Source organism: Fringilla coelebs (genome assembly GCF_963513975.1).
Source record: "Fringilla coelebs genome assembly, chromosome: 3".
In the NCBI taxonomy this organism is placed as follows: Eukaryota; Metazoa; Chordata; class Aves; order Passeriformes; family Fringillidae; genus Fringilla; species Fringilla coelebs.
In genome coordinates this window covers 57,348,822-57,493,000 of record NC_140030.1, presented here as the reverse complement: position 1 = coordinate 57,493,000, position 144,179 = coordinate 57,348,822, and the positions used below count along the sequence as shown (strand labels likewise).

The 144,179-nt window shown below is 38.6% G+C and overlaps 2 protein-coding genes across 3 annotated transcripts; both read left to right on the top strand.

The window, feature by feature from the left end:
• Positions 1–40,802: 40,802 nt before the first annotated feature.
• HBS1L (HBS1 like translational GTPase) lies at positions 40,803–100,090 on the top strand. 2 transcript variants are annotated; one of them, XM_084203169.1, is made up of 18 exons: positions 40,803–40,943; positions 43,508–43,573; positions 45,345–45,482; positions 47,625–47,819; positions 74,737–74,845; positions 82,906–83,156; positions 83,620–83,785; positions 84,836–84,953; positions 87,499–87,645; positions 88,291–88,365; positions 89,131–89,248; positions 89,433–89,501; positions 92,770–92,874; positions 94,890–94,980; positions 96,585–96,693; positions 97,308–97,408; positions 98,334–98,478; positions 99,433–100,090. In XM_084203169.1, the coding sequence occupies exons 1-18, from the start codon at positions 40,901–40,903 to the stop codon at positions 99,442–99,444; spliced, it is 2,058 nt and encodes a 685-aa protein (XP_084059295.1). In that variant the 5' UTR covers positions 40,803–40,900; the 3' UTR covers positions 99,445–100,090. The 2 variants fall into 2 exon arrangements, with proteins under 2 accessions (XP_084059295.1, XP_084059296.1); XM_084203170.1 differs by lacking the exons at positions 74,737–74,845; positions 82,906–83,156; positions 83,620–83,785; ... (9 more) ...; positions 98,334–98,478; positions 99,433–100,090 and adding an exon at positions 48,479–51,726.
• A 2,432-nt stretch (positions 100,091–102,522) lies between these two features.
• ALDH8A1 (aldehyde dehydrogenase 8 family member A1) lies at positions 102,523–113,655 on the top strand (the record flags this gene model as incomplete). Its single annotated transcript, XM_084202359.1, has 7 exons — positions 102,523–102,660; positions 106,674–106,821; positions 107,160–107,315; positions 109,029–109,178; positions 109,830–110,086; positions 110,887–111,048; positions 112,447–113,655. The coding sequence occupies 7 exons, from the start codon at positions 102,523–102,525 to the stop codon at positions 112,897–112,899; spliced, it is 1,464 nt and encodes a 487-aa protein (XP_084058485.1). The 3' UTR covers positions 112,900–113,655.
• Positions 113,656–144,179: the final 30,524 nt, after the last annotated feature.

The window sequence follows — 144,179 nt, the reverse complement described above, 5'->3', positions numbered from 1 at the left end:
AGTACTAACAATAAGAAGCATTCATTGCACATATTGCAGCTTCATCCTTTTAACCTGCAGCGGAGCACTGACATTCAAAGTAAAAGAAAATTTGCTATATGGTGGGGCATTGACATTGTATGTTACCAGAATACCTGGAGCAATACAGCCTTTCCAACTACTTTCATCACACATTAGACTAAGTGATTCCTTGACTTTATTTTATTGCTAGCAACTACGACTTGAAAGGCCATCATGATGTTTATTTATTTATTTTTTATATAAAATATGATGTGATAAAAATATTAGACAAATATAATTAATAACAGAGGAGAGGACAAATAAGTGAAAGCATATGCAAATAAGCTTATTTCCTTAAATGATTCCTTTAAGCACACTAATATGTCAAAGAACAGCAATATGCATTTCCAAATGAAAAAGTAAGCCCTATTCACAATAGAAGTGATTTGCTCTATGTAGATGTTTACTTACAAGGGTGTGGTTACTATAATGTATGCCTGGCTGGCAAGCAGAGAGGCTTTTGTTCCATGGCTGCTTTTAAAAGTGTCCTCTGAGGGAGGTGCACCTCTGCACCAGCTTAGCAGAGAATTCCGTCTGTTCCTTCTCTCCCCTTTTCTCTCTTGTACATGCAAAGCAACTCTGGTGATGTTTCTCAGGGTTCCACAGAGACACCTTGCTGTACCTGAAAGCAGAGCTTAATCTATAAACTGTAGCAGTGCAGTTGAGAGTGAGCACATGTAAATGAGTTCAGCCACTTACTTGTGCAATGCACAACCCAGCAAGGTCCTACGGACACCAGCAGCTTACACTGAGCCCTTTTTCACTGCCATGCAGCTGGAAAGGCCTGGTTCCCCATTACAGCAGTCTTTCTTCCCTCTTGTTATACTGACTTGATGAATTGGAAGGAAATACAAGGTGATTTACACCAGTTTAAATAAAAGCATGGGCAGAGTCCCATCAAGTCCATTGTCTCTAAAATTCATTAATGTCTCCTATTACTGGAAGATATGTTAAGGAGTTTTATCTCCTTCTGTGGTTCTAACTTACTGGTTGCAGTCATTTCTTACATATTTTCTTTTAGATGTTAACCCATTATTAATCACATCTTTTAGGTTGGTCGTGGACACTTATACTTCTCACACAAAGCCCTATTTCCTGTGTAGTCTTTTATTATCTTATTAAAATATTTTGTATTTTATATGCTTATAAAGAAAAGTCCTTTCAGACTTTCTCCCATCGTTTAACTGACTGAATATTGTGAAGTGGAATCAATCTCTTCTTTTTCCACTCTCCTACACACTGACTCTAGTGCTGTGGTAGACTGCTGTAGGCTAGCTACTAGAGCTTTTAATTTTCACCATATCTGTTTTACATCCTCAGGCCCTGTGTCACTCCTTTCTGTATTAGTCAGTAGGAGGTGCCAAAATATTGGCAAGAAAAGTAATTTTTTTCAGGCCAAGGCAGAATTAATCACCTCCATTTCTGTGTCTTGCAACCCTTGTTACTCACTGCTGTTTAAGAGGTAGTCAAATTAGGTTTGCACTGAAGCTGTGTATACAAATAGAGCAGTGCTCCTTCCTCTCTTCTTTGTGCCCATAAGGAAGGCCATTCCTTGTGCTGTCATTTAATTCCATGAAGTTACTCCTACATCACACTGTTAGCTTTTAAAGAATTTTGCTGGATCTTAGAAGCAAGACCAAGTGGTTGAATAGGTGATTACTATCACTTAGATGACTCTGAAGCAATCACTGTGTTATTACTAAATAGTTGTGTCCAACAAAGTTTGGGTATGAGCTTTGAAAATGTGTTCACTGAACATTTTTTAGCAATAATTCTTCAAATTGCATGTTTGCATGCACTGTTTTTTTAGTGCTGGAAATTTCTGTGACCTGCAAAAATATTTCCCAAGGTATCTTGTCAATGTCAATTGACACATCAGCCAACTTGTGGTTCGAGAGCTTAACCAGACAGGAAAAGGATAGTCAAAAATCTTGAAAAAGCTTGTGCTCAGCTTCTTGAAGAGAGGGCACCTCAGCAGTACTGGGTGCGTAGTTTTCTTTAGGGATTTTAGCCTTTATAGGCTTTACATGGCAAAGTTAGTTGGAAAATTATCCTTGGTGGCTAATTATAAAATGGGGATGGTTTAGTGGACCCATAAAGAAAGTGAGTAAAGCATCAGGTCTGTGGCCAGAGTGCCATGCTGTCAGTGCTTGGCTTTGGGTCCTCTGCTGTGCAGTAACTACAAAGATAAATTGTGAAAATGAAATCAGCTTTGAAAGACAGGTGTCAAAGTGGAATTTTCTGTGCTTTCCTTTACTTCTCCCTTTAGTGAAGCCTGGTGAGTTATATAGAAAATGATACTTGGAAGACTCTTTCATAGATTTAGATACCCTGTTCTTTTTCTGTGCACTCTCTAACACGTGTAAAAGAAGCCATTGACTTTCACATTCACCCTTCCAGTGCTTTCATTACAGTCATGACTAATGACTGCACTTTCTGGACATGATGGTGTTTGTATCCCTATTCTTTAATGTTTTATTACTTCTGTTTTGTGCTTCCCATATGTTTCCGGGGAGAATTCCCTTCTTTCTTTTACTTGTCTTGTTTCTGCTTGCTCTTTCTGTGTATGCCAATTAATAATGAAGGCTCTGCCTGTGTTTCCCCTCCCTATGGCACAATGTGGTTTTCTCTAGCTCTCACTTTTTGTGAAAAGTAGGCCATCTACTGTTGCTTTCTAGTATGGATTACAGATTCCCCAGCAAATGGCCATGCCCTGCATATAGCTCCAAACTTCACAAGTGCCTATTCTCTTGTGTATTAGCACTTCTTATTTTGCAGGCATATTGTGATGTGATAGTTTCAATAGCAAACTGAAATCTTATTTCTTTTTTTCCTTCTTTTGAATAGTAACCAATATAATTGGTTCATGTTCATCTGCCATAGACCAAGTTTTTTATTTTGTAGTCTAGATAGTATTCAGTGCTGTGGTTTGCTAATCTAAAACTTTTCCTCAAATGAACATTTTTCATAGTTATACATCAAGCACCTTTCCTCTTTCCCGGCAAGAAATGATCACCTATTGATTTAGGCAGCTATTAGTGACAGTTTTTGACAGTTTAGCACAACTTTGTTGTGGGATTTTTTTTTGTTTTATTTTGGAGGTTTTTCTTTTCTTTTTTTTTCTTTTTTTTTTCAGTGTGGTTTTGAACAGAAAAGTGACTTTAAAAATTGAATCTTGGTAGTACACATTCTCCATATGTCTTCTGAGTCATATCTGGATACTACACTAATGAAAACAAGCTCCAGTGTTGTCAGCACTGTAAAACACAAAGAGCCTTGAAAGGGGAGCTGCCCATCATCTGCCTGTTGTACCACCAGGTCTGCATTTTGGTTCTGCATCTGATTCCTCTGCTATTTCTGGAGATACTACAGAAACTGAGCATTGACAGTGCTCAACTTTTTATCAAAGGTGAACTTGCTGTGGGGGCAATTGTTTGGACTTCATTTTGATGGGGATCTTATTGCTTGATTAGAATCACAATAGCCAAATACAGCTTTTCTGGTCTGTACTTTTAGGTCAGAGTTGAATATTTCTTCCTTTCCTTCCTATGAAAACTGACTGAGGGACTCATCATACAACATTAATTTTGTGAAAAAGATTTCCTTTATTTAGTGACCTATTAGTCTTTGTTCTGCAATAAAATATTTACTGCTTGGTTCATTAAGAATAAAGCATGAGTATAAGAATTTTATTATGGTCCGTTAATTTTTTGTTCACTTGCAATTGCATATTATTTCTCAGTGCTTTGTCTCTCTTTTCACATTAAACTGTCATTAATTTTTTTAATTTCAGTTTTAGGTAAGTTGCAGTTTTCAGGGATGTTCCTTTTTCTCAATTAGAAATATAAGGGATTGCAGTTCTTCTGGGGAGTGATTTTTAAAAAAATTGACCTACTTTACATAAGCAAAATTATAGAAGCATTTCATCTTCTTGAGTATCCAACTCTTTAAACTGGTCACTAACAGAGAGGTGGCCTTCCACTGGGTGAAATTGCTGTGCAAAAGAAAAGGACAAATAAAGTAGGTAAAGGCACCTTTAATAGCTCTGAGAATGATGAAATTAGATAGATCCCTAGTGCTTTGTGGGTAGAAATATAAGACAAGTGAAGACAACTCGCTTTTCTTTAACAAGGCATTTAGGGAACCAGCTAAATTGCTGAGGGGTTCATATGAATAAATAAAGCATCTGTCCTTACTGATCTGTCACTTGTCAGATGCTTTAATTTGATGAAGAGGCCAATATTTGCTTATGGCCCTGCTCTCTGCTCAAATATAACTGGAGAGCAGGACTCAGCTCTGAAGTAAGGCACTAGAACTCAGCAATGGCAACGCACCAGCTAAGTGCCACCATGGAGCTGTGACAAATGACATTTCGATAGACACGTAGGAGCTATCTGATTACACTGCAAGGGCCATTAAATTTAACCTCAGATGCCCTAAATCTCAGTGTGGTAAGCTAACACACAGGCACAAATTCTCTCCTCCCAGGAGCCAGTGCCTTCTAGAGGATGAGAATGAAGTTGAAGGCATTTACTCTGGGATAGAGGAAATCTAAGTCCAGAGGAGTTTGGACAGAACTGGGAAACACTTTTAATATTTCCAATATAAATGGTTAAGTATTCAATGGCAATGCCTAAATGGTCCATCTCTAGTTTTCAGACAGTCAAATGAATGTCATGAGCTTATGACAGGAGCTGCTTCTTCAGACTACTTTGAACAGAGGCATAAATCCCATACCAGTTCATGCTGTTCAAATTAAACACATTTCACTGAAGCAAATATGCATTAAACCTATTTTTACTCTTTCAGAGGTTGTTTTGGTGTCAAATCATGTGATTTTTTTTTAACCTCAGATACCTCTTTGCAAGAAATACAGGCAATGTTGCTGTTTCTGTTAAATGCACAGTTTCAGGTGCTCCTGATAATAACAGACTTCAGCATTTTTTGTAGAAAAGTACTCGCATGATTTTGCTGAAACATACTGGTTTTGCTCCTCACAGAAATTCTCACATCTCAATGTTTCAGAAACAGCTGGACATTGTCAACATGGTCTGTACAGCCTCTACCTTCTGTAAGTAGGTAGGGTGATATATAGAGTTTCTTCTAGTGTCAGTCACTGGGATGGCAAGTGCTTCTCTGTGAAGTCTGTTTTATTTAGCTGACATAACAGGAGCTGATCTGTACGTAACTGTGCCAAGGAAGGATCATCTTGTCTGCACATTTCTTCCAGTCTCTGCCTTTGCTTCAGGACATTGAGGGCTGGTGATAATGCACTAGAAATTATATCTTGCCAAAAAAGCTTTGAAACCTTGCCCTATAAACCCTGCTTTTTTATTTTTTTTTTTTTTTTTTTTTTCTCTTCCAGTAATAGTTCCTCTGGAATTCCCCAGTAAAAAAACATACTCTTAACCTTCCTAGTGACATTTTAGTTGCACTTGACAATCACACAGTTCATAAGTGTTTTGGCTAATATTCTGGCCCAGCTGGCTATTTCTCTCCCTCTAGCGCACAAAGATTGATATCCACCCTGCTAGTCTCCCTCAGACAAAGCTGGTATTATCAGAAAGTCACCTATTTTTATTTTTTTTTACTGCCTTACTAAAGTGTCAGATTCAGAGATCCTCATGCTTTTTTTACATGCTGTAGGCCACTCTAGAAATAGTGAGGTTTTCATCAGTTTCTGAAGGCCTCAGGGCCATCCTGTCTTCTATTTGCAGCTTCCTCTACAGGTTTTAGGGTTTACCCTAAAATGATAAAAAATATGCTTTTTATGCTTGTACCTAGCAATCCACTACTGTTTGAAAAGACAGGCATTACTGTTTACTCTACTCTGTAAGGTACTGGTCAGGAAAATGTAATTCTGTTGGTTTTGACTTTCTGAAAGTTCAATGGTCTGTAGAATTCTCTGGCCCTCTTGTGTCTGTGCTTTCTTCCACACCATAAATATGTTAACATTGGGTGACAAGTTGGGATATCCATAGTTATCAAATATTTCTACAAGAATAGCTTTGGAGTAATTTACCCCAATGCTGTATTAACAGAAATTTTTGTGTAAGGAACAAGTCCCAAAAGCTTCACATGATTTCATATCAGAGAGGGAAGGGAAGGGAAGGGAAGGGAAGGGAAGGGAAGGGAAGGGAAGGGAAGGGAAGGGAAGGGAAGGGAAGGGAAGGGAAGGGAAGGGAAGGGAAGGGAAGGGAAGGGAAGGGAAGGGAAGGGAAGGGAAGGGAAGGGAAGGGAAGGGAAGGGAAGGGAAGGGAAGGGAAGGGAAGGGAAGGGAAGGGAAGGGAAGGGAAGGGAAGGGAAGGGAAGGGAAGGGAAGGGAAGGGAAGGGAAGGGAAGGGAAGGGAAGGGAAGGGAAGGGAAGGGAAGGGAAGGGAAGGGAGGGGAGGGGAAGGGAGGGGAAGGGAAGGGAGGGAGGGAGGGAGGGAGGGAGGGAGGGAGGGAGGGAGGGAGGGAGGGAGGGAGGGAGGGAGGGAGGGAAGGAGGGAAGGAGGGAAGGAGGGAAGGAGGGAAGGAGGGAAGGAGGGAAGGAGGAAAGGAGGAAAGGAGGAAAGGAGGAAAGGAGGAAAGGAGGAAAGGAGGAAAGGAGGAAAGGAGGAAAGAAAGAAAGAAAGAAAGAAAGAAAGAAAGAAAGAAAGAAAGAAAGAAGAAAGAAAGAAAGAAAGAAAGAAAGAAAGAAAGAAAGAAAGAAAGAAAGAAAGAAAGAAAGAAAGAAAGAAAGAAAGAAAGAAAGAAAGAAAGAAAGAAAGAAAGAAAGAAAGAAAGAAAGAAAGAAAGAAAGAAAGAAAGAAAGAAAGAAAGAAAGAAAGAAAGAAAGAAAGAAAGAAAGAAAGAAAGAAAGAAAGAAAGAAAGAAAGAAAGAAAGAAGAGGACCATTTTACTTTTGCATGGAAAGGACCAATACCATTCTTTGTGCTACAAGAAACATTTTCAGGCAATTTGCTACTCTACACAATTTTTAAATGGGTGCTGGAAAGGCCCCATCATTCTCTATTCCTTTCCCTCCTGATACAGATGAGCTGACTGTGCAGAATGACCTCAGGATTACTGTAGTCAGCAGTGAAACTCACAAAAGATTCATTTGTAGAATAAGTGACTCCCACTGGTCTCATATCACACAACAGCACAAAGCCCACCAGCTACTTCCCTTTACATGAGGAAAATGCTCTCCACTTGCAGTGATCTTCTCCCTGCTGAGAAATGAGATATGATCACTGCACCACTGCTGCATCACTCTCCAGTTTTTCGTCCTTCTTGACACTTTCAAGAGATCCGCATTCTTCAGACGTCCCCTTTACTTTTGTATCAGCGGCATTGCTGTGACACTACAGCTTAACAGACTGCAAACCCTCTGTCTGCTCTGGCCTCAACCAGCAGCCCCAGTGTGTTGTCTCCTCTTTAAACTGCCCTTTCCAGTTTTCCTGCTGAGCTTCTGAGGGCAACAGTGGCTTATTTTAGTTGGATTGGTGATGAAATTAATTGTGTACCGACTCTGACAGTAGAAGTACCAAGCCTGTTTCAAAGCTCCTGTGCTTGCCATGAAGTAGGAAACCTGCTTTCCAGGGTTCATCACACTTAGAGACACGAGTAATAGAGCCTGAGAAGGATGGCTCTGCATGCTCCTCCTTGGGTGCCTTTTGTTCAGCACACAACTGAAAAATGACCCTTCTTCTGTCATTTCCTACATTTTGCATTTCTAGCACATCTCTGATCAAGATAATTCTTTAAGTACTGCCTGATGTTTTGATCACGTGTGCTTGCTACACTTTTCTGTGTCCTTTCAGTAGCTGCAAATACTTTTGTAGTGTCTGTTTCAAATATCTTGTTAAATGGCCAACTTCCTGTTTCTTAGGATCATCTCAGTGGTGTTCCTTGAGTGCCAGTGGCATGTGACTAGAAAGCCATCCACCAATCCTTTTCAGAAAGAACAATTACCTGGTTAGTCTAAAATTTAATTACTTTCACAGTCACATCTTAGCAAGCACTTTGCACTATCTTTTTGTCTGTATTACCATCTTATAAAGCTTTATTGAGGCATCAAGCTAAAGCTAAGTTTCTTGGTACTTTCAAGGCTTTCATCTTTTCTTTTCTTTTTTTTTTTTCTTTCGCCCCTCCTTGATTAGGAAAGCTATGATTGGCAAACCAATATTTTCTTTCTACACTATTGCAAACTGATGGATCTTTATATCTAACTCTCAGTATAAAAAGTTGGTACTGCCTGTGAGAACTCCTTCTATTTTGGCTATTCTATAACTTCATCAGCATTTTAGTACTTCAGAGTACTAAGGCCAGACTTAGATTTTCATCTTTAGCAAAGTTAAGGTTGTTCATCTTGAAATCACACTGGAAAGCAAGTGAAAACAGGATGAAATGTGGCAAAAACATATTCTTTTTGTTCAGCCTGGCTCATATTTGTTGATCTCTAACTATCCATTTGGGATAAAATTTATATGAATGACACATTTCAATTATTTGTACTTCATCAGTTTAACTGAAAATGTTATTTTTAAACTATCACCTGTGATAAACAAATAATACTATTTACTTTCATTTAAATTTCCTAGTTACATACACTTTTTGATGCACTGAGTTAGTAAAACGTACAATTTGAAGCTCTTGGAGAAGTTACTAGGTAATTTTAGAGATAATACATGGCTGACTTAAGTGTTTATTGATTAGCTGCTTCATTCATATATTGAGGTTTGGGCATACAAACAGCAGTTTTTGGCAAGCTCTCTTAGACTGGCAACGATGGAAGGTGAGGGTAAGAAATCAGTGAGAGGAAGTGAAAGTGCAGTCTAAGGAACAGGTTGTTAGATATTGATAGAAAAAGATGTGTACAAATATAAGTATATTCATCAATTTACACAGAATTCAGACTTAGGTGCAGCCCTGAATCTGGCTCTTGAACAGGCTCCTTGCATGTCATATTCCTGCTCCTGGAATATGAGTCAAATGGATTTTTCTGTTCATCTACATGAGAAAAGGACAAAGCCCAGAACATAACACCCAGATGTAATGACTGCAGGAGCAATGGCCAGCAGAAATTCACAGGGGTACAACTTCCTCAGGTGCTCAGGTGTAATCTTGGGGCTGCTGAGCTCACTTGCCAGAGCTTCAGAGAAGAGGACTGCATGCTGCAATTGATGTGCTGTATGATCCAAAGCATATAGCCTATCTTCAGCAGGTCCAGCTTAAGGACTCTTACAAGGGTTAATAACATCTCTGTTCTTTAGAGGACATTGCAAAAGTTAATCCATTAAAGTTCATGATAGTGACTGAGATGATTGTGATGTAAATCAAATGAAAAGTTACTGAAGCAAAAGAACTCTGAGAGATATCCCTCTTTTAAAACAGTTTTTTTTGCTCCACTTCTTTTTTTATCCTTGCAGTGGAAGTCAACAGAGACATTAATTTTTCTGATATTTACAGATTTTTATTACACAGTATTTAGGCAATTTCTAAGAGGAAAGCAGTATTTATGCCTTTTTTTAAGGTCTTCCACATCTCTGGCCTGAGAAAGTTCAGCTTGGGCTCTTCTGTCAGAGACTAAGGTCTGTTTCATTCTGGAACACAACGCAACATGAAGAGTAATGGTACCACTCTCACACATACCAGTGAGACCTGATGAAATGTGGTGGGACTTCTTCTTTCATCTGGATCCTTCCAAACTAATTTTTTTTCCTTTAATCACCACAAATGCCTAAATTATTTGTGAGAAAAACTTCCTTGTTGATTTTTAATATTCTTATCTTTCTGTTGAGGCTTGAGAGATTTCAAAACACAGGGAGGACCTCTAACAAGGGCACATCTGATACATAAAAACAGCAAAGAAAACAAAGCAAACAGAAATTTGCATGAAAATAATGTTCTTCTGAAACAGCAGAGAAAAACATGCAGTGCCAGAGTTGTCTCCTACTCGTACAAAACATCAGTGCCCAGAGCCTCCGTTACAAATGATAATGGCAATATTAATGTGGGTCCTTATCTGAGACCTGCTGAAGTCAGTTAAAGGCCTTCCATTGATTGCAGGCAATATTAGATCAGGCCCTTTCAGGACGTATTTTGGTCAACTCTCGTCCAACCGTTATTTCACATAGGAGAAACGGGGTTTATCTCTCTTCTGCACTCTGGGCTTCTATCAGCAGAGTGACATCCAAGCGAGGGATCCAGGCACCAGAAAAGTCCAGGCTGTCCTGGTGGTGAAGTACAGAGGGTGTGGAAGTTTTTAAAGAGTCTCAACATGATGACACATAAGAGAGAAAGGGAGAGTGAAAATAAATCATAGAGCAAGACTGGAAGGCAAAGATGTAGAAAAGTATAAAAGCAGTTTTTTCTTCAGTTTTTCTACCAAAAATAGTCCAGTCGTGTTAAGACGTGAACAGGTGGGAAAGTACAGCTTTGCAGCTTTAAAATTGTACATTGTTTTTCATCTGTAACACAAAAGGGAGTTTGAAAAAAGTGAAAAACGTTCCAGCAGGTTTTGGAGCAGGAAGGAAATCATGCCAAATTATTGCTGATGTTCAGTCTTTACAGGTGTGCTTTCTTCTTCACCTTGATGGGAAATCCCCTCATTTAATCTCATACAATGTAGCAGAATGTCTGTAAGCAACTTCCTACCTGGTGTCCTTTTCTTCTGCTTTTCAAACCACAGTGAGGCAACAGGAATAAAGACCCTGCAGGTTATGGCATATGGAGAAATCATATCAGCTTGCACAGCATCTCTGGCAGTGGGGTTCTGGAGGGATGCTGGCAGCCCTGTGCAAGCAAACATTTAGCAGAGCAGGGGCCAGCTTCAGCTGTTTGCTATGGTTTGGTCTTCTTGCTCCCATACTTTCCCAATAAATTTGCTTTCCTCTTACAGGGTGTTGTATTTCAGTAGGGAAGTGTTGGCTGTAGGTGTGATGAGCATTTATTTTATATTATTTCAAAATAAAGATTCATGGGGAAAAAGACCTTTGAAACCGTATCCTATCATATCTTGTCACAATTATGCAAACAGAACTAGGTACTAATACCACTGTTGCATATTTTATTGTTCAAAACCCAAAATTACTAAAAATAAAAGGACAAGCATTATACCCAAATGTATAATTTCCTTAAGACCGTCAGATTCTTTTTAAATATGGAAAAATCAGAAGACACTGTTAAAATACAAGTATTTCACAAGATTTTATTTAATTTTTAAGTAGTTTGAATCTTATGACCATTATCTGTTTCCATATGCTGTTTTTCTCGTGGTATTTAATTTTTATTTAATTTGTATTTTAAGCATTTTAAAACTTCTGCATTAGTGCTACTATGATGTCTGTATTCTGTTAAACATTAGAGAGAAAAATAACATTTTGTGCTTCTGACATCATGTAGCAGAACCATTTCAATGTATAGTCTTTTGATACAGTTTCTTTGATGTCTTTCCAGAAACCTTTTGGAAGTTTGGTTTTTTGGGTTTTTTTTTAATGAAACATATTGCAATATTTTGACACTTTGCCCTAAATTTGGAAATGCAGTTTCTTCTTACCTGGCACTAAGCTGATCATCAGCACCATTCTCTTCTCAGTTTTCATGGAGTGCATATGATATTCTGGTCCATGCTCATTCCCACCCTGATTGTGGAGCCATTAAACCACCACTGGTTCCCTTCCCTGTGCCCTCACCCAACCACCTGGGACTGCAGCTGAGACATTTTTCCCTTTCCGTACGAGCACAGACTCTGGGTCCCTGATAAATATAGAGAGCTGGAAAAAAACAGGGCCACATCTTATTCCACATCTCTTTTAGTAAGATACTGTCTTTTTTCTTTTTTTTTTGTGATTTATTAGTACAAAAGACAGAATTGGAGATGAATACATCTTGTATTAATTTTGCAAACATAACGACAAGAAAATGTACACCTCAGAATATCTGATAATGATTCACGTATTCATTGCTACTTCTGTATGTGCAATGAAAACATAAAGAATGGCATTGTAACTTGGAAAATGTGAATTATTGAAGAGATTATTATAAATAGAGATAAATATTCCATTAATTTTATTTTTAATCATTATTGGTTTTCACTGGTTTTTGCACTCAATGAAGTGTTATAAATTAAATATTTTGACTATAGCAAATTAAGCAACAAGTTAGAACAAGCCTTGAGAAAAGAAGTTTATTCATTACTTTTGATCAATTTCCATATCTTTAGATTTTTAGTGTGATGAGAGGTATAATTAAACAATTTCCAACAAAGGCCTCATCCAAAACTTGTGAAAGGTAGTAGGTACCAGCACAATTTCATTAAAACTATTTGGCAAGTCTCCTTCATTAGAAGGAGCAAGATTTTGAGCATGGTAACTTGCCTGAGTTTTGAAAATTCAAGCTTTATGTTTTGAGATTAAAATTCCTGTTCATACAAGTATATCCTGTAAAAAGTAATGAATGGAAAGTAGGGTGGAAATCTTGAAGTGCTTGCTCAATTAAACAAGGAAAAAATAATGTGAAGAACTGATTTTTGTAATACTTTGGCAGGAAATTACAAAAATGGTTGATAATTTCAATCTTCCCATTCTGTATATTGATATACTAAACTGATGTTCAGATTAAATATTATAAAAATAATTTTTCACTGAAAGAGTGGTCAGGCACTGGAATAAATTGCCCAGGGAGATGGTGGAGTCACTATCTCTGCAAGCGTTCAAGGTGTCTGGATGTGGCACTTGGGGATACGGTATTGGGGTGATTATTGTGGTGCTGAGTTGATGGTTGAACTCGATGATCTTGAATGTCTCTTCCAACCTTGAGCATTCTGTGACTCCATAAACTGGCAGGCCATTCTATATTTACTATTGCAGCTTTTTCTCTCATAGCATTAGCCAAAACCTCAAGGCCTAAAATAAATCTTGTCACATACTGAAAGCAAAGTGTATTTCAGAATATAACAGAATACTTCAGTTTGAAAAAAAAAAACCCAAATATTTAACTTGTCCTGCTGATTTGTGATGAAATGAAGTGCTGGGATCTCAGAGCTGCTCAGGGTGTGACACTGAGTTGCACATTGGTGGCCGCTTTCTGCAGTCACTTGCATGGCTTGCCAGTCCTTTGTCTTGAAGTCAGTGGAAATTTTGCCATTGAGTAAAATAGGCTGTCAGCTTAGACTTTCATTTTCTTTTGGATAAATATCTTTCCCAGCATTTCTCTTCACCTCACCACCAACTTTTTTCCTCTTGCATACTATCTCTTATTTTATATGGCTGCAGCCATTTCATCACTGTGGGCTCAGTCCAGCTGGTTATATGCCACATGGACTGCTTGTGATTAAAGCGTCTCCATTTCAGGGAGAGCTGCCTAACTGCAGTGCCTCTCACAGCCCCTTCTCTCTGTGATCAAAATCATTGTGATTTCGAGCTGACTCTGAGCAGCCAGGAGGAAGGAGAAAAGAGGAAGGACGTCGGTGCGGTTATGGTGTTAGCCAGAGCCTCTGGGGATGAAGGTGTATTTCCCTGTTCTGCCACAAATGGCTGTCGTGGCTTCAGGCAAATGACTCAAACTACTACACAGGTCCCTAAAATGTTGCTTAGGCAGCAGAATAATGCTTTTAAAGGCACAGTCCTGAAACCACTGATGGTCACATTGGGCCATCAACACCAACACGCCATGCAGCACATCCATGCCTGTTGGGCTGCCCTGCTTGCTCATGGAGATGCAGGAGTGGGAATTAAGAGCAGAGATGCTCCATGGCATCCTCGTTGTACCTTACCTCCCAGGGCTCTGCAGCACAGATCCCCACCAGAAGGGAGGATTTCATACTCAGTCTAATTTGGGTATTGCTTGAGTAAAAATTTCATTAAAAATACATAAATAAATTCTCTCTTGGAACAAAAAAATATTAGGTCAAACCCTCTGCTTAGTTAAATACATATAATAACCAAGATCCTGGGAATTTTCTTCCTCTATCTTTGTAGAAGAGTCGGAGAACCTCTTATTTTGCCCCAATTTCCTTTACTAAAAGGCAGACAAATATTGTCCTCTATTATTTTAACAAAACGGGTTGGGAAGGATGGGAGTTCAACAACCTGTTTTCAGTGTCTTACAGACTTTTACATTTCCCTATTTTTTCTTAAGTGAACTCTTCCCCACACCTACTTTCTCACAGGTGTGAGAAACTGATGTACATTTGACCTCCTTTCTCCCCTCTGTTTGCACTCCACCACTGTCAGGTGATTAGTCTAACTTCTCCAAAACTGTCTTTCTGTCTATATTGTTAAAATCTTTGATTTTCATATCCTGACTCTGCTGGTGGTAACTTGAAAAAAAAATTAAAATACAGACTTTCTCTCATTAAGTAAAAGGATGCATTTCAAGCCATGTTAATTAATCTTTGACAAAATCTTAAGGAAGACCAGACAACTTGAAGTTTTTAAGCCCCATTTGCCAGTGAGGAGGGGTGAACAATTTTACGAGAGCTGGAAAAACGCACCAAAAAAAGAGTTAAAAAAATTTTGAGTTTTTAGATCTTGTGCAATCAGTCTTTGAAAGAGATGAAAACTGGAGTGGAAATCTAGAATAATTCAATGTCTGGTATCCAAGGGACAATGATTTTTCAGAAAGTTTGAGAAAATTAAAAAAAACTAGGTACAGTTTCAACATACTAGTCAAAATGAGTACAGTATATTCCTTGGGCACACCTTGACTACATGAGAAAGATTAAAGATTGGGTTTTCTCCTTGGTTTCAGGATTGTATCATGATGTACTGGGTCAGGAATGAAATGGATCAAAACCAACTCTCAGTTTGTTTTTCCCTTCTTCATTTTAGAGAAGACAAGGCCTGTATATGGAGCACATACCAGGTGCATAAAAAGTGATGTATAGTTTCGGTATGAAAACTATCACCTCTGTGCCTCAGAATCCTGTAACATATGCATCACTTCATCTGGTGTATGTTATGATTGCCACTCTCAGGAGCATGACAGCACGAGAGTAATACAAGCTGACTGTGTCCTTCAGTCAGTTTTGGATTGGGCCCTTGGTTGTCCTTTCGGAATTGAACACTGCCTCACTCAAAATCCTTGTACAAGCCACTTAGGGAAATCTTTTCTAAAAAGTCCCCCACATTTTGAGTTCTTCTTTTTCTTTTTAATGTACCCTAAATTAGACACCTGCTGGTAAGTCTTTAAAGCCAGACAACCGTAAACAGAGGCATGCAAAGTCAGTGAATACTTTTGAGTCCCTTCAGCCTGACCTCTGTATGGCTGAATAGTTTCTGGTGTGATTTGGGAGGCCCAGATGAGATATATTAGGGGTAAATTGTGAAGTTTATGTTTGTATGTATAAAATTTGTTAAGTTTGGGGTTTTTTGGGGTTTTTTTGGGGGGGAGGGGGGTGGGTGTTTGTTTGGGTTTTTTTTTTGTTTGTTTTTTCCCCCCAAAAAACTGATCAAGATCTTCATACTGTAAAGACTAAAGGTAAGTCCTCAGTCTACTTGCATACCTGTCTATGCAATATGGCCTGCTTGATGAGATGTATCTCTCAAAGAAAGATGAAAGCAATGTGTATTCCATAACTTTAGGCACTTAAGACTGAGCTGAACCTCTTCCTCCAGTGTTATTGCCAACAAGAAGACATGATTTGCAACTTAGTTCAAAAATGCAAAGGAAGGGATGAGGAGAAAACACATCTGGTGGTTTTTTACCGCTAAACTTATCTCTGTCACAAGGAATTAAAAAGATAATCAATAAACAGAACACTGAAAACTGAGAAATTCACAATAAAAAACAATGTGACTCACGAAAGGTATGATCTTACTTTCCCTTATTGGTAAAAATGAATCACAACTGTGTGTGAGAGCTAAGTGAAAAGATCAACTGTAAATACTGCTTTCTTTTTCCTACCTTTTATCCTGTTCTTGTACCTATGAAAAAGGTTGCTATAAAAAAGAAGTTATATTTTCTGAAGCAATATTCACAAAGCAGAGTCTTCACAACACTCAGACAGCCAACCTGGAAATTAACGTAGGTTCACTCATTTTCTTTAGTTGCCCAAGCTTTTGGTCAAAGTGAATGAGACCAGTTTTTAAGGTTCAGCTCATCTGCAATTGGACTTAAGGCCAGTGGTTTTGCTTTTTTGGGAAACTCCTGTACTCAGCTAAGATAGGAGGTGGTGTTTTGTCTCAGCAGGCTTTTGAATCTTTGATTCTGAAACCTCGTGCTTGCAATTTTAGTTTGGTATGTTTGCATAATTTTTATGTTTGATCAAACCTTCTTGTGTCTTAGTGCCTATGAATAATCTTGGCCTTTTTTCTGGGCAGTCTACAATTGAAAAATAAAGAGAAGAAGTAAGGGTGATTTGATTTTGAAGTTAACAAAAAGTATAAGTATGATTCAGTAACTAAAAGAAGTCCTGCCCCTAAACTTGACCTTAGTGGTTATTGGCCTTCAATATAAAATCCTGAGTGTATGATATATATCAATGTTCAGTAAAAACAAAAGTTAACCCAGTTCTATTGAATAATTGATTTTTTTATAATGAAAGATGTCTTATAAACCAGAAATGTATACATATATTTTATTTTTTTTTTAATTCTTATAAACTCCCATAATGCTCTCATGAAAAATAGTCACAAAACACAGATGGATATATTAATATTTGAACAGGTAGAGCCAGATCCATCATCTATTATAAATCAGACAAACTTAATTTTTCCAAGTAGTGGTGCAGCCAGTTTTCCTTCACTGAGGATCAGTGCTACTGTAAATTAATGATGAAAGTGGGGAGCTACTTCCAGAAGACTACTGCCACTAAAGTAAAAACAATTGCAGTTGTAAGATTATCATTCAACCTGATCTTTAAATACTTCAATCATTCTTCTAGGGAACTGAGTAAAGTCTTCCAGAATCTGTCCAAAAGGCTTTTATCACCCATCTACATACCACTACCATTTGTATTATCTGAAGTGGTCTTTGAGTCAAATCCATAGGTCCATTTATCAACTTCACAATACCATATGCCTCTTCAAAACTACCCAGCACAAGCAATATCCTTCCACCTCTCATTTAACAGGAGAACCAGAATGGATCCCAGGCTTAGCAAGACGGTTGAGAAGCAGAATACATCTAGAATGCAATATAGATGTGACTAGAATGCTTTTAGGGGCCCATAATCATGAAGGGGCACAGGTGGTGAAGGCACCGTCAGAAATGTCCCCAGCTCAGAATAAACCAGCATTTCCCTTTTTTCCCTAGCCATGTAATATGTCATCTCTCTGCTGCAGCGGGCAATTTCTACTGTACTGTCCGAGTCACTAAGGAAACATGAAATACAACTGGATTCAGTCGACCCAAGGCAGAATCACATCCACTTGAGATACTGTTTTTGTTTGGTGGGAAGTCACTGATAAGCAGATTTGAAACTAATTCAGCCAACCTTATCTACCTGATGGTGACCACATCAAGATTCTGCTTCTCTCCAGGAACACCACGTGGACAATGACAAACATTTACTGTGGTAGAAATGCAGCCTTCTGCTTCTTCCTTCTGTGCTTCTTATGTCTATTACCTGTCAAAGAAATTAATTAGTTTGGTGTGAAGTGAGCTGTTCTTGACACACCCTTGTTGCTTTTTTTTATCACTTTATTATCTTTAAGGCTGTTGACATGGCTTGTTCAGTAATTCATTACAGTATTTTTATAGACTGGTTAGTTTATGATGCTCGGCATCTTCACATCTTTCCTTTTCCCTTTGTAAAGACTTCTGCCTTTCCTCACTTAATAGGGCTCCCTTTGTCCTCCCCAGGTTCCCACATGCAACCACTAATATTTGGGAAATATTGGTTAGTTCCAAAATCAGCTAGTTTGGCTACATCAAACTTTTTCTTGTTTTGTCTAGGATAAATTTCATCTATCTCTGTGGGCTAAAACATTAATTTAAATTTGTTCTTTAACCTGCTTTTTCCGTATTCTGTCTGGTACCATTCTGTCCTTCTGAAAATATATTTTTTTCCATGTGTCTGATTGCAATGTATCTTTCATGTTTGTGTGTATGTCAAGCCATGCTTGTTTGTTTCCTACACTATGTAATGGATTTATACCTTGTTTTGCTCCTCCTTCTAATACATTAATAAGTACTTTTTTCCTTGAATTTTATGCCTCATGATAATTTAAATATATTTTGCATCTGAGATTTTTCTAATTTTTCTCCACTTGATCATACTTGGAAATAACGCTTATGAAATAGTATTCCTTTAAAGAGTGCTTGTTGTAGAAGTAGAAATCCTAATGTAAAGGCCAGGAAATACAAGTTTAAGTGCTTAGTTTGCAAAATAAAGTTCCCAAAGAATGAGAAAAAGCAACTGGGAAACAGACAGCAGTTGTTGTACAAAAAGAAAATTACTCCTTCCTTTCACTCAAAGCTTAAAACCAGTAGCTGCATATTATATGACACTATGAACTAACTCAAATACATTGGATAAAATATTTGTAATATCAGGAAAATATGGAAAAACATAACTGATGTTATTAGGAAAAGAGTGTCACAATTATATAAATATTTTATTTTTAATATAATAATAAAAAATATAATTGTTTCCTATAGAAGATTATATTTTAACTTTGACATACAAGTGCTGTAGCTGTATCATGAGATATGTTGTGCTAATCATGTAACTGACCTAAAATCTTTGAAAAGTGTCATATGTACTTCTCAAACAGCTTCTGTGAGTACACATTGTCCCTTGTATGGTCATGTATCTTTCTCTATTCTGTTTAGAAGCCTTGGCTTTTATAAAGAGTCTGTGTTTTCTTTTAAAAGCTGCTGTGATATGCCTTTGAGCATGTTTCATTTGCTGTTTTGACTGGCTTGGCTTTTCACTTCAACAATTCAGCTGAATTACAAGTCTTGCATTAATTTTAATTAATCCTTTTGATAACATTAATAACAAAGAAGTCAGTCTTATCGGGGGTAAGAATCAAGAAGGATTAAGAAGCTGAAGCATGAGGGACAGAATAGAACATGAATCAGGTCTGCCAGGTGGAAAATGAAATGATGAAGAGAGAAGAGTAGGGGGTAGCTCATGAAATAGAGAAGAATGAGATTGGTGAGTTGAGAGTTCACAAACTATCAGACTTGCCTTCAGACATCCCAGCCTTTTCTGAGAGGCACAGTGAGCACAGGCCCTGCAGTTCTGGTATTGATGACACAGAGAAAGGTGGCTGTCCATGTTCCTGTACTGCATGAAACAGGGAGCAGGGCCCACGTGCTGGCTGTGGAGAGATCCCATGCCATGAGCCTGTGCTGGGCTGGAATGCCAAGTGCTCAGGGGTGCCTGCAGTGAAAGGAGAGGAGATACATGACCTAGCTCCAAGCCCTTTCCCACCCATTCCATGGGGCAGTGGTGCTCCAGATGAAGGAAAAGATGCTCCATCTCCCACCTGTCACCATATCCTCTGAATGTTCTCTGGAGATACATGCTGACCTTCTTGCTGCATGGAAATTTTTTTTAAGTGGCCTGGTAGAAATAAAAGAGTTGGCTGAAGTAGATGGGTCTCATACAACCAAGAGCAAAGATTAGCTATGAATTTCTGGGTGCTGTTCTGGCCACATTAGCTTGAAATAGAGACTGAATTTTTAGCATGTTATTATTTGTAACAGAATTTTCAAAACACTGAAGGACAGTTAGTGACTAGTCCCCAGTGAACATCAGCGAGGACTAGACACTCAACTCTCAGCTGCACCTCCCTTCTGCATCACATACAGGGCTGACAGAAGGCTAAATCAGGGAAGAGGTAGACTAAGGAGTGTTGGTGGGGTGAGTAGGAATAAGAAAGGGAGAACTGCAACAGCAGAACATACCCAGGTCTTTAGGTAAAAGGACTATTATACTGACAGGGGTTGGCAATCAGCAATGGAAGTATGGATGCAGGACAGCACTTCTGTGTGATTCTGAGAATAAAAGTAATTTTTTTAACAAAAGAGTATTTAATGTAATTGCAGGTTTCATGTGTTGAAATCAGTTGTTGCTTCATTTGAGTGTTTGCAGGGTGGCTGGTCAATTTGCAGATATATAGATATATAGTTGTATACATATATATAGATATATAGATATATATATAACTCTATATCTATATCTATATCTATATCTATATCTATATCTATAACTCCTTGGGAATCCAAGTAGCTTTTCTCTGACTTCTAGTGTTATGTTTAAAATAGCACGATGGTTGTTACTATAATACAGCTTTATCATGTGCACTATTTAAGTCTGCCAAAATAAATGGGGATGTAAAGGAAAGAGAGGGATGGTGGCTGACTGAGTAATGTTCAAACTGTCAAATTTCTCATGAACAAATTAGCTGATCCTAATCTAGTTGACATTGGGAAACCATCCAGGATTTTTTTTTATTATTTAGGGTTTTTGATATGACTTCTTATTGGAACTGAAACCACTGCTTCCTTGGCTCTGATTACATCCTTCCTCACCACAGAGTGCTTGGTATGGCAAGCAGAGAGAAGTCTTATGCATCCTGCCTGTGCATCAAGACAAAGGAGGAATAGGATAAGAGGAACAGGATAAGAAAAAACTCTTTGGTGAAGGCAGCCTGGAGAAGAAAGCCTATGGTAGGCTGATGCAGATGTGAGAATGCTCAAGCTTTGCAAGCAGCTTAGGCTAGACCTGGGCCATTCCATCATATAAAAACAGTCACAGATTTGCAATGATCCTACTGAAACTGGACCTTTCCTTTCCCATCTACTTGGAATAATTATGTGCTCTTATATTGTCCTTGAACATCTTGGAATCAAAAACCTGACAACAAATGCACAGAAGATAAGTTCTGTTGTAAAAAAGACTTCTGTTGTTATGTGGGTGAGCTGTGCCAGTTTTAAATTGTCATGGGAAATCTCTGGATGTGCATATGATATGCTTAAATGTGGTGCTTGGGAGAGCTCTTCAGAAGTCTGTTCTTCAAGTTTTGTTCCTGTTCCAGTTCCAGCAGGCTGGTTCACCAGCTCAGCTTTCTGGTTGAAGAATGAACAATTTGTTACTTAAATACCTTTGGGTTACAGATTAAAAGTGAGGTTTGGCTAAGTATCAGTGCGTGGTTGCTAGATGCTGGGGAACTAAAAGACGACAACCAGAGGGAAAAGAAGGAAGCTCATGTCTTCTGTTCGGAAACAAAGACAGAGAAAAAAGAAAACCCTTAAAAGGGGAAAATTAAGAGTTACAGCAACCACATATTAGAGCTAATTGCCCGGACACTTTACGAAATTTGATTTCAGTGTGGGGGAACTTAATTTGCTCTTGGCAACAGGGTAGAATGCTTAATTCAACTTAACAAAAATACGTTTTTTGAAAGAGGAAACAAGACTGACAGAATTTTGGCATGTCAACAAAAAGCAAGAATACAAAAAGAAAAGGATTAGTGAAAAGAAGATCAAGAAAGGATCAAAAATATATTGGCTAGAGTCCAGGAAACATTTGTTACATTTTATAAGCAAAGCTATTCTTCCAAAGTGTGTAGAACAGAGGAACTAGCTGATCTTTACCTAAAGCGATATTGGCCACCCTGTGTGCTAATGAACAGATGTCCCCATAGGAATCAGGAAAGCGTTGATCTCCCTACGGTAACTGAAATGGCATAAACTGCCAGGTCTACCTGCATTTTCCTAAATGGGAAATTCAGTAGGGACTTGGACATTTTGACTGATCTATAAGTAAACAACATGTTTAGCATAATGTTTAGCCCATATGTTTAGCATAATATAATAAAATATTTGACATTTAGTAAAAGCTTTCTTGCTTTTTACTTCTATTTCTTGCAACATAAGGACCTGAGCCACTCCATAAAATGGTCAGCCTAATAGAAGGAGAATATTTTTTCCATGTGATGTTCAAGTGTACTGTGGCAAAACCAGTGCTGCAGGACAGCAAGAAAGTCAAAATATAGATGAATAGTTAATATAGTTACATCAACACAGGATGTATTCATCAGGAGGTTTCAAATTGAGAGACCCCTCATCTGCTAGTGGCCAATGCAGGCATTGAATACTGAGCTAGATCAGTCTTAGGTCTCACCCACAACAAATATTTTTGCAGCCTACTCTTGGACTCCTAAGACCTGATTTTGTATTTGCCATGTTTTTCTAATAAACTTGGGAAAAATTTGCTCTTAGCTGCTATTTCCAGGAGAGGGTTGTTAACTAAATAAATAAGCATTCTGTTATGAAGTCAAACAGATTAGCTCAAGACAGGCTCAGATTTGTTCAGTTAATAGTTAGCCTCTTCAATATTACACTGAAAGGGTCTAGGAGTGTTCACAGAGTCATCAATAATACACACCACAAATAACCCCAAACCTGATGTTTTTTTTTCAGGTGCTTGCAATCACTGATGTATGCCTTGAAGTAGAATAAAAACTCAGAGCAGAATTACTAGAAGAATTGTCTGACTGTTGGTGCTGTCCACCCAAAATTTTTATGTTACCTGTGCATAATAAGATACAGAATGAACAGAGTAAAAAAATTCTTCCTGTGGTATAAACTAGGAAGGGTATAATTTATTTTATTCAAATAATTTCTCTGCCAAGCAGATTAAACTTGAATGACTTTCTAAAACTATTCAAAGCTATTTCAAGATTTATGTCAATTTTCAAAAGTGTTGCCTGCAAATTTTTCTGCATACCTTGATACTGCTAGAATACATTTTTACCTTGCCTAAATTCAGATCAGCTGGGGAAAAAACATTTAGGACCCAAGACTGTGGGAACTGTCAAGAGGACTAGTAATTGTAGGCCAGAGTCTTTCACTGCTAAATTGTGTCCACATAGACAATGTTAAATATGTCAAATTACTTTGATTTAGCTAAACTCAAACAACCCACAACTGTCTCTTTCTGATATGGAAAAACTTTTTTTTGTGTTTTCAGTTTGTATTACCTCATTTGGAAAGGGATTCATGCTTGACTGGGAAGAACCTTCTCATACCTGACAGAAAGTTCAAGCTATTTTTATCTGAGCAGTGATACTGGTGTAAGTGACTGACTCAACCTTCCTGTGTAAGTAAGGCAGGAATCACAACTCAAAGGCCATGGAAGTAACCAAGAGTCATAATCTGGTGGCATTCTGCTAGCGTGGGTTCCGTTCCCTTGGTCCAGTTCCTGGGAGATGACCATCACCACCAGAATTCCAAGTACTTGGATCAAGTAGAGAGTCTGAGATAGAGCAGTCAATTCTCTGCACTAGAAATACCCTTCCAAGATACGAGGAGCAAGTAATGTAAGCAATCTTACCCACTAGAGCCCACTGGTATGGCTGTTTGAGGCTTAAAAAGAAAAAGAAAACTAAATCACAGGTTTTTGATATGAAAAGTTACTCAAACTATTTTTTCACAAGAGAAAAAAAAAAAAGGTTTTGAAACAACTATAGATTGTTATGGCTGTTATTAGAGTTTTAAAAATGGCAGTGAATCATCAGAAGTCACTTGCAGTGACTCATACTGTGGTCAGAGCTTTCATATGTCAAACAGGTATTTTTCTCAAAGAATACCTTTTCGTGTTTCTTTGTTTATATTCAGTTATTCAGGATATGTCTTTGTCTTTAGTCTTCCCCACGAGTCCATACTGTGAGCCAGTCTGCCAGACCAGCTAATTGTGCTACATTATGTTCTCTACCCCTCCTGGTTCAGCCAAGCTGAGCTTTGGATAGGCAAAGTCAGCTCAGCTGGCCTTTGGACTACAGTGTGTAGGTACACCAGAAGAACTCTCTTGCTGATTGCTATGGGATGGGTTGTGTGGGCTGCTGCCCAAGCGCTGAGGGCAGCTCCTCTGCCTCCTGCAATCTGGCCCTGCATCCAGTGCCCACTGAAGCCCACTCATGTTTGACTGCACTGGACATGGCACCTGGATACTCCTTTAGAATGCAGCAACCATGCTGTTCTTTGACAGGGCCCTCAATAACATCATCAGGATGATTTGAGTCGTCTGGAGTGATGCTAAGACACTTTTAGGAAGAAGGACGCAGTTGTGCTCCAGACTTCCTTCTTAGCTCCTGCCTTTACTCATCACCTGTGCAATGGCAGCTCTTAGAGATTCAACAGCAACTAGGTGGGTAGGATTTAATTTTCCTGTAATGCACTATTCACCATGGTACCATACTACCTTCAGGATATACACCTAAACCCACCCCGTTTTCAATAACACCTGTTAATTATTCAGTAGAATTTTTTATTTTGACTGTACTCAGTCTCTGGGGAAAAATCTTGCTGCTGATTTTAAACATAACTTTCCATTTGTCTTGAGTTTTAGCATTCTTTTCTGTATTGCATATAACATGCCTGTCTTTGGAATTTTTCATTATTTTTACTATTAATGAAGAATTGTACCGAATTAATATGATATATTAATGTTATTCCTTACAAACACATTTGGAAGATGTGATTATATATAATGAAAGGAACAGAGTTTCTCTGAGTACTTCCTTAGAAATTAAAACCTTTTAAAAAGTGTTTGTACAAATTTTTAAAGAAATTCATTACTGGTTAATTTTAATGGTGTTCATAGTATGGAGTCATGGAGAAGACTAAAGACAAAGAAATATCCTGAATAACTGAATATAAACCAAGAAACACAAGAAGGTATTCTTTGAGAAAAATACCTGTTTAACATATGAAAAAACTCTGACCACAGGTAATGACTTCTTTTTAGAGGAATTTATTGCTGGTTTGGTGTTTTGGGGAGGAATATTCTTTATCTGTGCAATGCAGACTTTTACGTAGGAGGCCTGATCCTTTATAAAGGTTCAATTTAAAATCAAAAAAAATAAAGCAGTAATGCAGTTTTCCAGCAGTTGGCCCCACACCTCTCCCTCCTGGCATTTTTGGAGAAATCAAGGATTTGCCACAGGTGGAGCAAGTGTGTCTTGGAAATGGCTCCTGGGGCATCCCAGTGTTCCAGCTGGGCACAGGAATCGGGAGTGCTGGCTAATCTACAGCAGTGACCAGGCTGACTCCCATGGCCCTTGCTAAAGCTCACTTACAGTTCTGTCCTTTGTTCAACTCCCCAAAGCTTGCATAGAGTAGCACTTGAAGAAGTGGCTGGACTTGAGGAAGCAGTAATTTTGAGACTCCTCTTCTGGTATGGTAGGAAAAAAACTGTGGAGGCTTGTAACGGTGTGGTCTATGGATGTGTTATCTCTGTTCTGGTGTTTGACAGGCTTTTGATGCCATGATGACTCATAAAAAAAAAGTGTTGGCAGAGAAGCCACGATGGGCCATGTGCCCCACTGGTGATAGCAATGAAAAAACAATGTCTTGGACTAAAAGTTTGTCTCAGCCTTTGTTTCAGAAGATACCTTTTGTTATTGCTCTTTGCTTTGAAACATATATTCATACAATTAATTATGCTCAAATTTGGTCTTGTACTAATATATTAAAATACTTCTGTGACAGTTTTCTTTTTTAATTGGACTTGAAATTTTTGCCAGTAGTCCAAAGAAAACTAATAATGCTAATCAAACTGAAATGATAATCAAATTTGCTGTGTGCCTGTATTACAAGTGCTGTAATTGTACATTGTATTTGTTTATTCAAGTAAACATTTGAATGTTTAGAACTGATGCATATACATATCAACATATTCCTTAGCTATTTTGAACACTTACTTAATTACATTTAAAGATGCATTTGGGGTATTTATTCATGCATATGCTTATTTAATAGCTTACTGCATGTTGAATATTTCTGATTGCAGGGAGTTTTTGTATTTGTAATTAATAGGTAGCTCCATACGCAAAGGAATTGATGGCTTCCTGCAGATTTGAATCTTGTGCCTTAGCCTTTTTGACCTGTCTCAACAATAATTTTTTCATGGCTGACCTGTGAGGATTAATGTACTCTGTGGTCAGCCAGTATGTGTAGCTTCATTGGACAACAAAGCAAATATTTATTGGAACTGCTGAATTCTTCTTCCTTTTGCTCTTCTGCAGTATTAATGTATGATGGTATTCCACTAAGGAGTTCAATTCCAAGAAGCACTTAGGATCATAATTATCTTTGAGATACTTGCCACATTTTGAAATGTCTAGAAACTGGCTAGTGAAGTCAGAAGGTATGGGGCAGGAGACATGCAAAAGAAGAGATAGACCTCTGGACACAATCAAATGCTTATCACCTTAGGAATTCAAGATAAAAAAAGAAGAGTAAAATTTATGATATTTCACTTACAGTATCTACTGTAACTTTTCAACTGCTCCAGGACAGAGTTTGTCCCAGATCTATGGTTACCCTGGAATCCATGGCCTGAAACTGGGTTCAACTAAAAAAGCAACAACTATAACAACGAAGTGTTGTATGGCTTTACTGTTGCAAACAAAACCTTCCAAATAAAGAGCAGTAAATCAAAGATTTTTTTCCTTCTTGGTCCTAGAGAAAGCCTGATGTAACAGAGCAGGGAATCTTATAGTCACGTGATGATATGGGCTACAAATACATTACTCTCACACAGTAGCTCCCCTAATCTAGCCAGAATAATCTATAATTCTCTTTGCTTGCCCTGTTTTTACCTTTAAAAACTTTTCAAACCTTCTGGTACTTTTGTCTCCTTGGCCTAACTTTAGTTTTTTTTTCACTTTTTTTCTTGTTTCTAGTATTCAATTCTCTTACCACCTGTTGACTGTCTCATTTCCCACAGTTTGTGTCATCATGTGATAACACCAGCTGAAGGGCTGCTTCTAAAACAACAACCACAAAGGCAGACTGTGGTTTTGAGAAAGGCACACTTTGCAGAAGGTGACATCCAACACTATCATGATGCCACCTGCATCTATATTTGAAGTAGTCTCAAAAGTAATATGAATCATGTCTGACTTTGTGTAAGTGTCAGAGGTCCAGTGTAGAAATTTGAAAAGAAAATTAGCTGCTTTTATAAAGAAGTTGAAGCACTGACATCAATTACCTCCACCTGGATATTCTGAGGCCCTAACCATATCATCACATACCATGACTCCTAATTCTTAGCTCTTTCCTAAATAAAACATCCCCAATCTCTGTACCACATTCCCATCCTACCTTGTGATCCCAGTAGCAGCTGTACCCACAGAAGGTCTTTTTGCTTGGAGTTGCCTCTTATTCAAGTAGAGTGAACATCTTTCCTAAGACTTCATTCCCTGCCTTCAGACATATTGAGTGAAGAGACACCTGCTACCTGCCTGAGCAGAAAACTCACCACCCTTAGGGAAGACTTATGATTGGGCAGCAATAGTCAAAAACTTCCTCTTTCCTCCCCAAACAGCCAGACAAAACTAGGATGGTATCAGTAGGTGTCTTTCAATGTTCAATTACTTCAGCTAGAAGGGCTGGATCTTTCACATCACTGCTTTCTCCTAGAGGATAGGATACCTTTTGAAAGAAAGGTACTGCCAGAAAGGCTGCCAAGCCATGAAAAATACTAAAAAACCAAACCCAACCAAAAGATGCATGATGCCTATTTAAAAAATGCTTTCTATTATCCCCTCATATTAATGGGAACAATGGCCTCCTCTGCCTACCTGAACATGTGAAGAAATTCAATGCCATAAAAATTAACACTATACTTGAATCCATACTGAACAGGCACCTATGTAGAAGGCTTTGATATGCCACCTCCCACCTCATAGTTCAGAAACAAGTTTGATTCTAAGACAGCTTCAGAAAACAACTGTATAGAGTTGTGACCAGAATAATTCAGATCAAAATAATTAATTCTCCTGTAAATGCTCAGGATTTTCAATTCTCAAAATGCTGCTTTGTCATATTATTACAATTACAGTGATCCCATGCTCAATTACACCAGTTGTGAATGTTTCCTCAGATGTTACTTTCCCTGGGATAGACAACACCTGTCCTTTTCCTCAGGAAGGACAGTCAGCCTAGCTAGTTGCTAGCCTGCTTTTAAGGACAGCTACCACACCCCATTTTACTTGGGAGATTAAACAGGAAACAAAATATGCGAGAATTGGGATGCAGGTTGAAAATGTGAGAATACACATCTTTGAGATCCTGAGGCTATGGTATATGTGCTATGTTTATTAGAGACTCAGTAGTCAAGACAAATAAATGGGAGGAGTGGAGTATGTGGACAGGGAGTGTTACACAAATGGCAGAGAAGTAAACTGTAGATGAAGAAATCTAAGAGAGTGGCTGCAAGCTTAGATAAAGGTCATGGAGTTTTTCTTACACATGCAAGTCAAACAAGGTCAGAGCTCACACTCATGCACCCTTCTGCAGTTTCTGGTACTTCTACAGTTTTAGCACACTTTGATCCTTGGCAACTAGCCCTACTATCCCAGAAAATGTATGGGTATCACTAAGTGGACAGCATGATATACAAACCTTGTCATTAATTCTGGATAAAATAAATCTGGTTGGGATGGGGTGGTGGGGATTTTTTGGATCTTGATTCAAGCCATGTCATGTGTTTTCCAGGCCAATGCAGAGGTTCAAGTCTGGTTTACCTATAAATGTAGTCGAAAAGACCTGCCATAGAAAGGGAGCCAGAACAGTGGTCAGGGACTGTTCGTTGCAGGCTTTTTCTGTCTTTCAAGCATTTACTCAAGAGATCAGGATAAAACAGTACATCTAAAAGCCATGAATCAATTCAAATAAGAACTTCAGCTAGTTTATATAGGTTATGTGATAACATTAGACACTCCTTGATTTATAATCTTTAAAATTATCTGTATTCCTGGAAAAGAAAGAGAAGAATGTTTGTCAGAAAGGAACAATTAACTCGCACAGAAACCAGGTAAATAATTTGTGTGAAGATGAAACCCGTCTCAAAGGTAGTTAGTTCCATTATTACTGAATGCTGGAACTAAGTTATAAATCAACAGAAACTTGTGTGTGGGTTATAAATGATCATAAAGTATTGTCTTCCAGCTCTCACTGCTGATACCAGGAAAAGCCTTACAGTCTTCTCTGGCTGTTGAAAGAAGCACAATGAAGTGCAGTATTTCTAGTTAAACAAATCACATTTTTTTTTGGTAATTACTTCTTGTCTTTTGCACACAGGCCAGAGGTTTCATTCACCTTCTTGTAAAAGTTTTCTTGTCTTTGCAGAGATCAATATTTCCTTTTGGGATTTTTTAAGGGGAGACATTTTGATTTTCGGAACCAGGTGGGATTTTGAGAGCAGAGATGGAAATACTGAAGTCAATTCATTTTTGTTTCTTAGTGGGAGGCCCACAGGAAAGAGCAAAAACAAGTTTCCTCAGCCCAGACAAGTTTAGCAAGATAGTGTGAGCTGAGAGCTCAGACATAGACACTGATCATCTGCAGGCCATGTATTTGATGAGCATAGAGCCCTTATTGTTGAGGGCTTACAAATCCCCCCAGTAATTGTCACACTCATATTGCATAACCAACCACTTTGTGCTCAGTAGAAAAAATTTACACTGATGAATGGGGGCACTCTTTGAGAAATATCATCATGTGAATTCTCATGTCCATGAATCAAACAATGAAAAAGAAATATTGCATATAGCTTTAAAAAAAAAAAATACTGATGGTGGCTTAGCTATATTTCTTTATCAGAAGGGACTGTCCTAAGTCACGATTGCACCGTTAAGGTGATGGTGTTACACGGCTGCCTGCAGATCACTCACATTTGTGTGTGTGTGTCCCTGACAAACAGATCCCTGAAGGCCACACTTGCTTCTTCCCGTGATTCCATCTGCCTCTCCTGTCACTGAGTCATGTCAACATTGTTGTTCCGTCTCCAACCACGCTGCCACTTGAAAGGCTAAGTGTGGGCTTCACTTGCTTTTCCGGGCTAAGTTTAGTTCATGACAGGCTGCTGAAGTACAAACAGGTACCATGGAACTGGAGCTCACTGCAGTTGTTAAGGGTGAAGCCAAGGTCACTGACAAACAGCAGGAAATCGACAGCTGAAGTCACAAACACCATTAATATAAGAGCTTTGCAACACATGGGAATGTACCTTAGCTGGTTGTACACACAGAGGATGGATAGATGGATGGATGGATGGATGGATGGATGGATGGATGGATGGATGGATGGATGGATGGATTAATGTACAACACAATCCCCAGAATAAGCATGGCAGTACAGCTTCCCTTGCTGCTCATGCCTTCCCAGCTCATGCTTTCCCTAACTCCTACCATCAGAAAGCCTAATAAGGAGAAGTTATAATCTAGCATTTGCACACTCTGGCAACTGAGATCTACATTTTTAAGCACAAGCTTACTTTTCTTCACTCATCTGCTGACCTGTGGTTGTACAAGTTTCTCCATACTTTGTTCTTCATTACACCTTTATCCCTCAAGTAAAGAAGAGAAACAGAGTAAGAAACTATGTCTGTGCCGCAGAGAACTGGTAGAAATGATTGATTTTCTAAAGTAATGATTTAATCAATTTGCTTTTAAAAGGTTTTTAAAGATTTGGATTCTTTATTATTACAATTGCCCCTTTTCCTTGAAGATCTGATTGTGGAGAAAATGTGTATAGAAGAATCCATTATTCCCTTCTTGCCTGGGGCTGCAATTACAATGCTAGGCCAGATAGTACCTATTACCTGCCTGCTTCCTGTTATTTTTGGAATGATCTTAAACAAGGTGAAAGTGCTTATTCAGGGTGCAGGAATAGGAAGGTTTTATTTCACTTATCCAAACATAAACTCTGTATTTAGCCAGTATTTTACATGACAAGCTAAGGACCAAAATCAATTCATCTTTATGTGAATCTCACAATAATGTCAAATAAATTGGACAAGACCCTGAAATAACAAGAATTACACATCCTGTGGGAATCTGCAGATGTTGCATTGTCGTTCCCAGCAAATGCTGTACACCATGTGGCAGTGCCTGCAAGCAGCTCTTTTTTCACTTTCTAACCCTCACAAAGTATTTACTGTTCACAGACAAGTGTGTTATGTCTGTATGAGGCTCAGACTATAAATAGTCACACTGCTTATAACTGGAACAGATTGTTTGTTTGAGCATACTTATGAAATAAAACTTTTTACATAAAAGCAACACGTTCACCTTTTCACCAGCTAAAACTTTTTCCTCAATACTGCTGATGCAGAGATCACATTTAAACTGTATTGAAAGTCTGTGTTTTGCTTTTTGTTGCGGGTGCAAAGTACTATAAGAGACAAATTTATCTTCCAGAGAGACAGGATAGAATAAAAATTAGCAATCTGTTTGGGTAAAATTGAATGTAGACCTAGTTTTACGTATTTTGCCCATGCTGAAAGAATTAAATGCAATCATTTTGACTTTCCTCAATTATAATTTTCCTTTCTTCATATATATATCTTTATTATATTTTTGTCTATTTGGCTATATCTTTGTCCTCCATTCTCAATTGATTGATTTCTCCCTGGCTATTTACAATAGAAAAACATCTCAACAAGATTTCAATAGATCACTTTGTGCCTTGGAAGCCCAGAACCAGTGTGACTAACCATGGGTTCTTTAATTTACATTGGTAAGTTTTCTACTATTTCACACATAGCTTAGGATTCTTTTCAGAATGAGAGCATGACATAAAATAGAGAAAAATCAGTTCCTCTGGGTCTATACCTGAACAGATTTTTTTAAAGATATGGTAGTTGTATACAGATTATAAAGTGAAAGTTTTAAATCCTGTAACTTAATGTGTAATCACATTAAAGTTGTCTGCAGAGTAAAGCAATGATGCTCATTGGACAACATTAATTTATTTCAGGAGCTTACAGAAGTCATGTAACGTGTACAAATGCAACTCTGCTGTAAGGCTTACAAGTGGACTTGCAATACCTTGACAGTGTTTTGACTGATCATTAATACATGTGTGTTTATTTTCATCTTTGAGATACCAATGTTTTACTGCTGTTGCTCGTGTGTCATTTCTGGAGAAGAATCATGCTGTTCTCAGTAAGGTAAAATACAGGAAAAAATACAGATAGTCATTTCTTCAAACAGCCTACAGCCTGAGACAAGCATTTTTTTTTTTGTCAAAGAATAGTGACTTTTCAACAAACAAGAAGTTTTCTTAAAAATTTCAAATCAATTGATTTTTTTTCCTGTTTGTTTTGAGAAATGATATGTTTTCTTGATGTGCATTCAAATATATGTCAAGTCTGCTTTAAAACACTGGAAATGGTCATGTCTTTATTGCAAAGTGAAGTGCTCACACAAGCACACAGTAGTTGCTAAGTCCCTGTATTTTTGTTAACTGGCAGGCTTCCTCACTTGCCAAGGAAAAAAATCCCAGAACCATGCCCAGGCCTCTTTAATGTCCTTCCCTCGGGCACAGCTCATTACCTGAAATGCAAACCCTACCCAGCAGCAAAACACAAGATATTTCCCCTGACTAAGGCCCCTACAATCAGGAATTCATGGATGCAGTTGAGTTTCTTGGTCCTTAGCAGAACTCACTTGATGCCTCCCCCTTTAGTCAAATAAAGGCTCAGGACTGGCTGGTTCCAGTGCTCATCTCCCACCTCCTCAGGCTCAAAGGGGCTCTTGGTTATTTGCCTCCTCTTCACTATATTTCTTTTTTAAAATACTATACTTTGCTATATATTTTTTTTTAAATACGATCTTGTGTTTCCACAGATAACATCCATTGACATTTTCTCACTGCCTGAGAACATAGATAAGAAATTTGTTATACCTACTATTATTATCTTTTGTTGCTCAGCTCATGGCTTCTCTAGCAGTAACAGGTGTCCAATACAATTTACACCCAATGTAAAATTTCATGCTTTTGTTCTACCAAAATTCTGTTATTTGTATATTTTGTTGGCCTGGTTAGTGTCAATTTGATTCATGAAAGCAAATCCAATTATCTCTATTAACCTCCTGAAGGTTTGGACCAGGCCCCAAATGAATTTTTTATAAAAAGATGACCAGTTTCTTGTAGTTAGACAGTATTAGTAGCATTCTGCTGTAGCTTTTATTGGGAATGAAATGTGGATTTCCTCATGACCACAGATGAACTGAAGTAGGAATATTTTTCTGTTACTATCGCAAAAGGATGCCCTTACTCATCTTGATAATAACATTTCCAATCATTCTAAACTTTCCTTTAACAGAATTATGTGACCAATACAGAGGGCTGGCATTGCTTCATAGCTGTAAATTATAACCTCGAATTTTTGAAACCCAGCAAATTACTGATGCATCTATCTAATCCTTCTATCTAATCCTTCTATCTAAACCAAAATAAGGGTTTTGGGTGGCAAGTAGACATTTTGTTACTAAATTTATTGCTACAGGATTAAAATCTATTCTTGATTACATTTCACTTAATACACTTTTGTACCTTGCAAAGTAGATGATAGTGACTTAATTAATTCACTCTAAATCCTGCAGAGTGTCAATTATTAAGCACTGAATAGAAGAAGTTCAGTAAGTTCTGAATATCCTACCATCAATTGACGCAATGTGGATAGCCTTTGATGATTCCTATTAAATACTTCAGACTGCAGGAATAGTTTATGTCAAATAAAAGAGCTGTTCCACAAGCAGTGAAGGGATGAAACATGGATTCTTTTGCACTGTATCTGTTGTCCCCTAACTAATCTTTACAGCTGTAACCAGAACTGTCTCTATATCTCTGACCCATCACTGGGCCCACACTGTGACTAATGTGAAACTCTGTGTACACACAGAGCATGTAACATTCACTCTTTAACATGTTTTTTCATCTGAGGAAGCACTAATTTGAGTCTCCCTCTTGCACCTTGCTACTGAATTTATGATGATTAAATATATGAAATTTGGTTTTTTCATAAACTTTGCTTCTATAAAAGTTTGCAAACTCCTCAACCCCCAAAGCCTCCACAAAAATTACTAACATAGAAGGGAAATTAAGTTTCAGCTTTATTTCCATGAGAGACTCTGTTGCTACAGGGATCTCCTCCATTCCAAGATGATGCAGCTGATATTGTAAGAGGCATTAGCCTCTGGCGTTAGACAGGTACTGTCTGCAGGAATGATTGGTGCGAGGTGCCAGTATGAAGTATTGTGGAAAAATATTTTATCCATAGCAGAGAGACAGAAAGAACCATTGTGTCCTTGCATGGTTTGGGGAAAAAAAAAATTAATGATAACTGAATTTGGCTTACACTGCAATGCTGTTGTGTCTTTCACGGAATTCATTCAATGGATACAAACATAAAACACACATGGATTTGAACACAAAGATGAAGTTCACCACATCTGCAATCAGCAACAAAATCACATAAAACAATTATAATTTTAAGCACACTAAGCAAGTATTTATATAATTAGCCTGTCTTCAGAGACAGCTTAGAAAGTGAGATAATATTCTTTTCTGATGAGTTTTTTTGGAGGTAGCGTGATATTTAATTAGAGCAGCCACATCAGTTCAGCTTTGGACAACAGTATTAAAATATTGATTCATAAGGCCTAAGCCATGTTTCCTTTATAAAGCACAGATATGAAAATTGGGGAGATGAGTAAGATATCTCCAGTTAAAATGACATCATGCTGTAACCCACGAGGTAGCTGCTGCAGCACCCTAAGACCAAAAGCTTACATGCTGCTGTTCATAATAGGTGGTGTACAAACTTGGAAACTTTGCACTGGTAATTTTATTTTTTAATTGGTGTTTCTCCTTTACACTTTGTGGCTAATGTTTTCCTATTATCGAGGTCTTGCATATTTTAAGCACCCACCCAATTCTGTGGTATTATGCTTTTTTTTTTTAAGGTCTGAGTGACAAGTACATTGATATAAGTGAATCATCATTTTGCAGGCATAAACTTTTATCAGATCGGTTTTCTAATAGATTTATACATTTAAGACAGGGCATCTGCCATTAAAGATTAGCTCCTGGAAGATAGGACATTGTTCTAATAGCAAATGATAGACTTTTATACTTTAAACATGTGAAACAAACTAGATAGTAAATGAGCATCTTGTCAAGTAGTTCTGGTTATCAGATAAGAAAAAATTGAACTAAAAGGATATTGTTGTGCAAGATTTCTGCTAGAGTCACTGCTTTGTGCTGCAGGACTGCATTTGACTCTAGGACTCATCAAATATGATGACAAAGCAAAAAAAAGGCAAAATAAAAGAGCATCTGAAGTGCATTATATCCTGTGATTGCAGGATGTATTAGCAATACCTTCTATGGGATTCTTCAGTGTGCAGTACATGAGAATCATTTGAGAGATAAAGACAGACTTGATAATTTCTTGGAGAATAATCCTTTGAAAGTGAAATTTTTGGGGGGACAGGAAACAAAAGACTTTAGTCAAAGACTGACATATAGTATCAGTCTGAATGAAGCCACGTTTCTTATTCATCAACTTATGCTCCCTGACACACTTAATAACACCACATAAAGCTCTTCAACTCGATGCATCCCAGTTTTACAGATTCAATACTGAGTCTCATGTGGGAAGAAATGTGACTCAGAATAACCATGGAGGTAGTGGATTTCTGAGAGAGGCAAGTACAGGGGTTTTCCCTGACTCAGTGGCCCAAAATATATAGCTGGGTTTGTCAAAGGCAGGTCCCAAAAATGTAGAAGTGCAGAACACAGAAAACAAAATCAGTAATTCTAACATAATTCTTAGACTTTACAAGCTGTCTCCCCAACAAACTAAGTATTACTGTGCCTCCCAGAAGCATACATGTGTCAACATTTGTTTTTTATTTAAAGTCTATAAGAAGAGATCAGTAGTGGAATGTCCCAGTCAGATTTGTGTCATGAATTACTCTATACAGGAAAGCTATGGATTTCTCAAACTGTATTTACCCTGCTTTGATTTGCAGACTTGTCTAATTCCTCTCAAAAGACATTTTCTAGGGTCTAAGTTCACTTTAGTGATTTTTCCTACAGATGTAGTAGAAAAAGGTCTCACTGCTGTTACTGAAAGCTTGATTGCATCCCTATGTCCAATCATTACTGACAAATTGATGAAGTCACAGTTTATGGTGGTAGCCAGGATCCATGACAAACTCTTATAAGTGCTTGATAAATTGATGTATATAATCACACACAACAGAATGCTGCCTATATGCACTACAAATATATGTATGTGTCCTTATAAATTGCATTAGTGTGGACACGTGCATCATATACTACTAAGTCATAATGACAGCCTTCTGTTTTGTCTCTTCCTTAGGTCTGTAGTTCCCTTAGTTTATCCTTTCAATCACTTGTAACAAGAAAAGCAGATGGATTCTCTAACATGAACATTTTCATACCTTGCAGAATTTTATATAGACTTTAAATATTTACTGTGATCATGTTTAAGTATTCTTGTCATCTACATAAGGATGTAAACTGTTTGAATCTTGCCAATTTTTTAACCATGATCATTCATCTTGCTCAAGAACTTTGTAGTCTTATTCTGTGCTGAATGAAAATTGTCTACTTTTATCAGTTTAAAATTTGCCTTTTTTCAGTTTCAAGGAAATTGAGAAAAGCTGTTACTATGAGAAAAAAACCCCAATGGTTATTTCTGAGCCACTCCTCCTATAAACTTTGGTCATGTTCCATTTTATATATCTTCTCTGTAAGACAAACTCTTAATCCTTTTTATCTTTCTTCATATAAGATATTTCCCATACCCCTGATGATTTTCATCGCTTATCTCTCTCTGTACCAAGAATAAACTTCACAGACCAACTGTGAATGCCATTTTGTTGTAATAAAACATTGTTTTTATTCAAGGGTAAAACCAATAGATAATAGGTTTTCATTGAGTTCTTCACAGTGGCTTTAGCTACCATGCTCTTGGCAACCGTGCTTGAATTTGAATTCCTGTCCCAGCTGTGTGGTTCAAGGCAGTTCCCCTCCTTACAGAGACTAAACTTCCCTTTCTGGGCCAATATTTGGGTCACTGCAGATGAGAAGCAGTCTGAGAGCCAGCAGGGAGGCAGCAGGGTGACAGGGGAATTTGGGATTGCAACCAAAGTGTTACAGAAAGTACAGATGCACCTAAAGCCACTGAAATATTTTATTCCTTATTGTAACAGGAAGTTTACATACTTATGAGGAACACAAATGCGGTCGACTTGGCAGTGTTAGGCTTATGGCTGGATTGGACTCAATAATCTTAAAGGTCTTTTCAAGTTTTAATGATTCTATATTAAACTATACAAATAGGTCACTTTTACAGACTGAATTGCATTACTGTTTGCCATCAGCTGCCATCTAACTTAGCTGTTAATAGATCCTGTTGAAACTGTGTAAGGTCTTGACTTAACATAAATCACTCATAAGTGAAACTTGTTGTTCTGCACTGATCCATTCTCAAAGAAATAATAAATATATTTAACAAGCTCATTCATACTGTGGAAAATAGGAGACACTTGCTATTTACCATATGTACAAAATGATAATTTATTAATACTCCTTCTTTTCTAACTTTTAAATCAGCTTCTGACTACATGGCATCATTTTAGACAAAACCAGATATGTATTTACTGGCTGCAGTTCTTTTGAGCTAGTCAGATAATTTAGCAGCTGGAAATGTGTTTACTGACCTTGATAATCTATGTTTTAGAACTTAACAGCCACACCTGGTAGTGTGGTAAAACATCTGGAATTATGCTGGTTTTTTCCTAGACCGGGCCTTGCTTGACTTTGGTTTAAAAGGACAATACAATATTGAAATAGACTGAATATTTTGTAACTAAGACTACTAAACTACTAAAAAGCTTGGCTTCACTTTAAGAAGAAATAACATCATATGAAAGACTTTCTACTTAGCTAAAATGAAATTATTAAGTATTTTCTTAACTGATTCTTACAGTTACAAAAAAAAAAAAATTCATAGTGCTGGGGGTGGGAGCAATCTGCCCAGCAGATTGCTGAAGAAAAGAGAATAACCAGAAATGCTGCCACCTGGATTGAGACCAGTGATCTTAGTTCACTTCTTAAGGCACACACCTTAAAGTAATATATAATCTCAGTGGGCAGGAAGGAAATGAATGCCAGAAGTGACCTGGTTAGTCATTCCTCAGTCAGAGCTGGTGGAGCCAGACTGACGAAGTTCTCTGATGCTGCTTTAATTGCAGCTGAAGGAATAATGTTTAGTTATAGAAGACTGCTTTGCTATCAGATGAATACTTTTCATGAACCCTGCATTCACGCACAAGTAGCACTAACTGAGGTATAGCTAGGGCTTGAGGACTAAAGCTTATTATTTCTTGAATATCTTTCCCTAAAACATTTACATCTGTCTCAGAATTAAGAAAAGGCAAGGAATAATCACAGTGTATTTATGACTCTTTGAAGATACTATGTATGAAATAATAATATGAAATAATTGTGCTCCTGTAAGAAATTGTTATTTTTGTGTTCTTTTTTACTTATGTCTTGTATGATATAACCTATTACACTTTAAATGAAGAAAGATAGCAACCTTTCAAGTTCACTGTTAATCCCATGGAAAGACTACAAAGTATATAATCTTCTCCACTTGGCTTACCCTTATATTCACCTTTATATTTTTACAACTGTTATTTATTTCCCTGATTTGAACTAATTTTGAAATCTTGAAAACAATGATACATTGTATCAAGCAAATGAAATGAACATTATATCTGTAGAGGTCACAGTCACTGAAAATCAAGAGAGGTAATGAAAAAAATTCAAACATGAAAATTTTATTATGTGATAAGCAGCTGGTGATTTATGTAAAATGCATCAATAAGAAGGATAAAAGAAATATCTTTACAACACAATATTCGGGTGTGAGAAACGAGAACTGTCACTACCTGCAAGAAAAAAAAAAAGCTAAATGTACATGATTAATATTTACTGGACTTTATAACATTTGAAGAATGGGATTGAAGTAATTTCAGAGGCTGGAAAGTGTGTCCTTTCCAAAGTAAAGCTGTTGGAGGCAGACTGGCAGGATGCTCTATAGTTGTAGTGATTTAGTGTCTCAAGTTACTTCACTGAAGGCTCAGAAAGCAGATGCTGGAATCAGGTTTTGAATTTAGAAATGTGCTACCCTGGCTGTAGTAATAATGAATTATAGCAAGTCTCCACTTTTGTGTCTTTCACTCATGTCAAGAAATTGGGACAGATAAGGATTAGCACAACTATTGTGAAACTTCTGCTGCAGAGAACATTTGGGACACTAAAGACCAACAGGACACCAGTATTAACCAGAAATCTTTGTTTCCAATTCTTTTTTAATCCTAGCACCATACCGAAGTCATTGTATAGAGCCTAAGCCTGTTCAGCCACATGTGCTTCTCTGTAGAAATTAGTTAGAAATATGCAAATAATATAAGGAAACAATCTGCAACTTTGCATACCATTTGTATATGAACACAAACTTTTGGCTTATGGTTAATACTCCCTGCCTGGCAGTGACCAGGAGGGATGTGGAGTGGCAGATAATGACAATTTTGGCATGTGGGCAAGGACAAGACAACAGTTAGGTGGCAGGTACAGAGGCAGGGCATGTGTATTGTAGGGATGTGTGGCTGTGTGCTGGGGTGTCAGAAGACATCTGGAGCATGTAGGTGGCTGGAGGGGGACTCGATTTCTGGTATTATCAAGACTGGATGAAAAGATGGTAAATAAATTATTGAAGGTCTTAAAGATGAAGACACCTGACTTCAGGAATATTAATGGTGTCATCTGCTCAGCAGCTCCCGAACCCACAGATGAATGCAGGTATCTGAGAAATGACTGGGCTGGCAGATACAGAAACAGATTCTGTCAGAGCTGGAGCTCATGAACTGGGATTTCTATCCCACCTCCCTTTCTCACCACATCTTAAAGTCTTGTCTGCTTGTCCTTCCCTGTCTGCCCCAGCAAGAGAAGCACCTGTAGGGACACTCCTTGGTTATCCAAACCCTTGGCAGTCTGCTCCTGCAGGCTGAAACTCGGCATTAGGAAGTGTCACAGTAATGGGCCAATGTAGTCAGATCCAGGCTCCACTGGGCCTAATGCTTTGACATTTGCTTCTTAACACTGCCAACAGCAACGCTAATTATTACCCACAGCATTTACCCACAGCAGCTCATTTAAGCCTGGCCACGAGTCAGTCCCGGGGTTGTAATGGCTGCTCGTCACCACAGAGCCAGGTCACCTGGAGCTGTTTCAGATCCAGAACTGAGAAAGGCCTTGTACTTCATTTCACAGCCTTTCAAACCCTGCTCCGGTGGTGCTATACAGATCACAGACACTTGCTTCAAGTGTGTTTAAATAAGCCTACCTTTAGTGAATTTACGCCTATACAGAATGCTCCCTTTTCATCAATGATGCAACTGTTTTTGGAAAACATTTTGGAAAAAAGTGTTTTAAAACACTTGCTTACACGAGTGCATGTAAAACTTCCCATTTTTGTCTTGAATCAAACCGAATCAAACATTGACAGAAAATGGGCATCTCCTATCTAGATTTTCCTTGTAACTCACATTACTAAACAGACAGCTACTACAGCCAGACTCTATGCTGCTAGACCCTGCAGAGTCACAGCAAAGTTTATTCAGGCTGGAAGGGACTTCCAAAATCACGGACACCAAACTCGGGCTGGTCTCCACCACGGCCGCTCCACCTCAGCCCCAAGTGCCACCCCCAGCCGCCCCTCGCTGTTGTCCGGCCGGGCCCGGCGCTGCCCCCGGGCCGCCTCAGCCGGGCCCCCCGCGAGGGCGGGGCGCGAGCGCCTCCGGGAGCCGCCCCCGGCCCCGCGCGACCCCGGCCAGGCGGGACGGGCCGTGCGCATGCCCAGCAGCGCACGAGGGCGGAAGCGGCGCCCTGCGCGCCTGCGCGAGAGGGGATTCCGCCAGGCGCCGCCGTACTTCAACATGGCGACCTAGGCCGGTCACACCAGCGTCACCGCGGGCGGGCGAGCGAGGCCGTCGCCGCCGCCGCCGCTGTCGCCGTCATGTCCCGGCACAGGAACGTCCGAGGATATAACTACGACGAAGGTAGCGGTTATGGCGAGCAGGCGGTGGTGGCAGAGCTGCGGAGCCCGCCGCAGCTGCCGGTCCCTCCGCGCTCCCCCGGCCCGTGCCCCTGCTAGCGGCCGGCCGGTGGCCGCGGGTAGGAGGGTGTGGCGGGGCTCGCACGGCCGTAGGGGAGGGCCCGGGGGGCTGTCAGGAGCGGTGGGAGGGGAAAAGCCACCCCCTCACCTCCCCTCGGCGGGGGTTGGACGGGGCTCCGGGCGAGGCCTCTCCCCGCCCCGTTCCCGGCCCGTTTCCCGCCCGAGTGGGGAGGGTCGGGCACACGTGGCCGCTGTGCCATCCAGGGCCTCCTCCTGCTGCCGGGGGCTCCCGGGAGCTTCCGCACGGGGAGAAAGTGGCCTTGGTACGTGGTCCAAGCCTCAGCTGCGTTGCATTGAGCTGCCCACATTGACTTCGCTTTTTAGTAGCGGCACTGACTTGAAAAAAGCCTCAGTATGGTTGAATCCATCCATCTTGACTCTTGAAAAACTTAAAAATTTGTATTCACGGCCAGACTTAATAGATAGGAGTTAACAGCTGTTACTTGAGGAAGAAATGTAATTCTTAAAGATGGAGTTGTGCGTTTAGGGAATAATCTCTTTTTCAGGAACCTGTCTTATTTTACTTATGCTTCTTGCATGGAATGAAGGAGTTCTTCCGTAAGAACTTGGCTTGTACCTGCAGTACTGCAGCTTTCTTTGTGCCCTGGCCCCATTAACTTACACAAACTGTAAATTACAAAGGGTTTTTTTTCCCTGAAAGTCTTTATTTTTGTTGGCTTGGCCTGTGGAGAAATGGACACACTTCCGTTTGTACCAATATTTTAAAGAGCCCTTTTGTGAGAGAGCAGCAATTTTATTGCTTCACTTTGTCAGATTATTTAAAAAAATGCAAGAAATGCTTCAGCCTGCCCCTGGTCTTCTGTTGAGTGAACAGACTACACGGTTTTTATGTATTATAGTAGTACAAATTGGGTTTTGCACTCTGATATTGGAATTTCTTGGAAGTTGTAAGTTCATGTGAGCTGTGCTGACTGTGTGTTCCCACCTTTCTGCTAGTGTAAATTTACCTAATATAGGCAAAATCCTGAACTAGATTGGGAATTTTACTGCTTGATTTTTCATCCTCTAGAGACCATTTTTTTGTCACAGATGGGTGGAAATGTTGATTTCAGCTGAGTCGCTGGCTTTTGAGAAGTTGAGTGTGCAATCCGGTGTTAATTTCAGTGTTGATACACTCATCAGCCTCTCTGGTAGTGAGAGATACACGGTAATTGGCTGTAGCTATTAAGTTGCTTTTTGCTATTTGAAAGCATGACTGTGAGGTTATGTGTCAGGGCTTTACCCTTGTACCATATGTTTCTTCTGTAGTCACACACAATCATTTATGGCCCAAATGAAATAGGCTTTGTGTCTTCTTCTCTATTAAGTGCAGTATGGTTATTTTATGCTGTATGTGGTTCTGTAATGCCTGAGTTGCATTTCTAAGCTAAATATTTAGCTTAGTACTTTTTGGTTTCTTTTCATAGGAAGACTTGTGAGGCCTTAGGTCTTCTGGTCTTTATTTGACCATGTTCCATTTTTCCCCCTCTCCTTTCTGAGATATTGTGATCATAACCAAATGTGATATTCCATCTGCAAATATCCTGACAATACTGCTTCAGTAGTTTCTACTCTGTTTTATGTAATTGTTAAATACTAATTTTTATGGTCAGTGCATTCTGTGGTCTGTCTTTTACAGCAATAAAGAATAGATGTTAATAATGAAACTGCCAAGTGCAGTAGTGTCTTTAATAATAGATTGTTACTTTTTTAATGTATTTCATTATTACTTAGTGAAAATTACACTTTTTTTTAGGATTGGCATAATACTAGGATTCGTTTTTGGAGAGAAAGGCGCATAACTTACTCTTTCTATTTCTTGGTGCCTTTTTTTTCTGAAGAAAGAATTTTTTTTTATCTTTAAGTAACTGTATAAGATACTTGCTTTTTACCTGAAACAATTTTGCATCTTCAAAGGGAATTGTGAATTGATTTTTTTGCCTTGCTGTACTTCATTTGAAAGGTGGATGGGTGTGAGCATAAAATGGAGAAGAAAGGTGAGAAATGCATAGGAGTGAGTAGAAATGCTAATCCTGAGTTGTTGGAGTAGAAATTGTAATTGAACTGTGTGTCTGGGGTGAGGACTGAGAGGTCAAGCAAAAATATCAAGAGAAATGCCATGGGTAAAGATTTGTGGAATGTAGAAAGTTAGATTTAGTCTGTGAGGGCCAAGGAGATGCTGAAGGAGGAGGTGTGAAGTATGGTAGCTCTTGGGGAATTTTCAGCCTAATGAATAGACTATTAAATGTTAAATTGTATTATTGTAAGAAAATTCTGTTATTGGAACTTGGAAGGTTATTTCTTGCTTAGATAAATAAACAGAACCTCACTGTACTTCTGGAATACAGGAAATGCATTATTTCTTAAAACCTTGTGCAAAATGTATGCTTTGAATTACAATATTATTTAGAATTTGTGCAGATTAATCTTGCTGTTTTTGCTTCATAGATTTTGAAGATGATGATGTGTATGGCCAATCAGTAGAAGATGATTATTGCATTTCTCCTTCAACAGGTTAGTTCAAATAATTATCAAGTATCGTTCATTGATACCTGTTCTGATATTTATTTCTAAATAAAAACCAATTTTAAAAGCTAGTGACACTTTTGAAACGTGCCTAGTGGCCATAATCCTGCTGCAGTCAGTTATGTAGTGTTAGGCATTGGATGTTTGAAAGTCCCATTAGACAGCTGCCCACATCTTGAGTCCTACATGTATATTATCCTAGATGGTTGGAATGTACTTGTCAATGTAAAAATGTGCTCTCTGGGAATGTGTTGATCATCTTGAAACATTTGGTGTCTTTTCCTGTGGTTAGTAGGATTTACCTGGGCTTAACAATTTTTATTGTGTAGTTGATGTCTTCTACGCACCTTTGAGTAAATGTGGGCAGGGAGTCTCATTGTGGGTTGCAGTGCTGGTCCTCTCATGCAAGATCACGTGGAGCTAATCAGCCTTCCAGCATTTGCAGTGTTGCAAAGTAGGCTCAGTAGGCTCAAAAGCAGCAATGGCTGTGTGCCCAGGTAAGGCATAATTGGAGTGGCTCAGCCCAGCTGAATTCAGCCTGGCTGTAGAACCATTGTGTTCTCCAGTCAAGTCTCTGACAAGATTATCAGTTTAAGGGATTCCCCAGATTTGGTGGCAGTGTTTCTGGAGCTGAATGGGCTCTGGAAATAGTACAGCTGGCGTTGACGTGAAGCTGTGCTACTGCAGGTAACTGATTTGGATCTAATCCACTGTGACTGTGACGTAGCATGTGATCTCTGGCCACAGGAACTTGAGATAATTAAGTCTTTAAAATTCTGGTGCTCTCCCATGCTGTTGATTTCAGTGATGAAAATGTACAATGTGTGCCTTTTGCTCAAGTATAGACTGATAAATGGCAGAATCAATTCCTGACTGTGCACAGTAATTTTCCTAAGAACTCTTTGTGTGGAAGCTTCAATTATAAACTAATCTGGTGTAGATGGTATAACAGTCTTAATAGTTGCTTCAGTTACGGGGATTGAATATGAAGTGGTGTGTATGCATTTGGGAAACAGTTTCTAGGAGTTGCTACTTCTGGATATACACCTGCTTTCTGTATGGACTTCAGAGCTGGGGAGAATATTACATGGCTTAAGGTGATTTGTTTACATTATGCTTTGCACATTTCTGAGCGATTATAATGACTGGGGCTCTTGTTCAGCAAGGAGTTTTAGCTGTATATCAGAGTGAAACCATGCACTTATTTAAAGTTTTGTGTGAATATGCGTTTTTACTCTTGTGCTGTATTTCTAATGGAATTCCAAGAAAGAAAGGATGTGTTCGACTCCATTAAATTCTTATCAGTAATTTAACAGTCACATACTTTAAAAGCCATGCTAATTTCATGCTAACTTTTTAAAATTCAAACTGAAAATGGTTGAAAATTCAAATTCAAAAATGGTGTAAGGTTCTGAAGACATTAGGCCATAGATTTGTACAGAAAATACTGTTTCTCAAACCTGGAGTATAATCTTTTTTGTAATGCTGAACTTTGCACAATTACTGCATTCCATTCGTACAAGGATATTGCCCAGCCTGTAGTTTCGCTGTGATGGCAACTTGTTTATATTCTAGCATGAGCTGTTGTATGCTCTGTGCAGTCCTCAGTTACTAGTTATTACACAGTAGTGTCTCACCACCCCCTTGAAACCACGGCAACAGTTCATCATCCTAACTTATTTTACCTTTAGTTATGTTTTGCCTTTAAAGGAGGGAAAAAATTGACTTCTTTTTAATACTTTGTTTTTACCTAATGCAGCAGCTCAGTTTATTTACTCCAGACGAGACAAACCAGTCACATTTGCTGAGCCATTAGAAGAAGAATATGGCTGTGAAGGTACTGATGCTGCTGCTGATTGTTTTACACCAACTCATCAGTTGACTGAAGTTGATAGAGGTAATTATAGAAAACAACTATCAGAATAATCTCTTACATGAATAAAGATTTACTAGAATAGTCTTAATGTTTCTTACTTGAGTGACGTTGCTCACAATTTTGGAATCTTGTTATAAAACAATACCCTTCAGGGAGCTACCTTCAATAGTCATTCTTCAAGTTCATACCTACCTTTTGTGTACTACTTGTAACTTAGTTGCATACCTAGAAATGTATTCTTAGTTTCTTACTAGAAATAATGAGATTTTATGTGAAGTGGAGGCATTAGAACAGCTGTACTGACAGCTCAAATCTCGACTCTTGAATATTATAAACTGAGTATTAGTATTAGAATGATTTCTTTTTGCTTTGCATTCCAAATTATAGCAATTAGCAGTATTTAAGGGGTTTTCAAAGTCTCTCATTTCCTTGAAAGAATAGCCAATATTCTGTACAATCTTTTCTTACTCTTACCTTTTGAGTTCGTAAGACTTTTGTTTCCATTCATTCTTGCAGCCATCAATTCCATGTTACAAGCTGAGTTCTGAACTGAGTGGTTGGGGGGAAAATGCTTGCTTTTATTTTTTAGACTTGCTGCTTAATTGCCTAATTACTTGCTTTGTGAAAAAGATTCACAAGTCTCTTTCCTAAGTATTAATAGTTAATACAGTTTTTAATGTTTTGGAAATGATCTGGGTTATTTTTTAAATGCTGAAAAGATCAGACTAAAGTGTGTTGAAATTTGGTTCTTAAAAAAGTTGCAGAAAATTCAGAACAGTAAATTAGAAAGAATTTGGATTCTATGTCAATTAAATTGGTAGAAGGTATGTTAATGCTTAGAGATATGGTTAAATATGATACATTGGGGAATAATATACATGTTTTTACAGCAGGGAATAAAGCTGTGGAGGGCAATTTGAAAGGATGAGTCAATATAATGGTACATGTGTTCTAGACAATGCAGTCTTCTGGCTTTGCACAATGCTTTTGACAGACTTAATCAGTTAAGACCTGGTATTGGAGCAAGAAGGAAAGTAACATTTTGGACTAAAGAGGGAAATGAAACCTCAAAATATCACTTCTACTGTGAAAACAGCAGTGGTCTCACAAGACCTGTTATGTTTGATGCAGTATGTAGTGTTGGCTATTAATACAAAATTATTGATGTAGCCAGGGTGGTTGCAGAGAGTTTCATAAGGTTGTTCTTGTTGGGTATTAGATAGTAAAATGACAACCAGCACATAGTGCAGGGCTCTACCCACATTTGTTTTGCAGGGCAAATGTCTGGGGAAGATTCACTTGCTATTTGAATTACAGGTAAAGGGTGATAATATAAGTAACCTCATGGAGGTAGGAATTCTGTAGTGTTGAATTCCCAGACTTCTTTAAACATCTTCCAGGAAGTGTTCAAATAAAATTATGTGGCAGTCTTCCTGTTCTTCAGTTCCTGTTTTCTAAAATCTGAACTGGCAGAAACCAGGATTTTAGGAAGATTTTATTCTGCTCTTTAGTGTTTGTAGGGCTTCCAGTGAGTGGCAATCTGGTAAATTTTCAGTCTCTTGTTGTGCAGCAAGTATCTTAGTAAAGGCTTATAGTAGTTGCAGAAATATACTCCAAAGAAAATTGATTTTATCAGCCAAAAATATATTACAGTTTCAGAAAAGGTAAAGATTACAGGTAGTTTGAAACCTGGTGTGTTGATCCAGGTTTTCAGTTGTTAAGGCCTGAGGACCCTGAAAATGCTGTTTTACTTCAGGTGTTAATTGTAGCATCTGTAAACACTTAAAATGTGCTGTTCAATGGGATTTTATGTTAACTTACTGTATTGCTTTGGATAATTTTAAGGTGATTACTTGTATTTCTTCCCTGCAGTGAAGATAGTTATTTTCAACATTAACATATTTCAGTACTGAGACTTCCTAGATTAATATTATAGTCACTAATATGTTCTTTATTACAATATCTGAAGTAGGTCAAAGATTCTGCAGGGTGTGGGAACAAAGTCTATGAGGGCAGTATATGAGATTGAAATTAATTTCTAAAGGCTTTAATCCTTATTGTAACATTTTTCCTTCTGTTTGCTAATCAGAGGTGTGGTGCTAGTGGTTAGGCCATTGAAGACATATTTTTGGGCAGCTTATAACAGTCATGTGTTTCTTTCAGCCCGTCTTAATTCATGCCTTGATCAAATGAGAGAAGTTTTGGCAGAGTCCATACCAGAACAAACAATGGTGCAAGCAGTACTGGATACTAAATTTGATGTACAAAAGGCTTTGGATCTTGTGCTTTCACAAGGCAGTAAGCAAAATGTGAAGACCAAGAATAAGGATGCTGTGATTTTAGCAAAGACTACAAAAGGTATATTTAATTGCTTACATTCAAGGTGATTCATTTCTATCTACAGTTTAATTTGGGCTTTACAAACTGTGAAGACACTTATTATTGCAATAGTCATTTCTTGGAAAATGAAAGAAGACTGACTTACTATATGTGTGTTCTAAAACATTTCAAGGAAAGAGCTTTTCTTGAGCGAGAAGTCAAAATAACACCTCAGTGTCAGTTTAAATTCAGACTGCGACCATCTGCAGTTCATGATAGATTTCTCATTTATAATATATGACTTAACTGAATTAATGCATGTCTTTAAGTTTGGAAAGCATCTTTAAATTTTTACTGCTTCTGTTATTTATTTGGTAAACTGATATCTCCCATTCCTTGTATCTCCCTTTTAGGGTAGTGTCTATACAGTAGCTTTTTTTTATTCTGATTTATACTTAAATATTTGTGGTCTTCATTGGCATTCTCTGCTGATTCTTAAAGTTCTTTATGTATTTAAGTAGATACCTGTGATTTACTTGTAGAACATTCCTTACCTTTGGATGACACTTAGTAATTAAATGCCTTTTCATGTTTCTTGATTTTTTTTTTTTTTCGTTGCTGCTGTCAACTTTTAAAAAATGGGATATTTCATTGTGACCGGACTTCCATCTGAAAATTATTGGCTATTGTAAGGTAAGGAGACTTACATTGTTGTCCAGAAATGTGTGTTGATACAGACAGTTTCTCTTGTGCAATAGACAGTTTTGCTGACAACACCAACAAACCTGGGTTTGGAAATTTGACAGCCAAAAGTGATTCAGCTCTTTATTCTTTAACTACAAATTTTGAAAAATCCAATATACCTTCATGTGAAAGGAAAAGATTGAAATCCTCTTCACGTGTTCTGTCATCTGCGTTCAGTGATGATTTGTGTAAAGGATCATTTTGTGCACCTGTGAATAAACAAGCAGAGAAGCAACTACCAGAAAGTGCTAATGCAGTAAGTTTGGTTCCTGACAGTCAAGATGTTTACTCTAGCATAGGAAGTAACCCATTGAAGTGCAAGGAAACACAGGACTTGAAATCCTTGCTGATGCAGAATGTGGTTTGTGATTCTCTGAGTCCTGAACACAGCATTCCACTTGTTTCCTCAAAAACTTCTGATTGTAATAGTAATGCAAATTTTTATAGTCCTCCATGTTTAGGAAGTGCTTTAGGAAACTTGGGTCTTGATAATGAAGTCAGTCATACTATAAATAAAAAGAATGAACTTCTTGAAAATTTTTCATCACTTGCACAAAGTAGAAAGCAAGAAAGCCTCTTTTCAGACATGGCGGCTTCGCCAGTGTTAAGATCTGGAAGTACATCATTGGCTGACTTGCTTCAGGAGCACCAGGAAAGCAGTGCTAGCCACTGCTACTCTTTGGCTGATCTTTACACCCAGTCAACAGCAAGTCTCACTGATAGGAAGTTGGGAACCTCATCATTATCACAACTAGTAAGTCAACCTCAAACTTCAGGCGGGATGCCAGAGCTAACAGGATCTTTGTCTTCTCTAGCCCTTTCTGAAGTTTGTCCAGTAAAGGAGGTTGAGAATTTATCACTCTCAGATTTAATAGCAGAGACTATTGAAATAGCTAAAACTCAGCAAAGGACGGACTTACCCATGCACAATGTAACTGAATTGGGACCCTCCCAAGGAACCAACATTGATTTAAGTGTCCTTGTAAAAAATGCAGGTGTATCTACAGAGAAAAGTGTGGTAGGACAGTCAAATACCTTAAGTCCTGAAACGAAACTTGTAAAAGAAAAACAAGGAAAAGGTTCTGGTTTTGCCAAAACTAACAGAAAACCCAAGAAAGGGCATGGTGGTCTTAAGAGGCAGGATTTGTCCCTTTCGTGGATAAAGGCGCTGCGTGCAAGACCTTCAGCTTTTGCTTTAACCTTGTGCCTCCGTTATCCTCCAAAAGGGTATAAGCAGCGCACAGTTGGGATGTACAAAACTTTCCTATACAGTAGACAAGTACAAGATGTAAAACCCAAGGAAACTGGTCCTACAATTGCCATAACACCGTTTGACTTCAAAACAGCATCACCTGATGATATTGTGAAAGCTAACCAAAGAAAAGCTTTTACAAGACAGTAATGAGGAAAAAAAAAAGGCATCAGTGTTTATATTGAGTTGTATTTAAATACAATATAGGACCTATTTATGACCCAGAGTTGATTTTTTTATTATTTTTTTAATTGATGTATTACGATTGTTGCTGATAGGTAGAAATTTGTATGTGAACTTTTAAAGTGCTGCACTGAATATCCTAATTTTTGCAAAATTTTCACTGACAGTTTAACATTTTTAACTTTTGGGAAGTCTTGAACTCTGCTATACAGATACTGCATGTACAAAATTCTGTAAACACCATTAGACTTCTTGAAATATCACTTTAGATGTTGAAGATACAGTTCATTGGGAAGAACAGTGAATTATTATTTTGTAAAGTAATTTACTTTTGCTATATGTATAGTTTGGGAGCAGGAACCTCAATTTATATTACAACTGTTTTATTAAATGTTCTTAAGGTTAGATTTTCTGATAAAGGTATGTTATTAAACTGCCAGTCTTGTAATGGATGTTTCCAGTCAATGTCATTATTCTATCTTTATACTGATCGCACTATTACAACAGAAATGCCTTTAGTTTTTAAAAGCCTCAAGGACCTCAGGTTTTGACAGTTCTGCTTGTGGTAGTACATGTGTAGTTTTTGATAGGACCAAATTTGTTGGGGAGCAAGCAATTAAATTGTTGTTGTGCCCCATTACTACAGTTAGGTATCAAAATGTGATATCCAGCATTTTAAACCAGCAATTTTATAGGGATGTACATGCTGCATGTATTTCATAAGAAGTTTCCCTAGGATAGTATTGTTTATTCTCAAGCCTTTCAGAGGAGTGCTGAAGTTTCAGTACTTTCAACTGTAGCATGAGAGTCTTTGCTCAATGGAAAAAAAAAATAAGGCAAAGCCTAAGTGCTGTTTGTGTCTGCCTTTTGTCTTTTTTGATGAAAACTTCCTTCAGAAATGGAAATGCATTCTCTTCTGCTCTTTGTATACGTTGCTGTTACTTTGAATCTTAGATGAAAGATCCAAATCTATTCTGGACTTACTATGGTGCCCTATTATTCAAATTAGTAGCTGCATGTATGTTTTAACTTTCCTTTTAGTACACATTACAACCTCTAATATATTTCCAGTGTTATTTGCAGTATTTTAGATTCAGAACAGCAATAAGTTCAATAAAAGATACTGCTACAACTCAAAAAGTGTGTGTTCATAAACTTATACTAAACTTGGCAGCTAGTATGAAACAGTAGATATGACTTTCATCTAGTTTTAATCCAATTTTTTTGAGCATGTTAGGTCAAAAAAAAAAAAAAGAAAAAACCTTTAGGTTTATTCCTGACTTCAGATTGCACTACGATTTTGTTTCTAAATAAAAATAAAACATGTTCCAGTTCTCTCAGGTACAAATTTAATGGTCTGTATATTTTGCTTGTTTGTCTAGTTGATGCATCTGTCACTTAGGACTAAGAGCAGTGTGATCTTTGACCCTGTGAATGAAATTAATGTTTCTTACCCTAATTAATAAAAGTTTTATATAATCACAGTGCTGCAGTGTTTATGTTCCAATTGATGTGTTAATCTATCCTAACATATTTGCAGTTCCTTTAAAGGATTAAATAATACAATCCAGTGTATATACTATGATCTGATAAGTGCATTAGCAGGAGCATAACTGATTTCCTGAGAAGACTTTCTATAGAATCTGGTGGATACTGATTGTACTACTGATTGTTTTATTGATTAATCATAATAGCAAATTCTATTGTGTCAAAAATATGAAGTGCTTTTCAGTGATCTCTTTCTCTGCAGTTAATCCAAGCTTTAACTTCCCCCTGCTTAAAAATCCAAGTCTGTTTTTCCTACTGACCAAAGGGTCTTGTTAGCAGAGTTTGTAATTACACCTCACTTTTCCCAAAATTGTGTGTATTTTTCTAGTAGAGAAATTTTAATTTTTCAACATAAAATATGAGTGCAAAGCTTGGCATCATCATGCCTGTTATATTTGTAGGTGGTTTTGCTTTCCTGTGTTTCAAATACTCCAGAAGACTTCATTGAAGTCAGTAGAGATTTCTAATGCATGTGGGTCCTTTAAAAATGCATAGCTTTGCTTTGACATCTAAATCTTACTTTCTCTGTCTAACTAACTTCTCTTTGGTTCTGGCCTGTTTTCTCATTCCCCTGGCTGCCCCTGTTTGCATAAAACTCCTTAGCATTTGTTATAATTTTAGAGCATGAACTGGACATACAACTAAATATAGGTTCTGTGGGTACCCTTGGAACAAGTGGTAGGGGGCAAAAGAGCATCAGTATTGTATGTTTATCATGGATCTTACTGTGGGATTGTTACCTTAGTAAACAACTTTGGGTCTTGTTAGGCAGCTAGATTTTCATATATAATATAAATTGGCATTTGACTGGTGTTAGTGGTCATGAAGGAGCAGTGTGTGCTGTTCAGTGTGTAAACAGCAGGGGAGGGATTTTTCCTCAGTTTGCAATCCTGAATCCTGAAGTGAGCCTTGAATTAATACAGATCTGCAGGCTAAACATTGGAGAGGGTAGCTAAGTGGTAGATTAACCTGAATTCCAATTAATTTTCAGCAGAGATTTATTTTCATGCCTAGACAATTTTATAGTTTTGTTTTTCTAAGCAAAAAGTATTGTGCCACTATATTTGCTTTTTAAATTAAACAGGTATTTTAATAATTTCCTTAATTATTCCTTTAATTATTTACTGAGAATGAGGTATATGGTATCAAGGGTAGGTTTAATTGTGTTAGAATACTGCATGCTTTGGTATGTGGTATTTTTGTGTAGCAACTGTGTTTGGCCTTTGCACTGAAGGGTTTGTGCCTAATGGCAGTTAGAATTCTAGTAAACTAAATCTGCCTGTGTTATCCTTGACATGGTGAGCTTTTTTTTCTTAATTTATGTATGTAATCCCCCCTCATTTTGCAGCTATTGTCTATCTTTGGCTAATATGGGTTAATTGTGTTACTTGTTTTGGAATTCACCTATTAACATTGCAAAATACTTATCTGTGTTCGCATATAAACAGAAAAAGATAATATTAAACTGCATAGATGTACTACTGCTATGTACTCTTAAGGCATTTAGTACATCAAATCTATTTTGTGCATAATTTTTATATGGCTGCTGACTATTTTTAATACAAAATTAATTTCTGGATGTTGCTTTATGTATGTAAATAAAATGCATATTATTAAAGGACTGAGTTAATTACAATTTCTTGTTAACTTACCTGATAGAAATAGAGTTCAATGTTCTGTAATGTTTATGTCTGTTGTGGAAACAGACTCCAGTTCTTGTCCACATTTGCACGGACATTCTTTGCACAGAAGATTCCTTTGGAGAAAGTAAGGCAAAATCTATTTGGACAGTTCTCAAGATCTTAAGTTTCAGATGCAGCAAACTGCTTGAATTTCTAGAACTGTTGCACAATAGTATTTCAAAATGTTATTTCTCAGAGGGTGAGAATTGGTGCAGGGGCATAGTCTTTGCAGTCTTGTGTTTTGCCCTATTTCCTTACTGTGCCATTCAAAAACATTTTTCTATAATCTGTAAACAGTTTCTGAAAATCTGCACTTATGCAAACTAGTACTGCAGAAAAGATTTGTATGAAGATTGAATATGGCTTGTCTTTTTATGAAGCATATATACTTCATTACAGTGCGATTATACAGGGGCAGTAGTTCATACACGAGCTAGAGTTATACAGACAGTCACGTATTTTTCAAATCTAAAGTACTCAACTTCTGAAATTTTTAAAGTGTTTTTATATTAGGTTTGATTATAGATCAATATTTCAAGCAAATATTTCATCCCATTGTAATTCATGTAGTAAAGGTAAACTTCCTAAAGTGCTGAAAGGGGATACTTCTCCATTTTTTGGGTTGTTGGTTTTTTGTTTTGTTTTGGTTTGGTTTTTTTTTTTTTTTGGATGTGGGGTTTTTTTTTGTTTGTTTAGTTTTTGGGGGTTTTTGGTATTTTTTTAATAGAATTGAATTTTTATCGTTATCTTTTTTTTTGTTTCATTTTGTTTTAATGTAGACAACTAATGAACTTAGATTTTATGTTCAATTTACTGCATCGAAACTTCTAACTAGATGATAGGAAATGACATTAGTCGAAGTCACCTATCTGCACTGGAGAAAAATGTGAGGAAACAAAAAGCCAATGGTGATTTATTTATTTATTTAATCACACTCTTGTCTTCCCAAATTTCTATTTCAATGCAGTTCAATAAGAATGGGTCTCCATTTAGTATTGCTGTATTTTGCAGCAGTTGCTCCTTTGTGTGGTCTGTTCAAGTACACCATATTACCAAAAAGTAAAAGCTAATTGCAGTTTGTGATTTTAGGTAATTCTTGAGATGAACTGTCTGTATGAATCTGCTTATCAGCTTCTAGTGTCATCATGGAAATGTTCTTTATCTGGTTTGTGGATTCGTTAGATTGCATGCTTAAAAATGGCCCATTAGAAACAATTGTCGGTGACTTCTGAGGTATGCCAGTAGTTTGTTGCTCAAATAATTGATTAGTATGCTTAGTGTCGGTAGGATTCCTTTAGAAAATTACCCATTGTCCTATAAGTTTCTGGTACTAATAAGACCAGAAGATGACTTAGAACCTGTAAAATTGTTGTAGAGATTGTTGTTTAATCTGTAGAGATTAAAATGATATTTGAAAGAGAATCTTTGAACCATTTCTTAAGAATTAGACTTATGAAAACATAATGAAAAATATTTTACTCTTTTTATAATGAGATTATGGAGATTTTAGAGAAGAGTTGCTTGTGAAGTACTTACTCATCATCAGTGAGGTCCCAGCTGGCTGGAAGCTGGTGAGCATTGTCCCGATTTTCAAGATGGGTATTAAGGGAGACCTCAGAAACTACCGGCCCATCAGTCTCACTTCAGTGTCTGATCAAGTTAACGAAAAGATTTTCCTTGGAGGTATTGAAAAACATCTGAAAGACAACACAGTCAGTGGTCACAGCCAGTATGGCTTCATGAAAGTTCTGTCTGATTTTATTAAAAGGTAACCTGTCTAGTCGGCCAAGAGAATCCAGTTGATGTTACTTTTTGGATTTCAGTAAAGATCTAGATACTGTCTCTCACAGGATCCTTCTGGACAAAATGTCCAGCATGCAGCTGATTAAACACATTGTGAGATGGGTGAGCAGCTGGCTCATGGATCAGGCACACAGGTTTATAGTGACTGAGGTGACATCAGACATATCTAGTGAGGCTCCATCCTTGGCCCTGTGCTCTTCAACATCTTCATAAATGACTTGGACACAGGACTGGAAGGGATAATGTGCAAGTTTACAGATGATGGAAAATGTGGAGGAGCTGTGGACTCCCTTGAAGGCAGGGAGGCCCTGTAGAGAGACCTCAATAAATTGGAGAGTTGGGCAGTCACCAGCCAGTGAAGGTCAACAAGGGCAAGTGTCAAGTTCTACACCTGGTGTGAGAGCACCCTGTAAAGGAAGTATGTACAGACTGGGAAATGAGAGGCTGGTGAGTAGTTCCATGTAAAGGGACCTGGGGGTCCTGGTCAGTGGCAAGCTGAACACGAGCCAGCAGTGCCCTGGCAGCCAGGAGAGCCAACCCTGCCCTGGGGGGCATCAGGCACAGCATGGCCAGCCAGGCAAGGGAGGGGATTGTCCTGCTCTGCTCTGAGCTGGGGTGGGCTCACCTCCAGTGCTGGGGCAGTTTTGGGTGTCATAACAACATTAAACTACTAGAGAGCATGCAAAGAGAGCATGGTGAAGGGCCAGGAGGGGAAGCTGTGTGAGGAGCAGCTGAGGTCACTTGGTCTGTTCAGCCTGGAGGATTCTGAGGGAAGACCTCATCCCAGTCTCCAGCTTCCTCATGAGGGGAAGAGGAGGGGCAGACACTGATCTCTGTGGTGACCAGTGAGAGGACCCGAGTGAGTGGCCTGAAGTTGTGTCATGGGAGGTTTAAGTTGGATATAAGAGAAAGGTTCTTCACCCAGAGGGTGACTGGGCACTGGAACAGACTCCACAGGGAAGTGGTCACAGCACCAGCCTGCCAGAGTTCAGGAGGTGTTTGGAGGATGCTCTTGGGCACATGCTATGACTCTTGGGGTTGGTGCTCTGCAGGGGCAGGTGTACTTGGTCCTTGTGGCTCCCTTCCAACTCAGAATATACTGTGATTTTGTCAGTGTGTGGAGGTAATAGCTGATGAAGATGGATTTTGATAACTTGAGTAGTTTTATCCATAACATGGAAGAATGATAGCTTAATTCTGATTTCTCTTTTTTGACTGGTGGCATATGTTCTTGACATGTGTAGCATTTCTCTGGTGTCCTTTGTTCTGGTATTAGTGATATTCAGAGATTGCAATTTGAAACAGTCTTGTAGTAAGTTGTTCTCAGCATAGTCCAGACAAGAAAAGATTTTTGTTTCAGGAAATGTAGCTGGTATTTATGGATTCTCTGAGAAATCTTTCTTAAAATTCAAATTTCTGAAAAGTATTTATGTGAAAATGGTACCCTCGGTGAAAAATATCTGCATTTTCGTTTAATTTCTTCATGTTGTTTTTCTAGCTAAGCTACATTTTAATTTCTTTTTGCTTGTGTTAGTGTTACAGAACAAACAGATACTGGTGAGCAAGGTTCTATTCCATTTTAGGCACCATTAACGGAATTGTTAACCACTTTATGACATTAAAATTTTTGATTTTAGTGATGCTTGAGCAAGAAAGAGGTCAGGTGTCTGTAAATGTGCAGTCCTTGCAGGAAATAAAAAGTGCTGCGAACTGAGTCTGTTTGGTTTGGTTATTGTTGGGGCAGCAAGGAATCTAGAGCTGAGCTGTCTTTGTAGTGGCACTGGCTATTTTTTTAAATGGTAATTTCTCAAGAATAGCACTAAGAACCAAGGTCTATTTTTATAAATATTTAATAAGAAATAAACTTCACAGTAGAGAGTTAAAGTTGAAAGTAAGGCACAGGAAGTTGAAAAGCCTTACTCATGACATGCCAGATAATCTAGGAATAGAGCACATGTCTCAAGTCTAGGTTTGTAGATATAGGGCTTTGCTATTTTCTTTTCTTATAGAAAAGCAGTTAATAGATATTTATAGAGAAACAGGAATTTCTTCACTGACATGTATCTTTGGTTTATGCTTTTTATTAATTCTGCATTTATTCAAGATTTTGACACAACTGGTAATACAGTGTGGGCAGTTTCAAGAAAAGAACAAATAAAATTGGCTGGTGCTTCCCTTGCATTTTGTTAATGTTTCTTTTCATTTTCTGATTTTTTTTTTGCCTCTTCTGTATAAGTATCTTCCTTTATTTTTGCTTTACACCATAGCAGTCAAAAACGAAAAAAATCACACAAACATCACCACAATGTGACTTGATGTAATTAGCTCTTTCTTCTCAGTTGAATGTGGCAAGCTTTGGTTTTGGTTCAGAATGGTACATGTTTCTCTTTCCATGGACAAGTACTTACTTGTTTTCTGTCCTTTTATGTTGTGATGGTCATTGTGATAGTGGTTACTTCTTAGTGAAAGTGTCAGAATGCAATTATTGTGCTTTAACAGGTAACATTTATCACTTCTGGTTGTGGTTAATGGACAAATGAAGTTGGGAGCCTTCAATGACCAAAACAACCAAGCAAAACTAGACAAACTGATACTTTTGGATTTTATTTATAGGGAGAATTCCAAAGAAGAGCAAACTTTCAGTAGTTTAATGGTGATGTACCATATATTTTCATTAGCTTTAGATTTCCTCATGTTTTATTGCCATTTATTGTATTAGGCTCTGATGCTTTGATTTTGCTAATTTGAAAATCCATTGTTTATACATTGGTAGCTGAAATTTTTATTCCCATCTTCAGTTGGATGTGGTAACTTTTGTGAAACATTACAATTCTCAAATTCCTGCTGTAGAGGTGAGGACCTGTTGTACTTAATTATATTCAGATATGTTCTGTCTATGACAAAGAAAATGTGTTCTTTTCTCAATGGAAATGTTTGAAATCTGACATGATGTATCTTAAATCATGGAAAGAAAATGAGAATTTAAGACTTCCGTGTTTTGGGTAAGAAAAATATATACACAGACTTTGCGAAGTTACTGAATCTTGACACGGAGGTACTGTGTGGGTTTTAGAAAGGAAGTGGCTTATTTCAGGGAAAAATGTGTCACCAGCAATGAAAAGCTTTTTAAAATCCTTTGAAATACATTTTTTAGATTCTCCTCATACATACTGTACACCTACACTGGAAAAAGTGACACTCCAGGCTTTTTCTGAGTTTTCCTATATGGTACTCTAACACTAGTTTGGTTTACTTTTGTTAGGACAAAGTGTAAACCAATACAAAGTCATTTCCATAGTTGACTGTATCATGTATGAAAATTGGGTGTTTTGCTTGGAAGCTAAGAGAACTTGGATGAAACGAAAAATTATTGTGTCCTTTTTACAGTGTCCTATCTCAGTCCATTTAGGTCACGGTAAAGATCAAGTAGCAACCAAGAAAACTTGGTTTTCTCAGTGTCTTTAGAAGGTAAAGTGAAGAATTTACTAAATTCTCAGATGGGATTGCTGGATTATTGGGAATGTACGATTGGAGTCAGATTTTTAAAAAAATCCTGTTTTAAGGATGAATTAATCACTGCTGCTGTAGTGCTGTCATGTATCAATTTAAAGATTGTAAATGCTGCCTGAAGCTGTACTTCAAGTTGTATCAGAGGAGTACTCAAAGTGAGGGAATGCTGTTGGGAATGCTGACATGGTAGTGTTTTTGCAGCTGAAAACTAATGCATTTCAGCTCTAGAAACTAGTAAGACATCTAAACATTAGAAGTGGCATATCCAATCCAAAATAGTGGGAGCAAAAGAAGCAGACTAAAATACATTACCTACTGGTAAAAAGGAGCTTGAGTGCTAACAGGAAACCTGGGAAAATTCAGAAAATAAGTTAAGAAGTAAAAGCCAGGATGGTGTAAAAGTGCAGGCTTTAAACACAAAATTACTTCACAATGTCTGTTTATGCTAGGGGTCTTTCACTACAAATACTGTTCCTTCCCTAGGAAACTTGTGTCAACAATGCAAATTTCATCTCTGTACAGTCTTCTGGATGTGTTTCTTCAGTTTTGTGGATGATTCAGAATTGTTACAAAGCACATTGGTTCCATAGTCTAGTGTATTATGGCACATATATGTCAGACATAACAGAAATGCCACCACTTGTGGGACTCTATTTACACTGAACTGTGACAAGGTATCACCTGTTTTTCATCACCTCAGCTTCTATGTTCACAGCCTTTCAGTCTTCAGCGAGGACACTTACAAATATGTAAAGTGCCAGTTTCCTCCCTTCTGTTATACTTGTGATGGTTGAAATGGCCATTAAAATTAAAACTCATGAGTCCACTGTCAGAAATTAATGCTTAAAATGCCAAAAGCTTGGAAAACTAGCTGACTTTATTGTGGAAAATAAAGTGTCTGCAGAAGTTGTAATGCCATATTGTCAAAGACATGCAAGAGCTTTGACTGCTTGTTGCTTTAGTTCTTTTTCTGTTTCTTTCTGCCTATAGAAGCTCACCCTAAGTGGAAATTTTGTATCTAATTAATTCCAAAATATGAGTTGAAGTTATTTTGGGTACTCCTTGTTGGAGTCCTTGCTGCAACTTTTTGTGGTTTTAGAATCACATTTTCCTATTTTTAATGTTTTCCTCTTCCCTATTGCTGACCCACATAAACAGGAAAATTACTAACTTTGCTTGTCCACTAGGCAAGACAGCATAACTGTGCTTGAGTTGAAAAATAAAGGGAAAAAAGTGCCACCCAAAAATCTTAAATAAACACTTTTCAAGACAGAAATGTGCTTTAAATTTTATGCTTTTGATGCTATTTTTATGATAACATGTATGCAAGCAAACTATTGCAAGATTGTAGATGCTATCTGTGTGCTTACAGGTGCTACTGTAAATGTGAAGTGTAGAGAAAAACATGAAGCAATGAACTTGAGTCCCTGTGAGGTTCCTTCTCATGACGGAGTAAAATGCACTGCTTCAGGCTGGCAAATGAAATTTTTCTGGTGTTGATTTGCATCTGATAAATCTTCCAAAGCTTGTCTAAAACTATAGGCTGTACTTTACTATATTCAATTTTGCTTCTAAACTCAGATATGCAGCTTTTTATAAATCCATTTGTGTCTCTGAACTGTTTTGGCAATGGAGAATAGAGCCTCCAGTGTTATGTTTCACATTACATATATATATAGGTTGTTATTTTCTAAATATGGTTCTCTTTTTCAGATTATAGTAATATTAGGTTTTAATTTTTTCTAGTCTTGATTAAGCAAGTTCATCTTTGATAATGCTGGAAATCAGATAAGTTTGGCTGACACCATATGAGTTCATAGGAAAATGTGGAATAAATAAATTTTCAGTGTAATAATATATATATAAGTATTGCAAGTATAGATAAGTAATGCAGATAATGTAAAACATGCTGTAGTTAAAAAGAGAAAGCATTCTTATGTTGAAATATGGTGCAATTTTTATGATTTTTTCCTAAATTTTAACACAGAAGTAGGGTTTTTAAAGTTGAATTTCGTGTTTCTCAAATGTGTGCTGCTGTGCATGTCAAGTAGCTTTTTTGTACCTTGCTTACTTCAGTTTGGCCAGTATCTGTGCTCTTCCTTGCAGTGGTTTCCCTGATAAGTACAGTTAGAGCTTAATTCTAGGATTTTGTATCAGTTAGCCACTCAAAGGTCTACTGTCAACTAAATTACCAAATTAATGGTACGTTCTCTAAATCCTTAGCAATGTTCAATGTTTCTGGTAGCATACATAATATATTCCTTACGGAAATATGTCTTTCTGGTATATAATCTGTTGTAACTAGGTGTTTGTACAAACTGCACAGCAGTGGTCCAGGAAAACTTCATGGCTTTTCAGAAAGCTTAAGATTAGTCTCTAAATTTGTAGTAATAGTTGTGTGAACTTTTTTCAGTTAAGTATTTTCTGCTAATATGTTGGTTTTGATACTGTGGAGGTTCTGGACTGCAGATAAATTAAGGACCTTTGATCAGCCTACTGCATTGATGCAGCTTAAGTTTGGTTTGCAAGTTAAATTCAGAGATCTTTAACAGTTTCACACCTAGCATTCGAATATTCTTTGGATTACCAGTAAGATATTTAAATAAGAAAGAATGCTGAAGTTGTTTGTTGTGTTTTTTTTTTTTCCTTTGTATTTTTATTAGCCGTTGCTTCCTTTTCATTTCTGCCCTTCCTCAAATGTACTCTATTTATGAACAGGACAAGATGACAGTGTGGTGAACTAATTATGTTTATTTAGGGAATGAGTAGGGTGCTTTCCATTAGAATTAAAGGAAGTAGCAAAAGTAGATGTTGAATGAAGCCTGTTGATCTTACACTGAAGACATACAGAAAATTTCACAAAAACAAACTAAAAGAAAATGACGTGACAATTAAGTCCATGTATCCCTTTGACACTTTTAAGTAGTATCAAACTTCTTTATCTGAGAGTTTCTAACTCAAGTTTTGAGAATGTGGTCATCCTCTCCTGTAGACATATATGGTTATTACTTGTCTTTTGTTAAAGCTAGCTGCTGTTTGTGTGTGTGATAATTGAACTTTCACCTGTGTAGCACTGAGGACAAAACTGAGATTGCACTCTTTCTTTCCAAAAGGCTGGAGTTGCTCGAGTTTAGGAGGTATGTGCAAAAAAAAAAAAAGTGTCCTTTACAGCGCAGGAATATCTGCAGAGTCTACCAGCAAGAGATATTAGTGGTGTAGCTAGTAATATCAGAAAAGCTGAGCTTTGAATGCCAGTAGTAAAACAGAATAAAATACTGGTTCACCAGCATTGTTATGAGTAGTCAAAGTCTCTTCCAGTTGTGAGCAGTCACATGTGGAACAATAGCACAACTTCACAACAATAGCACAACAATAGCACAACTTCACATACCCCATTATGTTATGACAAATTACCAAGAACTAGCAGATAGGAGTGCGACTAGACTTGAAGCCTCATTTCCCTTTGTTTCTTTTCTGATGTTTCACAATAAGTGGCACGTAATATTGTGAGGGGAAGATGTTTAAAGTGGTATCTAATAAAAAATAGGGAAAGCATTCTGCTAAATAATAGCACATTGTGAAATGTAATCTCTAGTAGTGAACTGTAGATTTTGAGCATATTGTAACATATTGATGGTGCACCTACAACCTTTGGTTCATGATGTAAGAACACTGAAAATAAAATTAGGCTGGAAGGAGGAAATCTTAAATGTTTTCTCCTGGTATTATGTTTTTAAAATTGAATGCCTCTAGAGTACTTAAACTGTCCCATCTACATATAAATAATTTGTAAATGTAATATTAAAAAAATAATTTTAGGCTGAAAGTGTTAAACTTTACTTTGCTTTTCTGAAATTTCTAGGGAGGAATTGTGATCCTGCAGTTATTTTTTTAACTGCCCCACTTAATATGTTGATGTTGAGTAATAATGCAAAATTGAACCAATAGCATGAAACATCATCCCTTAATCAGAAATCTTGGAAGAGTTAAGGTGGGGAAGAGTAGGTTGATCAATATTAGTGTTATTTGGAGAAAAAATGCAAAGGAGAAACAGCACCTTGTTAATTATTTTTCTTGGTTCTCTTAAATGTTTTTGCTTCATTATTTTACATTTAATCCTAGTACAAGAAGCACTGTCGAAGGGTGTATGTTCACTCAGAATGTTTCTTTTGAACAGATTGTGTGAATTGTTTAACTTGACCTAATTTGTATGTGCAAATATCAATGTATTTTAGTTCCTTTTGTGTCTGATTTGTTGTTTCTTAACATTTACTCTTTCTGAATGGTATAAATTTGAATATTTTACATTTTTAGCTTCAGAGTGATTATTCAAGTGGCTTTTAGATGTATGCATTTAACTGCTAAAGATTGAATTTTTAAAAATAAACTCAGTTAATCTGTTATTTAACTTTTTACAAGATTACACATTTTCAGTTGCCTAAGTTTTGGATATTAACAGATTAGTTGGAATAAGACATTTTGGATAAGAGATTAGTTGCAATAGCAAAAGAGGTAGGATTTTCAAGTTACAGTACCTTTGAGCTATTCTGTTTTGTAAAACTGTGAATACCATCTTTCCTACTCTATTGTATTTGATTACATCTCTGTTAATTAGGAGCCTATCAGCTCCTAGGTCTGGGAGTTGTGTATTGATGCCTGTAACCTATCAGAGGTACCTTTTCCATCATTCATGTGTATTATTAGTTAATGTAAGCTATTTACAGTAGTTAGATATTTACCTTACGTAAATTTCCATTGAAAATGAAAATTCCATTCATTGAAAATAAAAATTCGCATTTTCTTGGGGACATATGGGCAGGCCCTGTTCTGCTAGATTTCTTTAAAATGGAAAGCGAGTATTAGGTGTAACGTCTTAGCTTCTATTTCACTTGTTATTCTTGGGTTCACTGAGCTAGCAGCCTTGCATAGAATACAGCTGTTTCTGAAGGTGAGCTTGTTAGACTGTCAGTCTTGTGTTTTACTGGGTTTATCTTCACTGGAGCCTGCCGTCCAGCATCATTACTTCCATTCTGGTTAATACTGTCAGCTTTTTCCTTGTCAGTTTCCTCAGTTTATTAAAATTGCTCCTGATCAAGAAACCCAAACACTAAACATTATCTTTTGGCAGTTTGGAAAATGGCTGTGTCTAATTTATTTGGTCAAAGTAATACCTTTTAATGATTTTTATTTGGGGATTTAAAGTAACATACTTGTTTTCACTGTATTAGAGAGAGGTTTTTTTGTTGGTAATGATTTATTTTTGTGTTCTTGTATCTAATTGTAGTTTTCAATATAGAGAACCATAATACTTTTGGTACATTTTTCACATTATGACTGTTAAGAATATTTATGTTTCAGAAGAAAAAGTTCGGGAACTTTATTCATCTTTGTTCGTTAGTATCTCATTCCTCTGTAGCAGTTTTGTTTCTTAGTGAAAGCAGCACAATGCCCTGAAGGAATTCTTCTTGAGTTCAGATCTCCACTATGGCTATGGACTGTGGAATTCAAGAGGCATTTAAGTATTTGTAGCAAAAATGCAACTTAGGTTTGCTTTGAGTTCTGCAAATACTGAACACAAAGTTGATTTAGAACTGAGGCTCACACCCAAACCTGGTTAGTAGTTATAGTGAAATGCTTTTTAGTGGGAAGGTTGTCTCTTGCTTAAGTAGAAGAAAAAAGCCCCCCCCAAAACATCAAGAGTCTGAACATATACTGTGCTGTGGGTGATACCCATATCATCTACAGTTTCTGTCAGGTATAGTAAAGACTTTGTAATTAGTTTTGCCACATCCCTGAGAAGTACCCTAACTACTGGCTTGGGAAGATGTCTCCATCCATGTGAGTAGGAGGTGGTGGGCATGGCAAGGACGATCCAGAAGTCAGTTTCATCAAACCAAAGCAAAACCCCTTGAAACAGAAACTGCTCCATATAATGTACTTCCATCTATTCAGTTCCATTTTTGCTGGCAATCCTACCCTTCCACTCCTACTCTCTTTACCTTTAATAAAATTCTAGTAAATACTATTTCTTCCTTTATCTTCATTATAGGTAAAGCTTTCAAAATGGGAGTATTTGGCTGACTTTTTGTAAAATATGTAAGTAGAATGTCTATTCTTTTGTCTTTTTAAGGGAAAAAACTCCACAAACTGAAAGGGGACATCTCTGAGGATTTTCTGTTTGATTACCATAACCTTGCAGAAATGCAGAAGTCAATGTCAGTCAGTGAGTTTCTCCCTTGTACTCATGAACAACTCCTAGTTTTTTTGATTAAATGCATTTGTATTTCAATTTACAGTAGGGGATGGTCATGTGTGCACAGTATTGCTGTACTTGTTTTGTATTTTTTTTTTCTTTTAACCTATACTCAACCTGTTGAACACTTGCTTCTTTAAAATCACATCTTAATAAGCCCCTGAACTGCTTTTTTCAGTAACTGAAAAATTTTTTATATGTGATTAGGCTTTTGGCCTTCTGAAGCCACCAGTCTTCCCCTCTGAAATGTACCTTGTGCTGTGGCATTGCCTTATGCTGTCTGCATTGCCAGCCCTGAAGTCATGGAGAGGATCTGGTGTGATTGTAATGTCACCAGCAGAGAGAGAGGGTTGAGAATTCAGAGAACCTAAATTGAAAGAAGGTTTTAGTTAGTCCTGCCTACAAGTTCTCACCACATAAAACTTCTGCATTTTTCTGGAACTTAAAAATGCTAGAAATATTTACAGATTAAACAGTTGTGTAGGGCTAGTAAATACATTTTCTTCTGCAACTTTAGAATGCTATCTCATTAAGTTTCAGGAGAAAATTTGCAGAATGGTTGTGGAAAAGTTGAACAAATGTAAGATGATTTTACTGTCTAAATACTGTCAGATTGCTTCTATGTTTTTTGTGTTCATTGTTCTTAAACTTCTGTTTCATACTGAAGTAGTTTTAGTGCATAAATAAAAGTTGTGCATCAGGAAAGCTTTCTTTCTGTAAAATGCCTTGCCCTCCTTCAATACAATCAACAGAAATGTTCTTGCATAAATAATGTCAACATGTAAAGGGTATGGTGTTTCTGAATTATCTGAATGATGTGCAGATAGCACCATCCTCTGGCATTATAACATCAGTTATGAATTAAACCTGAAATTGCTATTTGTTATTTTTGGAAATTTGATATAATTGTAGTAGAATGTACATGCTGTACTTTCAGTTTTACATACTCATTTTGGGCCAAGGTTTAACAGAAATTCTGGTAATTTGCATGGACTCTGTGTTCTGTTCAATTAAGTGACTGGCTTAAGGGGATACCTTTTTAGGGTTATCCTGCCCATAGTGCTGACTCTGCTCTTTACGTGACCATTTATGGTAGGAAGTTGCACTTCAGAAATATCAGACTGAGCTTTTTGTAAATCTCAGTGAAAGACAATTCACAGTCATTTAAGAAGAATTCGTTGAGTTAGAAAACACCACCAACGACTTATGGTTGTGTATCTGGGGGAGAGTAAAGGTGCTGTTACAGAACAGCTGCAAATATCTAATAAATTATTTTTGCAGGAGATCATAGCTTCAGTTACGGATTGAGAATGGGTATCGTTGGCATTGCTAGAATGCAGAGCAATACACCTCCCACAAATTAGGTTTCAGTAGTTACAGGATGAGTTGTGCTGAGTTACGGTCATGTGAAGGACTGAATTTTAGTCCATTGAGCTAAAAGGCGTAGGTATGAGAAATATCACAGGCACATCCTTTTGAAAAACTTGGTGGATGAGAAAGTTGCTGTTTTGGTAGTTGAGTTCCTATTGGACCTTTACATGTCGGAAACATCAAAAGGAGACAGGCGATGTTTGGGTTTTCTCGAAAGGAAAACACGCACCACCCCCCAGTCTGCCCTTCTGCGCAGGAGATCTCCGTTCTTCTACAGGGGAGGTGTTGGCTTAGTGAAACTGGAAATCTTAAGAGTTTTGCTATAGCATCAGTGCCTGTCTTTCCCTTAACAGATGAGCCATGAATGCAAACCGGACTAATTATCCATGTTTCTGGAAAGACTGTACCAATAGTCTGCATATAGAACTGGTCTGTGCATTTCTTTTCTGTCATGTGTTACTTATAATTTCATAAAAATTGGAATGTTGATTTAGGCATCCAGATATTGAGACAAACAAGTTTAAGTTGTGAAAATGCTGAAACTTCCTAGTAGTAATAGACCTAAGTAAAATCTTTTATATAAAAGTATACACTGTTCTCTGAGATGTGTTTCTGGCAACATTAGATATTCGAAATGAAATGTGCACAATTCGATGGAATGATTGCAGTAAGGAGTCACTTGGAAAAAATAACTTTAATAGGTAACATTAATTTTGTACTGCTTGCAGGCTTGACTGTGTGTAAATTAAATAAGTCCTGATGGCCAGAAAATTCTCACAGGAAGATGTTTCAGGTGAGAAGAGCAAGAGAATGCAGCTGTAACTGACTGCTGGATTCTGTATCATTTGGCTTCATTCGGGGAGGTAGTATTGATGGCAAGAGACATGGTGAGACTCCAGAAATTTTGGCTATGTTTCAGACAGGAAAGAAAATGTTGCCTTGTTATAACACATTCCACTCCATTCACTTCAACCTGATCTAACATCCATGTCTGTGTCCCTCTAATCCTCTGACTTATCAGTTGTGTTCAATTTTTTTATCGAATTTGTCTTTGTGCCCTAAATGTATTTATTTCCTGATGTTATTCCACATTTTTTATTGCAGTTCCATTTTTTCCTACTTCATAATTTCAAACTCCTTATCTAGCAATTCCCAGTTTCCTACCTATTTTTCCAATAATTGGCCATTATTATTTTCCATGCTTGCTCTTTTCCAGGCATACTTTGCATTTGCTTTCAGTTCTGCTCATTTTCTGCTTCCTTTGTTCATGTTTAGCTTTGCATGTAACTTGTCATTGTGTGTGGCCTCTTAGTTTCTCCTTATACAGTTTTTCCTCAGTTTAGGTTGTTCACTAATACTGTAGTTGTTTTTTTTTCCCATGCTCACTGTGTCACTGTGTTTTATCTTCTCTGCTTGACTGATTTTCATTCTTCATGTTCTTGATAATCTGTGTGTCTTATTGCTTACCTGTTCTCACTATATGGTTTTTTCCTCTTGCCCTCCAGTTTTGTTTGTTTTTATGATGTATCCAGGACAGATTTATGCCTCCAGTTTATTGTTATGGTAGGAAACTATGGAGACCACAGGAGAGGTAGAATTCGAGTTCAGGTGACACTGTTGTGTCCAGCCTGGATAAAAACAGTTGTAGCAGCTACTTACTGAATGTTGATGAAGTGTTTCAGGGATTTAGTTTTTAAAACTTAAACCATAAGAGCATGGGCAAACTGTTTGCTAAAGCAAAATCAAGTGGGTTTTCAGAATGTGGAAAGATCACTTGGTGGATTTAGTTTATGCAAATAATACCTTCCTTAGGTGCCATTTTTAAAAACTTTGTTGTATCTTTTATCTTCCAGTTTGTTTGTTCTCCCTGTTTGGAAGTAAAAAAAAAAAAAAAAAAAAAAAAGTGAGGCAGGAGCCTCACTTGAACAAATTAATTTTTGGACTAGTGATGTCAACTTGCTCAAAACTGCAAACATTGAAAGTAAAGCCAGAGAGGTGAGGAGTGCCAGCTGGCTGTAGCAGGCTGGCTGTAGCAGGCTGCCAGCCCTTCTGACTGTGGCTGCTGCACACACAGTTGTTGCAGCTGCATGTTGTGAGGCAAACTTTTCTGGAACTTCAGTCTTGGGACGGCAAGTTGTGCTGTTTGTATGTTGTGGATCCCAGAAAACTGGTCCATGATGGACAGACTCAGGAATATCACCACTCAAGAACCTGCTGTATCTCTCTTCCCTCTTGTTGTATCAAACCAAAAAAGTTCTTATAGTTAGGTGCAAGTGAACATTTGTATTTTCAGCATTTTCAGTGAAAATGCCTGCTCTGAGTTACATGAAAAAAAAAATCATATTCACCCTCTGAAACTTTGCAGAGAAGGTAATAGTTATAACATTGAGACCAAGTTACCTGGAAAGCCCCTGACTGTGGTTTCTATTAGGAAATAACCTTTCTTTTAAAAAGAAAAAGTTCAGTGTTCTTGTTTGGAGAATTGTTTTCAGTAATGTCTTAAGTATGGCTGTGTCTCATCACTTGGGTGGTGACTTAGCAAGTTGTCTTTTCTATTATTTTGGACTGTTGCATTGTTTTTGGAAGTGCTGTGGATGTTCAGTAGCATCACTTGTATGTTGCAGTTCGTGGTAGGATAATGACATACGGTTTTCTAAAAGTGGCTGTTTTGAACCAGTTTAATTTAGCTACTGAAGTTATGGGAGGAATATGGAAGGAATATGGAAGGAATTCTGCAAGTTGAAGTTCTCACAAATACAGACTTTGTCACTGCTGTTGCATTGAAAAACATTTAATTGATGACCTGTAGGGATGATGCACAGCAAATTATATGCAGGCAGAATGTTTTAAAGGTTAGAAAGCTGTCTCAATTTAGGAAATATAGGATGTTCTGAGTTCTGTAGTCCTGTTATGTATTGGTGGTACATTGTTAAGAATCTTGGACTTCTGATAGTGTTCTCAGAGTTGTGATATGTAGTACTAATACACAGTACCAATGCCACTGGTGATACTGTGTACTGCATCCCAGTGCAAACTTACCTAACTGCAAGTTACCACTATATCCTAGAGCATTTTGTAGAATTCATGAATGTCAAATAATTCAGTTTAATTATGAAACCAAAACAAATCATTTTCAGTAGCATATCTCTAATTTGACAAGTTTTGATATTTCTTTGTTATTTTTCCCATGTACTGTGACATTTAAAGAGATAAAAATAAAATCCTACTGTTTTTAAGAAGAATTTAAAAAAATTATTTAAAGGCTTAAAGCTCATGATGTTTGTGGCATAAATAGAAAAATGTAAACAGTTTTTCAGGTGGGTTGTGTGACAGGATGGATTTATTAGATATTAATATAAACCCAGATATGTGTGGTCAAACAGGTGATACATGGTTCTGAACATGAAATTGTGTATAATCGTGTGGGTGTCTACATCTGGTTGACTCACTCATGCGTAGTCCACATTTGAAATATTTTCACAATTGCAGGGTCTTAAAATTAGTTTAAAATATAGCAGAGCATATAGGAAGGGAAGTGTGTTATCTTGAGAGGAGCCTTGGTTATTAATTCTGTTTTTCAGACAGAACTGTGTCTTTTCATGACATGTGCACCAAGTTCATGACATGGTGCTCAAAACCAGTGCCGTTTTCTTTTATGTAATTGGTGGCTATTGCTGTACAATGAGCAGACAGAGGTGTAAGTGACTTGTTTGTGGTTATATAGAAAGTCTGTAGCAGAGGAAAGGATGCAAACCGTTTCTTGTAGATTAGAAAGCATGGTGTTGCATGTGTGTTTTTTTCTCATGGCAGTGCTAGTTTAGACAGCATTAGGAGGACCTGCTTAAGTAACTTTATTTTGTCTGTCAAGTGTCAGTGGAATGTAAGATTCTCATCCCCATTCAAAATTGAAATAGTATGCAGCTGCCTTCGAGTGCACATCCAATTTTGAAAAGAGAAGAATCAGTATAACCAATAAAAATGTCAAAATCATGCAAGTGAAAAACTAACAGCAAGCTGCCTACAGTTAATTGGAACATAATTCCCTTGAAGGTGTGATCCTTTGCCAGTGCTTATGTACCACTAGTAGTTGGTTTGTGAGTAGACATGGATTTTTTTTAATGGAATTGCCATCTGAAAATGCATAAGCTGAAGACATGCCTGTCTTGACATTTGTTTTTCAAGCTGAATTCAGGCATATAAAACATTCTGGTTCATTGTATCAAAAACAGGCTTCTCTGTGCAGTGGGCTAGTTGAGTGTAGAGTTTCAGTGCCAATTTACAGTTGGATGAATGAAAGACTACTTGGGAGGAGAGCCTTCTGTGTATAGGAATTGAGAGCAGTGGCATTTTGTTACAGCTATTGGAAAGATATGGTCATCTGGACAAAGTCAGTGTGGATTTGAACACCCAGTGCTAGTGTGAATTTCTCCGTGTGCATTTCTCCAAATATGCCAATATCCATTTGATAGAGTGGTTTTTTTTTTTGAGAGACTGGCTGTTTAACAGATTTCTCTTTTCGTTCACCTCTCAACTACCTGGGAACAGACTACACTGTCAATCAACTCTTCCGTTTACTAAAACCTTCCATTTCTCTGACAGAATTAGAGGAGAGATTAATTTTTATCTTCCTGTTGCTTTCAGTGTTAAGTGTCAAAGTTGAAAAAAAGATTTATCAAGCCTTTTATGTTTGATAATGTAGCCAGAGTAATCTTTTGATTTGTTTGTACAGATCTTCTACTGGTACTGCTTATAACCAGTAGAAATGAAATGAAATGAAATCCACAGAGAGTTGCTCATGCTAAAGGGAGGTGGTTGACTAAATCTATATACTTCTACTGTTGCATCTTGAACATCTAGAGAGACTGTGTTAATTTTTAAAGACTATCCCAATGTTTTACTTCCTTCCTGCATATGTATCTGTCTATGTCATCATCATCATCTATGTTTATCAGCCTGCAGGTAGTTGATTGTGCCATTAGATTTTGGGGTTGTATTGCTAACAATTTTGAAGTTATATCAGGTGTCATTAATAATACTTTTTGAATAAATCTTAACAGACTTTTGGGTCTGTTAAGTCAGAAGACCAACTGGCAGTCACAGGAAAGGTAAAAACACAGCCAAGAATAATAGAAGAGGAGTTTGTCAAGGTGTCATACACTCCAGTTGTATTGTAGTATGGCAGTGCAGGTCTCTTTGTTCCCTTTGGTGTTAGGCTGATCCCAGTTTAATACTGAGACAAGGCTGATCAGTACATTTGTAGTAGTGTTTGACTTGTAGCTACAGTGTGCTTTAGCCCAGGTACTCTGATGTCAGTGCAGTCTAAGTACCAAATACCTCTCTGGAGCTACTTTGCTTAAAATAGTCTAGAAGTTGGGGGATTTGAACATTCTGAATTGTGAGAACTATCATGCTGATAAGCCTTTTCGATTTTACTTTTTTATTTTCAGTTTTAATTTTTATGATTTATAAATGTAGACTATGTATTTCTCTGGAAGGAAAATTTTAAATTTTCCTAGTGTTATGTCAAGCAGTGCATTTATGTGTAGGGATACACACTTAGATTTATTTCTTGCAATGCTTAGAGTAGTGAAATGTAATGGGACTTCTTTTGGAGTCTGTGAAAGATGTATCTGTTTTTATTTTATCTGTACTCTTGATTTAGGAAACATATTGCCATTGAATTACCTAGGTATGTGTTTGAGAATGTCCAAGTGGCAGTAGGTATGAAGAACTTTATGAAGGCCTTCTTGGTAAAAATCTGTATATCCTTGTAATCCTTTCCCTTCAGAAGTTGATTTTCCACAGCTGCTCTTGTCCTAATCAGATTGGGATTACTGTTTCTATGTTTTTTCTGGGTTTGTAGTGCACTTCAGCTGCCATAGGGTACCCTGCTTGTAGATTAAGAAGTGTTTTAAGAATTGTATCAGCTTTGTGCATTGACTTCCTTTTAGTTCCAAGGTGCAATTTAAGGATTTGCATGCAATCTGTTAAGTGCCGAATAGCTTTTGCTTTGCCTGCTAGAGCAGATAAGAATTTATCATGCAGTTTTCTCCGGTTCCCTATAGATTAGATAGTAAAGTATACTCCTTTCCCAGCCTTCTGTCCTTTGTAATGAAGCCATAATTATTAATCTTTAATGGCGCCTGCAATGCATAAAAGACAGACTTGGTCCTTATCTCAAATGTTCTGCTTGATTTTATTGTACTTGGTTATAAAAACATTGAAGGCTGAAAATTGTATTTGATGCTTCTATCAGTAGTGTTACTAATAATTCTTGCCTTGCCTTTTCATCTGTATGAATGTCGCCATTCTTGGATTATTCCTATGACTTGATTTGTCTTTATATGATCCCAGTCTGCTTCCTTGCTCCACCTATGCTTTAGTATTTATTTATTTTTATAATTATTTATTATTGTTATTGTTACTTATAAAAGTAAAGAATATATAATTAAAGTCAACTTTAATGCACTATTATTTTACTTTCTCTTGTTCTTTGTGATTTTAGGTTTGTATCTTCTTTCAACTTGTAGTGTTTCCTAAATTCTAGTTTTAAGGTGCTTTTTTTTCTGTCTCAAATACTCCATTTGTTGAATATGTTAAGTCTCCTCGTACAATTTGAGTCTGTGTCACACACTACAGCGTTATTTGTACAGAATAAAGCTTAATTTTGGAATTGATTAGAGAAGATGTGTTTTGTAAAACCTTTGGCTTTTGGACTAATAGATTGCAAATTATTTTCACATTGTATAATGCTAATTATTGTCTTTTCTTTCAACTAGTCTCATTTCAATTTAATTGTGTTATTTGTAATTATTAATTCCTTGTAGCCAGATTTCAAACATGGTATTTTCTGAGAATTCAGCTTTCAAATGATATGTAAAGCATTCATGTTTACCTGTCAGTTGAAGATTATATCTGCTTGAAAATTGTTAGAATTGATGTAGAAAAATATACCAATTTGGCAACAAAAGTAATGTAGTTTTTACTGTAACTGTAGTGTTTCCTTATTTAAAAATGCTGTAAGCCATCTTGAAGATGAAACACTATCTTTGTGCTTAACTGAGTCCCTGTCCAGTGAGAATTTTATATTCTGAATATTTATATTTGTTAATTACATGATTTGAGATTCTTGTAAGCCATGCTTTCTGTTGTTGCTTTTATTTCTCCTAATTGTGTTTCCTATTTGTATGCAAGTATTCATAAACCACATACAGACTACTACTGGCAGAGATCTGCAGGTGGCATTTAAGTAAAATGAGTATCAGCAGATAAGACAAAGGAGGGAGATGAAGACCAAGTCATCAGATAAATAAGAATGTCTCCATCTGTATTGTGATTGTTTGCTTTTTTGGTTTGCAGTTGTAGACATGTCTGTGGTATTCTGCTTCCTTGTCTGAAATCTTCAGCAGCCTTGACCGCAATCATTTATGTAACCTACAAACCAATTTGATCTTGTGGTTTAAAGGTGTAGCCGTTGTGCTTTAGAAGGAAGTGCAGCATTAACATAAATGAGTAGGGCCAAATGGCTCCAGTAGTTCATCCTAATGTAGTGTATCTAAAACACTTGGGGGTAACTCGGTATTCACTTGACTCTTGAGTATCGGAATTGGTCCAATACTGGAAGAGTAGTGGTGTTTTTCTAGTTTTCAGATACACTTGTAGGTAAAGTGTGTTTAAAAATTGCAGCTTAATTCTGAATTTGGCTTATTTTTTTTGCTTTGTCATGTGTGTAACATCCTTCAGAACACAATGTGCAGCAGCTGTCACAAATGCTGTAATACAGGAAGACTTCTTCCTTGAAGGAAGAAAGGATCCTAAAATAATAACAAGGGAACTGTCCAAAGAAAATGTCTAGTTTACTTCTTTTATATAACCCCCTCCTCTGCAGAGTAAATAATTCATCTTTTTTTTATAGCTTGATAAGAAGCTAATAGCTCTGTAGTGCTATTAGTTGTGCAACTAGTTTCACAAAGCAAAGAATGAACTTTAATTTTTTCATTTAAGTTATGGTAAAAGTTAATACCTTTAAGTTATTAAGTTACTCAATTCTGGTAATTACTTCTAAATAACCTTGAAATTAGCTAGCTTTGGAGTATTGCTTGGCTTCTTAAGTGTAATTCAGTACGAGACAACTCTGTTTTCAGGTTTCAGGAAAGGCCTTGCAGCCCACACATAGCTGGTGCTGCTGCTAGCATTGTCTGAGTTGGACTTATTTTTTTGCTTTACAATGTTAGCAATATTAAGGCAAAAGAAAAACTCTAAAGAAGAATTAATCCAATCATCTAGTGAGCAGCTGCAAACTGTTTCTTTATCTTGTGTTGCATGAAATGCTTCTGGCACCCTGCAGAGCTGCTTCTAGTAAAGCTCTTGCATCCGATAGGTGTCATGTGAATGCTTAGAGATAGAGGTGAGATTTTTCACAATAGATCTAACTGTAGATTTTTTTGATTAATTATGTAATATATGCACATATTAGACTGAAATGTGTGTGTTGGTCACAAAGGACTGGTATTGCTGGGTTGGAGAGAAGTAATGGGACTTGTTAGACTTTGTATTTAATACCTGTTAGTCACAACCTTAAGTTCAAACTTACTTTTTGTCTATTACTAGGAAAAACAAGGGATTCCCAGTCAGCCAGAATGGAATCTGAAATTGTGCCAAAAATTGCCAAAATGACAGTGTCTGGAAAGAAACAATCTATGGGATTTGAAGTTCCATGGTAAGCCAAGCCCTCATACATCAAGGTACATCAGCAGTTCTTCTTTCAGACTGATGCACCTGTAGCAAGTTTTCTTATTATTTTTTTCTATTTTTCACAGCAGTTTTAGTGTCACTCTTCAGAACTAACCATCTCAGCTTCTTGTTTGACTCAGAATTACTTTCAGAAGATGGTACCTCACGTTTTGAGTTTAACAAATCCTTTCACTATGAATCGTGCATAGAGATATCAGGTAGTCAGATTATTTAAACATCCGCTTCATAGAATACTGAACTTTCTTGGTGTTCGTTTATTTTAAATTTAGTTCTCTAAGTGGAATTATGAAATCAATAAATCTTAACTGTAATTGCTTGTTCTTCAAAGGAAGTAATGTATTTAAGAATAGTTGATGGGGAAAACAATCACTTATGGCTTAACCATGCCTTCCTCTGCAGCTTTTATTAACTTTAACAGGTGTCCAGGGTACAACTGTTGAGTTTGGTCCTACTTGTGCTATAGCTAAATTAGTGCTTCTAATTTTGTCCTGACTTGGAACTGTTAAGGGGGATGTCTCATGAGAGCAAGAAGACAGACATTTGAATCAGAGTCTACCTACAGCAATAGCCAGCAGTGAATAGTGAAAGAAATATACAACAACAGGGCATGTGTGTTGGGAATATGGTCCATATCATGGTGTTGTGTATTGTTCTGTGGTTCTGCACAATTTTTATTTATTTTTTGGTTTTGTCTATTTCTATTAAGAATTTTTCTTACTTAGGTACCCTTATTCTGTTTTGAACCCAGTCTTACAGTAGCTGTCTAATCTGTGGCAAGAAATTCCACAGTTCATCCTGAGGTCAAAAAATTCTCCAGTGTAAGTGCCAACATCCCAACCTCATCCTGCAGTGTTTGTAGTTCTGATCTGGAAAGCATTCTTGGAAGTAAGAGGGCAGCATAGTCTTTATCTTACAGTATCTTGTGCATGTTTGATAACTGAGTGGAAAGCAAGCAGTTTCATCTACTTAAGCACATTTAATACAAGGTGTGAAACTGATGTCATTACTCATTTATGCTACCAAATATCATTGCTAAAAGACATCACCTTCATTCAATCTCCTTAGATGCAATAAGCTCCAAATTAAAAATTTCTGTGACTTCCAAAATATTTTGTCTGTACTGTTTGAGAATTGCAATATATAAAGGAAGCATTTTTTTTTTCACTTGCTGTCTACTAATCAGTGGGTCTGGGTTTGACAACTGGACTCATGAAGTTCCAGGCACCTTCATCTCTTTTGTTTTTATTAAACTTCTTAAAAGTTGGAGATTTTCATGGGGACTTCTATAATAATTTAATTTGGATAGAAGTTTAGAAAAATAAAGGAATATTAAGTGAGTGAAGAAGATCTGCCAGCTAATTTTATGTAGTTGTGACTGATTTTTTTTTTCTTTTAATCTGTAATAATGGCTACTTAAAATGTTTGTTTCTAAAAAAGAGCAAGAATTTTTTATCTCTGATACCTAGCATGTGTGCCTACTCCACAGGGAAGGAGATAAGAGGAATGCTTCTTCATCTGAGACTTTAGTAATTCTTGGATAGGCAAGTGATGACTCAGTCTCTGATGAAAGGTGGTTGTCTCCAACATGGTTCTCAGCCATTCTGCTTCTTTTCTGGGTCACTGACATATCATGCTTGCTTACAGTTCAGTGGCAGAAAAAAGATTAAGCCTTCAGGACCTGTGGGTAAATCCTCTAGATAAATCCTTAATGTTGATCTTGTGAGACCCCGTCTGGACTGCTGCATTCAGTTCTTGGGTTTCCAGCACAGGAAAGACATGGACCTGTTGGAGTGGGCCCTGAGGAGGCCACCAAGATTATTAGAGGGATGAAGCATCTCGCCTATGAAGACAGCCTGAGAAAGCTGGGGTCACTCAACCTGAAGAAGAGAACGCTTTGGAGTGACCCCATTGCAGCTTTCCAGTAGCTAAAGGGGGTGTGTAAGACAGATGGGGACAGACATTTTAGGAGGGCTTGTTCTGACAGGACAAAGGGTGTAATGGTTTTAGACTGCAAGAGAGTCTAGATTGTATGTAAGGAAGTTTTTTTACAGTGAGGGTGTTAAAACACTGGAACAGATTCTCCAAAGAGGTGGGTGGATGCTCCACCCATGGAAACTTTCAAAATCAGGCTGGACCAGGCTCTGAGCAACCTGATCTAGTTGAAGATGTCCCTGCTCATTGCAGGTTGGTTGAACAAGATGACCTTAAAAGGCCCCTATAACCTAAAGTATTCTGTCATTCTGTGATTGTGTAGATGGTTTTTAATTCATCTCACTTAGTGGTACTGCTGAAATACTAATTGAAAACCAGCTTCTTTTTACTGTTGAAATTGGATATACTTAAGGTATTTAGTTTTAAGGGGGAGGAATAGGTAAGAAGTAGAATGATTTGTAAAAGAGCATGAGATTTGGAGCACAGCCTATCAATGAATATGGAAGAAGATATAATTTAAATGGTAAAGTTACCTGCATGTCTTTAAGACCCCTTCTTCAAGGAGTCTGATGGGGCCTCCTTTCTTCTTTTGTCTGACAGACTGCTGTGGAGGCAATGCCAAGGCCTATGACATTGACTTTATAGAAGAAGAGAATCCTCTATTTCTAAACATGAAAAACAAAACATGAACCTCCACCTCAATGAGTATTAGGGTTAGTTTTTTTTCTTCTGCAGTTACCTTCTGAATTAATGGCAGGATAAGGATAACCTGTTAAGGAACAGAAGGAGTCTGTGTTTATTAACACCTAAGAAAGACTTGTTCCTTTGACCTTTTTTATAACTTCTTTATGTTCTTGTCTCATTGTTAATTTACTGCAGAGTGTTTGTTAATTTACTGCAGAGTGTTTATAATAGTACAGCTTTTTAAAAGTATATAGTTTATGTCACTGACCAAATAACCACTATAAATTATTCAAAGCATTCTAAAACATCTGTAACTGTACCCCCCTACTTTTACTCAAAAGAATATTTGTATGGTCCTGGTACAGATACCATTAGAAGGAAATTGTATAGTACATATGAACTAGTTTTTGTTGTTACCTATGTGGGATCTTAAAAGTAATTTTTTGACCATGTTTTTAAAAGCAGCAGTTTTGTATTAGCAAAAAAACCCCTATTGTTTGACTATTCAGACAATGATTCAGTCTTGTTTTGAGGTATAACCTCATATTAATCAGTGAATTTTATTTGAAATTGATGGATTATTGGAAGTCGTTAATTGTTTTGAGCATTGATTGCCTTTGTTGCTGGGTATTCTTAGTGGGATTGTCTGTAGAAAATGGAGTTTGCTGGTAAACTGATGCTCTAGCAAAACTGTTTACTGCGCTTTTTCTTTCTGTTAAGTAATAAAGGAAGACAGAATAAGTTGTGACCAAAAAAGGGTTGATTATTTTAACTAGTCTGACCAATATTTTGTAATTAATAATTTTGAAAGGGGAAATAAATGTAGACGTTTCTGTAATGACTGTAAGTACTCCAAAAGAGTCAGTTGTGTAAAAATAATTCAGCCAGCTTCGAGACTAGAAGATTGAAAAGAATGTTTAAAAGCTAAATTCTGAAGAGTTAATATTGAGCAGATGAGCTTTCAGGTTCCTCTTTGAATGCGTGGTGGTGTGAACCTTTCAATACTTGTGGGAGATTTAATGCCTTCTAACATGTCTTATAACAACATATGTTGTATTTATTAGTATTCCTCAGAAAACACTAATGTAACCATAACATTTTATTGAGTTTACTGTTATGGTCCTTGTTGTCAAGACAGCATAGGAAATTTCTGGCCTGGCAGTTTTAATTTTTACTAAATGTTGGTCCCTGACAGGCTTTGGTTTGTCTGCTGCCTTCCAAAAGAGCTGTAATAGGCTGTTTTGAGATTTGTGCCTGAATTGCTGATGGTCAAGCTTTCTTGAGTACATCATCTCAGTGCGTATGCAAGGTTTGTAATAGTTCTGTCCTTTCAAAGAAGTTGGGTTACGTAATCAATCAATGGCTCCGTGTTACCAGGTAGCAGTGGTTGGCAAGCTGAGACTGCTTTTGAGAGTTCCATCAACTTCTCAAACAATGATGCAAGCAATGGTTTAGGAAGTGGTCTTCCTCCAATATGAATTTTTTTTCATATGGTAGGTTGTCATGGCTCAGACCAAGCTGGAACTTTACTGCCAAGATGCTTTCTAGTGCAGTTGACTTGGTTATATTCTCAACTGCCTGCACTAATGACACACTTGTACCGCCTTCTGACAGGGGTTTTTGATTCAGTAATTCTGCAAAACCTTGTGGGAAGAGGCTAGCTGAAGAGCATGAAGAACATTTCCAATGTAATTCTTTTTTTTTTTATTGACTGTCAGAAATGGAGCTCCTTAGCATTTTTCAGAGCCGTTATCAAGCTTTCAGTAAACTACTCATCTGGTTGCCGTGAAGCATAACTAACTGTCAGGGTCTTACTGTTACATTTCTCTTCACGTGCTTCCATGAGACTGGAATTTAACCTGCCGGCTTTCCTGCATACGTACCTAGCAATAAACTTGCTCTCCCTTTCCCTGACACTGGTCAGCAAGATCTGAATTGTGTATTAGGGGTACTCTGTATGGAGATCATATGCTGTCTCCATTCTGATGTTTCTTCTCTGAAATGGTAAGTCTAGGTTTATTGTGGCACAAGTTGTTTGCAGCTTTCCAAAACATAATAATATCTGAAACTTTTAAACTCTAGCAGTGTACTGACTCTTCAAATACTGTACCCTTGAAAAAGTAGCAAGGCCTAATGATGGCTGGAGCTTTGTTTCACTAATTTCATTTGTATCTAGCACCACCCAAAATAAAAGCTATTTGGCAGCCTTAAGCACTGGTGGTTGCAATAAAAGCTACATAGAAATGAGACAGTACTTGGTCTCTGGCAATAACCATGGTTCTTTCAGATGCTGTAATTTCAGATGCTGGAATTCTACCACACAAAATCCATCCTGTTTTGAGGAATCCTTACTGACATAGGCTTTGGCCTGCAGGAAGATCGTAGCATCTGGGATTAGAAAAAGAATCATTACCTAGTTTAATGAAATAAAATTTAGAAGCTTGCAAATAACCTCTCTATGAAAATACATTCTTGTCTGTTAGTAGGCTGTGACAATGCTTGAATATATTTTGGAAAGCTGTAGAAAAATATGAGAGTTATGTTTGTGGGTCACATTACCTTCAGCTTCATCTAAATAACTGCCTTTTAATTTTTTTTTCACTTTTGAAAATTTGATTTTGGAAGAAATGTATACACTGAGAAGGAAAGAAAACTATTGCCAGCTGTAAAGGCTGTTTTGATATGACTTCTTATACAAATAGTTTTCTCCAGAACTTCAAATATTAGACTTTCAAGAAAGAAAACTTGATACCAATGTAAAATACCATATTTGCATTTCAGTGTGACCTTTGCATATTGGCACTAGTCCTGGTACTTCAATGTGAACATGCTAGATATTATGCTGAGACTGAAGTTTGCCTGAAGAAAGGGAAGAAGATGGAAGAGTCTTAATCTTGATGAAAGTTATCTAATGAAAATTAAATGTAAATATATGACGCTCTTTTAAATGATTGAGACACAAATTATTTGTTATGCTTTATATCATTCAGATGATTTTTAATACCTTATTACAATATGTAGAAAACTTAGTTACCACAATTCTCTGTCTATTTACCCTCTATCAACTTGATTGTTTTCAGTCTGTTTTCATGAAGTAAATTTCCCTGCAGAGACATTGGAGAAAATAATTGTTTTGCCATTCCAAAGCAGGTTTTCCGCTAAAATTTAAGGTACTATTTAAGGAATTTTAAAGGCAGAGCCTTCTGTTGAGCCTTATTGAAATGCACTTACCTTTTCCAGTAAAAGAAAGCATAAATAGTTGTAGTGACTTTTTTCCCTGTGGAATAATTGGTATGTAATCAACTTTCTTCATTGCTACATGTGAAGCAATGATGATCAACTATTGTTTTGGTTTAGAGAATCAAGTGTTATCAAGGTTATTCAGCTTGTCAAGCTGCAGTGCTCTCTGTAACACGGTGATAGTGTGAATTCTAGAATGTCAAGATTGTGTGACCCAAGGCAGTAGTTTGATAGAAACTTGTCCTTCTAAAAGTGGTTTAGAATATTTTGATAGAGTAACTTCTTTCCAGGAAATAGAAATAGACTTTGTACATCTATTTAATATCGAATAGACTTTATTCAGAATTGTTTATCCATTATGCAGAAGCACAGGTTCCATCTGTACCTCTGCAACCATCATGGCTGGCATAAAACAGGTTGTTTGCTTATTTGGGAAGCATGCCTGGGTGTCCAACCTTGAGGCAAGAACCTGACCTTGGGTTGTGGAAAAAAACCCTGGGTATTCAGCCTTGAGGCAAGAACCTCACCTTGGGTTTTGTAGCCAAAAAAATGAGTGTTGGAATTTTTGCTTTGGTCTCACAATCAAGAGAAAAACTTGGCTTTGGGCCTTATGAAAATGTGTCAAAATCAATCAGTTGGCTGCAGTACTGATAACACAGGTGGGTTCTGAAACTGTGCGGAAGAAGGGGGAGCCATAAAATGTCCCATGTTACTTACTGCTGTAATGAGAGGCTAAGTTTGCATTTGATCTGAACATTTATAATGTTTAATTTTTTAAATCATAACTCTTCAACAGCTTTCTTTAGTAGACTAACATGTTGAGGCTGTATTGTTCCATGAGATCTGTGTAATGGAAAGGGACTAACGCAGTGCAAATACTCCTACGCAGACAGAAAATGAGAAGTAATGTCAAATAAAAGCTGAGATGTCACAATGTGGGGTTCTAAAGTACCAAAACAAATAGTTTTGTTTGTAGAAGTCTAAAAGATTAAAATTGTGGCATGTAAACAGAAAGTGGAGAGTGAAAATTTCACTGTGGATGTGGAAACACTTGACTGAGAGCCTGCTTGAAGCTGTTCCAGAGAAAGCAGTCTGCAGCATGATGGTACAGAACTTGAAAGGATTTCCAGCTTTCCAGGGGAAGAAGCTTCTTCCCCTTGGATAAAATTTTGAGTATAGTGTTTTGCAGGGATTTTCATTTTCTGTATAATCAGTGGTTTGTATATTGACATTTGCTGTGATAGAATGTTGGCAGACCTGTAATAACTGCTTCTGTTCCAGTCTTGTTTCTTACATTAATGCCTCACCATGCAACTCTATCAGGCAGTAAGAAAGCTTTTGCTGTCTTTAAAATGTTACTTAGTGTTTGTTTTTAGTGATCATCTTTGCTATGACACATAAAGAATAATATTGTGCATTCTCAGAAAGCTTGTGTCAATCAGGAAAATATGTTCATTTATAAAATGTAGATAGAAAGAGACAGTGCAAGAAAATAATATATTTGAGATTATTTACCATTAGGATTAGTATGGTGATTTGTAGGAGAACAGGGTGTTAGAAAAATGGAGTTTGAGAATACAAATCTCTTTAGTCCTGGGTGTCTTGTTTGATGCATAAAACAATTTTTTTTCAACATTGATAAATCTTAACTCATCTGTTACAGTTCTGTATAAGCATTGCACTTTAAATTGCAGTTTCCATGTGCTTAATATCAACTCTTTATGTTATATTGCTGTTCTCAGAATACAGCATTACTATGTTGAACTGTAGTAATGGTACTGTACGTGGAAACTGTTTCAGGATCTGTGCTTCAAAGTTGACTTGGGCTCTTAGTTCAGAGGAAACCTGCGCTGTGGTTGTTCTGCATAATTGTCCTTTCCCTTCCTGTTAAAGGTCTATGGAAAGCTTGTTTATCCTTGTTTATCTGTTTCATATATTTTACAAGATTTCATCTTATCTTGCTTTTGTAAACAGCGCTGCTTTTCAGACAAGATGTTCAGAGCTGGTATCTGTGCAGTTTTTATCCAGCTGCTTATCAGTTCCACCTTAATGGGCTTATCACATACTCCTTGAGGCTTACATGATAGTGAATGGAAAACTCAATTTCTCTCCCTTATTTCTGTGTTTTCTTTGCCATTTGCATTCTTTGTGTTTTCTTTTTTCCCCTAGTGCTGAGGAAAATGGCCACACTAATACACCTCAGAAAGGACTGTTACCTGAAGATGCCAGTGTAGCTTCTGGAGTACTTGAGGCTGTCTCAAAATCTGCTCCTTCACCCCAAGTAATGCAGGTTTCAGAAGAACAGAATATGGTGCCTACTCCAGCAAAAAAGTCAAGCAAGGCAAAACCACAAATAGATGTGAAAGCAGAGTTGGAGAAGAGACAAGGAGGAAAGCAGCTGCTGAATTTGGTGGTAATAGGTAATACTGTAAAATTACATTTCTGACGAACAGAGTTTAAAAACTGTGTTGACTGAATCTGGAAGTGATACAGAAGCAAAACTGTCCTCACTCTAGGGAAAGAAATCTCATACTGTTTTCAGTTGCATCTGCATTTTTTGGAGAGAGTACATCCACATGTCTTTGACTTGGACAGTGAGGTTGACTTAGAGTCCCTTTGAGCATAGAGAACATGTTTGGTTTGGTTTCATTGTTGCAGCATGTTCTTTTTAGCATGAATTTGGAGGTGCACTGTTGCTGTCATGCTAACTGGCTGTTATTATAACCTGTCTTCCCGTGTCTCTGTCTCACAGGATTATGAAGTTGTATGGATTACAGAGGAATTATCAGTGCATGTGATGTTCATATGTTTAATATGTTTCTTGTGCTGTACTTAAATTGCATAAATGAATAAAATTGCTGTAATATTTATTTTCTTCCACAGGACATGTTGATGCAGGCAAAAGTACTTTAATGGGTCATTTGCTCTACCTTTTGGGGAATGTGAACAAAAGAACTATGCACAAATACGAACAGGAATCTAAAAAGGCTGGTAAAGCTTCATTTGCCTATGCATGGGTCTTGGATGAAACTGGTGAAGAAAGAGAAAGGTAGAAATACATTTTGATGGGAGTTACCTTTTTTTTCTGTGAAAGAGCAGCTTTTGTCAGAAAATATTAGTCTGATAAACTAAGCATTGAAATGTCAGTTCATCACATGTGACTTACATTGCTTTTAAAATAAAATCTGCAAATTAATTAAATTAACAATATTTGTATGCTTTATAAAAGGCCTTTATTAATTTGAACTATGAAATTTGAAATTGCATTTTTATATTGAAGAATTGAGTTTTCTGAGTTGGTATTTTTGATTAATTTTTTTGTTCTGAGTTTTTTATTTAAAAAAAGAAACAACTTTCTGGAGTTATCTGTAAATGTTTGGGATTTTGGGGGGCTTATTTTGTTGTTGGGATTTTTTGGTGATTGGAAGTAGCATACTGAACATCTTCTACTACAAGATGTTTTGTCCCTTGAAAGTTCCTGTCTGTCTTGATTGTCTGTAAAGGGAGATGCAGATGACTATCCCAGATGCAGACATATCCATGCTAGGTGTTTGCATTTGATGAGATGGATCCTATCCTGTGTGTCATGCAGAACATGTGGAGGGTAGTGAGATGTGGAACTGAGTCCAGGTGTATTTTGATCCTTCCTTGATAATCCAGAGGACTGCCTGTGCATCTTTGCAAATGTGTAACTGTATCTCAGTTGTCCTATACCACCTTTTTTTTTTTTTTAGCTCAGCTATGTTTCTCTTACATTGCATTCTCTTACCTTTTTCTGAGGAACTAAATATCAAAAGTATAATTAGTAGTGATTTAAATATGCAGTTCAATTTTCATCTTTTTGCTGTGCTTGTTGGGACACAGTCTAAGGGTGCATGGGAATACTGGGAATTCTGGGTATTTTTCTTCACAACTGGATTTACTAAAAGGCAGCTCTAGAGATCTGCTCTTCCAACACAGAGGTATCTCTATGGTGCAGGCTAAATCTGTGAAAGATATAAAGGGTGTTATTTCATGGTTGTGTTTTTAATAGCTTACTTTGTCTCTGAGAAGTTTTAGAGCAGTTTTAATGGTGCATTGCATGTATGCTTTATTTCAGGGGAGTGACGATGGATGTGGGTATGACCAAATTTGAGACACCAACTAAAGTAATTACACTGATGGATGCTCCAGGCCACAAGGACTTCATTCCAAATATGATCACAGGAGCTGCACAGGTAAAGATGGTCTAAAATGCTTTTTCTAATATTAGTATTATTTGAAACTTCTTCTTAAATTCTTTTTTTTCTTTTAAAATCTAAGATGGAATGGAATGGAATCATTGATGGTGTTGACCTATCTTTGCATATTCTAAACTTTAAAAAGAATGTGTTTGTTAAACATTAAAGGTAGTTGCTTTTTTTGATGCTAATGTTTGGGAGGAGGGTTTTATTATGCAAGTTGCAGTTTGATAAAACCGCACTTGAGCTTTGAAAGCTGTTCAGATATGATATGTGGCTTCTCAATGAGTAGTTCTCTGAAAGTCACATTGTAGGTTAAGATTTTAAGTGATTTTGAGCATAAAGAAAAAGGATTTATAGGTCAAGCAAAACACATTTTTCTATTTCACATTGTATTTTGTAGGGGATGAGAGAACAGATAACAAAGTTTATACAGAATGCATTTATCTTGTCAAGAAGGTATTTGCAGAGACTGCATGACACTTGTTTTAGGAACAGTAGGTAAAGTCAATAGCATTGAACACTAGCCATTGAAATCAGTATGGCGCTTACCACTCTCCTATAGATTATTATTTGTCGAAATAATACCTCAGAGATAAGGGAAAAATAACATGGTTACATGATGTAAAAGGAGTGATTTTTTTTCACCTAAAGGCACTCTTTTTAAATAATAAAATTGATTCTCCAGAGTAGAGATTTAACTTTTTTTTTCCCAAAGCTAAGCTGAGTATAGGTTCTTGCTTTGTCTGTGTCATAACTGTCTGAAATATGGGTTATATCTGAAGTTCTTTGTTGAATACTTGGATGAGTACTGCTAGTATGATCTTGGAGAACTGCTCTGTAGGAAGACTGGTTTGTCCCAAGTTCTGCTTTAGCTCTGAAGCAGAGTCTGGGTAGGAATTCAGACCTTGTGACCCAGTGGTTAGGCTGCAGAATAGTCAGAAGTTTGCAAATTGTGGTGTTGTGCTTATACAGCCATCTATATGGAAGAATATGTGTTGTAGCAATTTTATGAGTTTTAAAATTAGAAGTGAATCTTTGGTTTCAGAGCAGTGGAAAATATTGACTCAGCTGTGCTATTTTTTTACAATTGTTGTTTAAATAGTTTTTTTCTTTTGGGGGAAAAGTAACACAGGCAGAAGTATTAAGAGAAGAGTTGCAGATCCCCCAGCAATTGTATCAGTTCAGCAGAAGACAGGTCTGACTGAATAAAGCTTGGTATCTCTGTGTTCCAGCTCTCTGGTCTGTTCTGGAGCCTGTTAAGGAATCACTGAAACTTTGCAACTTTCTGTTGCGTGTTAGAGTAGGCTTTGTGCTGAAGCAATGGCTGGAAATGGCTTTAGTGCCTTTTTATCGTGGAGAATGCTGCTAGGAGGTGAACCCCCAACTGCTGTTATGCAAAATGCAAATCAGTCTTATCAAGGCCAGCATCTGGCCTTTGATACACATTCAACAAGTCCTTGAGGTACTGATTTTATAATTTAGAAAATGCAGAATGTCTTTTTTTTTTTGAGGAGAAATTCACTGCAATGCACTTCTGAGGCTGGGAGCTCTGAGGAAATTCATCAGTTATCCTTTTCCTGTTCTCACACTCCTGCTGTCTCTGAGCTCTCGGGATTTCATGCCAAAGATGAGGCCAGGGAAGTTCAGAATCAGGTCTCTCTTCTTTTCCTGGAATTCTGAAGCATAAGCATTTAAGGAGAGGGGAAAAGTACCACTTTTTCTTCTATTATGTCCATCTCCTCAGTCCTCTGAAATTGTCTTACACCTGCCTGTTGACACCAGTACCTTTGTTGTTCACATCTGTTGCTGTTGCTTGGTACATGATGATGATCTAACTGCAATTACTTACCAAAGCAGGAAAAGTACAAGAAATATTAGCAGCATTTAAGGCTAACGCAAGATCTGTGTCTTTCCCAGTGCTTACATGCTGACTTTTATGCAGTGCTGTAGGCTGTTTGCTCTTAATGCTTTGGCAGAGTGTTTGTCTAGGTGATAAAATAGGCTACTTTGTCTTTTGCGACCTTGTGATTTTGGCATGCTCCAGTGTCTTGAGTGGACTGTGAAGCATTTACATCCAGCATACAGTCAACAGTACAGTACAACTGGTTGTCCCAGTTGTATAGTGTGGTGATTTGTTTGTAATTTTTGCAGCTTCTCACTAAGAAGACAGTGTACAGACTGAGGCAGAGAGAACTGGACATTGTGCTTATACATTGTTCTAAAGCTTCTGTGCATAGGCTGCTTTTGTTTAGATCTGTGCCACATCCACAGTGGGTGGGTTGAAGGGGACCAGTTCCCCAAACCAGCAGCTGTCCTGTTTAACCAGGAGGTGCTGGTTTGTGACATTAGATGACATAATACCATAGTATCTCAGCAAAGTGGGTGTGATACAGATGGGACTGAGCAGTTTCGATTACATTTGGAGCACATCAGAATTCCGTCTGTGCAAAGTACGTTTTGTGTGAAATGTTACTGATTGAGGTATTTACCCAGATTATTTCCACCTCTTAACCACTTCTTTTTTTTCTTTATAATGTAGGCTGATGTGGCAATTTTGGTTGTGGATGCCAGCAGAGGAGAGTTTGAGGCAGGGTTTGAGACTGGTGGACAAACTCGAGAACATGGATTATTAGTGCGCTCTCTTGGAGTGACACAGTTGGCTGTTGCAGTCAATAAAATGGACCAGGTACACATTTAGTTTCTTCATTTAAGTGAAGGGCTTCTGTCTAGATTTGTAGATATTAAGTTTCAGGATCAGTATTGTGAAACTTATACTAAAGCATTGTTTCTTTGCTTTCCACTCTGTTCTTTACATTTAGACTTTATGATGCCGATCTTTTTACTTATGAGTGTATTTTCAAAATACACAGAAAGTTAATTTTGGTGCTAAAATGAGCAGGGGTCCCTTTCGTACTTGTGGAAGCCTCACATAACAGTTGATCTCAGTGGAATCTGTAAGATCATCTTGGTGGTCATTTAGGTCAAGACCTCAATAGTTTTATTTAAATGTGCACGGTGTGTTAAAAATTACTGTTTATGTTTCAAGTTACTCCTGTAGTGAATATATCTTACTGAACCTGAATTTTGTGTAAACTTAAAAAATAAAATTACTGTTGAAAGTAAAAGGGCTTGCAATTCTAGTGGTGTTTGTGATCAGTAATTGCTAATGTGTATGCTCTTATATATTCAAGTATGACTGCACCTGGAAATCTCATGTTTATAAATACACATCTGTTTGTACTACAGAATTGATGACATGCAGCTGTATGTTCAAGTCATGGTTAAAAATCTATAATTTTATTATCATATCATAATCTGTCCTTTATTTTAGGTCAATTGGCAACAGGAAAGATTTCAGGAAATTACGAGTAAGCTTGGCCAATTTCTTAAGCAAGCTGGCTTTAAGGTAATATATTTGTGAGCACTTTGTTGCTTTGTTCAAGCACTTGGGTGGGATGAGCTTTTCCTACAATCAGGTTATTTTGTGTTACTTTCCTGCTACTGCTACGTGCACATAAAGTAGCAGATGCCTTTTCTTCCTGGTAGGATGATGTTGAGTACTGCATAAGGGTAGTCAGTACTTTAGTACTCTTTGTGTCATCATCTTTGTTTAGGTCTGTTGAATCTTTGGGGTACTCAGATCACTTGTAGTTTCTTGGGATTGTTGTCTACAAAGCAAAAGAGACCAAGAATTGTCTATCTTAATGTTCAGGATTACACAAATGACAGTAGATAGTTTTATACTGGAGCAGGTATTAGTGTGGATTATGAGCTCATGAGAACCCTCCTCTCATGTTTTCTGAGTTCCAACTACTATTCATTTGGACTGGCTGGTCTTCCTGCAATCCCTATGCATAAAGCACCAATTCAAACCAAAGTTTTCCTGTCAAACATGGAAGAGTTTATTATCTGAACTCAGTTTCTAGTTGTCAGCATTGATATCATCATATTTAATTATCTCCAACTCTTTGTTGGGGCAGAGTGATCAGGCAAGAGGTAACCACAAAGGAAATAGATCCACTGAGTAACCTGCCTTCTCCAAGGGAAATACTAATGTGACAACTGTTCTTTTAAATTTTTGGTGCATAGCATTGAAAAAATGCACCTCTCGCTTCTGCTAGGAGATCCTGCTGTTAATGTATGCTTCACATCTGTTTGTTTTCTTTATTAGGAATCAGATGTGGCTTATATCCCAACAAGTGGCCTTGGTGGAGAAAATCTAGTCACAAGGGGTCAGTCAAGTGACCTCACACAATGGTATAAAGGAAAGTGTTTGTTGGAGCAAATTGGTAAGTGCAATTTCCTCATTTAAAATAATACCTCTTAATCCTGTGTGTGTTAAAAATTTTTTTTTGGAGAAAATGTGAGACAAACTCAATGGAATGCAGCATAATTAATTTCTCTTAACAGAGAAGTTGCTGAGATAGTTATTATATACAGACATTGTAAAAGATCTTATTAATTTATTTGCAGATTCTTTCAAGCCACCGCAGAGATCAGTGGATAAACCATTTAGACTGTGTGTTGCTGATGTTTTTAAAGGTTGGTTGTTTTTATAATGTTTTTACCATCATTTCACCAATATTTAACACAAGTGTTAAAAAATGCTGTCAAAATAAGACCTAAAGTTGGAACTCCATGTGTAGTCCTAGACCAGAGTAGGACATTTTCAAGTTTTATTCTTTGCCAAATTTTAAATAGTACTGCTGAAGGTGAAACACCCTGGAAAAGAAATTAAGGAAGCTAATCTGGATGACCAAGTATTTGTCTGTGTAATGAATTCATGGTTCTGTGGGACTTTCCCAAACTGGTTCTGCTGGACTAAATCAATATTTCACAAACTTCTTATGAGTGTGGCTTTGGGCTCTTTTGCTTTCCAGTCCTAGATTTTAAACAAGTTGGTCTTCGTCCTTTTCTGTTCATTGTTGTAGTTGCGAATAACGATATGTTCCTTAATTTCTGTATAAAAATTTGGGCAGGTGAGGTGGAAGAAAATGGTGGTGGTGGTGAGACTGTGTTACAGCCAGCCGAGAATTTAAGGCAGTGAGCTTTTCCCTAGCATTAAAATAGGAACATCAAAAGCTATAACCAGTTCTTACTTTGATTGTCTGGTGGAAATAGAGTGCCTTGAGCCCATAAGATTTTCATGGTAAACTTGGTTTTTTTTTTCCATTCAGTCATTTACAATTGCAGATAACTTAGAAGAAATAAGGCTTCTAGACTCAGCCCATTTGAAACATTCTGTAGGTCCCTTGAGAAGTGTTGCAAACCAAATGGCAGCATGATTTGAACTGTTGTAAATATTTGTAATCAAATATGATTGTTGAAATTCATATTTTAAGAAATTTTGCTTTCTATTTAGGATGTTTATAGGGGAAGTACAAAAAAAATCAGCTCAAAATACTGATTGTAAGTAGTATAAACCTGGAAATATACAAAAAAATCAGCTCAAAATACTGATTGTGAGTAGTATAAACCTGGAAATATCAGGTTTGTGCAATTCTCATGTGGGCCTTTGAGAAAACACTAGATATTGTGCATGCCCTTAGTTAGCTGATTTAACTGAAGCCATAATGCTAAATGTTGAAGAGTTGAATGGGATAGTGTGATATCACTGGTTTTGTCATCTATGCCACCTCTGTGTTTGTTTTTTCCTCTTTCATTTCATGAGCTGTGGGAAAGTGTTAGGATTATTGATTGAGATCTTTCAAAATAATATATCACAGCTTTTCAGCATGCAATAATCATTTTTGTGTTGACAAAGGTTTTGCAAAATGAACAATTTTGACTACATCCATTTTGCTAAAGTATGCAAAAAATATGACTTTGAAAGGGACTCAATTTACATATAGAATGTTTATCACTAAATGTGGCCTTTTAGGTGTTTTTTAGGCTATTTTTTCTTACGTTATGATCTCAAAACTTAATCAGCTTTGATGCCACCAGAGGAAGTAGCTGCAGATACAAGTACATGAAGCAACAGTTGTTCTCAGCTCTGTTCCAGTACCAGTGCATGTTCAGGAGGAGCTGTCCATAGAAGTGTGTAAAAAGTGAGAGTGCTGAGTGTACTCCTACATAGTTTGGAAAACCCCTTTCTCTGTTAAGGCTGCTCACATATGATTCACCTGCCTCAGCCAGCTTTTAGCTGTTATCCTCCACAGTCCTCCTAATATTCATTCTCTCCAGGCTAACTATCTTTTGATCTGAGAGGTCCCTGTAAATCCCTTTGCTGCTGCATCAGCCCCCACTTACCATATTATAATTCTGTCTAGGGTATGACTGATCTGACCCTAAAATGCCGTGTCCACCAACCAAATCAAAGAGCATGTCCTGGCAGAACCCGAATACCATGATGCACAGAAATTGGGCCATTTTTTATACCCTGATTCTGTTTCCCACTGTTCATTTTGCACTGATTTCAGGGGGAACCACTTGCACTGATTTCAGGGGGAACTGAAGGAACTTGACACTTTTCAGGAAGCAGTCAGCATGGGAGTTGGTGAAGCTTCAAAGACCACATTGGTTTACCAAGCCAAACCTGGTGATGACGTGAACAAAAGATAAATTGTTCTCGATTGTGCTTGGAAGTGGCTGAGAACCTGGAATCAGATCATGTTTCTGGTTGCCACAAGCTCTTGCAAAGTCAGCTTCAGGTTGTTTTGTGTACTGTACTGAGGTGGTGTCTGTAATGTGACTTGGATATTCTTTTTCTAGCCAGTATCAGCTTTGACAGTTTTCTGTTTTGACATTTGATGTCATCTGTTAATTGTCTGTGTTTCATCTCATTTGCTGGAATGAATAGAGGAAAACTAGCATGCAGGCATACTGGTAATATTTTTCCAGATAGAAAGATGGGAGTGTTCACTACACAGAAGCATTCATCAGTATCTGTGGTAAATGGAAAAAGCAAGTAGTAATTGAACTCAAGATTGGAGATCAACTTGTTCTTTGAAATTCAGCTCTAAGTTCAGCTTTTAATTTAATGTAGACACAAAATACTAAGACGCTTGCTTATATAGCTGAATTCTGATGTTCAGCAAAAGATTATTTGTTGCTTGTGTGGATACTAAAAATGTCATTGTAGAATCAATTCAGAGAGTTGTTTTTAAACACACCTGCAAACACATGCTAAGATGATGAGGCATTTGTTAAGGTGTATGTTCAGAAATGTCCATGTGTAGCATATCTTTGGAAAGTAACTGGCATATCATTCAAATTATGAACAGGCTCTTAGGACATTGAAAATAAAAACTTCACAGATCTTTTATTCAGAAATACCTAATCATCTCCAGCTATTCTCATATTAAATAGTACTGAATCATTCTTTCACTTTTCCAGGAGTAAAAGTAATATGCAGACAGAGTATGTAGGATTCTGACTCAGTTAAACAGTAAATGGCATAGGAATTTGCACCTGTATGCATGAGAATTATTATGAGAGGTCTGTCAAACTCCTTTTATCTGTAATTATAGTGAGAAAGTGCTGAATTAAATAATATTGCTAGAAATTATGGGGCTTAGTCTAATACTGAAAAAACTAAAAAATATTTCTTTATGTACCTACATTTGTTTTAAGAAGAATATTTCTTCCTTAGTTCTGAAAAACATAAGATCTAGAGGTTTTGAATTTAATGTTTCATTTTCATTATGATGCACAGCTGGCTAACTTGCAAGTACTGAACACTGCTGAGAAGGGAAAAAAATCTTCATTATATTAAAAACTTGTCTATGCATTGGTGAAGGACTTAACCTCTGATGGAAAACTGACTGTATTATGAAGTTTTTTGAAATTGTTGCTGTGTTTATTACAGACCAAGGTTCAGGATTTTGTGTGACTGGTAAAATAGAATCAGGATATATTCAGGTTGGAGAACGACTTCTGGCAATGCCTCCCAATGAAACTTGCACTGCAAAAGGTACAGTCTTCAGAAGCATGTTTACTTTCAGGTCAATACTGGGCTAGAAACAGTTACTGAAATGGTAACAGACTGTCAAACTGATACTAACTGTCAAACATAAATTGTGAAAGCATAAAACGAATTTCTTTAGATGTGACTGTGTCTGTATAAATATGTCTGTGAAGAGTATGTGAAATCTTGCATGCTTTTTTTTTTTTTACTGTATCAGATAATCCAAATGTTATAGCCTTGTGGCTTTTGACATGGCTTTATGAAGAGCCTGTAAAAGCATTTCAGTTCCAGCAATGTCTGTAAAGAAATTCAGTATAGGAATCATTAGTATTCAGCTTTTCTGTGGAGTGTTTCTGCTGTTAGGAAGTGAGAGGATGTTGAACAACCTTTAGAAATTAATCTTATGAATTGGTTGTGAAAAAGCTTGACAGTAAAGTCATTGCTCCTGTTTGATGTTGTTAGATTTGTCACTGATCCTTTCATAGTGTCAAACTTTCAGGATATGGTTGTCTTGAACAACTAGAAAATGGAAGAAAATTGGATTTAAATTTCAATGTATTTGATTTCTGGAAAGAAATAGCTAGACATTAAGTACTTAGCTGTTTCCTGATTAAGCTTGCTGTCTTTGTACTGCAGAGTTGGTTTTGCTTCATATGCAAATAGGAAGATAAAATTATGATTTTCCTACATTGGCCAGTGAATAAAAAATTGAGTCCTTGAGATATGAATAAGTTTTTGTATCTAAGTATTTAGCCTGAATACAGCAATGTGTTGGTTTGGTTGTCTGTTCTATTCCAAATCCAGCTTGTTCAGTGCTAATTTGGGAAGCTCTTCAGTCTATCAACTTACCCAGTTCTGTGCACATTATTCACATGCACAGGGATGTTCCAATAATGTGGATGAATTTGGGTAGCAGACCACTGTAGTCAGTCCTCTGTGTGGGGAGTAGAGGAAGTACCATGGAAACAGATGTATTTTGTCTGAATATCTCCTGCAGCACGGTTCTATGGTTTTTCTTTTGTACTGCCACTCCTATGACTGAAATGCAAACGAAGGTTGGGCATATAAGTTCATTAAGCATTTACTATTTATATTCAATGTAAAGAAGTCGTAATTTAATTTAGCATACAGTATTTACTTAAGGCAATGTGCGCATTAGGATTCAAGTTGTTAATTTCAAGAGGCTGAATTTCATTCTGTGATGATGACATATATATCTATCAATAATTATCAGCACTGCTTAAAAAATGGTACTTAACGTGATTATAGTTGAATCATGCTTTCTGGCATGTTTTTGGCAAGTGGTTTTGGGAACAAATCTGCAAGTCAAGAGGTACAATCTGCAGCAAAATAGAACTAGATCCTATAAATAGATGCAGTATTTCTAAAAATCCAGCGATTTTTCTTTCTCTCTTGGTGTTCACCAGAAACCTCAGGATGCTCAGTCAGAGCTAATTAGTCTTGCCCTCACCCATCAGGCAGGTTGTCTTTTAAAGAAATTAAAATACATAAAAATCAGAATTTAATTGCTTGTAAAGGTGCTTTCTAACAGACTCAATGTTGCGAACGGAAGGCTTCAGTTGCACTTTTTTATGAAAGAGTCAGCAAACCCACTCAAGGTAAATGAAAGTTGACACAGTACCATTTAAGTATATGAAAGATGCGGTCTAGGGTGTGCGTGTGCCTCAAAGGATGGGTGGGGCAGATATGGAGATATTAGTAGTGCAGCGTTTTCAGGATTGCGTCATCTGTGCTGCTGACAAGGGCCAGGTCCCCTCCTCTGGCTCGAATAAGGCCATGTTATGGTGCAGGGTGTGGTGAGAGAGAATAGTGAATCCTCACCAAGGGGAAAGAAAGGCTTCCTCAGTCTTCTCAGTTAAAAAGCTTTTACTCTCAACCCATTCATACTGAAAATTGATGAGTAATGGTTGATGAAGCACAAATGGCCCAAACAGAGCTGTTTGTTTGTAGCTCAGAACCTAGGTACTTCACTGTGAGGTTCTGTTCTTACTCATTTCCAGGAATCACACTGCACGATGAACCAGTTGATTGGGCTGCAGCAGGAGATCACGTTAGTCTCACTTTGACCGGCATGGATATCATCAAAATCAAGTGAGCAAAGCTGGGTTTCAGTCTAAGTAACGGTTTGTTTTTAATGAAAAGCTGTATAACTATTACACTGGGCTATATTACAGCGGTTTACTTGAAGAATGATGTGGCTACCAGGATATTTAAAACCAAAGTGATGCATATCACCTGGCTTGCATGTACAAACGTTGGAAACATCTGCTGCATGTGTAACGGCAGCCTCAGAAGAATACTGTCAGTTTTCATCCTTTGCCCTAGTGCTGACACCAGTAACTTTCTAAGGCCTTTTCTTTTAGACTACCCCTTGGACATTTTAATTGCCAAATAAATTCAACCCATGTTGCTAAATAAAACAGAAAATTTTTAAAGAACTTCTCAAATTATCAATCATTCTAACGGGACACATGCAAACAACTGTCATTTTGTACTAATAAGTAAATCTGTACAAGTGGAATTGCTGGAACCTGTTTATTCAACACATTTAGCTACTTGTAAGATTTATTTTCCTAAATGTTTTGCTAAGGGGTGGTCTAATAGTGAGGTGCTCTTTGTGTCTTCTCCAGTCTGTAGGATTCATGCTAAGCATTAGCCTCAAGCCTTTAAGTGTCAGTTGTTGCTCAGGCTACATAATTGCATCCACAATTTGTTAACCTTTTTTACATTTCAGTTGGACTTTAGACAGCAAGCTTTCAAGCCACTCTTGGAAAATCTCCTTGCATTGATAGTTTTTCAAATCTATCCTCCGATTTAAGGGAAAAGTACAGGTATTCTATGTTGCCATTTCATAGTGGGGTGGGATTCTCAGTGGAGAAAGGTTGAGGGAAGTCTTGTTCTAGTTGTTGAATGAAGTCTCGTGTCAATTTGTTACGTTGATGTCTTCATCTTTTGGAGATGTGTTAGGGCTGTCAAAAAAAACATATGAATTTTCAAGTCTTCTTGATATTGATGAAATTTGATGTATATTTTTAATCATGCTGGTTTTTCTCTTCCGTCATGCTTTCCTGTGTGGGATTAATTTTCCTTTCATTTCAGGTGGCTAAAACTAGCCCTTGTGAAAAAGCTGTGTCTAGGCTACTTACCAACTTGTTACAAGCAGCAGCTCTCTTGTGACTCCAAGTAGAATTTTTTGGAAATGAGTGTTGCTGAAAGCTCAGGTTTTGAATCCTGATCATGACGTCCCCTTATTATCCAGAAAATGCCTGAGCCACAGGCAGCAGTACTGCAGTTTTGGGCACCCTGCAGTATTTTATGCTGTTGAACGGAAACCCTGAATCTCTGAATGAAAGTCTTAATTCTTAAAAATATCTACGCACAGGAAACAATGACCTTTTCAGAAACTGATTAACAGTGGAGGTAATTGTTCACTGAACTAGACAGAGCCCTTCATGCATACACACAAAATAAGGTAGACATTGTCTAGGAACGCATTTTGTTACAGGTTTCGATGCAGTGTTCCTGGAGATCCACACACCCACACCCCCCACCATGCTGCTTATATTAAATTAGTATTGCTTTTCTTTTGCTTGTCTTAATCACTGCCCTGGAAAAGGATCATTATTTAACACTTCTATGTCAAGAGATATCTGTTTGTTTGATTTTTTTGTTTTGTTTTTTGTTCTCTCTTCTAGTGTGGGCTGTGTATTTTGTGATCCCAAGGAGCCCATTAAAGCTTGCACTCGGTTCAGAGCTCGGGTTCTCATCTTCAATATTGAGGTTCCAATCACTAAAGGATTTCCTGTAAGTCTTGGTGAAAACTGTGTTCATGGCAGGTTGCTCAGGGCTTTTCCTCTCTGTTTGACCTCCTGAATATGAGACACAGTCAGAATCCAGAAGTGTTTCTGTCTCTCCAGAGGAAACAGATTCTTCTCTAATTTGACATGGATAGAAGGGGCTACTATGGCTGTTTATGCATATTCTTACTGGCTTTTAATACATAGCTGAGCCATTTCAGAGAATGTGAGTTCCACCACAGCTAGGCTTTAGAAGCTCACATCTTGTGGAAATACAGTGATGCACTTAAGTGTAAGATACCTTTCAAGATACTTTTTTAAAGAAATAAAATACCAGTTCACGCTACAGAACTACACTGAAGTGGCAAAAGCAAAACACTAAAGGATGAAAAATGTATTTATGATGACATAAGATATGGCCTTTGTGTCATATTGGTTGTGATCACAAAATTTAGGAGCTAGGAACAGTTACTGGATGTGAGGCACCCGCTCCTGTGAGAGAAGCTTTATAAGTATTTGTTTAAAAAAATCAATCTTAAAGCAAGCTGCTGTTTTCAACTATTAACACCTAGGATTACTGATTATTGTGGGATGTTTAATAACCGCAAAAAATATTTTCAGGTGCTTTTACACTATCAAACAGTAAGTGAACCTGCTACTATAACAAGACTGTTGAGTGTCCTGCACAAAAGTACTGGTGAAGTGACAAAGAAAAAACCTAAGTAAGTGTTATGAATAGTTAATAATTACTCAAGAAATGGGTTGATGTTTAATACACAGTATATCAAACAGGTTCTACTATGAATCAATTGTATGTTATAAGAATATGCTTTTATTGTTTTAGTTGGTTTCATGTTTGGATTTCAGTGTGCTTTGCAAACTGAAAAACCTCCTGCCCTCTTGATAACTGCAGAGCACCTGAGAAGTACAGTGATTTAGGCCTAAGGTCACTTGCATAATTGGGAATGATTCCTAGATCAGCAGCGCTTAATTTACAGGATTTTTTTTCTCCCTCTCTTTTGTTTTCTTTTTTTCAAATTTTTTTAACAGTATTTCTTCTTTTACTGTTAAAGCATGGGATCCTTTTATAATTCTGGAGATGGCTAACTGCCTAAAACATGCTTGACTAGACAATGTGTCAGTGCTAAAGAAATTTAGGGAATCTTCCCGTACAAGTACAGTAACAGCCCTCTAGTTATTTAAAATAAGATTTTAAAAATAATATAGAAATGCTATTTGAGACATACAACATTTTCAGAATAAACCATTTCCAGAAATTTTATGGCTGAAACTGTTGCAGACTTCTACAAAATAATGAATGGGCTCTTTAGCTGTGGGGTTGAAACAAGACTTGATTTCCACATGACATGAAAAAACAGGTGTTAATGAGATAATTAGCTTCAAAACAATTTGTTAAATGCTGTGGTGAGTGCCAAGAAGTTTTTGAAGAAAACTTAGATGCCTTATTAAAATGGATACTCCAGGCAAATGAGTTTTCAGTCTCATGGCTTGGGTTATAATTGAAATCAAGTTTGATAATTGTACTCTGGGCTTTCTAAAATGATTTTTCCTGTTTATTCATTGTTCTTTTCTTCATTTTTCCGTGCATACATTTTTAATAGAGTTTTCTGCTTTTCTTACCTGCAGGTTCTTGGCTAAAGGCCAGAATGCTCTAATAGAACTACAAACTCAAAGACCTGTTGCTCTAGAGTTGTACAAAGATTTTAAAGAGCTGGGGAGGTTTATGTTACGCTACAGTGGTTCCACTATTGCTGCAGGAGTTGTTACAGAGGTATGGCATTTTTGTAATAGACTTTCTGTACTACAGAGGAATGATGCTATGGTTAAGAACTGTTTTACACCCTCTAGCCCAAAGAGTGAATTTTTTTCTGCTGAAAAAGAGACAGTGCTTCAGCAAGATGTGAGGAAAATTTGTCATGATTCTGTCTAATTTATTAAGAGTAAAAATTACTGTGTTTAGAATTTCCCCTCTTTTTCCTTGAGTTGAAATACATCAGTCTTTTTGACGTCTGCCTGTATGAATATTCTGGACACAGGTTGGTCATTTTAACTGTGTCTAGGTTGGGTCCAACATCTTTTTCTGTTAAAATTAAAGACAATTGTACATTTGATTCTTACTGTGCCAGAAAACATTTTCTGATCCTGTGCAAGAGGAAGCAAAGACTGTAGGGCTAAACATAAATGTTTTATCTTCTACTAGAAGCAAAAAATGTGAATGTTCTTCTATCTGTCCCTTTAAAAAATCTTGCACATTAATCAAGTTCTGGTACTGAGAACTTTAAGCTGAGTCATTTAATGTCAAAACTTAGAATTAGAGCATGAGCTTTTCTGGTTTCTCCATGTATGCATAGGAATGAAGTGGTAGGTCAGTCAGAGGCCTTATGGATGTATAATGCTTCTAAAAGTTTGTCTGGTCTTAAATAAGATCCAGAAATAGGATGGATTGAACCCAGTTTTCATTAAAGTTGAGGTGATTGAGATTCTATTTAGATCTGCAATGTTTAGAGCTAGAATAATTTTTGTAGAATTGGGACTAAATAACCCCTTCGATATGTTATTTGGGAATTGCTATTTTAGTACTTGTCTTCTTGTTCCGAGAACTTAAGTGGAAAAGGAATTATTTTTTCCACAACTATATAGTACTGAAAAACACTGAGATCATTTCACACTTAGTACTTAATTTTTCACCATAGGTTTTTTTTTTTCCGTTTGCTTACATTTTTAGATTAAAGAATGACAGTGGTGACAGAATTTCCACCGTCCAAGCAAAACTCAATCAGATATCCAAAGTTCTGTGTAAGAATCCAGTTATTTCAGTTGAAGGAACAAGTGCAATTAACTGGGGAGAAGATGGTGGTGACAAAAGTCGAATTGTGTGAGACATCTGGGGATCCCTTCATCAGTTTCTCCTGCTGCAGAACAAGATGCCAACTGACAAGGAACTGCAAGTGTTGCACTTCTTGATCTCAAGAATCTTATGAGTTTCTCCATGTGGAAGTTAGCCCTTAGAGAAATTGATGGAAAAATATTAGAAAGCTGAATTAGAGAAAAAGATGATGAATTATCATGAAACAAACTTCTTACTTCCAGACACAAATTGTTTACATATGTTCTTTGATTGCTTTTTTGCTGCACATTAATTCAGTAAAGTAACTTTATTGGTCTAAAATATTTTTAGGTTTGAGTTGAGTGCATATTCAGGGGAAAAAAAACCCTATTTACCTTGTTTTCAAGAGAATGGCATGTAATATTATTGTGGGATTGTTTTCCCTGTCCCAAAATTTATTTAAGAAAAAAGAAATTTTCTTTTGCTGTGTAGTGGAAGCTGTGCCAACTTTGGCTAATTTTATTTTTTAAACAGTGAGAATAATAAAATAAATTTGTCTGAGCACTTTTGTCTCCCTCATCTTTTGTTATTTAAACACTCCCAAATTGTGTTAAATCATACTTTACTTACCATAACTGAGAAGTTTCAGAGTAAACTTATGAGTTAAAATGCGAAACTGGCATCCAATTTGGCTTTCTGAAGAAATAATTTCAGTTTTTCTCATGTTAGTCAGTGCAGCCACTGTGCATACACATATCTTTTATCCAGACAGTGCTCTTTTGAAAAAAGGCTGACAGTTTGATCTTGTGGTGTCTGCTAAAGCCAAATTGTGCTGACTTACGCCTGTAGCTCCTTCCTGCTTTTCAGTAATGGGGCTGATGAAACCTTCCAGCTGAAAGGAGGGTCCTTCTGCCATCTCCAGCTCAGGAGAGACACACTTTACTACAACTGGCAAGTTATGTTGGTAGGAATTTTGAGAGGACCTCAGGTATTTCAGGACCTGTATGTGAGTGCAGAGTGGAGACAATTCACTTTGCCCAGAGTTAGTAGTGGGAGGCAGGAACTGAAGCACTCGCTCCAGAGCATCGCTCTGTGGGGTTAACTGAAATAAAGCTGTGTCCAGAGTAGTGAAGAACACAAAAATGCTGTAGTTGTTATTTAGTTCACAGTCCTGTATGGTCTGTACCTACTCTTCCCACATGATTTTTTTTGGTAGGTAACTTTTTTTGTACTTAGATGCTTTAGCTCCAATTCAGCAGCTACCTGCCCTTGACCACATTGATGAATTGTTCTGTTGACTGCATGGATATTTGTAGAAGTATCAGCAATGCTTTATATGGAAATTACTTTTGTAAAAGCTTATGAATCTGAAATACCTGAAAACTGTTACTGCCAAGTTTATGAATTGCCACTATTTTTTATGTCTTTTTATAGACCAAAAATTGCACTTAAATATTTACCAGTTTCAACATGCCACTGTGAAGATTTAGGTGCCCTTGTTGGATTCCAGAGTTTTATACTGCCAAGCTCCTGCATTGAATCAGTTCCACTTGAGCTTGCCTTCAAACTTTGAAAATGTTTAGGTTGCCCTTAAGTCAGGAGGCAGTTACAGTCTTCAGTTCTAAGACTTGCATAAATTCCTTACTGTTTATGGACAAGGAAGTGTAATACAGGTTGAACCTCTGATAACTCTTCTCACACATGTTTGCATTAAATTTTGAGGCTCACTTTTCCGTGGTGACTGAAAAGCTATTGCATGCTTTCCCAGTTTGCAGCCTGGGAGAAGCAGAGGTATTACATAATCCACTTTCAACGTGACTGCACTGCCTTTTACCACAGATTTGAACTCTGCCCAGAGGTGCCACTTGGTTGAAGCATAAATGATCTGTTGTGCAATAGAAGCATATCACCTTTCTTCAATCAAAATATGATTGCATGTTGATCCATGTGAAACTTGATGGCTTGCCAGTTGTCTAGGATGCAAAACCTTCCTAAACTCCTGACTGAGATATTCATGATCTCCTGGTGAGACCATACTGCTCTCTAGGTGTAGTGTTTTGAGTATCTCTGGAGAACAAGGAGGTGGCATGCAATCTTAAAGCAATTTGATTATCCTCAGCACTGTCTTGGAGAAAATGTCTTTAATACAACTCTTACTGGTCAGTTTAGGTTCTTGGGAAGTTAAATATAAAAAATGGAAAAACTAATTATATGTAAAAGGCTTCTCTGTAGTAAGGTGGCTTCCACTGGAATATCTATGGAAGGGAAAGCATGGCAGCCAGTGTCTTGCTTTTTTTGGGAGAAAACCTGATGAATTTCTGACAACATATAAGAGTGTACCAGGTGAGATTGTGCTTCTCAACTGTTTGAATTGAGGGGTCACTCAGCTGTTTGTATTGTTTGATGTTTGGTGATATTGGTGGAAAAGAGTTTCTTAGCGCTTGAAATCTTTTGGTTTGATAGGTGCATTGGTTTTGGGGATACAAGGGAAAGTATTGATTGAACAGTGAACATGAGCTGCAGACATGCTGGTCTCAAGTGTCTTTTGTCTGCTGACACTTAGAAGCAGGTTCCTGGCCAGATGTTTGAGTGTTGAATTACTTTGTTTAGTTGTTGCAAAATGTCTTCAAACTGTAACTTCAAAAACTGTTATGGGTAGAAATTCCCCTGCCAAACCATTCTTCTTCTCGCTTTTTTTCAGTCCTTCATTTCCTACAGATGAGAAAAGCTGGTTTCCAGCAACTGTGCTGTTCTTCCCTCCTTGCTTCAAGTCCTAGAAAAGAACCAAGTGTCACAGTAATACTAATTTTTCCCCCTTTGCTCTTTCCTGCTGTTGTTGCCAGGGTTTGTTCCCACTTGTGAACAAGTGGTGCAGGGAAGACGGAGAGATGGGGGAGGAGTTCGGACTCACTGTGCAAATGCAAACAGACATACTAATCTAAATTGATGCCTCGCTGAAAAAAATCACAGTGAAGCAAGCAGGCAGCAATGGCTCACTCGAAGGCTCTCTTAGTGCTGGAAAACTTCATAGGTGGCAAATTTGTTCCTTGTTCCTCCTACATAGACTCCTATAATCCATCCACTGGAGATGTCTATTGCAGGGTTCCAGACAGTGGCAAAGAAGAGGTGAGTACTATCCACATGTACAAAAAAGTGAAAAATGTTAAATGCATGTAACAATAACCTTTTGAGTGAGAGAGGCTGGAGGTGAGAGAACAGAAAAATGATGACTCCAATGCTTAAACAAGTAAATTCTTGATTATATTGTAGTATTGCATAGTCCACTGCTGCGGTAGCAAATGCTGTCATTTTTTTTTACATTTTGCTATTAGAAAGTTATGGTCTGGATTCTAAGCTGGTGTGAATCAACAAAGCTTCAGTAACTTATACGGAGCTCCTTCAGCTCACATGGTGGGAAATGTCTTGTGCATAAGTTCACAATAACACCCAGAGAGACTGTAAATATAAACAATCTGTGAGAACAGTGTTTATTGATCTCTTCTGTAAATAAATTTAGAGGCACCATATGCAACTGTGTTCTACCTTAGTGTCTTGGTGATTTGCAGTTTTCATTTAAAAGGGTTTTTGGCTTGCTGTCTCTTCTCTGAAAATGGCAAAAAGCTTTCAGACCTCTCTGGTTTTGATATTAGCAGTTGGATATTCAGTGGTTGTGATGAGTGTGTTTCCTTATACCCTGTCCTCTGCCTCCATAGGATTTCCTGGTCTTGTGCTCTCTACTGGGGAATGTTTCCTGGAACACTGTACATATTCAGGTGTGGATGGACAATGATGTTCATCAGGGGAGCTGCAGTTTCATTGATGCTGCTTTATAGTGGACATACAAGTCTGTGTCCAAAATAGTGGTTCAGACTTACTGAAGAGGAAAGTGACTGGACAAGCTTGGATAGCACAGAGGGCTTGTCCACTATATTGTCAAATATGGACAGCATTTTGAAAATGTTTTTTAAAACAGACTACTACTTTGCTTGCATTTCAGCCTTATTGACAGCTTCTCTCAGCAGAAACCTTTGAACTGTAATTTCAGCTGGGTAAATATTTGCTAGATGCTGATGACCAAGGTTTAAAGAGTAACAGGCTAGATTTGTAGGAATATATCTGTGTAAGTTCATTCCATTCCTAATTATGCCTGAAAAGTCTGCTCTTTGATGTGCAGGGGCAAATCTTCCTGTCCACTCATTTGCAAAATAATTAAAACCAGAGAGATCTGAGAATGCCAGAGGCTGCTGGTCACTCTAGAGATATAGTTCAAGCACCCTGAGAGCAATGCTTTTCTCTTTCAGCTTTCTGAGTCAGTGTTTGTGTGTAGCAATGGGAACTCAGTTTAAAGACCTGTAAATTTGGTGAGTGCTTTCGTCCTGCCTTTAGACAACTGTACAAGAAAGTCGTGCTCTGCAGAGCTGGCATCCACTGGGGATTGATGGAATATGCTGAAGAAAATGCAATCACATACTACTTGAGCTTATTTGGAGATACCAAATAAGCAGCTAGACCAGAGTTCAGCAAAGGACCCAGGGTGCTGGTTTCTATCAAGGCTCAATGTCCAGTTGCATGTTATCTTGGTACATTTTTCTGGGAAGTCAGGTGAAACAAGGGGAGACACTGAATTTGTTGCTGACCTCAGAATTTAACACCAGCTTGGCTGCTGTGGCCATTTTAGCCACTTTCTGCCAAAAACACTGAATGTAATTTTTTTTCTAGGGGTTAGTTTGTTCCCCAGCTAGATATCTTAAATTCTACATAGCAGTGCCAACAGCAAGACTAGCAGGTGCCTTGTATATCCAAAAGACATGCTGATGAGGACTAATTAGTGCTGGCAAATAGCTACTTTAAAAACACTTCTCTTTAAAGAACGTGGCTCCTGCACATCATCCCCTGCAAAAATAAACCTCATGTCCTGAGGGCAGTTCAAGGTATTTGGGGTATTTTGTTACGAACCTTTTATGATGGGTCTGGATTCTGTGTTGTTTCTCTGTGTCTGTCTCATGCAGAAGAGGAAAGCAGAAGGAAGTGTTTCAGACACAGGAGTTCATAGTTGAATTCTTATGCATGTTTTCTTTGTGGCTTGACTTTCTTTGCTGGTTTTTGCTACTCTAAGTAACTGTCTAACTTTTGTATGCTTAGTTCTTCTCTACAAATCTCTCTCCTTTTTTCCTTTTATATTTTTTTAGATGAATCTACTGCCACTTAATTCCTTCCTTTGCGAGATTTCTCTTCTGCTGTTTGTGAAAAAGCAATATTTTTGTCCTTCTTCTAAACCCACTGAAGGGTTAAAAATGCAGATAGTATTGACTATCTCCTCTCCTGACAGCACCTGGTGGAGAGGGCCACAGAGGAGAGGACAGATGAGCAGCACAGGATGGGAGGGTGGAAGAACAAGTTAATTAGTGAAGGTGCTATGGTTTCACGGAGGGTGAACGTTTTCAGGCTAGCGTGGCATCTGCACTGGACTCACTCAGGAAGCTGCAGTTCCCCTTTCCCAGGCCTGGTTTGGTCCTGCTTCAGCTGTTCAGTGGCTGACAGCCTGCTGCCATGGGCACTTGAGCATGAGTTTGTTGAACTGCAGTTGAAAGAGAAGAGTCTAGGTGTCTGAGCTTGGCCAGTGATCCATGTGACTCTGCACGTGGGTTTAATTTCCCACCTTGCCCCCTGCACTGGTGGTGTTCTGGCTTTCAAACTCTGCATGTTATTTTTGCAGTGACCATAAATTCTGATGTGTGTGGGAGGGGAAAGGAGAAGGGGTAGATAGATTTTATTTCTTTTCTGGCTTGAACTTTTGTGCCCTCATTAGTAAAATGTCTTTTGAGTATCTGTAAATGATTTTGTGATGCTTTTTATAAGACCTGCCACAATCTGAAGGAACAAATTCAGAACTCTGTTTTGTGGAATTGGTGGAAAGGAGCCTTCAGTGACTTCATGGGAGCTAGCAATATGGCAACATTCAGAGAGGTCATAATGGTCTGATCAATATTACATCAGCATCCTACTAGTTATTGATTTTGGCAAAACTGAAGAAATTGTATGAGCAAAATTTTAGGAACTCAGCTAAGAGATCTCTGACTAAACCACCACTTTGATGCATACTCTCAATCTTGGGAGTATGGCATAAGTGTTACACAGGAGGCAAAAGCTGGGAAATAGGGCAGTTAATTAAAATATGGAAGGATATTGATATTAGTGTGAGACTGGTAGAAGGAACATGAAGAAGGATCTGCTTATAAATCAACAGATGAATGATGCAGCTAACTTCCATTTAAGAGTCCAGAGGAAATGACTGATGGGACAGAAAGCCTTCTGCTGAATTTTAATCCTTTGAAGATGGGTCTGCTTCAGAAAAGTGTTGGTAATCTGCCACTCTTCAGAAATGTCAGGCTGAAGGACTGTGCAGCAGTCATGTACATCAAGCAAAATACTGATAGGAATGGTGTGGATCTGTATAAATGCATATAATGATTCTTACCTGTAGACTTTGTTAGGTGTCTGGTAAGAGAACTGACTAAACTCCCAGAATTGAAAAAGGAACTTTTTTCTTTTTTCTGAAAGGGCATTAATGACTTTCTAGCTGTGATCAGGTAAGATAAAATTTTCCTTTAAGTGTCCATTCCCTAAATATATTCTTAGTCCTTGCTTGAACCAAATGGTGGACATCAAGACCTAGCAGAGCTCCCAGCCCCTTACTTTCATCATTGCCTGCTGTGGCTGAAGTCTTGTGTGGCAAGGGTTGTGCAGGTTTAGACTGAAGCTGCATTTGCTCTGGGGAGATTCTTGCTCTTTCCTCCATGAGAAAAAAGATGGATTTTGTTTTGGCCAGTGGCACCTGCTGGTGCCAGTTGACCATTCCAGCATTTCTTCCAGGCCTGGAGGGTAGCACACAAGTTGCTGTAATTTGGAGAAAAACAAGAATTCCAGTGGAAGTTTCTTTTCTAGATATTCTGTTTCAGTAACACTTCTTGAGTTAAGGGGTAGTGACTTGATAATAATGGAGAAACTCTAAGGAATTGTCATCTCCCCAGCAATGTGGTCTGGATTATTACTCTCTGAAATATGAATTTATCTGCTAAGTGTTTAATATTTTCTTTAGCCTTTCACTAGCATTCACTACCCCTCTTTTGCTTTTTTAGGTGGAAGCTGCTGTCAAAGCTGCCAAAGATGCCTTCCCAATCTGGTCCTCAAAAAGTCCATTGGAAAGATCTCAAATCCTGAACAAATTGGCAGACTTGATTGAACATGACCTGGAAGCGTTTGCACAAGCAGAGTCAAAGGATCAGGGTAAGAACTGGAACTGTTGATCTCAAATAAGTGTGCCTTGCTGAATATTGAAATGGAAGATTTGGATGAAATTGGAGTAGATGTTCATGAACCTTGAGGAGGTTTTGGATTTGGGATTCCTGGGTGATTCTTGCTTTTTGGAATTACCAACTTTGACTTCAGTTGTCAGATATTTGGAATTACTAGAGGGGAGCTGTTGTCATCGACTACGTTTGTACTGTGCTGTCCTTGGGCACAGGACAAAAGAAATTTCCCAAAAGACACACAAATCAACTTTGAGAGCAGACTATAAAGCAATGTTTCTGTCCATGGTGACAGAATGTTTGTTTTTGTTGCAGGAAAAACGATTACCTTTGCCAGAACGGTGGACATCCCTCGGGCTGTGCACAACTTCCGATTCTTCGCCTCTTCCATCCTTCATCACGTCACAGAGTGCACCGAGATGCCAGCCGTGGGCTGTGTGCACTACACCTCGAGGGCACCTGTGGGAGTTGGTATGATGATCCTCACAAAAGCTTGGCAGAATGTCTGCCTCCCTAGGGCTCATCAAAGAGTTTTTTGAAAGCATTTATTATCTCTGAGTCATGTGCTAAACATGGGCTTGTCTGCTAAAGCATCAGCAGCTCCGTGTAAAATCAGTTATGTGACTTCGTGGCAAAAAGAAGGAAAAAGACTGCATACCTGAAAAGCTTCATCTACTGCTCTCACCTTCACAGTCTCTCCTGTGTTTTGTCTGTGTGTGTCAGTGGGTGAGCGTTACAGCTGTGGGTCAGTGCAATGTGCAGAGCACTGAGCTCCTGCTCCAGCGGGGAGACTGGGATCCCCCTCTCCTTTGGGAAGGCTGTAGTCGTCTGTGACCTGAGTGCACAGGGGTGAAGAAACCACTCTAGCTGGGGAGTTGCTGAACTCAGCCACTAGATGCTGCTGCTACTGCTTCAGAAAATAAAGTGGTTGTCCTGAGCTGACAAGTAACAAGTGTTGTAATGATTTCATTATTAGGTTATGTTATATATAATAGTCTAAATAACATCTAACATTAAATATATGTGAGTTCTCCACATTTACACTTTAATTACTCAAAATGTAAAATTGGCTAGCTTAGAGGAAGGACCCTGTTAAAACTTTTCTTGAGCAGTGGAGAACATGACTTTTTCTGGTAAAATTATTCTCATAAGGAAAAGTCCTTCACTCAATCTGCTCCATCAAACAGAAAGAAATCCTGTGGCTTTTGTAAGGAGTCACATGTGAAAATTACAATTCCTATTAATATGTAAAGTGAAAATATTCCTAAAGGCAATGACTGAAAATAATTCTGGTCATTCAGCAATTCATGGGAAAAACAGTTTATATAGTGATAAATGTTGGCACTCATAAGTTAGACTGAAATTTCTGTGGAAAATGTGTATTGTATGTTATACAGGGTTTGTTTAATATTAAAATTGAAAATTAAAAAACAGTTTTAAAGAGCAAGAGAAAGCAGGAATATGATCTGAGCTGGCACATTCAGCCTGGAGAAGAGAAAGCTCTTGGGAGACCTGCAAGAGAGCTTAAGAGAGAGGGACTTTTTACAAGGACATGTAGTGATAGGACAAGGGGAAATGGCTTCAAACTGAACAAGGGTAGGTTTAGATGTTAGGAAGAAATTCTTTACTGTGAGGGTGATGAGGCACTGGTACAGGATGTCTGAAGAATGGACAATGCCCCAACCCTGGCAGTGTTCAAGGCCAGGTTGGATGGGGCTTTGAGAAACATGGTCTAGTGAAAGGTGTTCCTGGGTTGGAACCAGACGATCTTTTAAGGACCCTCTGAACCCAAACCATTCTATAATTAGTTTCACTTGCTCTTTGCTAACATAAAGTATTACCACAGACAAGTTGTTGCAAATTATTGTTACGGCTAACCTTGCATTAATGTTCCTGCAAAACACTAAAAGACTTCCCGAGAATATAAGATTCTGCCCTGAAGAAGCAGCAAAACTTATTCAGAGAGTTCAGCTGATCACTTTTAGAATCATTTGCACAGGTCTTTTGGGAAATTATCTCCCTGTGAGAAATGCTGCAAATTTATTTTACATATTGTCTGGAAATAAGCGCCATGGCCAAATTCCCTTCATAGATCTGAATTGGTGTATATAGTTCTTGAGGTCAGAGAAATGAGCTTTGTATCCCAGCAGACTGACCTCCTGTCTTTGTGGTTTTGTTTTGTAGCTGGTTTAATCAGTCCTTGGAATTTGCCACTGTATTTGTTGACTTGGAAAATAGCTCCTGCCATTGCATGTGGAAACACTGTGGTTGCCAAGCCAAGTGAGATGACATCTGTCACAGCCTGGATGATGTGCAAACTCTTGGAGAAAGCAGGTAAGTTCTGTAGCATGCTAAGGTGTAGGAATAGAATGGAAGTGCTTGTCTGTGCACCAGGTTTTTTTTAGTTGCATAAATCAGGAGGTATTTAAAGGCTCCAGGAAAGACTGCTGGAGCTGAATGTTGCACTGGAGAACAAAAGGCTTTCTCTGTCCTCTATCTGCTCTCCCCAATCCAGCTGTTGCTCATTTTTTTCCACTATCATCTGATGAAAAGTTTTGCCCCACCTGCACTCCATTTACAAAAGTCCTACCTCTGTGGTGTAAGCAAAGGTGCCATGAGAGAATAAAGGAGTGAGAATCAGCTCTTGTTGAGCTCTTTACTTATTAGTGTCACTCAGTCACAGCTGTATTTGGTGCACTCTTAATTAAAACTGGGAGAACAATTGCTTGTTCCCTGAATGACTGTACACTGCATCTCTGGTGATTCACGTCAGACAAGCTTGATTAGTGGGATCGCTTTTATCATTTAACTCATGACCCCTAGAGCTGTCTGACACCTGCATGTCAGCTACTACTGAAGTTAAGGGTTAGTGTTTTCCACCCTTGAGCTGCTGGTAACTTTCTAACTTGAGGGACAGAAGAAAGTGAGGTGACAGCCTCGGTGTGACAGGAGGGTACAATGACCGTGTGCCTCTGTTCCCATCAGGGGTGCCTCCTGGCGTGGTGAATGTCGTGTTTGGGACGGGGGCCAAGGCAGGAGAGGCCCTGGTGTGCCACCCTGACGTGCCTCTGATCTCCTTCACGGGCAGCACGCTGACGGCGCAGCGGATCACGGAGAGGAGCGCTCCGCACTGCAAGCGGCTCTCGCTGGAGCTGGGAGGCAAAAACCCCGCCATCATCTTCGAGGATGCCGACCTGAGCCAGTGCATCCCCACCACCGTGAGGTCCAGCTTTGCCAACCAGGTGCCTCCCACCCCTGCAACACATAAAAACCCATTGGCAGCATTGGGGGTGTGTGCCTGAGGGTTTGTGTGCATGCTGCACCTTCCTCTGGATCTGAACCTCAAATTGTCAAGGTCTATTTCAAGATCGTGTTGGAGAAAATCCTAAGTAGAAAAATATGGAAAAGGTTTCATTATTCCACAAGGAGGGACACAGAGTAATAAAAGGCTCTTTGTGCTCTCCATCAGAAGATAACAAGGTGTTGTTACTCCTCTCAAAGTACATAGATTTCTTATCTCTCAGGGAAGCAGCTGCTTAAAGTTCCACTGAGTAAGAAAGTGGGAAGCTGGTTGTTTTCTTAGAATTAAATTAGGGAACTTCCCCCCAAATTTTACCAACATTATTCTTCCCCCATCACCACCCTCAGGAGAGATTACCAAAGCCAGGAAATTGTATCCGGGCAGATGTTAGAAAAATAGCTTGGTATCAGAGAGAGATTATCAGGAAATGGAGAGAGATCATTCAGAGCTGGAAATCATGTTTCCTATAAAAAGTGTTGGAGAAGAAAACATGTAATTTATAAAATTAAATTTACTTATGGTAGTGATTGCATGATACTGACACAGTTTTGCCTTTTCCTTCTCCATTTTTTTTTTTAATCTGGAAAGAAATCCCATTTTGCAGCGTGGTTAATGTAGTATGCACTCCCAAGGATGCAGGGGCACAAATGAACTGGGTTGTAATTCCTAATACATGTCAATAGTGCAATGTAATATGTACCAATATTGTTGATTTCTAGTTTGTTTCTTTCTTTTTGATAGGGTGAGATCTGTCTCTGCACCTCCAGGATCTTTGTTCAGAGGGGAATATACAGTGAGTTTTTGAAGAGGTTTGTGGCAGAGGCCAAGAAGTGGAAGACTGGGAATCCCTCAGATCCTACAATCGATGTGGGAGCACTAATAAGTAAAGAGCATCTAGAAAAGGTGATGCTACATGGAGTTTATGTGATTTCATCTCATCTTTTAGAGGGCTAAAAGGTAGTTTCAGGACTATGTGGGAAAGGATCTTGTCATCTCTAAGATCAGCTCTGAGGGATGATAACTCAAAGCCATTATAAGGTATCTTTTTAATGAGGTTTCTGTTGCCTGTGGCTTGGGATACTGTGATTACTCTGAAAAAAAAATGAAACTCCCTGGGGAAAATAATTTAAAATGGCAAAAGAATATTTCCTCCTGTTTGAATGAGATAATTAAAGTGTCTTCTAAGTCCTGAATTTATACTCACAAATCTTAAAGTTCAACAACATTTTCTTGGATTTTAATAGTGCATTTGCTAAGACCACTAATTTACCTAATAAGTTAGTTGACAATGTGAAACTTTTTTTTTTTATATCACCCTGGAAAATTCTGGCTTGTACAAACAGTTTCCTAGAACTGTTTGCAGTAATTTGTAATGGTCTGTGTGTGGAGAGCAGCTGAGATAGGCACAGTTAGACAGAGTCTGCTTTAGTGGCTTATACGAAATGAAAGGTGTCAGAGTTCAGGGAGAGCAGATGCTTATACCCCAGAACTCTCTGATGCAAGAAGCAGCCTGAAAAACCACAGAGTGAGAGAAAGCCAGACCTTTGATATGCTTCCCTGATGCCTCAGAAGGTTCTCCAGGTTCTCTTGTCTGAAGTAGAGTGGCAGCAACACCCACTTGCTGAGATCTTTGTAGCACCACAGAGAACTTCCAAGTTTTACCTACCAAGGTGCCTAAAAGAAGGAAAAGATGAGGAAGTCCTGTGGTATCTCTGTGGTCTTTCTGTAAGGAGGGAAACCAGGCAATGATTGCAGAACAGCAGAAGCAGATCAACAGTACAAGAACATGTGTTCCAGGTAGCAAGCTTATGGTAGCAGCAGCCACAGAAACATCTTTAATCATTTATTGATAAGATTTTCTGCAGTATTCATGGCTTCATCATCATAGTGGCATGTAAACAGCCTTGCCTTGAGGCAGGAAAATACTACTGATTCCTTGGAGTAAATGAGTGAACCATGGCATAGGATACATGATAAACTGCTCCTGGGAGAAGGGAGGGAGGCTCTGGATCCACTTGTATTTTCAACAAGGGTCCTACCCTTTTGACAGTACTTAGTGGGAAGGGCCAGCAGTGTTGTCTGCCAGTCTAGTTAGTGTTAGGAAAGAGAAAACAATTGCTTCTTTCAGCAAGAAATACTCAGCTTTGCATGCAAAGAAGCATAACAACAAAATTAAAGGAATGCTGCCCTCTATTGTAAGAGGGCAGCATGTTCCAGCCGGAGTTGTTCAGGGGCTCCTGAAGTGTGAACCCTTGGTATGTGGTGTCCTTTAGCAGTGATGTTTTTCTGCTGCTTCCCCAGGTAAGGACCTATGTGAAGAAAGCCCAGGCTGAAGGAGCCAGAGTCCTCTGTGGAGAGGGAGTGGATCCTTTGGCCCTCCCGCCTGGCAACCAGAAAGGCTATTTCATGTTGCCCACAGTTATTGCTGAAGTCAAGGATGAATCTTGTTGCATGCAAGAAGAGATCTTTGGTCCTGTGACATGTGTGGTAGCGTTTGATACAGAAGAGGAGGTGATCAGAAGAGCCAACGGTGTGAAGTATGGCTTGGCAGCCACGGTGTGGTCCGGCAACGTGGGACGCGTTCACAGGGTGGCACACAGGCTGCAGTCTGGATTGGTGTGGACCAACTGCTGGCTTGTGAGAGACCTGAACTTGCCATTTGGTGGGATGAAAGCCTCAGGCATAGGCAGGGAGGGCGCAAAGGATTCCTACGAGTTCTTCACTGAGGTCAAAACCATCACAATAAAGCACTGACGTATGTCAGCGGAAGTATTTTAGAGTGAAGTAAATGACAGCAATCTGAGTTACCAAAAATGGCTCATTAGAATGCAGGCTGCTATTGTGGCCATTCCTTTCTTGAATGACAGCTGAAAATGATCATCCCAAATGCTAAAGTCAGTTTTTCATGTTGGATGAGAAGGTCAGTGTGGACTCCATAATCAAACCATCCCAAGCCAAATGACTTGCCTGTCTCACAGATCCTAGATCTTTTTTTATATTCCTGCCTCAAAATCTGTCCCTTTAAGGCAAATTGGAGAAAGAGTATATGAGTGTAGCTCTGGTTTGTGAATTACCTTGAGGGACAAAGTAGCAAGCATGTGATGAGGCTGCTTTGTAAAGGGGAATCAGCTCATTTTCACTCTAAACAGTGTGGTCCACACATCCACGCATATTGCACTTCACTGATATCAGACAAGGATTGATACTACACTACACTGAAAGCCTGAGGAACTATCTTTAACCAGGTGGCTTTAAACCGTGGGGTCATGGCATTCTATTGATACTCATGGAGACAATAAATGCTTTAATTATAACCTTCTTTATGGTAGAGAGCTGAATCATCCTAATACCTGTTCTCTGACTGTTTTGAAATGAAAACCTTTTGTCACTTCATGACCTCAGTGATGGTGGTTTTTACATCCCTGCACAAAAATATTGGCTGCATCACACACAGTGTAACTCTTCATTAATAAAACCTAATTAATAAATTCATTAATAAACTCCTGAGAGAACGAACTGTTGGAAATGTTTATCACCAAAATATATAACCACTTCCAACTCTTCCTCATTTGTTTGCAGAGATTTTTTAATCAGGTATATCACAAACTTGTTTGCTTTCAACAAAAAGAGAGACTTGGATACAGCTCCACATCTCTGGATGCCACCTGGTTGCAGGCAGACCTAGCAGCCAGGTTGGAACAGTGGGCATTTGATGGATTTGGTACAAGAACCCCCAGCTGAAGGCATGTTAAGGAAATATGTAAAAATTATAGGCTTATTGAATTGATGTATTCTGTAGAAGCATAAACATTTTATTTTGAAAATGCCTAGGTCTATTCATGACCATGTGGTGGCAGCAGAACACCTGCTTTGGTGTTTTTAATCCCCAGTCGCTCAGCTGGGAGGGGAATAAACACCTATATCAGTATGTGTTTCATTCTGCCAATTTATTTTCTATTTACACATCCTGTTTGGAAGAGCACAAGAACCCAAAAGCTGTGAGACAGTTCATTAGTTGGGGGGTGATGGGGGCACGTGGGGAGCAGACATTTTCAGCAACAGCAAATAGGATATTGCACAATTAGTAGAAATGAATGGATACCTTCCCCCATCTGGATCTGGTCTAGGATCAGGTTTAATGAGATGAATTTGCTTTCAGGGGTTGATTTTTATCTTTGCATTAAATGTGATGGGAGATTCCCAGATGTATTTCACATGCTGGAGACAAAGGTCTGTGTGTCATCCACGTGATTCTGGCCCAAGACATCAGAGGTGGAGTAGTGGGTGGGGTGGGGACAGAGGTCTGCAGGACCCCCAGGTGTGGGGTATGGAGGTGGTGGCCCTCTGTCCAGCATGGCTGTGAAGATTTCTCAGAAGTGAACTTCTGGGAAGCCCCATTCCACCATCCCTGTGTCCAGCACTTCAGAGAGGTAAGGGAAGTCTGCTGGTGCTAATGATGCTGCTGACTTTTGGGCAGGAGGGAGAGCTCATTTGAAGACACAAAATATTGTCCCTTTCTGCGTTTTCCATCTCTCATGGGTGGACTCCTTCCTTCTACGGTTAATGTGCAGTCCAAGTACTTTGCTTATTCTGCTATTTCTTGCCCTTTTATGTTGCTGTACATTCACACAGGTACAGATGTGAGGATGTTACCCAGTGGGGACATTTCCTGCCAGTAGTAATGGGTAATTCTTGCATTTCCCATGCCTACCTCCAGCCTCAGGTGCCAGCCCCAAAGGGGGCTACTGGTGCTTGTGAAGCAGGTGCCATGGGACAGGTTACCTGCTTGTACCAGGAGCTCTCTGTGGGCACACAGAATTTTCCTATATACAAAGAGCTATGGGCTTTCCCATGTTTTTTATTCAGACTGACTTCCAGTGTAGCAACATGTATGGATAACTGTCTCATCTTAGACATGTAGCAGTCCAAGCACTTCTTCCTACAGATAATGAAGGTGTCTATTACAGCTGCTTTGTTTCTGAGTTTTCTGCTCTCACTCTAAGTGGGCAGTGAAGAGGATATCCTGGAGGATGAGGCAGGCTGATCCAAGTTATGAGGCTGATGGCTCTTGCAGATCTCTTCAGGCTATGTTTTCTGGAATTTTCCAACATGACAGTAAAGCTTTTTTTTGTATACTGCCCTGGCTTGAGCATGAAATCATGTGGCCATTGTGAGGATTTGTTTAATTACTGTTATGTAAATCTCAAAGAGTTGCTCCATCTGTTAATTCTTACTGATGGAGCGGGTACAGTTTAACACTGGAAGATTATCTCACTGGTGTGAGGTGATTGCTTTACATGGGGAGGTATTAATATATTTGCTGTCCTTTACAGCTCTCAATTAGCATAGGGTTATTTCTGTTCTGTTTCAGATTTTTCTCAGCCTGTTTATGTCTGTACCCAGTTATTGTATAATGCCTGAAAGCAGCTTTGCTTAGGGAGACTCTGCATGTACTTTGGAGAGCGGACACATCAGCTGTAATGTTTGTATTCAAATCAAGCTGTGTCCATGTTCCCACAGTGTAACTTAGCCAAAGCAAGACATTTGTAAAAGTCTCAGGGATGAAAACAGACCTGACTTTTTGGGTCAGAGAAAGTTTCATGTATAACTTAAATGTGCAGAACAAGAATGTCAGCCAGTCTAGTAAGCTAGACTGGTTTTAAAACCCAAGCTTTGAATTTCTGAGCTTCAGAAAGCTATACCTTAACATTCAACTTCACAGGTAGAGTCAGATACTTAATATTTTCCTCTTATGAACAACAACAAATAAAGGAAAAAGCAGAAAAAAAGACAGTGAGATTGTGAGGGAACAGTGAGGCGTTTCTTTCCAGGCTTGTCTTCAGGGTTTAGCTTTAAGTTTTTGCTCAGACTTGAAGCTTGAGCTCAACACTTGTCTCAGCTCTAGATAGGATACTGGCTGAAGTGTCCAAGTACTTGTCCTCAAGCTTCTTATTAAATTAGAGGGTTTTCTGTGTGGTGGGAGAGTGAAAAATGAAAATGGAATGAAATTTTCTTAGTCTTAGAGTAAGATCAGGGTCTTTCCACCCTAGATGGTAATTAAATATGCTATAGAAAGCTAAATATAATGAATAAAGGAAACCAACAACAGTTGCAGGAAATTCTGGGACATTTTCTTCATTGAATTCTGTTCCCCTCCTTTCCAAGCATTTGTTTTTGTGCTTGGAGGGTGATGTTTGTACTTATGGGACAACAATGCACAAAGTTTTTTTCTAGAATACATCAAATCTCTGTTGATAGCAGTTGTAATTTAGGTGAAGATTGGGGTATAGTGAGACAAAGAGGGAAGCCCTGCAATATTATAACTGGTTAAACAGGATGCATCTTAACGCAGCTGAAGGCTGGTTATGCAGCCAGAACCTATGTGTATGGTGTTGCCTCCTGAAAAGGAGCAGCTGAAATGGATTTGGAGATTATGAGGGAAAGTACAATCAGTGTGAGAATACCAGTTCAGCCAAAGCAGCCCGACAGTGTAGAACTCAGCCTGAGCTCTGCCACATCATTGCAATTAACAGGAGAGCCAGCATGATGCTGGAGAGAATAAGCAGAACTGTGCTAAATCTGCAAATACTCTTTACCTTTGTATATAACGTGACTGTCATGTTGTGCATCAATTTCTGTTCTCTTTAACCAAGAGATTTGGAGGGAGAAAAATGACTCCAAGTTCTGAAAAAAAGTCCTTCTAGTGTGGGACTTGGATGATGCGTTGCAACACCTTTTGGCTTCACAAACACCCGTTTTACCAAGAAAACTGGTGTGTGTGTTTATATGCAAGGATGAAATTGCAGAGGTCAGTGATGAGCCTAGAGGGGCAGATGCACACTCCTGGGCTTCTGTGTTGAAGAGCAAGTTTTGTCCCTTAAAACACAGGAGGTGGTGGAGCACACCTGACTGGTGTGTCCTCTGGTGGGTGATGAGTTAGCCACTGCACAGCCTGCCTTGTGGCATTTCTCTCTGGCACCAGGTGTCCTTAATAACATCCTAGAAAATGCAGATGCTCCCACAGAAGGGAGCACAAGGGTCCTGGATGGGCAGCTGTTCAAGGTGGAAAGAGGAAGATGGAAGTTGTGACCTGTCAGGTGGATCAACTCACCTGGATGCTGCCACTCTGGTTTTGTCCTGTGCTTTGGGCAGGTGTGCTGGACCTTGCAGCTTGGCAAGGAGTGCCTGGTCCAAGGAGCCCACTGGGACAGGAGGACGTGACAGACAGATGCTGGGCTGCAGTGGAGGCTGAGGCAAAAGCACTTGTGCAGCTTCCCCATAGACATGTGGGGCCTTTGTGTAGTTACATGAAAGATGAAATAAGAACATTCCTTTGTGTGTAAGAGCTTCTGTGGGGTGCCCAGATATGATAATGATGGGGTTTGTAATATTACTCAAACCCACAAAAGGCTTCTTCCAGGGTATTGCTAATGAGAGCTATCTCCTGGTTTCAGAGAAAGGAAAGTAATTACAGACTATTTATTGTGAAATGAGGACACACATTCATTCACAGGGTGCTAAAGTTGTCCAATTAACTCTGAGCTCCTGAAATAATAATGAGAAGATTATGCTACCATTTTAGTAATTGGATTTTCTCTTCCTTTGGGAGCAGTGCCCATTAAAGTAGCAGTATATCCTTGGTTACAGAGAGATTTCATGTTTTTGTTCAAGTTTGGCTGACCCAACAAAAAAGTCAGGCAAAGTCACAATTTCTGCAGCTGTAATATGGCATTTTCAGGGGTTGACTTATTAAAAAAAAAAAAAAAGAAAAAAGAAAAAAAAAAGGAACATTTCCTAATGTTGCCTTAATTTTTTAAAACTGATTTGTTTATACTTACTTGGCTACAGTGAATTGACTGTGTTTCACTGATGAAAACACGAGCTCTTGTCTTCAGGATGAATGCTGAAATGTTTGTTGGTGGAAACAGCAGAATGTCTGTCTGGGATTCTCTTTGGGATTCTTGTGGTGAAATATCCATGTTTTCACATGAGTATTTATTAGCTGAAAGTAGGTAATTTCAGTCCTGCTGAATGGCTATATTTCAGTCACTCTTTTCCAAGGACACGCTGGAGTCAGTTTTCCAAGTAGAGGACATTGAGTAGGTAAGATAACCTTAGAAGTTTGATTAGGAAATTACCTCCTTCCTGTGCTGGTTTGCTTCCAGAACTGCACTAAGCTTTTTGAGGATGGAAAGGCTACTTTTGTAACCCATAATTATATTCCTACAGTTAATAATTTTTTTCCCAAGTTGTCAGTTTTGCCTATTCAAATGCATAGTGTGAAAAGGTTTTTTGGATGTTCAAATGTATCTCTGGTTTTTGTGGCTTTGAGTCATATGGGACAGAGGTGAAAACCAAAATTCTACAAGGGCCAAATGCACCAGAGTTTGTTGGTGATTCAGAGAGAAATTTGCTGTTACAGCACTGTGAGATTCTTCTAATCGGTTAACCCCTGCAAGGAGCTTCAGGCTGCTTCCTCTGTTGGTGATATGTTTTGAAACCTTTGCTTTATGTTTAAAAAATAAGCATGTGTATGTGCATGACTGTTTAGATATGCAGTTTCCACAGTGTGGTGCTTCACTTAGAAGGGCAGGCTGAGGTATTGCTCCAAGTGCTTCCAAAGAAACTCTCACTCTGGTCTGAGACCTTACTTCCCTTACTTCAGTTTCTTTCCATGAGCAGCCTGGAAGAAACCAAGATTTTTAGATTCCTGAGCTCTCTATAGCACAACATGCTATGGATTTGTTGTACTTAACACCATCCACTCATCTAAATAATAAAACCACCTTATTTTGAGAACAAGGGTTCAGAGGAGGCCACATTCCTCTCAGCTGATACAAATCAATGTCTACCTTTGATAGTCAGCTGGTGGTTTGGTTCTGGTTGTGCTCTCATCTTGCCTAAGACTCACTTTTCCTCCCAGGGTCTGACTCATACCTCTTTTTTCCACAGTGGAATTAGAGCATTGTTTACCAAAGCAAATTGTGCTTCTTTGCCTAGAGAGATGTAACTGTTCACCACTGGGGAGCAAAGTAATTCCTCCCATTATTCTTCTGAGGTTTGGCTAAGTTATTGCAGTTCCTGCAGTTTGGATGTAAGGATGATAACGTTCCCTCTAAGGACAAAATACAGCAAGAGGTACATTTCAGTTTGATTTTTAAATATGCTCATTCCTTCCTAATTAATATTTAGAAATGTGCTGCCATGTACTCAGATTCACTTGTTTTCCTGCTACATACCACTTCTCACCAGTGTTAGTCAGTGATATGAATTATTTAATGGGCATACTGTGTGACAGAAACAGCATTTTTAGCTGGGCTGTTATGTATTTGGACAGACACAGAAAAAATTACTTTTTGAGGGACCTGTCAGAAATCTGCTTTTTAAAACTATGAGCCCTGAATGCTGAAGAAAATGTTCTGATGTTCCAGCCATGTTGACTCCAATGTCCCATTTGGGTTACCCGTCAAAAATAGGTAGTGAAATCAGAGCTCTGACTGAGATACAGCTGGGAAACATCAGTTTCTAAGCAACCCTTTAGGCTCTAAGTACAACTTAGATGAATAATCCTTCAATTGGACAATTTCTCTGTTGTACACATTCTATGCAGCATTGATCTGCTTTTTATGAGGTTGGAAAGGTGGATTCTGGTTATCTGTTCTCAACACTTCCTTTGAAGGTCTTTCCACCTTCAAAGCAGTATGTGAATTTTAGTTAATTAACCTTCCTTGCACATCTTACATCTGGAAATGTGAACCATTTTTCTTCTTGCTGCTGAGGCTATTTAAGGACAGACTACTGTAATGCCTGCAAGACGTTTCTTCAAAGTGAGTTGAGGGTAGTTTTTTCCTTCATGCAGTCATGTTCTGAATGGTTTGACTAATCTCATCAGAGAAGAAAGTTGCTTTGTATGGAAGAGGCAGAATATTCCTGGCTGAAATTTTCTTGCTTATTCCTTTCTTTGGTGGTAATATGATTTATGTTGTCTTCAGGCATCTCAGAAAACTAACTGCTGGAACTCCAGGAAAAAGGTGTCAGCTGGTGTGTACTCTGGCTGCTGGGTCTGGTAGGGATGAGTTAGAGCAGAGCTGAGGTAGAAAAGGTGACAGATTTCAGTGTGCATCACTGGGAGGTGAGACCCTAATTCAGGAAGGCTGGTTAGTTCTTGTTTCACTGCAGATGAATATTGTAAATCAATTTATATACCTCTAAATAATAAAGATACTTAAAATAACAGCAGATGTAAAGAAGCAGAATAAGTGAGGACTGGACTTGGATGAAGTTCAGAAAAGAAAAAAAATTAAATAACTTTTATGGGGGGTATTGGCTTTTGCCTTTGAGATCATTCAAACCATGTAGAGAAAGAAAAAGCAACTGCTGGCACTTATCTGTGCGCAGGAAAATAATAAATCTATGGCAATATTCTGAACAACACAAAATTTTATTTTGGATTTCACTGCCATGAAATAATATAAGAGCTAAACTTATTTTGGTTTTAGGAAACAGCCCTTAAGGGCTGGAATTGTACTCCATGGAGCTGTCGCTGGGATGCTGTCAGATTTTGAGTGCTCTTGGAAGAGCTCTGTTCCTTGAAGCTAAGTCAGGTAATTTTTATGATTAATTCGCAGCACTCTTTCTGCATGTGGCTACTTAGCTATCCTCTGAGTTTAATTTAAGGAATGTGAGCACTCAAAGCAGTGATTGTGCACTGACTAAGCCCTGCATGATCAGAGCAGCAGGTGCATTAGGTGTGTCAAATCAGGGTTGTTTAGTTCTTAACTAAACTGGAAGTTTCCTGGGGTTTCACAAATGAAATTCATGTGAATTTTGATTTGGTTTTATTCTATGTGGCCCTGAACAATTTATTGTGCTTTGAATAGGTATGATTTGTGGTCCTGTAGTTCTCCATGCAGAACACTTGGTATCTGAAACATCAGAATGGTAATAACTCTTATTTCTCTGTAGGAGAGACTGATACACACTTTGTGGATGGAAAAATGTGAATGAGAAAAGTGCTTTCTAGTCCTAGGGAAGATGCTGAATGCAGCATTTTGTTCTTCCAACTTCAATGGAGGCCTTTTTCCCATCAGGGACAGTTTTGCTCTGGATGGTAAGTGTGGGGGTGAGCTCAGATCAGCCCTGCAGAGCTGGGAGGACTCAGCCCATTTTCAATACTTGGCTTCTGGTCATCACAATAGGAAGTTTGGCCAAGCACAGCTCCAGCTCTTAACTTTCCACTTAGAGCAGCAATTCTCCCTGCAGTGGGATGGAGCAACAGTAAAGAGATGGTCAGACTGTGTGACCAAAGTATTGTTTAAAGGTGACAGTATATCTCAGATCAGAGGCAGTCTCGTTTTCCCCCTTTCCCTGCAGAAGGTTAATACAGCTCATGGTCTCAGCAGCAGGCATGCAGAGTGGCACTGCACCCTTTCCTCAGGAAGCATCCCGTGCAGTCCAATCTTTGTGCAGACCTCATCCTGAACTGAGAGGTGAGGGTCACGTTGCCACACCTGGAAATGAGAAACCTTTTCTTACAGTTCTTGTAAACGTCAAGACAAAGTGATGAGCCCTGGGAAAAGGTGAGGTGAATCTCCCCACCCTATCCATGGACCTTTTGGCACGGCATTGTGCATTGTGAAACCCTGGGTGATAAAAGGAGTGCTGCTATTTCTGTCCTTTGGCACTGCTGGCTCCCCGCTGCAGGCTCACAGTGATAAACCGGCTGGGAGCTGCTTCTATGGAATAGTTATGGTGGTGGCAAGGCAGAGCTTGCCATGTGGGAATGAGGAGTGGCTGGGGTTGGTAACACTGACTGGTGACACATCCCCACCTATTCGGGAGGATAAATATGGGCAGGGTCACACAGTCTTTCCTCAACATCCTCATTACCTTGAAATGATACTTTCCAGAGGGGCATTGCTCTTGCCCTGTGTAATTTAAAATGATGGCTCTGTGCCATTTTTAGGGTGGTGCATTTTCTACTGTAAAGTGTTTGCATTGTGGTTATTTAGAGTTGTTTCCTCCACCACCCCTAATTCTGAGAAAACCATAAGTAAAAATACGGAGAAATGCTGGTAGAATTTACAGCCCAAGAGACTGACATTCACTCCTCCCCAAATGGAGGCAGACCAAGCCATGTCTTCTGCAGTAGTGCCCCAGCTCTGCCCTGATAGGACTAAGAAAAATTCTGTGTGCCCAGAAACTACCAGCAAAGGTGCTGGCAGCCACATTAATGCAAAGGCTTGGATCAACTCATTCACTTTGTGCTGCTCCTCAGAGAGGCACTGTGCAGCACAGGCTTTGAGCTACAGCGCTGATTGAATCAGGACTGCAGTGATAGCCCAGCTAACAAAAAGCTCCGCAATTTATAGCTGCTCTAGGGTACCTGGGAACATCCAAGGCCAGGTTTAAAGGGGTTCTGAGCAACCTGATCTGATGCAGGTATTCCTGCTCGTGACAGGGGGTTGGACTAGATGACCTTTAAAGGCCCTCTCCAATCCAAACTGCTCTATGATTTTTTGATTCTGTTATCTGGGAAAGTGAATAAAAATATTGTTGCTGCGGGCAGAAGGAGGTGTGTGTGCACACTCACCACCCTCCTTGTCCCACACAGTGGGATTGCACCAGGGTCTTGTACTCTCCCTTCTAACTATGAATCTGTTTTAACCCTTTAAGTGGCAGCATGTCTTTTGCTTGATACAGTGGTTAACTGCTGAGGGATGTGCATAAACATGTTTACTCTTCCATAAATCCCATTATCTGGCAGTTCTTCCCAGTAGCTGGGGCCTCATTTCATGCTGCTTTTGCTCCTATTAGAGGTCAGAGAGAGTGACTGAGCATGTAAATAAACTTCCCAAAATTTTACACCCTGCTGTGGACCACTCTGAGAGCACAAGCCTGCCATTTGAGCCCTCTTTTATTGTAAGGCAGCTGGAAAGCAGTAAAAATCCCAGCTCCTCCCCTATAAGCCCATCACATATTTTGCTCTTCTGTCCCTGTACACCTCCAGTCACATGTCTGCAAGTTCTTGTGAAGCTAAGTAGACTGACAGAGCCAGCCAAGGCAGGACATTGAGTAACTTCCATTGCAATTTCCCAGGCCTCTGCTTAGCCGCCGTACAAACTTGCCATCCTCACTGCATTGAGCATCCAAATGTTCCAGGCTTCTCAATCCTTTCCCATGAGTGTCTAGAAGCATTATGACTTCTGCCTCATGCCAACCTCACTTCCAGCTGTCAGGGAGGGGGCATGGAAGTCCCTGCTAAAGATTTATTTTTCATACATTCCCTAAAGGTAAACTCTGTCATAGCTGGAGAGCTAGGTACACAAAACTCCTGTTTTCTTGCTCTTGGGACATCATGTCAAACTTATTTAATGAAACATAAAACCAGTTTTTAATAGAAATGCCTGTAGTTGGTGGGGTCATAACCCAGAATGGCTCTTCCCTGAAGATGTTGGTCAGGTTCACCTTCTCTTGCCTAATCTCTATACCCAGCACTATGGATTTTCTCTGGCATCTAAAAATTTTGAGTAATTATGTCTAGATTGCATTGAGGTTGCTCGTTTTCACGTGGCTTCTTGAATGTTTTTAAAAGGTTAAAGCTGAGGCAGAAAATGGTGTCACTATGGAGGGAAAGGAAGGTCACACTTTTGCTATCGCTCTGTATCTGAGTGCCTGCTCTCTCCTTCCTCTGCCCTTGCCAGGCTATGAATAGGGAGGTCGGGGGTGTTTCCTGCGGGCCAGCTGTGCTATCGCTGCTGGAAAGGCTCAGCTACCGCTGGAGAGCACGGGCAGGATGAGAAGTGATGAGTTACTGGTGACTGATCTCAGCTGATGGGGGAAAAAATGACTCCTTGGTGAACTGGGCTTGTTCCCAAAAAAAGAAATCCATCACTTTGAGAAAGGGATTAATGGAGTGCATCCAGCAGCTCTGCTGGCCCCTGGACAGCGGCTTGCACTGAAGCCACCGGACGAGGCGTTTCGTTGTGTCGTCGTGCGGTTATTTATCTCTTCCCTTGACTAGAACATTGGCTTCCCCAAAGCAGAGTGGGTGTATGATTCGCTATTTTTTATTCTTTATTAATTTCTAAATATAAACCAGCCCTGAAGGGTGTGTAGAGCTGTCCTGATGATTGATTTGGATGGGATGGGAGGAGGCTGAGGAACTACCCCTGTCCGCAGAGGTCTTCTCTCCTTCTCAGCATTCACAAACTTCTGGGCCAAGAAAGGAATTTTCCTTTCTGCCAGGTGGCTCTTTATGGAGGAATGGTTTGGCTTAGTCTGCAGATTAAGGTGGTTTTATATCTATTACCTTAAGCACAACAGAAATTTTATGAAAATAATAATTTGCATGGAATGGTGGTGCTGTATGTGTTTTCATGATTTTTTGCTTGAGCAAGACGAAATTCTGACAATTGTAAGCTTCTGCGGAAATACATAGCAAGGAGGATTAAGTTTAGGGGCATTTTAATAGTGATGAACTGCAAATGAAATGTTCTTGAAGCAAATTTGTTGCTAGCTGTAGAAAATTTATCTGACTGACCATATATGTTAGGAAAGTATTCTCTGTTCTTTCCCCCCTGCTTTTGTTATGGTTTTTTTTCAAGTATTGTATGAAGTTACATTTCAGGTTTGTAGTAATTTAAATTTTAGAAGTGCAAAGTGATTTTTTATGTATTTACAAATCTAATATTTGTATAAATTGAAAAGAGAATGAATGAAACTGCTCTGCTATTTCTGTGAAAGCTGATTAATGTTTAAACAAAAGGAACCCCAAGTTCTCATACTGGGTCACATATACTCATTTCAAACAGTGGAAGGGGTATGGCTGGAGGGCCTTCCTACTTTTGGGTTTGTGAAGAACATTTTCATAAGACTTGCCAATGTCCCTGTCACAGATGATTTCCCAGCAAGTAGTTCTCAGGCATTTCTCTGGACAAGGAGAAGATATTGGTTTCTATCTCAAAGCTTATTTGTCTTTATCACTGGGGTCAGTGTCCAGTGTTAAAGATGGTGAAAGACTTCAAAAATATTTTAAAATCATAAGTAAGATTTTTTTAAAATTAGTTACCAAAGCTCACCAACTGCTAAAAATTAAATCTTGTTCTGATTATTAAAACCCCCCTTTGTTCTCATCTTTTTGCAGTGATGTTTTTCTTGTCTGCTTTACCTTTGCCTCTGCAAGTTTGAAGTACAATACAGCAAAAAGACAAAGTAGTAAAAAGGTAGCAGGAAAGTTTTTCCTGTGAGGAAAGTGTGTACCTAAGGCTTCAGGTTCAGGTACTAGACCAGATCCAGATGTGATATACTTTGAAATAACAAATCTTTGGATATTTGCCTGAAATTAGTGTCAACCTATGCCTGTGAAAAGGTCCAGCCACTTCTAGTGGCAGATTCTGTTGGGGTTTTTTTCAGCTTCCACTTTCTATGCTGAGACTTTAAACTAGTGTAGTGTTTAAGTGGAAGGGTGTTGGACATTTACAGTTGTGTAAGACCTGACTCTAACGTTATGAAATGGACCATAGACATCAGGCTTTATGAAACAGGGTTTAACTGAGGTAAGGCAAGCTCAGTTACTTTACTGTGTATGAAAAAGCTTAACAGGAAGAAAGTATATAGGAGGAAGCAACAAGCATTTTATCAGCTGAAAACTGGAAAAATCTAGGTGATATGTTTTTGACAAGTCCAAATATAGGTAGCAGAAGCAAAAAAATTTTCCACTGGTGTGTTCCCATTTCAGAGACAGCTGAATTAAGCAGAGATAAAGTGACTTTTCAGATCCACTGTGAAGTAGCTCTTACTAACACTGTTCTTTTTACTTATTTACTTTCCTGTATTAACATGTGACCATTCTTTAACTTGAAAACTGTCAGAATAAACACAGATTCCCTAGGAACATGCTATGGAAAGTACCTACCTTTTTTTCCCCCCCAGCTATGATCTCAAAGGCTTCATGTGTTTCTGTCTATCAGAGAAGTATTTGCATTGAATTTCAGGGACATTGCATGTGATTTACTTTGGAAACAGAGCATCAGAGCCTACTTAATCCCAGGACACCCTTGGGAGCTCCCTGTTTGTGGGGATCTTGTCTTTTGTAGCAGCTTGTATTCAGACTGCATATGAAGGCCATGAGCCTTTCTGACAGGTGGCAGCAAGACACCGGGTCCTTAATTATCCTACAGTGACCTCAAGGAAGGACATCTGACTTTCTTATACCAGGCATGGTCACTGAAAGGGTGGAGGGAATATCTGGAAGCTGCAGAAGTCCAGCTGTGCTTCAACTGAGTCATGAGGACACTGTTGGGGAACTGAGTTTTCCTCTTAAAATTCCCAAGAAGTAGCTCAGGGCCAGCCTTGAGAGCACCTTATAAAAGCAGGCAGTTTAGGAGGTCTCAGATTTTTCAACATTGGAAATAGTTTCAGAAATTGTTATGAACTTGCCTGTGACCTTAAGGCTAAACAGCAGCTTCTGTCTCGCCATTCTGTCTGCTTTGATACTTATTCATTTATTCTTTCCCACATATCTGTTTTTCTGTTCTTGGTGGACAAGTTGGTACTATATTTGTTCTTTACTCCATAAAACTCTGATAAAAATTGAATACATATTGTGCACACACAAGAAGACAACAGACTTGTGATCAGGGATTGGATATCCCTTCTTACAACTGCTTTGATCGTGATTAGCATTTGCGTAATAGAGTCCATCAGGTGTTCTTTATAGAGGGAGCGAGTGAAAAGCCTTCCTCACCAAGGAAAAGGAAGTTTCCTTGTAGATTAAACACCTGTTCTGTAGTATCATCTTTGGGGTGTCTGTTTGAACAGGGAGTGAAGGCCTTGTTAATTCCTCAGTGCTAAGTGGCCTTTCAGAACAAGCTCGGTGCTGCTTATCAGAGCTAATAAAGACTCACTGCAGTCTGTTGAGCCAGCAGGAGGAACAGCAGCAGCTAGCAAAAGAATTGAATTCTGAAGGTGTGAATCTTCACATGACAATCAAAACATTCTGCCTTTCACCACAAGTGCTCTGCCACTGATTATTGCCATGGCAACTACACTGTATTGAGTAAAAGAAAACAAAGTCTTCAGTGATTTATTTTTAAACAGAATTCTGACTGACGTCAGAGGACAACTTGCATGCTTAAATTTAAATATATGTTTAAATACTTATTAGAGCTGAGCAGCTCCCAGAGATATTATTATGCCTGAAGACAAAATCTTGCATTTAGCTGGGTGGAGATGCCTCTTTAATAGTCTGTTGTGGCAATAAATAATGGAAATCACAATCTGGCATTCAAAGTTAATAACCCAAAGTTAAGGCTTCCTTATTTCAGAATTATATTTTGAAACAGTAGAAACTAAGGAGCTTTACTGCAGCAAAGCTATAGGACAAAATTATCAAATAATGTGAGAAATAGCAAAGATACTGCACTGCTCAAGTGAGAGCTGTAGTGTTCAGTGGAAGCTGTCCTTGCTTGGTACCCTCTCAGCTATGGGGAAGTGGACACCCATGACAAATAAAGCTGTCTGGGGTCAATGGCATCAAGAGTTGAAAGTGAGGACACTGTCCCAGATGCCCTTGGCAAGTTAGTGGCCATTGCCTCACACTTTCAAATACCTCTTTCCTGGTTTGCAGGCTACTTGTGTGTGGTCAAATGCTTTAAGGGGATTTGTTCATGCCTGGAACCTGGGCTTTTGATAGCCACAGATTCAGGTGTGTCTGCTTTGTCTTTGTGCTAAGTCTGATAAACTCTGCTTTATCAGCTCCTGGCATATGAGTGTCTTCTTCCTGCTTAGTTTACTCACATTTAGCATTTATCTTCAAAAGAGGATTAAATATGAAATTGCACTTGTTACTCCTAGGATAAGAGTGTCCACACATGGGCAGTTACACATTATCACAACTACAAGAGATGATGCTCCTCATGCAGCCAGGCAGCCTGTGCATCCCCTTTACCCCAAAGAGAACTATTTCCACCCTGCAGGTGATATTAGGCTGATCCTTGTCAATAAGTAAATTGCCTCAAAACCAAAGTTGTACTGACTGTTTGCCCTCCACGCTAGGTAGAAAGCACATTTAAATACTCCTGTGTGCAATAAAAGCTGTCTATCCATGTACAAAGGGGCAGATCAGCTTTTTGGGAGGTGCTAGTGAGGGAGATCCACTGGGAGAGGATGCAAATGCAGAAGTAGAGGTACTTCTTGGAGGGTGCTCACTGTGTGGGCAAGGTGTCAGGCTTCCTGTAGAAAAAGTGGGGTAATTGTGAGCTGATCCCATTCCCACTGAGGCTGCTGAGAGATTTATTTGCTGGGCTCAGCATGGGCAGTCTCACTGGCTGACTGTATAGCTTGGAAGAAAAACCACAGAACATCCAGCAATTTTCTGCATTCTGTCAAAAGTCCAGTAAAGGGAAATTAATTTCTAATGTAGTGTTGGATTATCTGCTGTGATCTATTTTAAGAACTTGGGAATGTGCAAACAACCCTACAAATCTTAATGAATCATACAGCAGATGTCTGGGGTGAGAAAACTATGATCTCTCTGTTACATATGAGCAACAGGGGCACAGAGAAAATCAAAGATTTAGCTAAGCCCTTTGGTGTACTTTTTAATTAGCATTTTCCTACACAAAATTATCCAGTTCAAAAAAGAAGGATGTGTGAAACCTTTAGCCACAGAATGCAGAGAAACTGGATTACTAAGTAGAGTTTAATAAAAAGAATGTATTCATCTCCATTCTTCTCTTGGTGGGTTTAAAATATGGTGCAGGGGCATCACATCAACTTATCTTTCTCCTGGCTAATATTTTTTCCACTTGCTACACTACTTAGATACCAGGGCAATGAGGTGATCATATCATTACTGCTATAAAACCCAGAATAGAACATAACAAAGAAACTAGAATAGAGACAAAAAATATCTGGAAATTGCCTTTTGTTACAGTAAAACCCACTGGCTTAATGGCCATCTTTTTGGGCTTTATAGCAGTGTAATTCCACTGCAGCTCATTTAGTAACTCCTCATTTACACCAGTATGTGTGAAATCAGGCTGTTCTTGTATTTTGACCTGCATTAGTGGTTGGAAGGAAGCTCATTTTCCCCCCAGGCTAGCATTTTAACATCAGAGGTTCATGGAGCAAGAGGGTTTGAAGAACTTCATGAACTAGTTTCAGGCTTTGCTTCTGGCCAGGGTAATTATACCTGTATTTCTATTAAATTTGTTAGTAAGGACCTCTGGTTGAAGGGAGTCTACAGCCTCTCAGGCACCCTATTCCCCTATCTCTGCCTCTGCTGCTGAAATGCTTTTTGCTAGCATGCAACCTGAATTCTCCTGACTGTGAATGAAGGTCACTGCATCTTCCTCCTATCCTTGATGGACAGGAAAATTTTATTACTTCTCTTTTCAGTAGCTTTTTAAGATATTTTAAGGTGATATTACCTCATGCAAGACTTCTTTGTATGCCATGCATTCCAGATCTCTCGTTGTTCACTGCTTTCCCTTGGATCTCTACACACACATTGTGAAGGTGGCACCAAATCCTGGGCATGGTATCCAAGTGAGAGCTTTCCAGGACAGTACAGGCAAAAGGACTACTTCCTACATGCCTTGTAAATTGAAAATGATGTGTTAGTGGTGAATATAGATCAGCTTTGAACTATTGAAGCTCTCAGTATCTGCTCTTCTACTATTCTAGAAGCTTGCTCACCATTATTTTTAATACACCATCTCATGGTGTTGTTATGGCCCAATATGCGAACAATAGTTTTCAGGAAAGTATTTTGAGTTGAAGAAAAATAAAATGTTATCTTTAGGAAAAAGGAAATGCTGCACCAGTGCATAAAAACTTGTTCAATCAAAAATGTGCAAAAGTTTCTCTTTGGTCTTGCTTTAGGAATTGCTCTTTCTCACTGAAAGAATATGGAGAAAAAACCCATCTGTGGGAAGCTATGTGGTGTACTTGGCACTTCTAAATCCCAGGTTTGTTGTCTGTCTTCCTCTCACTCCTCTTCCTCTCAGTTAGGAATAAAGAAGATAAAACATAGGTTTGCTGGTGAGGGAGAGCAGTCCCACACAGCACAGCTGCAGCAGTGGACACACATGGTGGTCACGTGCCAAAGTCACAGCCGTGCAGCTGCATCCCCCTCCCCAGGTTTTTGTGCAGCCTGCAGCTGTCTCCTGGCCAAGGGCAGCTCCACAGCAACACAAAGGGATGGGTGTCTGCAGGCCAAATGGGAGCAGAAATGAAATATGTGGAATTTCCCGGCATGCAGCCCAGCACTTAGCTCATGGGAATGTGTGGCTTCTGGAAGGCACCTGCACCTCAACCTCATCTCACAGGATGGGGGTAAATCAGATTTAGAGTAACTGCCAGCATGCAAAGATCACTGTATGTCATGAAGTCTTCTGTGATGAGAAATTCTAGGTTTATTTTCTTAAAAAAAAAAATTCCTTCCCATTTTTGTGTTTTTTCACACCTATGAAATAAATATTTTGGGTGTAGCCGTAGTTAACTATGGGTAGTTGAGACAGGTAAGCTGCAGTGCTGCAAAGCTCACAGTAAGAATCAGGACTGCTGTCATTTGATGCTGCAGCCACTGATTACACCTGCCCTACCACGAGGGGTAATTTAGTCTGGTGTCTTTTTTGTGGTTTATTTTCCCTTTTTTTCCTTGAAGAAAGGAATCAGTAGATGGCACTGTGCTACTGCAGGACAAGGTGCCTTCCTCTGTCTGTAAGATGGATGAAAGGTAATGCCTACCTCTGAGTTTTCAGAGGTAATCTTTACCAGAAAACAAAATGAAAAAAAATACCAAACCTGCACCCTCACAAACCCACAGCCTGGGTCTGTGTCACTCAAATGTGCTTTAGCACAATTTCTCCTCCTCCATCTTCAGCGTTGCTGGCCCTGAATCATTTCCATGTGGGACATTCTGGTTAGAATAATAGACTTTATTGCCTTGATTTTTGTACTCTGTTCTTTTAACTTGTCTCTCCCTGCTATCACGAATGTAAAATAATCAGAAGGCTCAGTGAAAAAAAAGGTGGGATCAGATCTTTGGTATAAGACTAAGCTCCTCCAAATGTGGGTGATGTTTGGGAATGCTGATCCCCAGCTAGGCTTCTAAGTTGTTTAAACAAATGAAAGTAAAACTAATGAATGAATGAATGAATAGCTACATGGACATAAATGGCTAATCAAGGGCCATCCACTGACACGTGAGTGTAGATAGCATTGTTCACTGAGCCTTAGTTTCAATAAATTATTGCTATTATGTGCTGCAAATATCCTTAATCGGAGGCTTGGCCAAAATTACTTTCAGCCACCAAGCTTGCAAAATTGAGCTATCTCACGATTGCAGAGTTGCTTGCAATAGCTTAACATTTTTATACATCCTTGAAATTTGCAAATTCACAGTTTACCAGAAAAAGAGAATAAACTAATGAAAAAATCATTAAGATACATAAAATGTTTACTGAAGCCTAAATGAAACATTTTTGGTCATTTCTTATCAACTCAATGACCCTTTACATGGTAGTGTTTCTTTCTTCAAGAAACCCTGCTGAGTAGTAGCACTTGGAAGGAGCTCTTTGCAATCTCAGAGAATTATTCTCACTGTGCTGTTCTCTTTAGTAGCTGCTATAGCTGCAACACAATTACAGAGGGAAGAAATCTAATTGTTAGGAGGGAGATCGACCTATTCACGGAATTCGCAAGAAATTACACTGCACATAAAATCTGATTTCTGGCTTAATGCTGCTTTAATCCATTTTTGTGTTACAAGACCATTAAGATGAAAAGTATTTGAGTTTTGAATGTGAAAGTCTTGAAAGGAATGGTGCCACCACTGTGCCCAATTTCCTCTCTTTTCTTGTGAAGAGGTTTGGTTTGGGTAGAGCTGCAGCCTGCTGATAACAAAGGGTGATGGATTAGCTTTGTCAAATAATGCATGTTTGTCAGCAGTCACTGGACACAGATTTTCATAATGCTTTTATTGTATTTCCCCTTTAAATTCACAAATAGATGTTTATTTCCATGAGATCTCATTGCAGTTGGAGGAGTGATAATTCCATACGCTTCATTCTCTCCATGGCAACTGTAAATGGGTCAGGCACGGGTGCAGCCTGGCACACAGCAGTGTGAAGGCAGATGCAGTAGTCTGCCCCCACAATGCCCTGCATTATCCTCACCTGGAGCTCTCATGGATGACACTTCCTAGGGCTGCAGCCAAGAATTATCATGGAAGAGGGCTTTTTCAGTGGTCACTAAACCTTTGCTTTGCTCAGTTGCAAAGTATAGCCATATTCAGCACGTTGGGGATGCAGGGAGAGCTCAGGATAGTGAACACAGAGAAGCAGCAGCAAGGAGGGGTGTCCTAGTGCTTTGGTGCTGGGGTACCTTGGCATTAGGCAACCCTGTTGGATCTTGCATTATGTGCTTTGTGAGGTTACTTGCCTTGCGCGTGGATGAGCAGTTACATGGTCTGAAGGTGGCATGATTCAGTGCTGCAGCTGAAATGGACAAGAGGAAACAAGAATCAGAAATGACCCAACTTTGCAATATTGCCAGAGTAATTCTAGACTGATTGTTGAGGGAGAAAGCCCAGACATGTTTAGCTATAAAATTAGAGTAGCAGTAGGCAGATGAGATGGAGACATCTATTAGAGTTTTGTAATAGGAACACTGAGAATTATTCCCAAAGCTGAAAGGCAATCTACATTTCTGAACATCTGCCTGTGCAAACTGGGATGGGTAACTCAAACCTGGTCTCTAGTCCCTGCAAATTTTGATACCATATCTTTTAATACTCACAGCAGTCTTGGTCATCGGGTGGTTTGAGGCTGTCTGAAGGACAAGTCATCGATTTAGCCACTTACTGTCTCCATTACAGACTGGGGTAAATATGGTGCATGGGTGGATGGAGAGGAGCTTTTGGATAGGTTTCTTGCTCAGATAATCTAGTTTGAGTATGCTAAAACCACACTGCAAATCCAACTGACAGATGGTGAATTAGGACAGTCAAGGTTTCACTTCAACACTGAACCAGAAGGGCAGTATGGGCACAACCTAGTGAACACAGAAACAGTGGGTTGTGAGGGTCAAATGCTTCTGGTGTCTAAATGGAGATGCTTTTGTTCTCAAGTCATTAAAAACTCAGCAGGCCAGTGGTTCTTTTGTCTGCAAATGTCTAAATGATCACTTAGCTCACCATGGCAGTTAATATTTTTTCTTGCCGAAATACATGTCATGACACAATTCTTAGATCATTTGCCCTCAGGACGTTCTTCATACTCTTTTTCAAACCTGTTAATTCAAAACCTCTTCTCTTGTGAGTCTCAAAATACACAAATGAACTTATCTGAGCCATACACACTCTTGTTTTACAGCAACATGCAGTGGTTAGAATTATTCATTGATTTAAGGACCATTATTTCAAATGCTTACAATTCCCTTTAGGTGTGCAGAACCTGAGACACATAGAAGCTGATTTTGGAGGAGAGCAAAGCAGTCACAGTTGCATCTACATCAGTGCAGGTGGCATGGGTAACAAACAGGAGGAACCAGAGGCCATCCTGCAGCAAGAAAGCCGTGACGTGGCTGCCATCAGGGAAATGTGCTGGGGTGACTGTCGTGACTGGAGTGCTGCAGAGGGTGGCTACAAGCTCTTCAAGGGGACAGGCAAGGAAGAAGAGGAAGTGGAGTGTCTCTGCAGCTCAGGGGGTGTTTTGACTGCACAAAGCTTGAGGATAGTGGTGGTAAGATTGAGTGCCTAGGGCTGAGAATCAGGGCAAAGGCTGGTAAACCAGGCATCCTGGTGGGAGTCTATTACAGACCAACCAGCCGGGATAAAGAGGCAGATGGAATATTCTGTAGGCAGCTGGCTGAGGCTTCACCATCACCAGACCTTGTTCTTGCGGGAGACTTTAACCTGCCATGTCTGCTGGAGACCCAACACAGTGGAAAGGTGTCATTCCAGGAGGTTCCTGGGCCATCTGGAAGATAACTTCCTGCCACAGCTGGTGAGGGAGCCTACAGGGGCAGGGTCCTGCTAGACCTGCTCTTCATGAACAGAGAAGGAATGGTGGGAGATGTGGTGGTCAGACGCTGCTTTGGGCAGAGTGCCCACAGAGCTGCAGGACCTCTTGGCTCTTGGTGGATTAAGGAAGCGGTCAAAAAAGCCTCTACCCTGGACTTATGGAAGGTGAACTCTGGCCTGTTCAGGGCACTGGTTCAGAGAGTCCCTTGGGAAACAGCTCTTAATAGTGAAGGGGTCCAGGAAGGCCAGGCATATCTTAAGAAGGAAATCTTAGTGGTGCAGAGGCAGCCTGTCCGTATGTGCTGAAAGAGAAGACATCAGGGAAGATTGGCCTGGTTAAACAGGGAGTTTTCACAGGAACTCAGGGGGAAAAAAGAGAGTTTTTGGCCTTTAGAAGAAAGAGCAGGCAACTCAGGAAGAGTACAAAGATGTTAGATCACAGAGAGAGAAAATGAGAAAGGCTAGAACTCAGATAGAAGACAACGTGGCCACTCTATGAAAGACAATAAAAATGTTTTTATAAATACCTTAACAACAAAAGGAGGGCCAAGGAAAATTTCCATCCTTTGTTGGATGCATTTGGGACATTGTTGCCATGGATGAGGAAAAGGCTGAAGTTCTTAATACCTTCCTTGTCTCAGTCTTTAACAGAAAGACCAGTTGTTCTCAGGGCAACTGGCCCCTGAGTGGGTAGGCAGAGATGGAGAGCAGAATGGAGGAGGTAGTCAGTGACCTGCTGGGCCACTTAGACTCTCAAAAGTCTATGGGGCTGGGTGAGATCCATTGAGGGTATTGAGGGAAGTGGTGGAAGAGCTTGCCAAGTCGCTCATCATTTATCAACAGTTGTGGCTGACCAGGGAGGTCCCAGATGACTGGAATCTGGTCAGTGTGACACCCATCCACAAGAAGGGCCAGAAGGAGCATCCAGGGAACTACAGGGCTGTCAGCCTGACCTTGGTAATGGGGAAGGTTATGGAACAGATTGAGTGCTCTCATGTAGGACTTACAGGACAACCAGGGGATCAACACAGCCAGGATGAGTTTAGGAAAGCAGGTCCTTCTTGACCAACCTGATCTTCTTTTATGACCAGGTGACTCATCTGGTGGATGAAAGAAAGGCTGTGGATGTTGTCTGCCTGGAATTCAGTACTGTCTCCCACAGCACTCTCCTGGAGAAGCTGGCAGCCCATGGCTTGGGGAGGTGCACTGTTTGCTGGGTTAAGAACTGGCTGGATGGGCAAGCCCAGAGAGTGGTGGTGAAAGGGGCTGCATCCAGTTGGTGGCTGATCACTAGTGTGGGCTCCCCAAGGGGCAGTATTGGGCCCAGCCTTGTTTAACATCTTTATTGATGATCTGGATAGGGGGATTGAGTGCATCCTCAGTAAGTGCACAGAGGAAAATTATCAGGTTAGTCTAGTTGATATGATAGTTTCCAAAGGTAAGTTTTACTTCATTCAGGATTGGTTTCTCTCCTCCATCTTTTAGAGACAGATTCCATAGCCTATACCTTGATAAGATAAACGTGGTGAGGTTCATAGGATTATTTAAGGAAAAAATTTGTATTGATGGGCAGGAGTGAATTCAAGGATGATATTGTTGCATCAGGTCTGTGGAATATGTTTCAGCTTATAGGGACTTTCTGGATTTTTTTTTTTTTTGCCCGGTATTATGAGCAATACTATAATATCAGAAGCTTTTTAAGCCTGGAACTTAGCTTCCTAATCCTTACCTTTGGAAATGATATTGTTTCTAGGAAGAAGGAGTGTAGTTTCCATCTAGAAGGAGTTTGCAGTGTATAATATGTATATCTGGGGAGTGCATGAAAACAGAAAACCTTCCTGTAGCTTCTCTACACTTGTTTTCATTCCACATAAAAGGCTTTGAAATAGATATCAAGAAAACACAATATCTATTGTCTGCTTGGGGAAATTTAACATAAAAGCATCTGTGAGAAGGAAATTACATAAAAGTGAGATGGCAGAAGTAATGGAGATTTAAATGAGAAGAAATCATTATGAGATAAGAAGATTGCTTATCTGGCTGTGTATTAGAATAGAGTTCATCTATGAGATTTCTGTTGGTGAATCTAGATAATGGAATGAACATCATTTTCTTGCCTTTGTAGCTGGTAATTTCTATCATTAGTGAGGGTATTGTTCATGTGTTTCTAAACATTATGCGTATCACAAATAATGCAAATACAGAATCCAGTAAACATGATTGATGTCAACGTTAAAAAAAATCAAAGTACATTTAAATCAGTTTAATGAATCACATATTGGGAAAAAAAGAAAGCATATTATCAGGTGAACTGGGAGTCAGAAAAGCAAATCTTCAACAATATTTTGTGGAAATTATCTATTCTGAGATGCACAACTTACCAGCTAAATAGACTGGACATACTAAGATACTATATGATTTTCTGGCAGTGCTGTGAACTGTACTGGAAAAGCTGACTATGGGGACAGTCTCTGATCCTGCAGATGCTTATGGATGGGTTTAACTTTAATCACTGATTTCTGTTGAAGTCAGGGCTAAGAACTACCTGCTTAACTAGCCCAAATTACATTGGCATTTGTGGGAGAGCTTTTCTTCAGTAAAATAAAATTTTTGTAGTGTGCATTAGTGGTCAATGGGAAAAAGAAAAAAAAATTGATGACTGACATTCCCTGGCATTATTTCCAGTGGACACATGTTGAGAGTTTGCTTTTTTTTGTTTGGTTGGTTTCTGCACTGCAAATGTTATCTCTGCTTTGATAGACCTGGAAGATGCTCCGTAGAGCTTTGTTAGTAGTCCAGTCTCAATGGAAAAGCATCATGTCAGTAGACAGCCTACCTGAGAGGGAATACGGGATAGCTACCCTGCCCTCAGAGCTGTTGTGGTTCCCTCTAGTCCTGGGGGTGCATGTTGGGGTGCTGGTTCTGACACCAATCGGTCTGGGAGGGGAGGTGCTTTTCCAAAGCTGAGCCTTTCTCTTGATTTCTCTTCCTATTAAAAAAAAAAAAAGGGAAGGGAGAATGGGCAGGGCATTCTCTGCCATAAACCCTTTGTTCTGAAATTCACTTTCTACTCTGTTTGGGAAGCACTACCCAAGGCAGCAGCAGTTGCTAACTTTCAGGGCAAGTTGCATGTCCCTGCTTGCTTTCCAAAACAGGACTTCACTCTCAGCTATCTTCCCTTCCCAATTTTAAGCTCCTTGCTTCCTTTTACACACCCTTAAGCAGCAGTTCACTCTCTGGCTTCTTCCTTCCCTTGTTTTTCTGTCTGCCAAAATGAGGAATCCAATCCTCTCCTTCTTTCTTAATTGCTCTTCTTTCACCTTAGGGGTAAAGATAATCTAGCCTTCCTTCCATCCTAATCCAATGATCCCTATCTCATTCTGCCAAGTTCTTGACATTTACATCATCATTAAAGGCGTGGTTGTGTTGGTTGCTATTGCTTCAATTCCCAGTTGCTCTGTGAGAAATGTGGGGGACTTATCCAGCAACTCCTGGGGAAACAACCGTGCAGCCAGTGGCAGGAGCTGCTGCTGCCACCCATCCCATATTCTCCATTAAGAGTTTTCAACACCACTTGTGGCATGCAGACCATGGATGGCAAACCTCAGATCTTGACATCTGTTATGTGGGACTACCAGGAATACTGAAGGACTGGAGCTTTAGGTGGGACAGGTACCTGCTGTGGAATGTTTGCATATGCTAAAAAGGAATATATGCTTGATTAGAGAGAGGGAAAGGAGGGTTTGTACTTAAGTTGCAGGAATGTGAACTGGGCATCCATAGTACTGTAGTTGTGCCTCACAATTTCCAGCATTATATTAACTTAAGTGTAAGAAGTACAGTTCTCCATTTAAAACTAACTGTCGGGGACAACAAAACCAAAAAAACCCCCCAACAAACCAAAAACCAGCTATTGCAGCCTTTTATAGGTACATGAGTCTGTAGCTTGAAATGATCACTTTCAGCATCAAGATTTACAATAGCTACCCTTCAAGCTTCATAATGCACTTTTTTCTTTTTTCCTTTCTGACATATTTGAAGAACATTGTTTCTAATGGATACCAACTAGCTGGCTTCTCATTCCAGAGGCAATTGCACCTTTAACTTACTGGTTTGAGAAAGACAAATGCACTGGAGAAAAACACCCCCAAGAAGAAAGTGTCTAGATGTTTAGCAGAGTCTCATTCCCATTTGAAAAACTCCATGTGCTTTGTGTTTAGGCCGTGCTTAGAATGGCTTGAGCAAACAGTCAGAGGACATTTACAAAATCAGTTCATGGATTGTGAGATCCCTGTTGACTCTGCTCCATTAGCACGCTGTTTACAGCCATTGCCTGTGCCTGCATGGAAAGTTTACTGCTAATGTGCTTCTCTGGTTCAGGAGGCACGCTTGTCTTATCAGTCAAGGTTTTATAAAGAAAGCAGTGTGTGCTGTGTAGGAACCTGATTGAAACCTGGGGCTCACTGTGCTCTGCGTGATGAGCTGCATTCAATGCAAAAGCTTTCTGATGCAGTAGTAAAACCTGTCCAAATAGCAGGAAACAAGATTTTTCAGATCAATCTCTGTAAAAACTCCATCAGTATGTGCTCACAGAACTATGCATAAAAACGTTGTGTCTGTGACTTGAATGTTTGTTTACAGCCATATTTCATAGGTAAGCAGTATTATTTTTAACAGCTTTGAAAGAAAGGTATTTTGGGAAAGGCTGGATGATCAGTTTTTCAAACTGGATGATCCAGGCACATTGGGTCAAGGTACAAGGCATTGAACTAGGTGCAAGTTAGTTGAAGCTCATCTTTTCTCTGTGCCATTGTTCTCTTGAAAGATGGAAGAGTCATCTCTTTCTACTCTTGGCTGTCTTTTTTCATGTTCATTAGCTTTGTTTACACTGTAACATCTTGGGACAGAGATTCAGGTCCAATCCATCAATATCACCTAAAATCTCAAATGACTTCCAGAGGGGCAGATCTTCTATTCATCCACCATATCTTTTTAGACTGAACGTGCAGGGAATCTAACGTAGATGACAGTCAGTAACAGCCAGTGTCCAAGTTTGCTGCAGGGGATAGTCAGTTGCCTTGTGTGGGCTCTCTAAAGTCATCTGTAACTTAAATGATTACCATGCCTAGAAGCATAAAACATTTACTTCTTAGAATATATTAGACTTTATTGCTGATTAAAGATCTTGGACAATATAAATATATTTATTCAAAAGACATCTGGGTGTAGACTTTGGCAAACAACTCTAGATGACCCTGTTTGAACAGAGGGTTTGGACAAGATCACTTCCAGAGTTCCCATTCAACTTTGATCAGCCTCTGAGTCTGTGAAATACAACAGTAAATAGAGAATAGAATGCAGAAGGGGAAAGCAAACCTGTAATATTGTGGTGGGATAGACAGAAGCACTTGCTGCTTTCTCCTGAAGTGTTGGCTTCAATGTAAATGAATAAACTTTTGGGGTTTATGCTGACTGAGCTGTGAAATGAGACAAAGCAGCAAATAGAGATGACTGCAGCCCATTTTGCCTTTAGGTGGAAAAGATGCACGCAGCAATTTGGGCCTTTAATGTATTGCACCTTGTGTATGCTGGTCCAGAAGTTGACTCCTTTAATCTCTACCATACACTTGTCCTTTATTTATGCCCTTTTTGAGTCTGATACTGAAACCCAAACAACCTTATTTTACTCTAGCAGTACACGTCTTATTGGGAGCTGTAAGAAAACAGGGCTTTTTGCAAGTTTTAGTCTGTGCATTAGTCTAGTATAAAAATTGATAGTACTTAACCATCACCATATAGAACAATTTCCACTCCTTTGGATTAACCTAGCCAGTTAATTTCCTTACTTAATTTTTATGCCTTCCAAATGCTTACAGCTACCTCAGTCTTAGAAGTTTTTTGGCCAAGTCAACCATACTTAATGATTTCATTCTTTATACATAAGTCAGACTCACATAGCTGTAAACCCCAGGAATCAGTTGGAGGAGGTGAAGGAAGACAATGTCATGCATTAACATTCCCAGCCCATGTGTGCTGACCTTGTTGGCAGATGGTCAAGAGAATAAATTTTTAATATATTTCTGTATAAAAACACTCCTGGTTGGTCAGGGCAGGAATGCTTCTTATCTCCTTTCAAAAATCTATATTGCCCAACAGTGAGGATAGTTCAGGGGCTGGAACACCAGAATTTACAAGCAAAGAATTTACAATGCCTAGATTTATATCTCTGTTTCATTTTCAACCACCTTTTTCGTATTACTGCTGGCAGACCACTCAGAGGTGCTGTACTCAGGTTTGCTCCTCAGTGTGCTGCAAGATCTGACTCCTTCAGGGCCACTCCACGCACTGTGTTGAAAGTGGAGCTTTCCCATGCTGTGTGCCAGGAGAAACAGCCTCCTGTGTAGAGGAAACAATGAGCAAAATACACTGGAAGGTTTTTTTCAGACCAACATAGAGGGTCTTGTCAGAAGTGGATACTTGCTTTACAGAATTCCTATCTGTTCCCACCTTTTCCCTGAAGCTGTCTCCTTGCTCAAATGTGGTACCAAACAATATGCATGAGTACCTGCTGGACCACATTGAAAATATCCAAGATGACAAAGAGAAGAATTCAGTACTTTGCACAACTGGGAGCAAAGACTCAAAGCCTTCCTTGCCCGGTGGGGTATCTTACCATGGATAAAGTCTCCTGCCACTTTGCTGGAAGGATATTGCTCTGCCCTTGATTGGTCTGCTCCTGGTGAGTTCATGAGGGACTGGCTTCCCTCCATCAGTTCACCTGGCAGATGGGGATAACAGTGCTCTGCTGTCTCTTAGGGGTGCCATAAGGATAAATCAATTAAAAGATTTTGCAGCGCTCAGAGATGTGTAATGGGGGCTGTGGAAGAAGTTAGGATCAGTGAACTGGCTGCAGAACAATAGAAGGTCTCCTCCTGTTTAAGAGCTGCAACACTGATGCTGTCTTGAAAGGAGTATCTACCTCTTCCTAACAGAAATATCAAAATAACTTCCATTTTTGGAAAAAATTGCATTTCTGCCTAGCTGAAACTGCATGTCTGTTTCCTTTTTTAAATGGCAAACTAATGTTCAAAGGCTGGGATTTTAAAACTTTAATTTCCCTCTTTTTGGGGATGCACAAAGAGACATCTGAACTGGTCAATATTTGAAAAAAAAAAATCTGATGTTGTGTTTTTCCACACTGATAATTCCCCATGTTCTAAGGGAATAATCTGAAGTGTTGATTGTTTATTTGATGCCACCTGACAAATTAGTAAGAGCCTGTTTAAGAGCTTTGGCTTGTGTATTTCAGCTTCACATCTTAACAACTTGTGTGAGGAGAACTACAATCCTCAGAAGATTTACCAAGAGGCTTGTAGTCAGTCTGTTTTATACAGTGCTGCTATTAACAAGCAGTCAATTTTTACTGTGCCATAGTTGTATGTGTAGTAAAATGTGGTAACAGTTAAAATCCTTTCTTGTCTCCAGGATGGTAACTTTGATTTCCTATTATTCTCTTTCAGTTTTAAATCAACACCTGAGAACAGGAATTAAACAAATAATAAAAGATTAACAGGGCAAAGTACATAGTTGGGTAAACTTGCAATTTTTCCATAAGATCAAAACCTGGACTTCTTTTTTTTTCCCTGTTGTAACCTAAAATAAATGTGGAATGATGAAGCCCTCCTTGTCTTTCCCCTTGTGCCCTTGATTTAGTCTAATTCTCAGGGCATCAAACACCTGTGTTTGTCCTCTGTCACTCACTGGTAGGGGTTGGATTCAAATCTGCAGGCTTTCTCTGTTTGAGAACACAATGTTTTCTTCCCCAAATTTGTCAAGCTTATGAAAGTATCTATTTATTCTGATGTCATATGTTGAAGTAGATGAATGATGAACATCACTTCTGTCTTTTCAGATTAATGAGCAATTACACAGACATAATTAACGTGCTGTACATTTGTTCTGTTTCTCCTGTAGTGCCCAAGCATAGCATGGCTTTCATTTACTGACTTGCTGTTGCTAGAGCCCTAGGTAGTGTACTTTCCATGGTACAAGTCAAATTCAATTCAGCTTGTTCTTTTTAGCCCTGAGGGGATGTCTTCAAACACTTCTAATTCTCTTTCTGGTTCTTTCAACAGCATGCCTAACAAGCAGAGCTCATTTGCCTTAAGAGTGCTTAATATGGCTGTGTGGTTTTACTTTGGCCAGCATAGTGCCCATCAGGTTTTAATGTTCACCTTGAGAAGAAGAAATTGTCTCTTCAGATATTTGCAACAAATATTATACTGGCATAAGGTGAAATGAGAAGTGTTCTCAATTTTTGTCCTTCAATGCCTTGGGAGGTAACTTGCTCTCAAGTAGAAAGCTCCTTGCTTTATACAAATTGCAGTGCCTCTGTATTTTAGCAGCATAAGCTGCTCCTAAAACTAAAATGCAGTCCTGAAAAAGTGAAATGCAAAGTGAAATAAGTGAAGCTGATCATCTGAGATAACTTTTTGTAGCACTATGCAAGGGAAACAGACAGAGGAAGAAAAATTGATAGAGATCTCGTAGTTAAGGCTCTTCCCTATGATCCAAAATCAAGTCAAGAAGCCTGAAAACTTGGGACCTTGTGGGTGAGCTAGTGCTGGTTATGGCAAAATGCTCAAGAAGCCGAGATGTTGGAACCTTTGATAAGATGCCCCAAAGGAAAAGTGGCAGGACAAATTCTGGACAAGCTCCTGTCTTTCACTACAATTGGCCTAAAATGTCTTGGTTTTGACTGGTCAACCGGCTCCAATAAAAATCTATTTTGTTGGGAAATTCCCCAGCAAGTGCAATAATATCCACACTGAATTACTGACATGATAGCATGTGAATGAGTAATAGTTTATTGCTCAAGTGGATAGAAGGACTGAGAACATCTAGAAAAGGCTGCACTGGACTTTGTCATTCACTGGACACGTGGCCTGAAGAGTGCCAGTGTTGTTATTAAAGACTTGCTGATGCCATTAAATGCAGATGAACAGTTTTGCCTGAATATCTTCACAGTCCTTCCTGCTGCTTTTTGTTTCTTTCTATTTGCCCTGATTTTGCCAGACAGAATAGGTTTTGCCCATGAATTCATCTGCTTCTCTGTTTGGTCACTGCCTGAACTCATCTCCTGTGACAGCATCATATTCCTCATTTCTGTTGTCACATACTGGGATTGGAGAATCTTTTATTTGGCCTTTATGGATCACAGAGGTGGAAGAACACTGCAGTCCCCTTGCAGAACCTGCTTTCTAACTGAAGTGACATTTTCTCTTCTGGCTAGCTCTGGAGCCCATGGAAATAAGTCCCAACTGGGGTACCAGTCACATTGGTAGCTGTAGTCATTGTTACAAATCCTGTCAGTTAATAATGTGAGGGGCTAAACAAGTCTCACCTGTCTGTGCATAAACATCCTTCACAATATGGTGAGCCAGGTGGGGAGAAGTCAGACAACAGGCAGGCAGGACTAACCCTGCAAGAAATACCCTGAAAATTATGGTAGCAGGGGTATAAAGCTAAATGGGGGTCCTCAGGATCAGGAATGAAAGGAGAGAATATGGGCTTTTTTCTGACAAAGTTGAAAAGAATTTATGTACATGAAACAAACTTGATTTTCATGCTTCTACGTATAGCTATTTTATATGTAATATGGATTTGTAGGTAGGAGAGGTTCCTGCTCAAACATTACAGGTACTGTGTAGTCCATCTGTTAAACAGAAGGATATTCAAAGGATTTAATATGTAGTTTATTTATTTCTAGTTTCTATTTCTAGTTTCTTCTTTCCCTAACAAGAAATAAATAAGAGGTATTGTTTTAAGAATTACAAAGATAATATAAGCAGCCTTTCTCATAATATTTCAATTTTTGTAGTAAAGCCCCAGGGACTTGCAGAGTCCTGTATGACATGCTAAGAAGCTCCTTAGCTCCTATGTGGCAGTGACATGGAGCTGCCTAAGGAACTCTCCAGCAAGCTAGCTGTGTAAAAAGCCTAAG

What these genes read in the sequence shown, in the direction of transcription:
- HBS1L (XM_084203169.1), top strand. Translation starts at nt 40,901, where the DNA reads ATGTCCCGGCACAGGAACGTCCGAGGATATAACTACGACGAAG. An exon ending in ATGGGATTTGAAGTTCCATG is followed by an intron (nt 74,846 to 82,905) that starts GTAAGCCAAGCC and finishes TTTTTCCCCTAG; the next exon opens with TGCTGAGGAAAATGGCCACA. An exon ending in CAGTCAATAAAATGGACCAG is followed by an intron (nt 87,646 to 88,290) that starts GTACACATTTAG and finishes CCTTTATTTTAG; the next exon opens with GTCAATTGGCAACAGGAAAG.